Below are 144,179 nucleotides of genomic sequence, written 5' to 3' on the forward strand. Positions count from 1 at the left end.
TGCAGAAAGGATCCCTTCTGTGCCTATATACATGAAATCCATTTTCTGGGTATTAAGGTATTAACACAAAGCTTTTAAACAAAAATCCATAACAATCTAATATCTTTTATTCAACTGTAGTTTTGGAACAGTGTTATCTTAAAAATAATGTTGAGTCTTCTCATTTTCACATCATGACTGGGTTTAAAGGAGCATTAGGAACAGTGTGCCTACAAATGTTTTAAATATTTTTTATACTCAGCCCATGCATATTTTAGAATTATAGAATCAAATTTTGATTAGTGCAAGTTTTTCAAATCTTGAGTAAATCAAGATCTAACGCCGTCCAAATACAACAAAAACAGTGAACTACCTCTTTAATTTAGCATCAAAGCTTAAGCTTGGAGTCAAATACCAGCTTCAGCATTACTCCCCAGAAACAGGGTACATCATTTTACTTTACTCCATTTACTGTAAATACAAGTAAACTATAGAAGGCCTTGTTTGGGATGCAAGCGACAGAAGCTTTATTTTTTTCAAGAGTTTGTACCGCCTCCAGTATGTAGCATACCGGTAAGTCTGTTTGGTTTGCGCACTGGGCAACTGGTGTGAGGTGGAATCAACCATTACCTACCCTTCTGCCCAGCCTTCAGATAGCAAACACCACTGGAGCAGTTCATCTTGATAGGGCACTTTGGGAATGAAGTGTTTTTTTGATGGGTACCAGAACCCAGGCAGAGGTTTGACTTGGTCACACAACTCAAAACAACCATCTAACCTCAGTTGATCCCTGGCCACCCAGACGGCATGAGGGCAAGTCTACCTGGTAACGTCTGAAATTGTAGCAAGGAAGCATATGGTGACTGTATGTGCATGGTGTCAGAAGGCTACACTAGAGATCTCAATTGAGCATACAGTAAAGAAGTTGAGTGTGAAACAAAGGTGACAAGCTTGTAGACCGCAGTCCACCAAACTCTTACAAATCTTCTGCAGAAACCTGCTTAAAACCTCTACTTCCTCCAGATAGTCAAGTTAATTCATCTCCTGGGTTTTGTCGACCCAGATGGGCACATCTGAATACCTCACTCCACCACATTATCAATAAGAGTGATAGGCAGTGTTGATGTATAACAAATCTATTGTATCTGAGCAATTGTAGTGATGCAGCAAACCCTTTTTCCTTAAGCAAGAGATGACATTGACAATATGTAAAAAATGTCATAGTTTTAGGTATGGTCTTGACCCACATGCAGAATGACACTCGGGAGATCAGTCATCGAAGTTTAAGATATTTATTGTAACCGATGAGGTGGTAAGTCTGGGACCTGGAACCACCAACTGTGTAAAAACAGGAAGAGCAGGTGAGTTTAATACCTCCGTGAGAAAACTAGTAGCTAAATAAAGGTTGTATCTTATAGGGGAGTGTGACCAGAACCGCCAGGGGAATTGGAGATGCAGAGTCGCGAAGCTCAACACTGAGGTCATTGTGATAAGGTAAGTTGAATCCGAGGGGCTGGAGTTATGTCCGGGTTTGAGTGCGATGGAGGGTGGACAGGCTGTTGACGACTTGGGTGTTGGTGAGTAGCCAGGAAGCTGCCAGCTAGGTAGTTGTCCAAAGAGGGTGCTTGAGGTTTGAATCCTGAACTGAAGACCTTGGCCAAAATCCAGAACATCCACTGTGCTTTAGTGTTAGCGAAAGACTGGAATCAAACATGGTCGGTCACCTGAAGGAGAACACAACAATAATGAGTCGAAGTACTCAGAGAAGTCTTAGGTTTTTAGACATACAGCTGGCTTGGTAATGTTACCACTGTCAGCGATGAGGTACTGGCAGCCTCCTGCTTAAATACACCCAGACATCAATCAGTAGATGACTTGCACCTGTTACCCAGGAAACCCGGAACGTCAGCGCCCTCTAGGGTTGAAACACAGTTAGTAGCAGGTTAGGAGAACACAAACAGAGAGATTCCAGAACTCCGACAAAAAAAAGACAACTTTCCCATCTGTGTTAAGAGTGTGTAACTGGTACAAAACTAAAAAGAAAATCAATCTACATGAGAGCATTTGTCTAAATGTGGCTAAAAAGTTGTTAGACTTGATCAAAAGTGTAATTTTTTGTGTGTCTTTCTGATAGGACAATTCAAAACAACCATAAAAAGTAAGTTCATGAATGGGCCGCATTTAGAGGGTTGCATTCTTTAAACTTCTCATTGTGTCGGTTACCATAATTCTGGGTGCAGAAAAATCTACTATTCAACATGACATATGATGTAGGTGCAAATCCTATCTACACTCGTGGAAGTATTAGATTCTATTATTGAATATTCAGTTCTAATATTCAGATATCAAGTTCTAATTTCAGCTTTGGCTGTGAGATGTTTAAGGTGTTTCTTGCATTTACAGCCCATTTCAAATTACCCCAGAGCACCTCAGTGAGATCAAGCTCTGGGCTTTGACTAGGCCCAGGTCTTTCCATTTCCTCATTCTCAGGCAGTCCTTGAATTTAATGGAATGTTTTGGGTTATTGTCATTTTGCAGGTTCCAGGTCTGCTTCCAGTTCAATTTTTATTTTCATTTTTTGATTGGTCTCAAATTTCATCAAGCACCCTCTGATGCATGGCAGAATCCATTGTGGATTCTATGATGATGAGCTGGCCAGGTCCTGCTGCAGAAAAACATCCTCAAACCATGACACTTCCACCTCCATGCTTTGCAGTTGGTATGATGTTCTGTTTTTGTTATACTCTAAGTCAGACCATATAGTTCAAATATAGCCTCATCTGTTCAAAGACCGTATTCCAGAAGTTCTGTTTATGTCTGTTTATGTCTCTCTGGCAAACTTTAATCTGGCCTCTATGTTTTTCTTACAAAGCAATTGTTTGCACACCGGACAGAAATGCACCTTCATACCAACAGCAACATTAGCAAGAGCCTGCTGCAAGCCCTACGATGATATTTTAGGGGTTTTGGGGACCTCTTTTAGTGTCTTACGGTCTGCTTTCAGGGTGAACTTGATTGAACAGCCACACCTGGGACTGCTGTTATGATACACCTTTGTCTCATTTTTTTCCATTTTAAGTTGGAATAAATGAAGAGGAATTACTTTTTTAAATTTCATTTTAAAACAGTCTTTTATTATCATTTTATATTTTTTGGAAGTTTTTTTTTTTTGTGGCACTTGTTGCCTTTATATTAGTAATTTCTTTAGAAAGTAGGCAGGAAAATAGGGTGGAGAGGCGGGAAAGACATGCAGTACAGGTCTTTGGGTTCGGGACTCAGCTGTGTTGAGGACTGAAGCCTCCATTTATGGGTCAACCGCTACGCCATGCGCTGCACCCCAATTTTTCATTAGTGTTAAAGTTGATTTTAAATATCCATATATTTAGATATGTTAATACAGGCTTTCACAGGGTGTCCTAATTTTTACATATGACTATAATGAAACATGGTTTTTGTGACATGTGCACTATAAATACCCACAAAACAACCTTTTTACCGGCTGATAAGGAAATAACCACCTTTTGTTGCTAACAAATATTGAGATCATATATGTCCTGGTGGTTTTCTAGAAGAAGAATTAAAGCAGTTTGCTTTTGCTAGATGATAACAGAAACCAGTGTGTCCTCAAATAAGTTTTAAATATCACTGACAGAAATAAGAAAAGAGCAAGATGAAAATGTTCCATGTAACCATCTAGTTCCATTCATCAAGCATGCTATTATATTTCTAAATTTAATCTAATTAGTTCAAAGGCCCCTCTTGGCTCAATATTCTATCAAAAATAGCAACAGAATCATCCAGAACAATTTACAGACAGCATAAACAACTCAAATACATAAAGAAGTTGCGATGAGGAGTTTATAGTTTATCAACCTGCCTGTTTGTCTGCCAATCAAACCATCCGTCTGTCAAGAAGTCTGTGATATAGAGAAAAAATTGCTCTCAGAATAGAACTGTTCTCTTACACAATCAAATGATTTGTCTCCCGTGAAAAGCTTTACAGCTGATGTCTGCACTGGTTTATTGGAAGAAAGCAGTAGAGGGTTACAGATCTACAGTAAACCAGAAGTTTGATGTCACTCCTCCTTTATCCATAAAGGTAGTGAAGAGTTATTGCATATGAAGGGTTAATCAGTGCTTGCCTGTTGTTGCTTGTATTCACTTCCAGTAGACACGAATACTTTAACTAGTGCGTCTGGGCCTTTCTTAATGAAAGAACATGGGAAAGGGAGGATTTATGCTGGTTATGTTCATCTCATATGTTTTTATCTCATAGAATTTCATCCCTTTTGTGTTGTTTTGATTGTTCTGCTGCCATTTTGGGTATAACTTGTATTGAACAAACTAAGAGGTAATCAAATATCTTAAACATCATAGATCCTCTGATAGAAGTCCTCTAAAATATATTTTTTTAAATGGGGCACTGCTCGTGGCGTGGCAGTAGAGCACGTGAACCATATACGAAGCCTTCAGTCCTCGACACTGCTGACCCTGGTTCGAGTCCCCAGCCCCAGCGACCTTTGCTGCATGTCATCGCCCTCCATGCAGAAAGATCCCCGGCTGGGAGTTGAAGCCAGGAACTTCTTGCTGCAAGGAAACACTGCTACCAACTATGCCACCGTGAAGCCCGTTTTGTAAAGTTATTATCAGTAATATTTTCATTATCAGAAGTAAAAAGATGTGCTGAAAAAGTATGCACATCTTAGGGATTGATGGAAATTAGCATATATACACCGCATCAATCCACTGATTTCATGAATGAGGTGATCGTGAGTCTGTCATTTAAAAAAAAAAAAGAGACGATGGGGCAATGCTGTTGTTCTTGTTGATGCAAATAACAAAGGTATAATGCCAGTAATTTTACATAGAAACATTGATGTTGTTTTGCTGAATATATATCCACTACCACAGCATTATATCCCAGTTGTGTTATAGTTCTGGTCAACTAGAACAGGCATTTTATGGCTGACAATCCACAACTTCTTCACTTTTCACCAAATTCACAGTAATGTGACTGTCTACTAACCTACAGCTAAGGGAACTGTTACCAGTATTAACTTTACAAAACCTCACTTAAAAAACAGGAAATAACCATTTAAGTTAGTGTTAACAAAAAGCTAATGTACTTCGTTCATTATTTACACGGTTGGGGGTTAGCTGAAAGCAAGACTAATATATGCAGGCTCTAGTAAACTGTTTTAGTTAAGAAAAAAGAAGAAAGGTGACAAGACAATTCATCTTGGATTTTTGGTTTGGATGTATTTTAAGTTGCATTAACTGTAACAATATGCTTTGTATTTACAATTTTTAATATTAAGGAATTAAATAAACATAACAGAGCTGGCAAGTCATATAGAAATAATCTGGAATACTCCCGGAAATAATACCTGTAACTGCTTTTATATAAAAAAAAAAAAGTTTCAATTGCAGGGAAAAAGCGGCAGGAGATGACATCATGACAAATCTGAGGTTTTGGTTTAAACTAAAGACTGATACTTGAAAGTGCACAATAATGAATTTTATTTTCAATAACACATTCCACGTCCCTAGAGCCAGCCTAAGCATCCGGGTATTGGGCTGCCGAGGTCTCCACCTTCGTCCGCCGCCCAATCCTCTTTGCACCGGTCCCTCATGGTTCCCCTGCAGGTGGTGGGCCCACTGGGGGATGGCCTCACGTCTCTCGTTCGGGCCTCCTGGATGCCTTCCTCGGGAGGTGTTCCAGGCACGTCCCACCGGGAGGAGGCCCTGGGGGACGGCCCAGGACACGTTGGAGGGACTATGTCTCCTGGAGGAGCTGGTGGAGGTGTAGAGGGAGAGGGACGTCTGGGTGCCTCTGCAGAGTCTGCTGCCCCCGCGACCCGGTCCCGGATAAAGCGGATGACGACGAAGATTTTCAATAACACATATAATGACACCAAAAATTATACATACACCTGGCGGATTTAGGACTTTTTTATTTAACTTATTTTAACATTTTGGAGTGAACCAACCAGAGTCCAGATTAAACCTGATAGGGACTATTTAGATGGAGCTAAAGATTAGGGTGATGTCAAAGTCGAAATACCATTTGTAACATGGAAAAGCCGGATTGCTGTTAAACTAATAAAGATGTTTTCCGAGGATTCAAATCATTTTCAGGCTGCAATGCTTAACACTGGTACATTGCAGCAAGAAGATCCCGGATTCAAATTTCAACCTGGGCTGTTTCTGCACGGATTCTGCATGTTCTGCCCATGTGTGTGTTCTCAACAGGTACTCCACGGTCCAAAAACATGGCTGTTTGATCACTGTAGAAATATTAATGAGTTCTCCCTATTCTTTCAATTTTAAAAACACTAGTCCATCTTATAGTCCTGTAAATGAAATATGAAATTATTTGTTTTATTTATATAAAGATTTTGTTTTACTATTGTATAATACTTAAATAAATAAAAAACAACAACAAAGGAGACATTTTTATGTTTTAATAGCTCCAAAACAATTCACTTTTTGCATCAGAAAAGAAATCTAATAGTCAGTGCTGTCAGTATGTTGGATGAAACACGTGAAAGAGTTTAAATAGCAACAATAATTTTCTAGTTTTATTGTAGCTGAAGTGGTCTGTTGTTTATTTTCCTTGTGTATCATTCAAGCTTTTTGATATTTTTACTGTATATCACAGCGCTTTAGGTTTTCTTGTCATTTAAGCCTCTGATGTTCAACTCTGCTTTTGTCTTCACTTGTCATCCTTTCTTCACAGACATGATGTCGGAGATTTTTAAAGACCCTTAGGGAATGTTTTCTTTAACGTCACCAGAAAGAAAACTCTGGTTTGAGGTCCTTCGTCACCAGGTACGTAAATAATATAAGCAAATGTAAACAATGCTAGCACATGTCAGGCATGTTTTCTGTCATTTTGTATCTCGCCGTCACTGCCAGGATGAATGAAACTGTCAAAACAATCAAAACAGAGTGATACTTTCATCATACTAGCACTGTATGCTTCTATAGAAGAGCCAAATAGTCAATAAATGTTTGAAGGTTCTAAGAGAATTCAAGTGGAGTATTTCTTTTTTGTTTGGTTATTTGTTTGGAAAAGTTGGAGTGAAAGGACATGCAAAGTGGTTTCATAGGCCCAAGATTGTTCCACCATGCGGAGGAATCGCTAGACTGATGTATCTGACATGTCTGAGAGTATATTTAAAGGACAGACTGTGTCTAACGGCTGCTTGCATATTTTTAAAAATGTTCAATGTTTTTTTTGTTTTAGCCAAAGGACTTTGAATAGACAGATCAGAGGTCAGACATCGGAGTGGAACACTGATAAAATACAGATTTTCTAATAAGAATGCATTATAAGATGAGTTCTGCAGTGTTACCTTTCTACAGTCTGCTTATCTAAACCAACTTTGAAACTTGGCAGGAACAAATACCATCAAGCTTTTAAGATAACTGTCAGACATTTAATTCACTGTTGTAGAATTCTGTCCCTCTCTTCTTTGCAGAGATGTTTTAATTCAAATTCAGCCACGTTGGAGGGTTTGGAACACACCTTTCAATGTCATACCAAAGCACCTCAATTGGATTGTTGTCTAGACTTTGACTAGGCCAATCCAAAACATACATTCTCATAAAGAGACATAAAAAAGGCTTGTAGTAAATGTATGTGGACTGTACAGACATTAAATACATTGCGGCATGCGGAGGGGAAAGTCACTCCCGTCACTGTCTTATTTGTGTTCGTTCTTTTTGCTGATCGCATGTGAGCTACATTGCCCCCACGATTAATGGTGCGTTATGTTTTGCTGGGATCCACAACCTTCCTGATGAGGGGCTAAATGAACACAGAAGATGCATCTGCATGTTTAATGTTGAGAAATGGCCTTTAAGAATGTAGCAGAGGTGGGAGATTGCTAGGAAGAACTTAGTTTTAGGGACTTCACCTGTGAATAAGGTCTGCTGTTTGTCAGTTTGGAATGTGAAGAGCTCATGATACAGAATGTTTTAATGTATTCTGTTTGGTCTGAGGTATTCAATCTCATTTTCTTATTGAAATAAAAGGTATTGGGCTTGCCCATAACCTATCGTGTATAGCCTCATGAATTGCAGTCAAGTTCCAGTCATGAAGTGCTCAAACATTTTGACCCCTGTACTGTTTGGATATTGATATGTCATTTATGTGGATAATCTTAAATAACATTTTTTTAAGTTCAGAATGTTTTTTTTTTGTTTCTCTAAGTCATTCACCCATATTTCATTTCATAGCAAATCTAAAGAAATGGAAAAACAAATGTGAGACTCAAGCTGCATCATGCAAATGACTGACAGCTTCTAAGTTGATAGCGGTCACTGAATACTAAATTCTGAGCATCACATTGCCCATTTCTGTTTGCATTTTTCTAATTACTGCCTTACTTTTAACTACAAAAAAAAAAATAATAATTTCCTCAATGCCATGCCAAACCTTAACTTTGAAATCTACATATTCAAAGCATCCACCAGGGAATACAGAGCTTATCTGAGGTGAATCACCAGTTGCACACCCACTACGAATGAATAAAGAAAGATTGGAAGAAACAAATAAATGGAAATGGCTGCGGAGGTGCTGATGGTTGGTTCAGCCGATGCACCGACCTTGTGTGAGCTCCGAGTTACGAAGAAGAGAGTTTTAGTTCATTTTCAATATTCTGTCTAACCTTGACAACATTTCAGCTGCAAATTCAAGTTAAAACTTTACTTTTGACTTTTTAAAAACCTCAGCTTCTCTGCTTGCTCGTGCACGTCCACTGCCTGGTTACTACTAATGTGATCTGTTGCATGTGCGCTGAAGTGAATGCAAAGAAGCAAAATAGGTATCAGGGTTGGCCTAGGGGTCCAAAAAGACCTGAGTGGTCCTGCAGGGGGTAGTGAAGACATGCTTGGACATGCTCTCTAAATGTCTCCAGAGAGGAGGATGTAGAGATGCATTTTTCTTAAAAACATACAACTGTTTATTCCATCCACTTTGCTTTTAAGCTCTGTGCCTTTACCCCTTTAGGACACTGTAAGCAAACACAATTTGTGATGTTTACTTGGTTGCATTCACCTGGGTACTCCTCAGCAGTGGCTCTGGCGTGTTGGAGCGTCAGGTACATCAGAGTGGTCTGCAGGATCTAAGGCATGAAGGGGGAGACAGCGAGGGGGGAATCGATGCCTCTTCGGTGGGGCAGCTGCAAGCAATTACCTGAGAGGGAGAGAAGGAAGGCTGTGATGTTACCCGACGCTGAAGGCCTCTCCACAGCTCACACCCTGAGGCTCTTTAATTACTTCACCATAACCCTGAATATCTGTCAGAACCAATCAGAGGCAGCAGGGAAACAGGAGCACGCCAAGGCGTTCAGTTGTTTGCGTGGCAAAGACTCAGAAGAAGCTTAGCACAACATTTGTGCTTTCATTAATGCCCATAGGGTTCCTGTGCAGTCTGGGAAAGTATGGAACCTGGTTTCAGGATTTTCCAAGTCTCGATAAGTATGAAAAAAGAAAATAGAAGTTCAATACTGAAAAAATATTTGCTTTTCCAGGCTTTACTCCCCATCTTGCCTAAATGTCTTGTTCTGCTTTTCTTCCTTGTATCCTTTGTTTTTTCTTTCTTACATACTTCCATCTTTCCTTCATTTTGTCCTTCCTCCTGTATGCCCTTCTTTTCTTTTTTGAAGACTCAAATTTTCAGTCTTCTCTCATTTAATTGCGTTCTCACTCCATTCTCTCATTTTGTTCTTCCTTGTGTCCTTCTTTCTTGTTGTGTCCTTCTTTTCTCTCTTGTGTTCTCCCTGCTTTCCTTTTTCTCCAATTCTCCCTTGTTTGTTTTTTCATTCCTTTCTCGTTTTCTTCCTTTTTGCCTCACTTCTTCACCTAATTTTGCCATTTTACCTTCCTTTTAGCTTGGTGTCCTTCTTTCTTTTATTCCTATCTTTCTTCCTTGTTTCTGCCCTTCCTTCCTTCATCGAATACTGCCTCCCTCTCTCCCATCCTTGTTTTTTTCCCATTTTATTTCATTGTGTCCTTTCTTGTTTCCTTGTTTTCTCTCATGTGTCCTCCTCCTCCATCTCATGTCCATTCTTTTTCTTTCTTTTCTTCTTTGTGTCCTTAGTTCTTTCTTTTCATTCTTGTGTTCTTCCTATCTCCCAGTTTCAGATTTTCCTAACTACCAATTTAAAGCTTGCCCAATTTAGAAACATGTGCCCTAAAATCATGCTGAACTTTAGTATTTTATATTTTAAGATGAACATAAAGGACTAAGAACTCTAGAAAGTTGCATCTGGAAAGTTGTGTACTTTTATACATGATAATTGTGTGGGGCCTGTGGTGGGGTCAGCTGTATGTCCTGTCACATAAAAAGCTGTGAATAAAGCTTTAGCAGGTGTTTGTTTTGGTTTTCTTTGCAGAAGCAAGCTTTAAGATGAAGGATTCACCAAGTCAGACAAGTTAGTGAAGAACTGAAAAATCTGCATCCTTTTCGTCCTCTTTTTTTTCATCTACCCTGCAGGATGGTATGGCTGCATCCCCCCACCATCACCACTTCTCCTCCGCCCCGTCATCGTCCCCACCTCACCATATGCTCGGCGCCGCTTGTCTTTTAGAACCACTTTGTCACCCTCCCCAGTTTGAAGGTAGTCTTTGAAAGTGGTGTCGCAGGATGCAAAACATCCCGGGGAAGGGTGGGACGGCAGCAGACAATGATTAATACCGCTCTCAGTGATCTCCTTGAAGGTAACGGAGGCATCGTGGCATTGCAGTGGAATTACTTGGCTTCGGAGGAATGCAGGAAAGAAAGAGGAGGAGGGGAGGATGAGACAACGACACCATATTTCTTTGACTCACCATACAAGGGTGTTCGTTTTAATTAAAATGTTCAGGAGAAGCACATTATTCACAACGGGCTACATTTTATGCAGCTAGATGAAGTTGGAAAACACCACCAGATTTTTGAGGGCTTTGCTATTTGCACATTTAAGCTCTAAAGTCAAACTTGTACACTTTCCTCAACAATCAACTTTTGAAGATCCTTGGACAATCCATGTCATGTCATCCCATTTTAGAAGCTTCTTAAACATCTTGGTGTTCACTTTTACCATTAGAGATATTTTTAAAATGCGTTTTTATCACAGAATAAAGGGGTTTAAAAATAAAACAGTACCTAAATATAAAAATAAAGGTAAAAGTCACACATGAAGTTATACTTCCATTGGAAATATATGGATATTGGCTCTATTAGGATTAGAACACTTACACACCTGAATAGGATCTTCATGTACAGTATTATCAGCTCCCTACAAGAACCAGTCAGCTCTGCTTTTGCTTATCCTTTCATGCTGTGTCATAGCATCTCAGACCTCTTTAATCACACAGGTGCACCTTAATAATTTAAAATATAATAAAAAAGTAAAATCATTTAAGTTTCATTTAAGCAATTCAAAATATTTTCTGGAATTATTACACACACAGTGAGACATTATAGGTGTTTAATTATGTTTATTTAGATGAACAGCTAACAGCTCATTAAAACCAAGCATTCACTTTCCCCCAAAAATTACAGAATAACATACAACCCATTCTTTTCAGGAAATGTTAATACAGAAAATGTACATTATGGCCATTTTACTACCTTCAAAACCATGGGGAAGAGCACTAACTTGACATTTGTCAAGCAAACAGTGACAGACTCCTTCCACAAGAGGGGTAGGCAACAAAAGATAATTGCTAAAGAAGCTAGTACAGTCTTACTTAGCACTATACGAAAACACCATATCAGGTTCTGTTTGCCTTTACTATTAATAACATAATTCCACTTTTTAACCTTGCTCCGTCTTCCACTTTACAAAAAGTCAATGCAAAACTTTATCAAAATGTTATCATGTCTAAGAAAGTTAGTAAAAAGGAATTATCTTTCTGTCTGTCTTTAAGAGATTTACTTGAGAGACTTACCTTGCCGAACTTCTAAAATACAAACACCGGTTAGATTTTCTCTCCCTTAAACTTTATAATTTATTTGCTTTACAATCATGGTTGACTGTAGCCGCAAAATGCAAAGACTGTTGATCTGTTATAAGTTACCCTTTGTTTGAGATCTGTATTTGAGATTGTTGAAACCCAAAATAGGCATCATTTGTCATAAAAGGTGAAAACGTTAGTTTGAAAGCCCTTACCTTTCTTATATTTTTATAGCTTTAATAAGTTTTACTTTTGCTTCAACTTGCTACAGTATACAGGTCCTTCTCAAAATATTAGCATATTGTGATAAAGTTCATTATTTTCCATAATGTCATGATGAAAATTTAACATTCATATATTTTAGATTCATTGCACACTAACTGAAATATTTCAGGTCTTTTATTGTCTTAATACGGATGATTTTGGCATACAGCTCATGAAAACCCAAAATTCCTATCTCACAAAATTAGCATATCATTAAAAGGGTCTCTAAACGAGCTATGAACCTAATCATCTGAATCAACGAGTTAACTCTAAACACCTGCAAAAGATTCCTGAGGCCTTTAAAACTCCCAGCCTGGTTCATCACTCAAAACCCCAATCATGGGTAAGACTGCCGACCTGACTGCTGTCCAGAAGGCCACTATTGACACCCTCAAGCAAGAGGGTAAGACACAGAAAGACATTTCTGAACGAATAGGCTGTTCCCAGAGTGCTGTATCAAGGCACCTCAGTGGGAAGTCTGTGGGAAGGAAAAAGTGTGGCAGAAAACGCTGCACAACGAGAAGAGGTGACCGGACCCTGAGAAAGATTGTGGAGAAGGGCCGATTCCAGACCTTGGGGGACCTGCGGAAGCAGTGGACTGAGTCTGGAGTAGAAACATCCAGAGCCACCGTGCACAGGCATGTGCAGGAAATGGGCTACAGGTGCCGCATTCCCCAGGTCAAGCCACTTTTGAACCAGAAACAGCGGCAGAAGCGCCTGACCTGGGCTACAGAGAAGCAGCACTGGACTGTTGCTCAGTGGTCCAAAGTACTTTTTTCGAATGAAAGCAAATTCTGCATGTCATTCGGAAATCAAGGTGCCAGAGTCTGGAGGAAGACTGGGGAGAAGGAAATGCCAAAATGCCAGAAGTCCAGTGTCAAGTACCCACAGTCAGTGATGGTCTGGGGTGCCGTGTCAGCTGCTGGTGTTGGTCTACTGTGTTTTATCAAGGGCAGGGTCAATGCAGCTAGCTATCAGGAGATTTTGGAGCACTTCATGCTTCCATCTGCTGAAAAGCTTTATGGAGATGAAGATTTCATTTTTCAGCACGACCTGGCACCTGCTCACAGTGCCAAAACCACTGGTAAATGGTTTACCGACCATGGTATCACTGTGCTCAATTGGCCCGCCAACTCTCCTGACCTGAACCCCATAGAGAATCTGTGGGATATTGTGAAGAGAACGTTGAGAGACTCAAGACCCAACATTCTGGATGAGCTAAAGGCTGCTATCGAAGCATCCTGGGCCTCCATAAGACCTCAGCAGTGCCACAGGCTGATTGCCTCCATGCCACGCCGCATTGAAGCAGTCATTTCTGCCAAAGGATTCCCGACCAAGTATTGAGTGCATAACTGTACATGATTATTTGAAGGTTGACGTTTTTTGTATTAAAAACACTTTTCTTTTATTGGTCGGATAAAATATGCTAATTTTGTGAGATAGGAATTTTGGGTTTTCATGAGCTGTATGTATGTATCATCCATATTAAGACAATAAAAGACCTGAAATATTTCAGTTAGTGTGCAATGAATCTAAAATATATGAATGTTAAATTTCTATCATGACATTATGGAAAATAATGAACTTTATCACAATATGCTAATATTTTTAAGAAGGACCTGTACTGTTAGGTTTACAGTTATCTGTTTCTGTGGGTAAAACATTAAGACTTACCTAAAGCCATGACAGAACTGTTTAATCTTTGCAAGAATATCACCGTCCACCTTCAGCACAAAACCAAATGGATGGTGCCAAACACCATTAACTGAAATACATACAATCTAAAGAGGGGCTGTCTATCACAAAATAAATATACTATTCTTTTAACTTCTTGTAAAAAAATTCATGACCATATTGTGACTTCCCTAGACTGTCACACCTAAAATCCAATAGATTTTATAGATGTCCTTTGTTCTTGCTTTTTTTTTTTGCCAGACTTCAATGTTTCAGAACATCTAACAGATTTGACCAAATAAACTGGTTGTCAAAAAATCATTCTCACTGTGGAAGAATTTCAGCCCACTCTGTTGCAGAATTGTTTTAATTCAGCCACATCGGAGGGGAGCATAAGATAAGATAAGACTTTATTCATACCCTAAGGGGGGCATTGAATTGCCACAGCAGCAAGACAAAGTAAAAGGTACACATCTAGGAAGATAATATAAAGAAAACAAAATAAAATAAAAACAAATAGTGCAAGCAAAACAACAAAAATAAATAAACACTATATATGGTTATGGCAAATGGCCTGTACTTATATAGCACTTTATCAAGTCCGAGGACTCCAAAGCACTTCACACTACAATCAGTCATACACCCATTCATACACACATTCACACACTGACAGTGGTAAACTACATGGTAGCCACAGCTGCCCTGGAGCAGACTGCCATACAATTGGCACCACAGGGTCCTCTGACCACCATCAGTAGGCAAGGGAGGTGAAGTGTCTCTCAACTGTGGTGGATGGAGCGGGAGGTTCGAACCGGCAACCCTTACCAGTGTAGATTATTTACCATAAATAGTCATGACCCAATTTCTTTACAGCAGATTATAAGAAGATTATGGGAAATGACTTTAAATCATTGGTTGAGAAAGCAGGTAAACAAGTCCCCCAAAGCAGGTTCAAATTGACTCATTGTGGTTAAAAAAGTCCTGGGGTAGACAGCTCCTTTTAGTACCCGAAATAATTGCAAAACAGCAAAAAAATACAAAATTGTGAAAAAAGGACCAGCAGTTAAAGGCGTCATCAGTAGTTGTCCAATGTTGATGAAGGTCTTTTCAAAGTTTTTCTTTGGACATTGGCTGGTTTTTCCACTGTATCTGTAAAATGTTTAGAACAAACAACTGAAACGTTTGCCTTAAAATGGTCAATGGACAAAACATGTGTTCCAGATAAGACATTCTCCATCCTCATTGGGCACACATTTCTGCACTGATGCTGTCAAGTAATGTACAGGTATACCATTATACAGTCTGGCTGTAATCCAACAACAATTACTTCAGTTTTGTTTTTATTCAGCTAAACACGTTATGGCACATCAACACTTTAATAGGTTCATAGTCACCTAGTGACATTGTAATGTAGAGCTGTGTGTCATTTGCGTAGTTACAACTTATCTTGTTGTTTGTTATGATTTGAGATAGGGGGAGCATGTAGCAATTGAATAGAAGGGGCACCAGGATGGAACCTTGGGGAACCCCACATGTGATTTTTACAAATTCTCATATAAAGTTACCGACTTGACACAAAAAAATCTCTGTCCCTCAAGTAAGAATCCCTGTCCCTCAAGTAAGAATCAAACCAGCTAAGTAAGAATCAAACCAGCTAAGTGCTGTATCAGACCAACCCACAGTCACTCTAGTGATATACCATGATCAACAGTGTTGAATGGTGCACCAAGGTCCAATAATACCAGCACTGTGGTTCTTTCACAGTCCACATAAATGACATTTGCATTCATGCAGAGGCCTGGATGAAGTCACAGAAACAATTTCAGAAGAATTGCCCTGAATACTTCAGCAAAGTACTGCAGGAAAAAGATAAAGGCGAACAAATAGGAGAAGGGAGTGGCCAGGTGCTTCCTGTGATGGGACATCCCATCACCATGGAGACAAGGGTCAGAGGGCGCTCCATGACCGCACGCGCTGCACACAGCTGAGTGGCCAGGCTTTAGCATGAATTACCCACCGGCTGAGCCGCTGCTGTGGAGACACTGGAGGAGAGGTCACATGCACAGTGTCCCTTAAACGCACACAAGCCACAACGAGGCTTAGTGTGCACCCAGCTAGACACAACAGCCATTCTGCGATCAGCACAAATGCACTCCTAGAAAGGATGAATTAGGTCAGCTTCGTTGGTCAAACAGGTCGGCTCTCACCGCAGCAGGGCACTAAACACAAATTATTCTCACTAGAATGCCTTAATGCCAAAGAGGGAACAGGACAATGTGAGGCTGGACCTCCATTTAGACTGTCCCACAGCTCAGCAGGACACCACACCACACACCTGGACACCAGAACAATTCTGACAAATTGAATCTGAGTCTGTCAATAAACATGTGCTTGGATGGTAATTAGCCCATTGAACAGCCCAACAGATCAGCTTTTCACACTACCTAAAATGCTAAATGAAAGTGATGTATTTGATTCATAGACAAAACATAAACATGGACATTTAATAAGAAATATTGATTTGTTTTAACATTAATATGTTTTGATCTTGTCAACTTTATGTAGCAGACAATACAATAACCTGTTTTATACACAATGGGTTAATTTGTTATGAGGTTTTGTGATCATCTTGTACTTTTTCAAATGCCATGTCGTTTTGAATATGAGAAAGTATATTTCAACCAAACAAATAAAATTGTTTTCAATAGAATTAAAGCACTTGGTTAAAGATTTTACACATAGAGCATATTGATACTGTATCATAAGTTTGCTATGCATTCTGGATAAGTATGGAAAGATATTAGCTTTTCACACATTATTCCGTTCCACTGTCAAATGGACTGAATTTACATAGACCCTTTCTAGTCGGAACAGCGTTTTAAATTAGTTACATTTTACTCACCTGCACTCACAACGAATATGCATTAATACACACAGACCAGTCAGCAACTTGGGGTTAAGTGCCATACCCAAGGGCACATCAACATGAGCTGGGTAAAGAAGCTGAAATCAAACCCACAACTTGATTGCGACGATTGTAAGACCATGACTATTCCCAGGGAGCCACATTCAGGCATTTGTCCCAATTCATCTGTTGTCTTTCCATCCATTCACCTATCCATCCATTTATCCATCAAACTGTGCACCCCTTCGTCCGTCCGTCCGTCCGTCCGTCCGTCCATCCATGCAAACATAAGTCCTTCTATTCAACCTCTTTCACCCTTCTATTTTCTCTAGGCTTTATATTAAAAGCCTGTAAAAATATCCCTTATGCTAAAGTTGCTACAAAATGACATACAAATGTGGAATATTGTGCCTGAAAAAGTATGACAAAAAATATACTGTATTGTTTAATTTAAAAAACAAATTTTTATGCTGACCTATGTTAGATCGCTGACCTACACCTCAACCACGGTGTCATCATAGCTGACACCGTGGCCCACTGGAGAGCTTGCTTTTGCCAGCATGGCACAATAATCCCACACAGGAGCAAAAGTAAGCTGGACTGTTCTGCAGATCGTTACACCCAATAAAAGGTCAGTGAATGGCTGGTGTGATCTCTAGCCAGTTTACTGCCAGAGAACACTGTATCTAAGCTGTCATCATCTGATAACCGGTGAGAACGACTCATTCGCTTAAACCTCTTCTACACACCTCTGGGACCTCAGCAACACCTCGCAGCATCATGAATCAAACACAAACCCACACACAAACCATTGTCAGCGTAGACAATAGAAAGTCGACAACAAGTTTGTGACAAAGATTGTAAACTGGTTGCACAGCGGAAATGTAGAAGCACATCGTCTCTTCCTGATGTCTAATCATGGCAGACATCAACAACATCACCCTTATTATTGCAGTAATGAAACTGAATCAGTCTCACACGGATTCATTTGTAAAAGAAAAATAATTAAGACAAAGGTCCTGCATCAAGGAGACGAATCAGAGAGACAACAAAGTATGATACATGACAGTCCTCCTGCGGTGATGCAGGCCTGTCCTTTGTGTCATGACTAGTCACTCTGGCATTAATCAGCGCGTCGTCCTATCTTGTTAGGCTGAGCTGAGAGATGATAGGGAGACTGCAGGTCTTTAATCAAGGTTAGAATAATCTGCAATGGTAGCTGATTATAAACCTGATCATCAGCAACATATTGTCATATCCTAATCATCCAAATAAACATAGAGGGAGACCTGCCCTCATCCCCCACGTGGAGGAATAAATTATATGTGTGCACACACAACATCGGGGATTTGCAATTTGCAAACATGGATGCCCACGCATATGTGTGCACGCGAAGATGTTCAATCTTTTAATGCTAATACAGTGTTTTAAGGCGTCTTTTAAAATGCCTTCGCTTTAAGTGACGAAGAAATAAATAAAAGAAACCCCCAGCTTGAAAGACATCTATCAAGGCACCAGATAAACAATGAATCGGTGCCTCTCAAGTGGATGATAACCTCAACTTCTTTCTAATCTACTTGCATGTGCTTTGTCGCTTCTTTTTTTTCTTATTTACTCTCACTCTTTTATTTCACCTCGCCATGGAGGGGGTTAGCCTCCCCTCTTCCCCTCTGTCTTTCTCCTCCCTCCCTTCCAGGAGCTCATTACTCCGAAACCGAAGCCTCGGCTGTTTTTCAGCTCAGTGAAATTATAACACGACCGGCGACGGCACTCGTTAGCAGCCTTGTCAATCACCGGAGCGGGCAGGGGGAGGTGGTGGTGGGGGACTGAAGCAATCGGTGCCAGGGTCAGCGATGAAGATGTTCATTCTCTATTCATCCATCGCATCTAGCGAGGAAATCAATTTACTCCGCGTCAGCGTCACAGTGCCTCGACAACAGCGGTGATATGAAAGAGTGGGGAAACAACTTCTGAGAGAAAGACAGAGGACAGTGGTAGATTCGTTTAGATAGAATCTAATAAACGTCACTCATCTTATTTTTTCACCTAAAGGTTGCCTCTATTCTTATGTCCTCTAGTGGAAGTTACTATTTGCAAAAGAAAATCAACAAATCCTGTGAAAAGCAGCTGAGTCCACCATTAGCGTTATTAATTATCAAACATCCTTTTTTAAGGTTCTCCATTTTGTGTTTTTCCAATTAACTAAAACTTTCCATAGTTTTCTAATGTGTTGTTCTCTACCACTAATCACTATTGACTGATTAGTAAAAAAAACTTTAAAAATGAGCTACATTTCAAGTTCAAGTCCACCATTTTCCATGTGAACTTGAAATGTACAGTTAGCATTGTTAATTTCTAAACCTAATATTTATATATAACACTTGTTTAAAGCTTTCCTTCAAGTTTTTGTCCAATTGAGTTAAATATTCTCTATGCCTCTATTCTTTTGTTCTGTACAATTCAATCATAATTGAAGAAAAACAGCTATGTTTCAAGTCTACTGTGTGCCAAGTTAGCCACGGTTAGCATTGTTATTTCTAAACCTAATATTTATAAATAGCTTCCCATCTCATTTTTATGAAATTCAACGTACTCTATGCCTCTATTCTCCACTAAAAATGGGGATTTAGTAAAGATTCAACAAATTCTGTGAATAAAAGCTTTTTATCCACCCATTTGTCAATTACCAACCCTTCCATATGTACACTGTCCAACCATCAATCTATCCATTATCGATTATCAATTGATTTGTTAATTCACTGGCCACCCATTTATACATTTTCACCGTCTATTATCCATCCATCCATCCATCCATCCATCCACCCATTTGCTCTTCTATCCATCCATCTGTCAGATAGATAGATGGATGGATGGAAGGACGTCCATCCATCCATCTGTTCATTTATCAATCCATCAATCTAGTCACCCTTCCTTTACCCTACATCTTTTACCTACCACTCATTTATCCATCCATCCATTTCCTATTCATCTATATATTCTTCAAACCATCTGCTTGTCCATTCATATCCCATCCACGCTCCTATCTTTCTTCTGTGTTTTCCTTACCCTAGCTATCTATTTTTCCTTAATTTTTCCTTGATTGTTTTTCCTTTTTTGCAGATGCAAGCTAATTCATTAACAGTATTTTCAAAGGAGAAAGAGGATAAAAGAAAAGTAGATGGGGAAAGTAACTGGCGACATCAGTGAACCCTGGTGTCCATTTTGCCGAAACTGTCTATCAGCAGCAAATCTGTGCTTGGACGTTGGATGGGGCTGGTTCTGGAAAACCTGAAGTGCGAGGTGAGAAACTGTCAAGTAGTGGGAAGTGACAGAGCAAAAGAAGGAGGATGGAGTGTCAGTTTTGCATGCATGGAGGCAAAAGACAACTACCAGGAGTGTGTATATGTGATTGGAAGGGGGGAGAGGGGTGCTTTCATTCCAGGAGATGTCATGCTGCTTGAGCAAACGGTTCTCCGTTAAGGCCATCCGCCTCCTGCTGCCGGCGTCAGCCTCATGCCAACGCTCCCAACACCGTGACTGCCTGTGCCAATAGCAAGCCTGCCGCTCGTCTCAGCAGAGCAGATGTCACTCAAATGCCCTCCACCTCCCCCTAAAAACTCCATCACCCCCTACCCACTGCCACCCTAACAGGCAGTCGTGTTGGTTGTGCCAAGAAGGCAACACCCGATGTGTGAAGAGAGAGAGAGAGAGAGAGAGAGAGGTTAGGAAAGCACAGCGTGGGTTTGGTGCCGATTTTTCGCACTCCCTCCATTGCCTGCCCCCAAGCCTCTCCCTCACAAACAACACGCCACATGCACTGGCACATAAACACATGCGCAGCCTATTCTCTCCCCTCACTCCTCACCCCGTGCAAAAAAGAGACACACTTTCCCCTGGTTCTCCCGAGATGACACCCCCTGCAGGTCTTTGGAATATTTTAATTCTGTTTCCGAACTCTTATTATGTGTGGAGAGTGTGACATGTGAATTGTAATTAGTCGCTCTGGGGGTGAGCAAAGAGAGAGACCCGCATTCTCAACCTTCCCACCCCCCAAAAAAAGGAAAAGAAACACTGGAGGGCAAGTACTATTTCCATTCCAATTTTAACCCTCCATCACCACCTAGGTGCTCCTTTTCTCACCTCTGTTTCTCCCTCTAACATTTTCCTTCACCCCCCCTGCTATCCTTTATCAAACCACCCCGGATCTTATCTTGCAAGGGAGTCCTGTATCAATAACCCTCCAGCCTCCGCTCCTCCACTACAAAGGGCCCGGCGACAGGGGCTAGCTGTAGGGATGGAAGATAATGGGATTGAGGTGGTACTTAAATCTCAGCGAACCACGGCTGCTCAAGTAATTAGTGGATGGGATCCATACTGGGGGCGCTAAGCAGAGCTAATGCCACCCTTGGCTCACTGCTAGAGCTAAATTAGCAGTATGGGAATGTGTAAAGCTATCACACGGATTATCTGCCTCACTCAATCTATCCACGTTCCTGACAGACACCAAGAAACCCAAACCCAGAAAGATGAGACCAAGAGAGGCAGGGCGACAGAGGGAAAGGAGGGAGGTAAGGAGAGGGGGATTGTAATTTCACAGCAGTGTCAGAAGATCCAGCCGAGGCCCTGTCTTTCCATTGAGGCTTCATTAGGGCAAACAATGGACTTCCCTGCCATCTAATTAGACTAGGTTAATGAGTAGAAGAGGCCTGCCGTTGATCCCCACTGTGCTGTGGCACAAGCAGAGGAGGCGGTCAAGGGGTCTTTGGGGCAAAGGGGAGTCATTTCATGGGTACACATGCTTCTGTACTGCAAAAAAGGAAATTCTAAGCTAAGCATGTCCATGCAAAGGAATAGATACAAAATAATTAACACAATATTATGCTGTGAAAGGTGAATGGGCACAAAGTGTTTGTATCCAACTACTGAGGATTAAAGGTCAACCAATGTCCATTTTTGGAAAGTTAGAGGTTGTGAAATTAAATATTTCACTACCTTGGAGTGGGACCAGTCAATCTATTCAGATTATTCTTGGTTTTCTTTAATGCTAACTTTTGTGCATCTCTCTCTGCCAGTTTTGTATTTTATCCAGGTTTGGGACTGAGAAGGCCACGGAGCAAGGATGATTTCTTTGTTATTTGTCCATATTTTGAGGGTCATTTGTCAGCTGAAAACCCATTTCCAGTCCATCAAGTTTTTATTTAAAATATCCTGTTTTTTTCTTTAATGCAACATTCCTAGACCCTTAAGAAGAGAAAAAAACATTTTTCCTTATTTTCATCTGACATATTTTAAAACCCTAGTTTTCAAATTAGACTGATAACCAGTGTAAATTCAAAAGGCAGCTTTCAAATGATGATTTCACCTATAAAAAGGTACTATCCACACCAACCTGGCCCTATATGGAAGTAATTGGCTCTTAAAGCTTGTAAAAAAAGGAACTGATTGCACCACCCATGGCAGCCTAAAGCGGCCCACTCATTGTTTGCAGGACTCTTTTATTTCAGGCACAGTCAGTCAGTCAGTCATTTTCTACCGCTTATTCCATAGTGGGTCGCGGGGAAGCTGGTGTCTGTCTCCAGCAGTCTATAGGTGACAGGCGGGCACATTTCAGGCACATTGGAAGGGTTTTAAACATGAAGTCTTTCTAAGGTCCAACCATAGTATCTCAATTGGATTTAAGTCCAGAGCTTTACTAAGTCACTCCAAATGTACTTAAACTTAATGACATAAACTGATAAAGCATGAACATTTTCCCTTGGATTCAGGAGAGCAGTCCTGAAATTACAAAGCAGTCCTAGACCATCACACTACCTCCACCATGTTTGACTATCAGTATGATAGTCTATTTCTGCAATGCTGTGTAAGTTTTATTCGAAATGTAACAGGATGGGCAATTTTCCCAAAAAGTTTTTTTTTTTTTTGTCAAATTTCAGACAGGCCTTTTAGTCAGCAGTGGTTTTTGAATGGAAACACTTCCATGGATGCCATTTTAGCACAGTCTTTTTTTTTTTCAAACCATGAGCTCTGACCTTAAGCGAGCCGAGTGATTCATGCAGTGCTTTAGATGTTCTGTTCACAAAGTCTCAGAAATAGTTTTGGAACTTTTTCTTAGCTGATAGATTTCAGGTACTTTGCTCCTTGTCTGTTTTCTTGACTTCCTTTAGATCAGAGCATGGTTTTTGATTTATAAGTAGTTTTTTTACCTTTTTGCTTTTAGACTAATTCATGTTGTCAAACAGGTACTATTTAATCAAGTACCTAATTTTGCAGTTCTGATAATAAACAGGCCTGAGTGTAGTCAGTCCATTTGGTGTCAGTTTTCTAAAAACAATTTATTTAAATAATTCATTTTTTAAATAGGGGGAATTATCATTTTACTTAGGGCCGGATTAGTTTTGATAACTACGTATGTTCCCTTAATAAATTACATCATCCTTGGAAAAAATCACATTTGTGTTTATTAAGGTTATCCTTTTCTGTTATTAAAATGTTTGATCTGAAACATAAAAAGCATGTGAAGAAAAGAAAAAACAAAGAAATCACTAAGGGGGCACTTTTCCATAGCACTGTACAGTGAACATGATCTGCCCTTACATGGACTGTTTGTTACCAAAAACTTAAATCTTTGTCCCATCTGACCAATGCACACAGTCCTATTTACTGCAGATATTGCCAGGTTTGCATAAGTGCTTATTATCTTGTAGCCATTTTCTGACTGAAATACACATTTGCCTTAATTAAATGACATTTTCTGGCCTTTCCTATTTTGAAGAGTGCCTATGAGAAACGGGTCTCGGTAAAACAGAAAGTGAAAAGAAACAGAGCTCAGAAGATGTAGAACATGACATGAAACCTACAACTAGCTCAATGTTAAATGAATGGTGCTTGGATGCAGTTGACATTCAAAAGTTTTAATGTTCAGCAATAGGCTTTCTTAAAATGGGACAAAATGACATTCACACATGACTATATTCTGGTGGTTAACTATAAAGTTTAATTCATTGTTAGTGATAATTATGGTAATGCTGATCTTGGCCAGACAGTGTGTGGCGTTGATTGTGATGTGGCTTCACTTTGTTGAAGGGGTTGTCCGGCCGTCCTGCTTGGTGCGGCTGGTATGCCGTGCGGGAATGTGGTTAGCCGGCATGCTGGGGCACCTCCAGGGTTTGGGTGTGGGGTTGGCAAGGTGCCTGGTCCTTAGCGGACTGTGATGGTTTTCGTCCGATGCTTACTTCTATGGCTATGGCCCCAGGCCGGGTGCTGGGCTGTGGTGGGGTGGGGTGGGGTGGGTGGGGCAGTGGAGCATGTCTTGGGTGGAGGGGTTGCACCAGGGGGTTGTGTGCTCTTTTTTGGATGTGGGGTCACCGCCATTTGAATTGGCTGAGCGGCAATGGTGGAGCTGAGCTGGTTAATGTTTCTCCCTGGGCTATCGTTGCAATGGCGGTGATATGGTGTGTTTGTGTGGTTGCGGCGGGCGTGGTGGGGGCCGCCGGCCCCAGGTGCTTGGCGCTGCCCGGGGACCTCATGCTGGGTGAGTTTGTCCCATCTTGGTGTGGGATCGGGGGTTCTGTTGTGGGCACGGGGCTCTGTGGTGTCTGGGGTTGGGGTGGCATTGCGCTGTGTGGTGGGGGGCAGGATGCGGCGGGGGTGCTTGGAACGAGGCTGTATGTGGAGCTTGTGCTGTGTGGGAGTATCTTCGTATGTTTTTTGGGGATGGAGCTCATCTGTGGGGTTTTCCCCTGTGGGGAGGGGATTCATGCCATTTGGATTCGGAGGCATGTGTTCGATATCTGGGTCTTGGTTGGGGATGGACCTGTGGGGGGCTCATGGGGTTAAGATCGGAATTTATTGGGGGCTTGGGACTGTTTCATCCTGTAGTGGCTTTTGTTGGCGGGCTCGTTTGGACCAGATAGACTCCTCTTTTGCATATGGCCTCCTCTCCGGATGGGGATGGGGATGGGGGTCGTTGGTGACTGCGGTCAGGGGGGGATGGTGGGTGCGGTGTTACGGGGCCGGGGTCACTTGGGTTCGGGCGGTGTCAGCACTAATCTGGGCTGGCACTTGGGCGGTCTGCCCAAGGTCTGCCTGTATGTATGGGGTGTGTGAGTTAGTGTACAACGTCCAACGTTAAGGTGGGTGCATAGGTGTGAGTGTTTTTTATGTGTATGCATGAGGGTGGGAATGTCTGATAGTGACTGTGTGTGCCTGTTTTTGTGTCAGATTGGGTCATGGGCCCATGGCTGGATCTGCTCTGGTGTAGATGGTTGCCAGCTGGGCCTGTGGGCTCGTTGCTGCAGCTCCCTGGGCTTCAGCACAGTAGCTATTGGGTGGTTCCCCTGGGACTTTCCCCAGCTCTTGTCTGGGGGGTTGCAGTAGTCCCAGCGGTAGTTCTCCTGGGGTTCCTGTGCTCTGGGGGGCCTTTGGATGTCTGTGACTCAGATCTCCTCCGTGTCTGTCTCAGGTCCAGCGGGGCAGTTCTGTGGCTCCTCACACTTGCTATTGCATATTTTTATGGAGAAACCTTGTATACACAATCACACTCACACTCAAACCCACAGGTGTTTAGATGCAGGTGTTACCACAGTTACCACTAAATACATCTTGCATTCATTAGTACCGTGCACTTTTTGGTAACAATGCTGTTATATGTTTCTGCAGGTGTAAAAGCAAGCTGGTTGTTATCTTGCAATCTCTTCATCCTTCTTAATCTCCTCCATTCTTTTCGCTTTCTCTACATTTTTTCTTTTTGTCCGACCTCTCTCCCTTTCATGCTTCTTATTTTTTCCTTTTCCTTTCCATCTCCGTGACAATTGAAATAATCCCAAAGCAGTTTCTAATAAAAATTATTTTATAAATATCAAGCAGAGCATTAAAGTGTTAGCCGTAATGCTCCACTTGTGAAAGTAAATCTCTTAAACTTCTTTTTGGCACTCAGACAACAATTCTGAGTGCTACTCTGCCAAACAGGACACTGATGAAAAAAAAGAATACCAGGTAACGCAGTGGAGGAGGCAGACCTGCTTAAATAGTAGGAGGATTTGGACTAAAAGCCAACCTCGAGCTACAGTAACAGAGCGCAGGTTGTTGGTGGTGGAAGAAATACGTTGACAGGAGAAGGCGGCAAGGTGGGCCAAGTCGGTCTCACTTGGCAAGCAGGGCCAGTGGACACAATGGGACAGTGTAGAGAGTAGGAAGATCACCTGGAAGCAAAGTAACATATGACACCCTTCCAACACCAACAAATTCTCACCAGTGGCTGGGTGAAGTTCCAGAGTGTGCCTAATGCTTCAGGGTAGTGTCCCTCAAAGACATCATGACAAGGTGTAAGGGCAACCAAGGACATTAAAGCTGGTGCTTTGGTCTCCTTCTCTGAAGAAAGTATTTTACATTGAACTCTCTCTCCCCTGGTAGGACTCAGTGAATGAAGCCGATGAATGTAAACACTGGCACTATGCCGAACTTGCAGCAGAGGCTAAACAGCATGGCTGGAGCACTGAAGTTCGTCCTGTGGAAGTGGGGTGCAGAAGGTTTATAGCCATGACTACCATCAGAGCTATATCAGAGGTAGCAGAGAGGAATGGCTGTGGATAAAGAGAAAAGACCCCTGCTGGGCCCCAGTGAAAAGTTTATTTTTGGAACACTGCAAATATTGATCACCCTAAATGACAAAAAAGGTATCTAATTTAGATTACAAGCTGATAAAGCTTGATTAATTAATTAATTTGCTGCACTGAAATGTATCCATCTGTTTTACAGTTGAAAAAGAACTATAGGTGATTAATTATTCATCTATAAACAATATATGTATTTCACAGCAAAAACCTCCTTTTAAAGGCATCCTCCATCATTGTGCATTACAGCGGATTTAAGGCAGCACCTGCTCTTGCTGGGAGCTACAGCACCAATGCTCTCCAAAGCAGGTGTAATGTAATTTTTGGTGAACTGGGAGCCAATTTGGAGATTTCAAACACAACATTATATCACTGCAGATTATGGGTCACACCTGCTGCAGCAGAGCCTATAGGTGGGTTGGTTTGCACAATCACTGACGCACACAGATACAGGCATTGTCTAGTAATGTGTGGGTCATGGATTATTAACTATAATCACAGTGCTACTTTCAGATAAATCACAGTGCTCTTTTAAGATAGACAGATTCAGCCATTGTAAAAAAAAAAGAAAACCTTTGTTTCAATTCTAGGCTCTAAAAATCACACTATAACAGTTTTTCTTTTCTTTTTACAAAATCCTGAAATGATCAAAATGTAACATTGGATGAACAAACAATATTGAGCTCTGTCGATATTATTTAAACCAAAAGACAGCCCAAATGGAGAAACAAATCAGCGTGCGGAAAACAAAGAACACCCTTGCTGCCTCAATAGGATTTAAGAAGAAAAGTAGCAGCCAGTTGCTGGTCAATTGGACTAACTATCAGTAGTGTAACCACCAGCAGAAGTTTTAGTAGCTGCCCTCTTAGCAGCATACAGGTGTGTGTTAACACAATGGCAAGATCAAGATAAAAAGAACACAGCAATGACATTCATTGGCATTTTATGTTAGAAAATGGTGAGGCAAAGTAAAAAAAAAAAAGCAGATACACAATTACACCATCTTAGAGAGAACATAGCTGGAGTCTATGTAAACCCAATGCCATGATGAAAAGAGAACAGCAATCACATCCATTATATCATTTCTAAAAGAAAGTAGCAGGTGTTTTTACAACAAGATGTCAAGATGGAAAGAGAACAGCAATGACTTTGAGGGGTCTCACCTTAAATTAAAAGCCAGAATATATACTTTTCCCTATTTAAAAGGGAAAGTAGTAGACATTAGCACAATGCCAGGATGGAAAGATGACACCACTGGCCTTAGCTATGCAACTGTTGCTGCTCATCAATTTAGGAAGGCTCATTGGGTCATGATTTGTAGATGTTTGCGTTTTGTTTTGGGTCTTGCCTTCAATTGGTATAGTTTATGCTCTCCAGGTGGTGCGTTATAAGTTAATGACTATTTGTTTTAGTTTCTCATTCATTCTGTTTATGGTGTATTTGGTATTATTGTGTCTTTGAATCTCTGTTTAGTTCCTATCATGTTTTGTTACCATTCTCAGCCACTGCCACCTTAGTAAGCTTCATTCGGTCCACTGCTTTCACCTTTGCCATGCTCCAAATATTCTCTTCTGTTCTGTCTACTCCTTAGTGGAGAAAACTGTTTGCCATGCCAAGCCTGTCCATGACTGTTCTGCTCATACCTAGTCTGCCCCAGTCCGTGCCTGTTTTGTGCCATGCTGTTTTGCCACTCCTAAAGTCATGTTGTACTTTCTTTTTTTTGGGGGGCATTTCATCTTAAGTAAACATCTTTTTCAACTCTCCATGCTGCTCCTGCCTGCCTTTCTGCATTTGGGCCCAAGAACCACACCTCACACATTTGGGCATTTCAGACAAAAACTCCACATTTGTACATCCTTTTTTAGCAACTTTAGCTTAAGGGATATTTTTACAGGCTTTTAATATAAAGAGAAAATAGAAGAAAGAAAAAGAGATAGAGAGAGAGAGAGAGAGAGAGAGAGAGAGATAGAGATAGAGATAGAGATAGAGATAGAGATAGAGATAGAGATAGAGATAGAGATAGAGATAGAGATAGAGATAGAGATAGATAGATAGATAGATAGATAGATAGATAGATAGATAGATAGATAGATAGATAGATAGATAGATCGAGCTGTCATTCACAAGCCAAATCTTAATCAAACAAACCAATTTCTCCTCAACAGCTAAAGCAAACAATTGGGCCTCAACTTTCCCCCATTCAAGTCAAAATGACAGCACACAACACAACAGCACCGAATCCTTTATTCGGGGAGCGTCAGCCACAGAACCATTCTGTTGAAAATATCAACTTCAGATGCTGAGGGGAGGAAGAAAAGACCGGCGTTTTGTCTGCCTTTGTTGGGGCTGAGCTCGATATGCCACGTGAGCCTTTCAAACCATTTGTTAGACTCAATTTCGTCCTCTGTTACATCTGCAGATTACGTTTTAAGTAAACAACCGGCAACATGAAGGCACGCGAGCGCTATTATTGTGAGAATGACAACGTGCATACGCAAAGAGTGGGTGAAAATACAAGAAAAGGATGAAAAAAAGTTGATGTAAAGAAGGCGAGGAAGATTGCAAAGAGGCGGAGGTAGAAGTGATGAGCAGCAACGGTGGCAGGATGTGTGCTTGTGTGGATTGTAATAAAGCTTGCATGCAGGTTATGCAAATGAAGTAGCTTTGATGGGTGACCTTAAACATAGTCGTCCTCCTATTATTTTCCCTTTGCCTCTGATTTACCTTCTTTGCTCTAGAATCACATCAGGAGAGGTTTCAGCTAAAACTTGCTCTGATACCTTGCTTCTTTCTGGACACTTCCTTTTCAAGATCTTTTTCTCATTAACTGCTTAGTTTTAGCCAAATTACAATATGCGATGGGTAAAAAAACACTTTAATATATTGTAAAACATGTTTTCAAACCATTTGACTAGTTTTAAGGTCACTATACATGCTTTATATTTAATCTAAATGTCGCTTATTTCTCAGGTTCCTCTCTGATATCTGGAAGTTTTAAGCTTTTCTAATTTTGGGGTACTTCTTGATTTAGACCTTTGATTTAGATATTTTTTCTACTTTTTACAAAATATTTCTGCCCCAAAATAAGCAAGAATGTTTGCACATTCTCTGAAAGATCTATGCTGCAATAATACAGGGCGACAACACTGACATTGAGGCAACCTCCTTTTACTTTGACAAAAAGAACAATTGGTTCACGGTATGTCAGTGTATACAATTAACCTAGAGCCTTAAAAACATAAACCTATCAAAATGACAGTAAAACCAGTTGGTTGACCGGACTTGGACTAGACTATTGAAGCAGCTGGGTAATCGATCACTGTCCTGTTAATGACAAAGTTTGGTCCAAGCTTCCAAGTGTTTGACTCTGAAATATAAAGATGCTTATGGTCAAATAAATGGCGGCAAAATAAGCCCATATCATCACACCTCCACCACAGCTTGACAGTTGGGATGAGGTATTTATTCTAAGATGGCACTCTGAATTATGGCCAAGCATTTCTACTGTGGTCTTATCTGTCTAAAAGAGATTGTTCGAGAAGTTTTGCTGATCATTCAGATTCAACTTAGCAAAACTATGTCAACATAACTGAATTTTCTCTTTAACCTTTACCAAATAAGCCACACTTCTTCAGTGTTGTGTCATTACCTTTAACATAGCATGTTGGAGTTAATTTCAATGGTTTCCAATTGTGAATAATATTTTTTATCGCAGAATGTCGGAATTTGAAGAGTTTAAAAACTGTTATATAACTCTTCTCTGATGGATTTGCAGCAACAATAGCTTTTCTAAGCTCATTGCTGATGTCTTTTCACACTGGCGCTGTGTTAACACAAACCTGTTTCCTCCAGAGCATCAAACTACCAAAACCTGCTTTGATACAGGTGGTCATTATGACTTTATCTTTGCCAAATAAATGTGTGGTCTCTGTTAGTTTTAACCTGACGTTAGATTTATCTATAATCTTATAAATCTCTAACCAGTTAAAGACCAGACCTCTTTAATTATATCCTGAGATTCAGGAACTAAATAACGGTGTGTTATCTTTTTTACTATGGCTGTAAGTGTTCAACTTTCTTTTTATCCACAGTAGCTTTATTAATTTACATTCATATAAGGCAACGTTTAAGGAAAATAAACACATTTTCACCTTTAATATTAACACAAATACCTTTTTAAATTTTAAATAGAAAAAGCAACAATTATGTATTCTGCTGCAAAATAATTGTATTATCTTATCATCCACATATTTTAATTTATATTCTATTCCATTTTATTATTTAAGTTTAAAATATGTTTTACTGTTATTATTTATTATAGCACAACACATTAGTATTTTATTTATTACTTAGAAATTAACAACTTATTTTATTATTATTTTATTTAGTATACGTTACGTAAAAAAATTATATTAGTATCAGTACATAACTAGCATATTTGTATAACATTTTTATTATTATAACTTTTATAACACATTTATAATTAAGTTATTGTATTTATTTACAAATCGCCATATTAGTCTTTCAAGTCTAGTAGCCTTCTTTCAGCCAACTGACCAGCCGTGCAGAGCAACAGGTCGGGGAGGGGCAATGCTGTGCTACTCTACTAATCAACCTTTATTTATAGAGCGCTTTAAAAACCCGAAATGACTAAAGTACTGTACAGGTCCATGAAATAAAAGAAACAAAAACATAAAATTAGCAATAAAATCCAACATCTACAGTAAAGCTAATGGTATAACGGCAGTTACGAAATACGAAAATAAAAATCATTAATAAAATAAGCCTGATGCTTTAGGTCAACTGGAATAAAAAGCTAAATTAAAAAAACAAATTTAAAAGAGATTTAAAATCATTCCAGGTGTTGCCCATCCTTACAGTCAGTGGGAGATCATTCCAAAGTTTGGGAGCCACAGCAAAGAAAGCTCTGTCTCCTTGGCTCACAGGACGAGTCCTAGGAACCTCGAAAAGCAGCAGGTCACCTGACCTCAGAGTTCTCCTGGGAACACGCTTGTGTAAGGAGGTGCCTGACATTTAAAAACCAAAAGTAAATCTTAAAACAATCCTAAAATGACAGGTAGCTATTAGGGGGAGGACAATAGGGGAGTAATGTGGTTACATTGCCTTTTACTGGTCAGCAGACAGGCAGCAGCGTTTTGGACCAGCTGCGGACGAGAAAGAAGAGAGTTGTCCATCCCAATATAGAGAGAGTTCCTGTGGTTCAGTCTAGAGGTAATAAAAGAGTGAAACCCCCTTTTAAGGCCACTATGAGGTAGATAGGATTTGATTTTAGGGATCAACCTCAGATGATAGAAGCCAGACTGGACTACATGATTATCAAGTTTAGAACCATTATCAAAAAATGCCCCAAGATACCTTCTACAAAGTCTTATTTCCATTCACTAAAGGATGTTAATCTCCATCCTAGTTTTACTGTCCTTTTAATCAGTTTCTGCTCCTTACAGGTGGAGAAACAATTGTTTTGGTTTTTGAAAAAAAAAAAGACTTTTGGTTAAACCTTTATTGTTTGTGTAACTGCATCCAACTCAACGTAGAACCCAAACTAGACAGCAATATTTACTTCTCTGAGGAATTTTTGAGATAAATACTCGGATCAAATTCTTAAAACCTTTATTTAGCTTGGGTTTATATTGATGCAATTTTTCATTTTCATCATGAATAATATTCAATATGTCACCTTCAACATTCATACAGAGCAAGCTAGATTTAAGATAAAAACTGTAAGATTACAAATAAGTTATTATCAGTGGTGTGGTCTCACACAGGATGACAGATTAAGGCAAGCCAAGAAATGATAATAATAATAATAATAATAATAATAATGATAAGGAGCAATTCATATTCTATACCTCTACATATTGCAAGTGTTTACACTTCAATGAGAAGGAAACCTCAGCGTAAAGCAGCAGACTGCTGACAGGAAGGCTTTATGGATGCACTCTGCTTTAACCTAGATCGCCATCTAGTGATCAGATATTGTACAGATCCCTCCATATACAGCCTATGAATGTGTTTGAGCTTAATAGACTAAATTTGCTTGTGCTCTGACATGATAATGAGGAGCTAACTTGCTGTTAGGATCAATATGTTGTCATTGCTTCTGTTAAATGAGAGTTCAATCACTAATTATTTATTTTCAAAGCTGATTGCATTCGTCTGTTTTTTTATGTGTTTTTGGAGACATCTTTAAAAAATAGATATAACCTTTTATTGCTTACTTCTACTTCCTGTTATCTTGTATACATTTAAAATGCGAATAAACACATCTCTTTCAATGCGGCCTTAAAAATAATCAAAGTTCAAGCAGTTCTTCATCTTTGATGCATCTTTTTTTAGGAAGATTTAACTAGTTACTTTTCGACATTGAATTTATTCCAGGGTTCCTCCACATTTTTCTTGACAAATTTCCATACTTTTCTAGACCCAGAAGTTGAGAACTGTTTTTTGTAATTAAAAACAAATTAATTTTTATGAATTTCAATTCACATTATTAACCTTACACCTGCTTGAACAGTAGTTGAATCTTACTATCTGTAGGTTTCACAAGTGATTACATAAGCTGCTTCAGATTTGCAGAAAGTGGTGCGAGGGTCGCTGCGTTTGTGGCTTCAGGACTAACTTAGATCAGCTCTATTTTAAAATCCATAACTCCAGAACTTGTCAAAAGAAGAACAGAGTATCCTAGACCAAATGGAGATTCTTTAAAGCTCTTTTGTGAGTTTTGGTTCTTTCATCTTGTCTATAAACGTTGATAAAAGTATCTATTTTACCGCTTCATTTCACTTTTTTAACCCACTTTAAATACCATAGGTCTTGTTTAATATAAATGTAAGTTTACACACCAAAAAGATACTGAAATGTTATTTTTGTTTCCATTTTTGAAAAAGTGCATTCAGACAGTGAGTAAAAAAGCAAAATACTGATGGATAAAATGTTAAAATCAATGTGTAAACTTGCAAATCAAAATACAGCCTGTAAATATAACATAAATCAATGTAAAACTTAATGGATTAAGCATTAATAGTCTAATAGAGAACAGAAGAAGGAAAAAAGTCTGGAAAATCTAATATTTTTCTATACTCAATTTTCATTTTTTTCCATACCTTACTTACAATAGCGAATTTTCTTGTTAATTTATCAAAAGTAGATGAGTGACTGGTAAGTGTGTGTGTGTGTGTATAAGCCTCTCTGTGTGCGCAGTAAACCGACATCTCACCTCGCTATAATGAAATCATGCGGGTCAGTGAGGCCAGCGTGGCACGGGCAGGTCACCCAACAGATCGGAACTAAGCTGCTTTGACCCAGCCTGGTACTGCATGCCAAACGCACACAAACACACTCCGCTCACAGCACAATTGAACCACTGTGCCTACAAGGAGGCCGTGTGATAATGACTAAATAGGCGAGTTGAAGCAGCGGAACACAACACCAAACACGCAGAGACAGTTTTTCATTCATTTTTCTCAAAAACGGCAAGAGGAAAAGTGCATAAAGAAATTAATTCCACAGTAAAAGCGATCAAAGTCATTGTAGTCTGTAAACACTGATATGCTACATTAGATTACAGTGGAGCAAGTCGGTTTATTACAGAGAAAGCTTTAATCATTCCTCTTCTATTAGCTGCTGCTCCTATCGCCCAGGGACTTCCATTAGAATTAAATTAAACAGTGGAAATGTAAATATTGACAACATATGCATAATTATTTATTCCACACAAGCAACCAGATCGGGAAATTATTGCTGCAGCATCGTGATGTTATGAGCAGGAAAGGGCTTCCATTTTCTTGTAATAAAAATGCAAATAACTTTGAGAATAAATACAAATAATAACACTAATATTGTGGACACAATAAAAAGGCTACATTTTAAGAAAACTCAATACTGTGACTGGACTTTTTTAAAAGCATGAGCCACCATCCACCTGTGACCCTGCCCCCCCCCCAACAAATTAATATTTCAACACGCCAAAGATCAAAGGTCAATAACTTCAATACGGCACTCCTCTGGAAGCGGGTTCTTTTTTCTAAGAGGATAATCAATTACCAGAAGACGATGCCGTCATGTTCCCTGCTTATTCTACAGATCAGTGAGGTCCCCATAAATTTGAATGTAAAACAAGCTCCCCAGCACAGGGTTAAACACGTAATTAGCCACGACAAGCAAGTACGAGGAGCAGACTTAAGTCAGGAAGAGGGCTATGGTAATGCAGGAGACTTTGCAGCCCTGCGAGGCATTGAGACGGGACGCGGGAAAGGCGGGGGAGACGGGTGCACCGGGAAGATTTCAGATGCAGATATTAGAATTGCAATTGTCTTCTGCGCACAGGGGCGCCAGTGTGGAAATTGACTTTTTCATTATGCAGTTAGTGCAATAATTAAATATTCGATGCCGTGGGTCGGTGAAGCTACTGAACCACGCCAAGGATATTTAACCAGGCCTGACAGATGTTTTAAATAATGTTTATTTATCAATACTAATACAAAGCGCCAAAATCTGTCACTCTTCTGGGGGGTTCCCAAAGTAAAGAAAGACAAAGAGAAATAAATGACAGTTGAAAAGAACTTTGCTTCAGTGTTTCTGGTCAGTTTCCAACAACACTAGTAACTAAAAGGCACATCTTGTTCAGTTCATAGTCAAAATGTCCTAAACTGTCCATCTTCTGCAGATTTAATCTCATCCTAAAGTTAGAAAAAGTAGAGAAGGAATCAAACAACCTATTAAAAGTATGTTTTCTTAAATATTTTTGTCAAAAGTAAATGTTTTTGCCAAGTCTCCAATAAAAACCAGCTATGCAGTTCTCTTGGAAAATAACAATAAACCCTAAAACCATCACACCTTGTGTGCTGTTGGCTTTACTCTTAGCTCAAACTAAAATAAGAGAAAGAAAAAAAGTATAGAAAGATGCAAATGTTAAAGTTTCAATGTCTGCTCATTGAAACTGCACAAATAAAGACCTCCAAGCCTATTAGTCTTCCTTGGGTTTTATCTCTTAAAAAAACAAAAAGTCTGATTAAAAACACCTCACACAAAAGATAACCAAAGTTCTGGAAGCAGCTTCCAGAAACGTCAACAAAAATAAGATTTTAAAACTTAAAGAAAAGAAAGAATCTCCTCAGAAACTGAATAAAGATGTCATGGTTGGTGAAAACTGATGCCTTGGCCTAGTTTTTGTAATAGCGAAAAAAGTTAGGGATAAGCTGTTGATGTTTGTAATAAAATACCATACAAACTGTCCAACACTCTTTTGTGTTGGACTGTTTACGCTCATCTAATAAGAAAAAAATGACAAAGAGGGGGGGCAATACAACCCTTAAAGTGATTGTTTGTCTTCGACGACCAGTAAAAACAAGCTATGAGCTCCTCGTGTGCAATACAAATATAAATTGTAGAAAACTTCCTCTTTTCTTTGGGCTTATGCAAAGTATGGGTTCCTTCTGTGCTAAATAAACAGATAAACCTTCCAAAACCATCACTCTTGCTAGGTTTCACTCTGATCCAAAACTACTTCTGGAAGCTGAATGGCTGTTTTTGTCCAGTCTTCGGTGACTCCGATTAAAACTTCTCAAAACAGCCTCTATTCTTGGGGTTATTATGATCCAAAAGAGAAAAAGATTAAATAAACTAAGGAAAGGTAAGGTTTTCGTTGGCAAGTTTGTTGTTTTTTCCCAGTTACTCGTAACACTGGTATAAAATGGTGGAATGACATCCTCACGAACAACACAAAAATAATGTTGACATAAACATTACTTTTCTTTGGGCTAACTCCATTCCAGAAGTAAAAAAAAAAAAAAAAAGACAAGGAATAGAAACTCAAAAATGAAACTTTGGATCTTTTTTTGTAAACTGACTGGCTCCTTCTACGTCATGTCTCTGTACTGACAAACAAATGGGTTTGCACTCCATCTAAAAGCTTTACTCTTTTCTGGTTTCACTCTCATCCAAAATTAAAAATACAACAACAAAAAAGCTCTAAATAGTTAAATAAAGCTTACATTGGTGCTTCTGAGAGTTGGTGGGCTGTTTTTTCCAGGTTTCAGGCTCTGGTAAAAACCAGTCTGAGGTTCCCATTTGAAAAAACTATTTAAACTGCCCAGAATTGCCACTCTTTTTTAGGTAAAAACTCATCCAACAGTAATAAAGGATGAGTAACACAAAGTATGCATTGGAATTTATTATCACCCTAAAGAACTGAAGAAGCCTTTTAGATGAGAGACGAAATGTATTCAAGAAATCCAGTTACCCTCTACTTAAACCTTCAGGACTGTCATGTCCCGGATGACTGAGAATCCACACCAGCACACATCACAAAAACTAAAACCTCCTCCTGCAATATTCAAACTAAAGGCCTTCCAAACTGTCGCATTTAGGGTTTACTCTCAAAACATTAAAACAAAAAAATAGGGAATGAAAATTGGCAAAATGAAAGTTTGGATTTTTGTTTCTGGGAACTGATTTGCTCACTTGAACAGGTCTCCAACATTACTGATAAAACGAAACTCAAATATTTACACGAAGTTCACATCGTGGTCTGCGGCAACCTTTGAAAAATTTTGGTATCAGTTCTTCATGTACAAGTCAAATATAACAAGGTCAGAATCGTCCCTTTTACGAGGATTCCTCCCATATAAAAACATAGTTTAATAAAGTTTTTCTGGGTTTTCTTGGGAACTGATTAGCTGTTTTTGACCAGCTTCCAGCAGCACTAATAAGAATTTCTGCCCAGTTTCCACAAACACTGGTGAAAATCAGGGATGAGCTCATTTTTATGTATTGATATTGAAAACTGTTACGCACGCAGCTCACAAAAATAACATTTGTTAACATAAATTCAACAATGTTCAAGTGTTTGCGCCAAATAATGACTATTTTTTCAGTTTTTTATCAAAACTATAAAAAATCTGGGCTGAGCTCCTCATATGATTCCCACCCTGTTTGCCCAATTGCAACAATGACCCAAATGTATAAATGAATAAATTAATCTACGTTGTATAATGTTAAATAAGTATCCACACAGTTGAATTAATGCATAAATACATGGTTGTATTAATGCATAATCTCCAATGCAACTCATTTGTTGGCCCAGACAGTTATGAGAGGGGAAAAAATATCATTATGCAATAATTAGACTTCCTTTCCAAAGCCCATTACAAAATAGAAAATATTCTATGTATTTACATCTAAGAATGTCAATCCCATTCAGTATCACAGCATGATTTGCAAGTCATGCGGTGAGAAAGACCCGTCAAGGGAGAGGATAAAAGGCATAAAAGGATTGAGATTTGCTTCTTTACAAGTCTGTCCAGTACAAGGGAAAAACAAAACGTACCCGTACACAATGGGAGAGGCAAAATGAGATTAAAAACAAAAGGAAACATACTCTCGACAGGCTTGGAGCTGCAACAAAAGACAAACGGATGGACGCCAATGTTTCCAGTAAGCAAGCGGCAAAGAGCTCGGTTTGAGGTTGTCTCTTGTGGCTTTCATGTGGGTGAGTACCCTTCATAGTCTACTCATGTTGAATTCTCTACTGCTGCACATTTAGATCAGTTGGAGCTGGTTTTTGTCATTTCCTTCTGCGTTGTTGAAAAACTGGAGGGACTTTGAACTGCCGTGTTGGGCCCCCCCAAACTCAAACAAGAGGTCACGCTCAGCCTTTTTTGTTTTTCGAGAAACACGTCCTCTCCCAGAGGCAAACAACTTGCAAGTGGACTCAAACACTCGGCGCTGGAACAATACGCTTCCTCAGGATCTTAGGAACAGATTTGCATTGGCAACAGGTAGCGGCTCTCAACGGGGTCCCCGGATGTCTGTTTAGAAATTCATCTAGTGCTTCACATCAGAGATCTCCAGCGGGCTCAACAAGGGAACACATGAAGGGGACGAAAGTGTTGGAGTGCTTCAGTTGACAGGCTCAAACAACTTATAGTGATCCTTCATTGCTGTGTTTGATGGACATCTGAGCACCACTTGTGAAGAAGGCGTGGGGGATGGTGCGGAGGGAATGGTGGGGGAAAGGGTGGGGTGATACACGGGGTGTCAACACCAGGACTGATGGAGTGTGCGCTAAAGCACTGTATTGAAAAAAATAAACAAATCAGAAACAATTAAGTGTGAACTCTCATGGAATATTCATTGGCGAGCAGCCTTTCCGTGACAAGCCATCACGCCACCTCCAGTCCCTTTTTTTTTTTTTTGTCGTTCCTTCTCTCCATGTCCTGCTTACATGGAGATGTGCCTGCCACTTAAATCAAATTAGTCATTAGCAAATTGAATCAACAATTAGAGCAAAAGAGCTACATGAAATTAGCGTCAGCTCAGTCATATTTGTCAACCAATCAGAACAACCTCCGGAGTTTTTCCTGCGGTCTAACTCCACTCCGGTGCATTCAAAGTCATGGCTGTAGCTCAGGGCAGAAGGCCCCTTCAGTTGCTTTCCTGCCAGGGTCACCTAGCATCACTTGTTTTTGCTTTAAATTTGCCAAACTACATTTGTTTCGTTTGATGGATCCGGCTGCTGCCCCAATCTCCTACTCTTTCCGCCTCTTCTGGATTATTCGTATCGACATTTCTCACTCCTCTCCAACACAGCTTTTAGATAGAGGCTGTCAAAAACATTGCTGGCAGAAATGGAAGTATCCTCATTATGCAAATGCTGGCCTCCACTGATGGCATGTTCTGTTTTTATAAATTGCATCCCCCCTTGTCAGAAGTCAAATTGTATTTGAGCAACTTCAGAGAAATTGTCACAAAGATTTCAATTTGGTTTGCCTGCGATGCCACCATCAATTTAGTCAGAAAAAACACGGACATCTGTTTATTTCTTTACAGAGGCGACATGATCGTGCTGTTGTGGGATGCCTTTTCCACAATCACATTATTATATCAGAGCTTGTGGTAGGTTTTGAAAAGAAACAATAATACAGCATAGAAAATTCAAACAAATTAATTCCAGATGCAGATTTTGTAACTAAAATATGAAAAAAAATTCAAGCTTGTTGTATATTTTTAAACGGTTTTCTTCCCAGACTTTGAAGAGATTTGAAGGGCAATCCTCCAAGGAAATATCAATAATCACGTTCCATTAGGAGTTACAAGATAACTCGTTTAGAAGAGTTCTCCGGTAAGCTGCATGGATTAGCTAATTATTGTGGAATAGTTTTTGTTTTGAATTTGTACATTTTCCTGTGGGCTTTTGTTGCAAATCGACTTACCAACAAAGTTTATGAATAAAAATCTAATCACAACTTTCAGCATTCAAGCAAGCAAACAACAACCCACTCTCGAATGCATCTTTTGTAAATCTGAGAATAAAGATCAAACATTCCGTTTTCCATCATAGGAAGCATTCTCCAGATCTTGTATCCAGCCTGGGGACCGCTTTTTAAAAATTGTTTAATCATCTGGCAAAAACGGTCTTGGTGAGGGTTTCGAAACTTGGTCAGTGTGGAAAAAAATATTTGATGGGACTGAAGAGAACGCTGAGCGTGTACTTTAAAACATTTAAAAACACATCTGGGGTTTGGTTTCAAACGCCTATCAGCACAGGTCAATAAAAATCTATTTTCTGGGATGTTAATCAGTTTCTTCTGTAAGCTTAATATGCATCCAAACTGACTTAAGGAGTTGGACTTTCAAGCATTTTGAGTCGTATCCTCACCAGATTTTTTTCTGCCTGACTCACCTGTGGTGGGCCTCAAGTCTAAAATTGCAAAAACAAAGTGAAAACCAAAACTCAAGACACTCTCTATTGGCCAAAAGAAACTCCACTGCCTCATGTCCTCCATCATTGTTACAGTGGTGATAAGTGTGATGCTTAATATCACTGACAGCAACAGAAATTAATAGTGCCTGGCTACTAATGTTGACAACCGAAAGACGAAAGAAAAAAAATGAAGAAAGTGAGAAAAAACGTCAGGGTCGATTTTAATATTCATGAAATTTCTACTAGCCCAGTTCAGCAGTTTCGATTAAGCATTAATTAGGAGCCAGAGGGGAAACCAAACAAAAATAAGGAGCTGAATGACTAATGAAGGTGGTTGAGATGTGGGTAGACTGCCATGCCACTAATGGTTCGTTGTTATGGGTGCTACTTGGGCAGGAGTGCCAACGGTGTGGGCGGCTAAGACGCACCTCTGCCCACACCAGAGATCACACCCCGAGAGAGAAAAACACACTCTGGCCATGAAAGAATAACACTTGCCTGAAAAGAGCGAAAAACCGGAGTTTACGGTGGAAGGAAAGAAGAGAGAGAGAGTAAGAAACTCCACATTTGGGAGGGGAGGGGTTCGTGTGTTTGGTTGAAGGCGCACACGTTCCTCTGGGAGATGGGAGATTTCTGCAACGCTTAAAGCATTTTCAAAAACCAGCTGGAAAAACTTAAAAACAGTCACGTTGTGGTCAGGAATCGTGAAAACAGTGACATTAGAGAAACCGTGTTAGATGGAATTTGCAGCTGTTTCACTGAAGTTCCTAAAAACAAGAAAAACTATTTTAGCTTACATTTTTTTTGCACTGTATGTTTTACAAAATGGATTTTGGTAAAACATGAATTCTTTAATTAAATTACATAATTAACATTGAAAAAACTGTTTTAAACTTATAGAACAAATTTGCTTATACCTGTACATTTAATAATTCCTTTTGTAAAAAATAAGTATTTACATAACACTTGTCTATACTTCATGTAAAATATCCATACTTACTGAGTTTGTGTTATAGCTCAAAAGTCACTGTAAGCCGACACTATATACGATACGGCAAATAATACATTCTAGCCAGCCCAAATTCAGGGCCACATTAAATATTTTAAATAAGCCATAAAAAACACAACTAAAACCAATGAATCCCATGATTTTCATTTTACCCCCCAAAAAATGTATCTTTAAAGCTAAAAAAAGAAGAAAATATACAACTATCATAGTAGCCTATCACATAAAAAACACAAGAAAATAAAAAATAAGCAAGTATTTTACTTATATTTTATATTCAGCACAGCTTATAAAGTAAAATTATTTATTATTTGTGATCTTTAGCCTCACAAACAAAACCTTTTACTCTTGAATAAAACATAGTTAAAATTTAAATGCCCATCTATCAAGAGTGTATGATCTCAGGGTACATCAGAATATTCAATAACATTATTACATGATAATAAAATGTATTATCTCAATAAAAGGCAACATGCCCATGGGTTTCCTTCAGTGTGTCACGACTAATGTGAGGTTTAATTATTATGGTGTAGTTCATACATTTACAAGACTACAATGTATATGTATGACTCCTCTGGAGTTGAATATATTCGTCAAATATGAATAAACCGCATAAATATGAATTTGGAATAAAATTTTCATTCATTATCATCATGGCTCCAAAATGTCAGCTGGGGCACAATTTGCATCCTATAAATATTTTCATCTTAATTAGTTTTATTTCTTTAAAATATAGTACAAGTGAGGACTGATATATTATTTTCTTCGTGGTTTTATTTTTAATGCAACGATTAGGATCAGAGTAAGAGTACAGAAAAAAAATAGGTTATCTTTTCTTTTATCTGTTTGAGGAAGGGCTTTGCTATCTCCTCTCCTGGTAAAACAAGGATAAAGGAAACAGGGGGGGAAATAAATGATATTGTTACAGAGGAATTATCCCTAAGCCTGCCCATGATATTTGAATTGTATTGGTGAATTGTAATCAGGTATTTTAGCTTAGCTCTCTGTGTTGAACGCCTACCATCTGGTATTGGACGACAGTGTGACAGACAGAGGGCTGCAGAAGGAGGAGGAGGAGGCGGCACGGTGGTTGTCTGAGAGGCAGAGAGAAAAACCTTATCCAGCTGAAAAGCCTGCCGACTTTAGTTCCCCAATCTCTAAATCTACACATTGTAATGTAAGCCCACAGACAGGAAGCCCAGAGCAAACAGTGTTTGTATGACCAGATATAGGCTGGAGATCCTTTCCAATCATAGGGCTGTGTTGAGGCTTTGTCCACTCTGAGTGGGTGAAAAATGAAACAAAGCTAGACTTTACATTATTTTACCGTTTATACATTTTTCTTTAAACCCAAATTATGCTCAGTTTCTACTCTCTTTTCAGAAATCATAGCACAAGATAATGTGGTTTGGAATTGGTTGCATTTCTTTTTTTATTACTATGTTTTTACTGTCAAGCACAAGTAAAAAGTTTTTTTTTCTAATAATTTTCCCCAGTACATGCACATAGCTGACAACAGAGTGTTAATACTCACTTTGCTCAAACCTCTGATGTGAATTTCTGCTCAAAACCTGATTTATGTTCATGTAAATGATATGAAAATAGCTATTGGCAGCTAGTTTAACTGCAACATTTTATAAACTTTCTTTACTTCTGAATATTTCCAGAAAATGTTACTAACTTATCAGATCTATAGCAAATGTTGGATCTAGGAGTCTCTAGTCTTCTGGGTACATTTAGAAATGTAAATTGGTCAGCTTAGAGCAAATTCCTTCTTGATTTCTACGGTAAAGGTTCCCCTTTTAGTTCTGGAGATGGCTGTAAAATCAATATTTCCGCACTTAAATCATTTAATTGAATTAAAGGCTAATAATTATTCCTTCTCGGTTTTTTTACAGGAAAGTCTGCAATTGTACTTCTGGAGATTGATTATTAGCCGGGTTTCAGTCACGTGATTTTGATGACGCGCGAAGAGGGCGCGATTTCAGATGGAGGGCATGAAGTAAAATGTTGCAGGGATTTAGATCCATTTTCCAGGCGAAGATACAAACAGTTAATTCACAGATATATGTTGGATGTGACCCGTATCTCATCAAGATGAGTGAGTTTTCGAGAGAACCTCAAGATTTGCCTTTAATCGAGGCTGTTGATATCACAAACTATCTGGCACTTCAAACGTCTTACTACACTAAACAGCAGATGAAAGCCTACAAAAGTCTGGAGGCATAACACTTTTTTGTCAGCGGGTGGGTCCAGAACCTCGGCACCAAACGGCTCCGCGATAATTATCGTTTGGTCTTTGCCAAGGTGAGTGTTAGTTCATATGTTCATATATTAGTGGAGATGTTAGCGGTTAGCAGTAGTGGCTAAAACAAACATGCAACGCCTCTCTACGGCGACATTAGCTTAACAATCATTACTACATAAATATGCATTTCACGACAAACTAATGGTAAACAGAACCACAAAAAAAGAAGTTGGACTGCTACTTACCGCTTGAAGTGGTTGCTACAGACACTCGCATTAGAAGACTCTGTTCCTCCCGACCGCAGATGTAGATTTGTAATCCACTTTTTACGTTGTTTTTCGGTTAGTTTTTTTTTTTTTTTTTACATCTTTCACCTTTATGAATGACAACCTTTGGCACTTGATAATAATGCTTTTCCTTTTCTCTGCTGAAGCGATTGGAGCAGCCGTAAACGGCACAAAACATGGGCTCGTATTCTGCCACTGGACAGATGGCAAATCCTCGGCTACTTCACTTCCTGCCCTCCATCTGCATTCCGCGCTCTCGCGGCATCGCTATGTGACGTCACGTGAAAGCTAGTGCTTTCCAGTACTTTCCGCAGTTCCTAAAAATTTTAGAAGCCTACGTAACTTGGTCAGATTAAGTCCCAATATGTATTACTTTGACTTTTCCAGCTAAATGCTCCTGCTTTATTTCTGGAAAGTATTCACAGCACTGCACTTATTCCGCATTTGGTTATGTTACAGCCTTATTCTGAACGCTATTAAATTAATCTCTTTATTCAAAATTCTACACACAATACCCCATTATGACAATGTGAAAGGAAATTGTTGCAAATGTATGACAAATAGAAAACTAAGAAATCATATGTAAGTAAGTATTCACAGCCTTTTTTTAATACTTTGTTGATCCACCTTTGGACACAACTACAGCCTCAAGTCTTTTTGATATATGATGCCACAAGCTCCTATCTTTAAGCAGTTTCACCCATTCTTCTTTGCAGAACATCTCAAGCTCCATTAGTTTGGATGGGAGACGTATGTGCAGCCATTTTCAGATCTCTCCAGACACGTTCAATTGGATTGAAGTTGGACTCTGGCTTCGCCACTCCAGGACATTCACAGAGTGGTTCTGAACCCACTCATTTGAGATCTTAGCAGTGTGCTTTGGGTCGTTGTCCTGCTGAAAAATGAACGTATCGCCCCAGTCTGAGGTCAAGATCGCTCTGAAGCAGGTCTTCATCCAGAATGTCTCTGCATTTATCTTCCCTCTGTCCTAAATAGTCTGACAGTTCCTGCTGCCATGAAACATTCCCATACCATGATGCTGCTACCACCATGCTTCACTGTAGGGATGGTATTGGCCTGGTGATGAGTGGTGCCGGGTTTCCTCCAAACATGACACCTGGGATTCACACCAAAGAGTTCATCAGACCAGAGGTCTGAGAGTCCTTCAGGTACTTTTAGGCAAACTCCAGATGGGCTGGCATGTGCCTTTCATTAAGGAGTGGCTTTTGTCTGGCCACTATACCATACAAGCCCGGTTTGTGGATTGTTGCTGAGACGGTTGACCTTCTTGAATGTTCTCTCCACAGAGGAAGGCTGGAGCTCTGACAGAGTGACCATGGGGTTCCTCATCACCTTCTGGACTAAGGCTCTTCTCCCCCGATCGCTCAGCTTTGACAGCCGGCCAGTTCTAGGAAGAGTCCTGGTGGTTCCAAACTTGTTCCATTTCCAAATGATGGAGGCCACTGTACTCATTGGGACTTTCAAAGCAAGAAAAGGTTTTCTGTATCCTTCCCCAGATTTGTGGCTCGAGACAATCCTGTCTCGGAGGTCTAGAGACAGTTCCTTTGACTTCATGCTTGGTGTTTCCACTCTTACCTGCACTGTTAACTGTGAGACCTTATATAGACAGGTGTGAGCTTTTCTTAATAATGTCCAATAAGTTGAATTTACCACAGCTGGACTACAAATAAGCAGTAGGGACATTTCAAGAATTATCAGTGGAAACAGTGTGCTCCTTTTTTCACATAAAAATTTCATAATGGGGTATTGTGTGTAGAATTTTGAAGAAAGATCAATCTGATACCATTTGGAATAAGGCTGGAACATAACTAATTGTGGAAAAAGTGCAGCACTATGAAAACTTTCCTGATGAACTGAATTGTATTTTAAACACCTGTTTTGGGTTTACTTGCTAGTAACTATTACTTTCAGTGGTTATTTGGTTAACTTAAGGTCATCTAAACCTCTTAACTAGATTTGAGGCCAGTGCCAATTTCCTATTACGGGTTAGGGTTCCTGCCTTAATCATGGGAATAAAAACTTTTATGAAAAGCGGCTCCAAGTGGCTCTGAATTCGCCGGGTTAAATAATGTCAGTGATGTCGACTTCTTAATTTCCTTTTCTTTATTTCTCCGAAACAGAAATGATCATCCAACTCAGTATAGTTAAAGCTAGAAAATAATGATTTCCCTCGAAAGATATTTTGTCACAAAATCAACTTGATGTTGGAAATCTTTTACCTGGTAAGTGTTAAATGCAGCCTCAAGATAAATAAAATTTTGATTTGTTTTATTAGCAATTAGACCACCCTTAACCTTATAATTACGAAAAAGAAATCGAGATTCTTGGCAGGATTTTCGTACGGGATGCTTTTAACTATTGTTTTAGTCAACCTGCTTTTTTTGTGTTTTTGATTTTTGTAACGTAACTGTTACTGGCAGTAGGCTCTTGCCGTCATGCAATTGACACAACTAAAACAATAGATTTTGTGTGCGTTATAAAAACGCTTTCATCCATTCATCGTCTATACCCGCTTGTCTGTGTAGGGTCGCAGGGTGACTGGTTAAAACAAGGCATGGCTAAACAGCATTTAGCATTTTTAAAGAAAATGTTTAAGACATTTGATGCTACTGGATACAAAAGGATTTTGTGGTTTCTGAAATACTTGTATCAAAAATTATACATTTGGAGGAATAGTGTTTACTTTTAGGGCCCATCTTTTTTCTGTTTCTTAATCCATTCCCTTCCTTTTGTTCTTATGTAAGCAAACCCAAACTGAACATCACGTGAACATCTTATCTGGTCAGCGAGGGTCAAGCGTAAACACTAACAGTGATTATCACCATGAGCTGTGGATGAGAGTGTGAGCCCGTATTGGAGATTTCTTTTCTTTAGTCTGACTTGCCACCTATCACAATTCATTACCCCAAATTAGGGTTCAATAAAATTGCTATTCAGAGATAATTAGGAAATGGTTTGTGTTGGCGGGGTCTTGGTGGAAAGGAAGGGGGTGGGGAAGGTTGGAGGGTAGAGGAAGAGTATTGGCGGGGGGTGGGTATTTCCTCGTGTCTTCTTGACCCAAACCAACAAATTGAAGGTTTGCAGCTGAGGCAAATGAAATAAGACCCTGACCTGCTATCCAAACCAACCCTCCTCTTACAAAAACACACAATAAGACGAACCGAACATAAAAGAAAAGAAAACCTCCCTTCTTCTCACCTGCTGAGTTGGAGCTGCTCCAAATTAAACAAATTATTTCATGCCTCTCTTCTTTTCATTCTGTTTCTAATTCACAAAAAAAGTAGTGCAACGGCTCACCAACAAACAGTGATCCCACATAAGGACGGCGGCTAATAAGGTTGCATCTGCGGTTGTGTGAGCGGCTGCCTGACTGCAAGCGCCGGGGTTACGCCTGCATACGTGCACAAAGCCGGGGAAGGTCTGTCTGTCGTTAATTAACACTTTCCCAATGCTACTGATCTTTGCATTCAAGGAGGAGCGAAATATTTGTCGGGTTGACAAAATTTGCCTTCAAGCAGATATATTTAATTAAGACACAGCTTTGGATTTATTTTATATCTGTATTATTATTTATTAGTTTAGTTTGCAGGAAGTACAGTAAATTGCTCCTTTTGTTATTGGTGTAGAAGTGTGTTAAAAACAATGCTGCAGTGGTTAATTTTATTTATTTATTATTAACTCCAGTAACAAACAAAAGTAAACAGACGCCATTTTCTGTAATTTATTAGCTTCGTTAAAAATTGTTTATATAGGACAAAAAAATCTGTGCAGTTTAGAACTTGTCATTTTGTTTGCTATTATTTGAAATTTGTGCAAATTACTTTGTGTTTTCGGGTTAACCATGATTTTTTAATGGCACTAAACAACAGACTGGGTTATAGTCACAACTGAGCTTAATACTGTTTTTTCTTTTTGCTTCATTTTTGAGTTTAACCAAAAATATTATGGAAATATGCTTGTTTTAGCTTTAAAACTGAAATAAGTGGGAACTCTTTGTAATTAATTATTCTAATTATTTCAAATATACCAACATAACCTTAGAAGTCCAAAACATGTGATGCTTAAATTTGTTATCTTCAAAGACCTTATTTGTAAAGTTCAACTACTAATGTAAGTAAAACATAGAGGATGAATCCTATAATGAATCTCTTAAATACCTGTGAAATAAATTGCCAACAAAGTTACCCTTTAAAAAAACCTAAACATCTACATGTCTAAAAGGTAATCCCAAATTATTCATTTCCCCTTGCAGATTTAGGTTTGCATTAATCATTAAATTTAAATATATTTCTTCTGACTAGACTTTATATTAACATTTTGAAGTGACCCAGCCAGATTCCAGACTTGAATCTGTGGAAGGAGCTAAAGATTAGGTTGACGCCACAGAGGCCTCCCAAAGATCATCAAAGATAAATCTTCATAATACATGTAAAAATATGGAAGAACCCGGTCAGCAAACATAAGAACAGTTTGATAGAGGCTATAATGCCAAAAAAGATCTTTCCACTGATTACTGAGAAGGGTATACATAATTTTTGACATGCCTTTTTTTATGAAATGTTATTAAAAAATATAGCTTAAAAGTCTAGATATCAAAAGTACAGATAAGAAACTTGAATTGTAGCTAGTTTTAGCTAGCTTTTTTTTACTGCTGAAAAACACAAAGCAAATCATTAGCTTTAAGTCCCATATCCAAATGCTCACTGTACATTGTAGGGAAAAAAAAAGACTTATCAATTTATTTGTTTATTTGAAACATAAGTAAAAACATTAGTGGATTTCATCTTCAAAATTAAGCTAAAATTAGTTCTATCTTGCTTTTCTGTTTGTTATTTTAGATAAAAACACACAGCTAACGTGCGCTCCAACCCTGACTTGGTAACAGTTTAGCCTGTAGATTGTAGAATACCATGTACTTCATAATGATTTCTCAATAGCTTTATTTCAAAAGCTTATAGACATGACTACTAGTTTTAGCTAAGTAGAGCTAGTTTTTACAGTTTGTTTTACTTAAAAACAGTAAGCTAATATTAGCCTTGGGTCTAACATGCTCACTGTTTAGTAAAGAAAAACAATTATTTATCCATTTATATATTTTATGACACACACACACACACATATCTATATCAACCATGTTAAGCTGGTTTTAGCTTGCTTTGTGTTTCTTAAAAATACCAAGCTAACGTGAGCTTCTGCTCTGATGTAGTAACAGTTTAGTTGTGGAATACCATTTTTCTACATCAGAATGATTTCTCAAAGGCCTAAAGACATATTATTAGTTTGCAAAAAAATATATATTTTTTTTATTAAAGCAGTGCGGCTTTTTCCACTTTGTAAAAACAAATTACAAATACACAAGTCTAGAGAAAGAAACTGGGTTTATCAGATGCCGTTATTAATAATTAATATAGTTAATATTAGTCATTTATTAATAATAATAGAAACAATGTATCACAAGTTTATGATTCCATTGACTGAACCACAAAAACTCAATGCCAAATTTTGTATTCAAATAAATACATGATAAATACACATCAAGGGTGACCAGTTTTACTAAGTTTTGTATATTTAGTCTTGAGCTCCACTTTGGCTGTAGTTACTGACATTCAGCTGCTCTGCTGAACCTGTCAACTTTAACTCCAGTTGTTCCTTCTTGTGGCTGTTTGTGCCCTGCATCCTCCTTCGTTCTCCTCCTCTTCTCCCGTGTCCTCCAGCTGTCTGAATTATGACTGGCTGCGGCCCCATCTTCACTGGAGGGGCCGTGTGAACCGGCCATTTCGGTCACCTCGCATCAGTGTTCGGCTGGAATGTGCTGTGGCCCTGGCCCCGGTCGGGGGACACCACTCAGAGGGTTGAAGGGCGGGTAGGGGGGTAGGGGGGATGCCGTTATGGTGGTGCTTGTCTGAGCAGGTGCTCAGTTTGGGAGCAGGGGGGAAAATAATGTTGAGGTTATGCCCCTCACCAACCAGGGACACAAAGAGCCTGTGGGTGTGCCTCTCTAGAGGTCACTGTGCCAGATCAGAATCACACTAGGCCTTTACTTATTAAGTGGCTTTCTGTGCACCCAGTGGTCAGCCAGCGATACACGTCAACTAAGCTTGTTCTCCTGCACAAATAGAAGCTGGTAAAGAGACACCAGCCAGCTATTGAGACAGCCACTCAGCTGCTGTGTTTGTCCCTGCCACTACCTGCCACTGTGAACAAGCACAGCACATGATACCAGAGGTGTAGCATTCCTTCTCCTCCCCTTGTTGAAAGAAGTCCTTTACACACCAAACAGAGCATTGCAGATTCTCTGATCAGCAATTATGCACTTTAGAGGTATTAAATACTGCTGAGAAGAGAAAACGGGTACCTCAAGGGACCACCGGCAGTCCATAAATACACTTCCCTCTGCCAACTAAAACAAGGGGACCTGCCGTTTGTAGACATCCTCCAAGCATTAAATGCAAAACAATTATTTGACATATATTTCAGCTTTATTTTTGTGTGCAAAGAAGATGACAACTCTTCAAAGTTATTAGCTGTAAATATGTGTTGGCTCATTCATGTTTATCTGTTTCTATATTTATAATTAGCACAGGTCAGAGTTTACCCACTTCTAAGTGGTGAGCTGGCACAAAACATTATCTTCAATTAATATGCCATAATCACTGGGTTCACTTTCATATGCACTGTATGCATTTGTCTTTTAAAGCTATCCGCTTTGGCAATCTAGCCGCCTCTTCTCTAATGTATGATAATGTGAGTTAAAACACTGCAGATTGTCTCTGAGGAATAGGAATGTATACCGCCTCCGTGCTGGCAGCATGTTCCTTTTTTAAAACTAAGAAAACTCTTCAGCAGGCAGTTTCTCCCCCAATTTTTGAAATGTGTTTTTTTGCATGTTTTTTGTTAAATTTTATTTCCTTGAGAGGAGACCCATGAGTAGCAGAGACTTTGCCTTGCAAAAGTATTAATAACCATATAGCTTTTTCACAAAGCAACAAACATGCATGTATTTTATCAGGCTTTGATGATAGACCAAGACAAACTTGCACATGATTTAAAAGTGGAACGAACATGATGCATGGTTTTAAATGTATTTTACATTAAAATATGAAAAGTGTCTTATGCATTTGTTTACACCATCCCTGTGAAACATGGTGGTGGCTGCATAATGCTGTTAAAAAACAAGGAGGTTGATCAGACAGAAAACATGTTACAGGCGGCAAAAGACTTGGAACTGGGGTGGAGGTTCACCTTTTATCAGGATGACAAAAACCAGTTTGACTGAACTTAAGGTATTTTGTAAAGAAGAATGTTAAAAGCTTCAGTCTCCAGGTGTGCAAAGCTGGTAGAGACATACCCCAAAAGACTTGACCAGACAAGATGGTTATACAAAATATTGACAGAGGACAGCTGAATACATCTTTTTAAAACTCAGATCTTGACATTAGTTTATAACTGGAGATTGATAAAATATTCCTGTAAAACTCTTAAAAATAATAATTTTGTATAATATTGTTCTTCAAGATGTCATCTTGAAGTGGACTGCTGTACCATGACTGAAAACCTCTGGCTGGTTTTTAAATCCATCTGAAATGTTTTAGCTTAAAAGGGAAGTTCTTTTAGAAAATGTTTTTGCCAAGAAAATCTTACCCGAGTTGCAGCTTCCCATGGAAAGAAGCATAATGGAATTTGAAGCAGGTCACGTGTTGGCCCTTGATATTTCTGCAAAACCACAGAAACATCTAATCTCAACAGTTTCGTGCTGAGAAAACCAAGTTCAACCCAGTTTTAGTGTTTCAATGAGGGTTCTATCATGGTGGGCATCAAGCCAAACCATGATCTCTTTCTTTACCTACCCAAATAGTTTTTGCACCACAAGAGAATTTACATTTTTGTAGACAAGACAATTTTTTATTTTTTTTAAATGTAGGTTATGAAACTCTTTATCTGGACTTTTTCTTTAGATTTTTGTTTTGCAGCACTAGTGGCTTTTATTTTGTTGTTATTTAAAAGGTAGACAGACAGGGAATGGGGTGGAGAGAAGGGAAGACATGCAGCACAGTTCACTGGGATTAGGACTCAAACCTGGGACAGCTGCGTTGAGGACTGAGGCCTCCGTATATGGGTTGTGAACTCTACCATTATGCCATGCGCCACGGCCCGACCCTGCATAGTTTTGATCAGAAACACACTTGCACAATTATACTGTTTGGACATTTCGTTCTTGCTGCATCATGGCTCAGATTAAATGTAATGCTTTCTTTTTATGATAACATTTACATCTATCTTGTAGCTTTTATTCCTTTTAGATGAGAAGTGTGAGTCGCCACCAACATTTGCAGTTGAGCTGATTTACCTATTTAGCATTTGATCCGCTGACAAAATAAACAGTCTTGAAATTGATTAAAGGATGCAACTAAAACATTTTCATTTAATCTTTTCAAATAATTTCATTGTCCAGAAACGTTATCTTGTGAGGCAGATGTATGCATACCAACAGGTTGTTTGGGAGGCTTCTCATGACAAATACTTTTTTGTTCTACTATTACCAACATAAGTATGGAGAATCGTGTGCTTTGAAGGGATCTAAGTAAGACTCAGATTCTTTCTGCAACAAACACACCAGGTGGGTCTGGCATGAGACCACTATCTGCAGATACAAATCACCCTTCTTAAGTGGTCATCTAACCCTACTGTTAAGTATAGTGGAGGGTCTATGATACTGTGGACCCGTTTCTCTTCCAAAGTCCTTGGAACCTTGTTACAGTGCATAGGATCATACAGTCTTTTTCTGTGCTCCAACCTTGTGAAATATCATACTAGACAAATGTGCTGTTTTGACTAACTGGCAAAAGGTATTAATAACAGGGGCACCAATAAATACATGTTTTTGTGCAAAAAATAAAGTTTTCATAACTGCACTGAATAAATTGACCCAAATATGTTTAAATTTTTCAGTGTGAGATTAGGTTACTACAATAAAATATTTGATTTTTTGTTTTTTTACACAAGCTTGAAGGTAGTTGTTTAACACTAATCAACCACTAAAAGTAGGATAATATCCATACTTGACCTTCAAGTATTTAGGATGTTAAAACAACAAATGCTGTTTTGAAAGTTTGTTCTTTTGGCATTATCAGCTAAACAAAGTTTTGTATTAAAGTTTGTCTGAATGTGCTCAGTCCCATTAAACCAGCAGAAGTGGACCAGCTGAGGATAAGTAGTAGTACTAGTGTGCCATCCAAACTAGAATCAGTTTATTGTAGCACATCCCAATATAACTTAATTGGCTTTAATTATTGCAACTATTTCAGATAGAAACTATCTGAGGAAATCAAAATTTAAAGACATTTAATTTCAAGTTTTTATTCAAGTATAAAACAAACTCTGGTATGAGGTAAAGATAGCAAAGCTGTTGAGCGGTGAGACCTCACCAAAGTGCACTCCTCAAATAGTGCTCTCCAGCTGCTGAAACACTGCGGGCGAGAGGACTTAAAGGACGGTGTGAGTGACGCACCACTTGGGCGCAAGCGGCGATGAGAAGAGGGGAAGTGACAGCAGACAGTTGCTGCACACTGCGGCAAGCTGGCGGTGTCACACCTGGCAGCTGTCAATCACCGCGTTGGCGCAGAAAAAAAAAAACCACCTCGCTTCCCTGATATTGCCGGGGCCCCCGCCAAAACACGCCTTGAGTGGTGTCATCCATCCGGCTTGCATACGGGATGCGCAGGCTCACTCTCCAAGTGCGCTCATCCTGTCACTGCAAGTCACAGAGAGACAGAGGAAGACGAAGGAGGAAGAAGATAGAGGGGAGGGAAGCATCCGTCTATTTACATATGGAAATAGACGGATGGAAAGGTCACAAATAGCCTGCAGGCACTGTGCTAATTAGAGAATGTGGCAAAAAAAAACTCCAGAGATAAATTAAAAGACAAAACCGGAGAGTTATCTAAGTGTACTAGCTTAATGAAGGTGGAGATGAGGTGAATGAAAGGAGAAAGGAAGTTGGCAAACCCATCAAAGGGAAATTCAAACAAAATAAGTTGCATGGAATACTGTTTTTTAAGTTTCCTGTATAAGTTGGGTCTTCGGTGGCTGATGGTCAATGCAAGGTGTTCGCCAACCTCGTGCGCTCCTGCTGATGCACCTCAGCTTTTTTGGTTCTACTACAGGCCTCCACCAGCAGACGTTGACCATATGATGGTGTTCAGATGACTGGGCGTGGATGATCTCCCTTAGCCAGATAATTGAATCAACCTTTATAATTCATTGTGACAAGCTGACAGGGAAAATGAGTGTAAAATTTTATACTTACATGAATTTTTGTGTCAGATCACCGTCTGTGCACTTGTTTATCCGCCCGGCCATAGCCGAGGGCCTCTTTCTCCGTGGGCACTCCGTGGACTCCGTTTCCAGGCCTTCAGACACATCGTCCTTCGCCCTAGTGAATTTGTTGATTAATCTCGGATGCTCCCCTTAATTAACACCCCCAAAGGAAAAAGTACATTTTCTAACCCAGCTTTGCTGCAGAACAAGCAAAAAAAAAAAAAAAAAAACAGAATCTGAAGAAAGATGACCTCAGGGAGACAGACGTTACGATGTCCAAAATGACATTACAGGAGCAACGTGACACCAGGCCAAGACCTGGACCTGGGCGATGCCTCAGGAGCTCCCGGGCCTTTTAATCAGTGGCTGGAAACGAGCTCCCTATTAGTCTCATTTCATTTGTTTTAGCCTCGGCAAAGACGCAGGCTTCACATGATGCCACCCGACGCCTGAAACATGCTGCGCCTGTGCCAGAGCCGGTGCCGCCTCCGGCCCACGGTCATTAATTGATGCCACTCTCTTACTTCCAGTGAAATTGGCAGATGACAGACAGGGGCAAAATAAAAACGTGATTTCTTCCCCGTTTTTTTTTTTTACTTCCCAACATCAGAGTGGATCTCACTAATTGGGTTGAATGGCGCCCATCTCATCTTGTGACAGCCAAGCAGGATGCATGAGAAGCTGCGGGCAGCTTGGAGAGCTCTCACCCTGCCATGCCAGAATCAGAAGACACGCCGACAGGAGGGGGGCGAAAGTTGCGAAAGACACGCTGAGACAAAAGAGCACAGCTAGAGATCGGGCTCTCACTTTTCAGGGACCTTGAACAAACAAACTTGCACTTTGTGTCGCTCAGGGCAAGAAGATGTGTCCGTCATTGCTTCAACCAGAGGGTAGCAAACCACTGCATCAGTTTTAGGGAAAAGTATCAACAGTGAGGAGTGAGAGTGTAAACTAATACCATATGAGCATATTCTTGGTTTGCCAAAGCTCAACATTCGTTTTTCAGGATTTCTTCAAAGTCAAAGTATTTTCCAGTGCCAGTATGGAAAAAATAAAATATGGAAAAATATTTGCAATTCCTGTCTTACTGTCTCCTGAAACTTGCCTCCATTCATTTGTTCATGCATCTATCCATCCATCGGTCAATCTAGTCATCAGCCCGTCCAGCCCACTATCCAGCTGTTCGACCCATTCATCCTGCGATCCATCCATTCAATTTATTTATATATCGCCAATTCAAAACACATGTCATCTCAAGGCACTCTCCATCCATCTGTCCCTTTCCAGGTTTCAGATTTAAACCCTGGCCACTGTAGCAATGTCTGGTATAAATTCATTGTCTATATTTTGTGTTGATGAGAAGCATGAAAATCTGAAATATGTGGAACTCTTCATTGTTTCTTACCTCTGGCATTTTATTGTCCTTCTCATATCTTTGGAATCTCACAGAAGGTGTAGGAAATTCACTAAAGTAAAGTGCACAACCAGACTGCTGAAAACCGATCAATTTCCAGAATGCCAGACCGATACAGTGTCCAGTTAGGACCATTAAAGGTACATCCGATCTGAACGCCTCAACTAATGACAGACACGGATGTTTTAGTAGGGTCATCTCAGCCCCGCAGCTGGACAATCGTCCACATTGTGTTTGCCAAGATTCGAAGAGCAGAGAAGGAAAAAGCAGGAATTCCTGTTACAAAAGGACAAGAAGTGCAGGTGTAATTGGGATATTTGGGAGGGCTTAGTTTCAGGCCCTATCTGAGCCGCAGTAAAATGAAGCCTGTAAGATTAGAGCGGCATATACTTACCTCTACTCTTCATTCCTCTTTACTCCTTTAATTTTCTTATTTCTGCTTCCCTGTCCTTTGATTGGTTTACCATTTATTCTTTACTCTTCTTTTGGTTTCACAGGACGTTGACACTCAGCTGCCCCCTTACTCCCTCTCCCCACCAATGATAGCAGCTTGATCTGGCAGGTATAGGTAACAAATGAGATCAATTAACGTGTCCAAGAGGGGCACCTACCAGAGAGTCCGGTTGCACTAAACGATCTCCTCATCTTTTGTTTCCCTCTGCAGGAATCCATTTGCAACCTCATCACTTTCCCCCAGCCTGAACAATGGAGCTGATTGTTCCAGCCACCCGTTTAATGGAGAAGGCCCAAGTAAACCTGGCCTCTTACCCCTGGCTGCCTGTGTATCTTTTCTATCGGGGCTACGACTTGAGACGGGGGGTAGACCTTAAAAAAGAGACCCCCCCCTCATCGCCACCTCCCTTTCCCAGCTCTGTAGGACATCAACGGGCTCCAGTTGTAGCAAATTTGTTCCCCCAGCTCTCTTTAATTGACCAACTTTGGCACTAACAAGGTGCTGATTAAGCTCAATAACAGCAACGTCTGACGTGCGGTCCGTACTACATCTTGGAACTCAACCGGTAGCTTTGCTGTCACTGTCTTTATCATTTTTAGATGAAGCATTTTCTCTCTTTGGCTTGATGGAGCTGCTTGCTAACAGAGTTAGGGTTTGCAGAGAAAGGAAAACGGCAGCCGCAGAAATAGAGGCAATTATCTTGAGTTAGAGAGAAGGGGCAGCCATTGATGGAAGCAGTTGAACCTGGCGTGTCTTTATATCTGCTTGATGAATGTGATGTTTGCCCACCGCAATTAGACAGGATTGTTTACTATATAACCTTGTAATCAACCTGGCTTGGTTGACAGCTCACCATTACCCCATGATAACAGGTCTGCCACAATTTGGCCTCTAAAAGAAAATATTTATTAAAAGGAAAAACACGGACAAGCTTCTTCGTCTGTTTTTGATGTTTTATTGATGAAGCGCTGGCCCTGTTATCTTTGTGTGTAATTTGTTTTCAAGAACTGTGATTTACATTTCATTGGGTTTACACCTTTTAAAGCTACACATGGTTGAGAAGTGGGCAGCCGGTGAATACTCTGTATCCCCACCAGAAGAGCTGGGAGGAGGAGGCGGCGGCGGTGGGGGTTCAAACAATTTCCAAGTCCTCAAGTGGAGAGGATTACAATTGCAATTAAAAATCAAAAGCCCTGTGTGTCCATCAAACGACTGCCCATAACCCCTTTGTATACCTACTGCCAAATAATGGCAGCTAGTGGAAGGGTTGGCAGATGCAAAACGCTTTCCGGCTTAATTGTGGCGTATTACCGGAGCTTGTTCGTCGGGGATATTATGCAATAAGTGTTATTTCAGGCAAGATCGCGGGTTTCTAAATGGCATGCAAATGTGAGCCGCTTGGCAGCACGTTAAAGAAAATCCATGCATCGCCATTAAAAACAACAGCGGGGGCCAGTGGCAAAGTTCAATCATCTTGTTTTGGATACAGGCCTTGATGCAGGGTGGAAAAGTTCAGCTCCGACATCAGCTGCTGCACAGGTAGAAAATGGTCAAAACTGAAATATGCAAGGTTGATTTGAAAAAAAAAAAATGTCTGTTTTGTGAGGCTGAACCAGAAGGTTTTTGCTTTTAAAGTATGATACAGACGTTTGCACAAAAACACCAAATGCTTCTGTTTTACGAGTCTAATTCTGTGTTTTTACCTGCAAATAAAATGTAAAAGTCTAAAACTCCCATTTAACAATCAGCGGATTTTACAGGAGTTGCGAATTTCAGTGAATTTATATAGAAACAAACAACAATAAATGCCATTTCAATGCACTTTACAAGACCAACAGGTCCAATTTACATTCAGAAATATACCATAAGGTAAATCCAGTTATGTATTCAATAACATACATCATAATTTGATCCTAGTTACAACATAATGCAGTCAAAATGTGTTTATTACACCTACTAGTAAAACGTTTTATTTATGGTAGAAGACTTTTGAATCAAAGAGATGCGTCAATGTTTTTTTTTCCCTCAAATTAATTAACAGAAATATCATTCATTAAAAATGTGCTAAAAGAACTGATATAAGGAGGCGAAAGCTTCTAAACAAAAAAAAATATATATATAAGGAAGATCATTTTCTTTCTTTTGACCATGAGTATTTTTACTTTTTAAATAGGATAGTGAACTTAGAAATCCAGCTGCTTTAAGCATCAAGATTTTAGAGGAGATGCCGAGCGTTTATAACGTGTAAAGCAAAAGGATGCTGAAATGTGCTCATTTAAAAAGTAATTGCTTGTGTTATGTGACTCTGATTTAGAATATTTGTACGCCTAAAGCAAAATCAAAAGCTTGCAAATTCCCATTAGTGTTAAGAACACCAAACATTTGACAAAATAAAATTTAAACCATGATAAACCAAATAAAGGTCATTGCCTCCATTTTTACCTCTTAAAATCTCCATTGGTGATCAGATTTGACCAAAGATACCGAACACATTTGCAACATTGATTTGATTTTGCAACACAAACAATTAAAAAGTAATAACTTTTTGCTAGAGTGTTTTTACATTGAAATTGAGATGTAAAACTCATAACCCCAGCTGCAGTTAGCATTATTTGCAATCAGAACATACCAAACATTTACAGCAAAAATCTGTATTACAATTTGAAATAAGGGAATTGCTATATAAATAAACAAACCAATTAATAAGATAACCTGCCTTTCTACTTCATGAATAAGAAATTTGAGATTTGTTTTTTTACCCCAGTTGATGATGCTCCACATTGTACTGAGGAGGATAGAGTCCACTGTTAAAGTTATATAAAACTCTTTTTTTCGTGTAGCCATTTCCTGACTTCACCAACACACAATTCCTTTGCTTGAATGGCATGTTCATTTGTCTTTCCCCTTTTGAAGACTAGCTAAAAGACACGTCCTTTATAATCGTAGGAAAACAAAAAGTCACGGATTACTATTTAAAAATTTCCCGACAAACTGATCAACTTACAAGTGAATGTAAACTAAATGTTAAGAAAAAGCTTCAGCAACACTAAATGCATATACAGAAATTAATGCTGCAGTTTTTTTTTATTTTACATTAGCAGATTGTGGCTATGTTTGTTTAGAAATGTGAAATTCGAAAATATCACTTTGATCTAATTTTGAAATTCTGTACAAGTTGGTTTATTTCTGGGCATTTTACTTCACCAACTTTTTGTTACATGTCTGATCTGCATCCTTCCTCAGTTGCTTCTCTAACTCTACAGACCCAGCTTCCCCTTCCCTCCTCTCCGGTTTTCCACGCATCTTAATCATGTGCATTAATCCAGCAATCCAGATCACAACATTTTACATAATTCTTTGGTTATTCATTTTTCTCCGACAGTCAGTAAAATTATGTAAAACACTCTCTGCGAGTGTAATAGAATACATATTATTCCAACACGTTTGCTTACTCTGAGGCAGAGTGTCCCATTTAAATGAGAATTACACTTAAATGTCACATGGGTTTATCTCAATTTATAAACAGTGCATTTATTATATTAAATTTCGGTGAATCCTAAACCAGAGTGCTCCGAGGGGTTGTGACTTCCTAACGCTTATTTAAATAGTAAACGCTTCCTTCCTTTCCTTTTTTCTGATTATTTACAAAGTGTTTTTTTTTTCTCTCTCTTACTGTGAGTTGACATGGCACCTGAAGAATTGCTCTTTGAATTTTTCCACAAAGAAACATCATTTACTTTTGTCAAATTAATTCAATCATTAGCTGGCAGTTTGAAACCTGCAGCTCCTTGAAAGAAAGAGGAAAAAGGGCGGATAATGCAATTCCTGCCATTCACCTCGGTGGGCCCCGGTGTTTTTTTTTTTGTTTGTTTTTTTTTTTCCTGATAGCCCCAGCAATCTCTCGCCTGGCCAAATTAAAACACGAGGATCTTCATTCAGAGAGGTGGGACGTGTGAATGGGCGTACTAGGAGAGAAAAGGAGCCCCCCTCCACAACCACCACCTTCTTCAGAATGCAGCAAAACAGGGAGATTATAGAGGAGAGGGGAACTCGTTTTACCTCATCAGTGCCCTTTGTACGCCTTGACTCAGCTTTCATAGGGGAGGATGTTTAAACTCAATCTTGGCCGCTTGTATCGCAGCAAAATATACATCTTCCATTTAAAAATTTGAAATAAAAATGAAGTAAATTTGAGCCCTTAAACCGTACGATGGTCTGTACGGTTTCGGTTATATTGTAGCAAAAGGCTGCATTGGAGCTCATAGATACAGATGTTCGTCTCAGTTTCTGCAGCAGTCGGGTCCATCTGTGTTTACAGTGAGCTGCTTAGTGAACGCCTGCACAAGAAGAGGCATATCAAGCATATGGACATTTTACAAAAGGTTACCCTGCATAAATTAGGAGTAATGGCAATCTGTTGAGGAGAAGGTGGCTCACACAGTGTGAATGGGGTAATAAAAGGCATCTGCTTTTACAACAAGAGGTGAAAAATTATACCTGAGCCACTCCACAAGTGGAGCATCTGTAAGATATTTTATTGTTTAAGTTTCATTATGGGAGCTGCTTTTTTTAGCAGGTGCTCAATACATGTTTTGAAAATGTTTAAGTAGTGAAAATTATATTTTTCTTTACATTTTGTTCAGTGTTTTCTAACTTTTACAATACATCATATCCATTTTATGCAAGAAAATTCATAATCAAATATATAACACTAATTTGCTGCTTTCCTTTTAATGTAGTTTTTTGCTTTATTATGAGGGAAACAATGTTACTTTTGCAGGGAGTCTTTTCTATACATCCTAATCTTTTATTTTTTCTCTCATCTTAGACTGACATCTAGTGGCCACTGGTGAAATGACACTCAATCCCTGCTCTACATACTACAACCGTATTCAAGTCAAGTTATGTGTTTACCTAATGGGATCTGAAGGAAGTAATTTAAAAAAAAATAATGTAACATTTCAAATTTTGTCTCATGATATATCTTTGACTGGATTCCTGTCCGATCGTGGTCTGGATAAGTATGGAGAAGGATAAGGGTATGGAAAACACATATTCCCACATTTTATTCCCTGTTCTATTGTCTTAAAAGTTGTAATTCCTTCCATCATTACTTCTGTGTTCTTCCTTATTTTACTTATGTTATTCCTTTCTTCATTGTGTTCATCTTTCATTTATTTCTAATGCCCTTTCCTTGCTTATTTTCCTTTCTCCCCTACTTTCTTATGTCCAACTTCCATTTTATTTGTGTCGTTCCTTTCTTTCTTTCCTTGACATTACTTCCTCTCTTGCTTACTTGTATATCCTTCCTTCCTTCCCCATGTCCATCTTCCTTTCTATGCTTCACCTTTTCTTTCCTATTTCCATCATTTCCTTTCTTGTATACTTTCTTGTATCCTTTTTCCATCTGTTTCTTTGCTAATATGTATCCTTCCTCCTGTTTCCTTTCCTTGGGTGCCTCCTTATATCCTTCTGTCCTTGCCATCTTTCAAAAATTTGATGGAAATATATATATATATATTTTTTTTTTTTACTGTCGACTTACAGTGAGAAGGTCCTGGGATAGAACCCTGGCCTGGGGTCTTTCTGCATGGAGTTTGCATGTTCGCCTTGTGCATGGTTAGACTAGCTACTTGTCCAGGGTCCACCCTGCCTCTCGCTCGTGGACCACTGGAGATAGGCACCAGTTCCCCCGCGACCCTGTATGGAAGAAGCGTGTATGGATGATATTTTTACATAAACAGTGGGTAAGCAGTCTTTTTGAGGATTCATTTTATTATTGACCAACCAGAGTGCTGTTTGTCAAAATCAGTGATCAATATAGCCACCCCTCTTTTCAGTAACAATCACAAGCCTCCCTTTAATTAAGTCATCAGTTGACAATTAGCTTTTGTGTAGCAGCAACCACAGCCTTCCAAACACTGTTCAGAGAAGGTGGACTGTTTTCCTTCAAGGTGAATCTCCTGTTTAAGAAGGCCCACAAGTTATCAACAGTGGGCTTTATTTTGGAGGAGCAATGTGTCCAGGTAATCATTCTTTTATCTTTAAGGCCTTTACTTGATAGCCAAGTGATGGAGTAGTATTATACATGTGGGGGAGCATTGTCTTAAAACTGGCAGCTGATGTGTTTGTTGATTTTTAGCCCATCTTCAACTCCAGCAAGTCCAACTAGTTCATCTTTAATTATACGAACCTATAGCAGTACCTAATCTCTACCTTGCTAGAGTCAGACAATGTGGAGTTCTGTGCCAATTACTGGTTCAGCCATGGGTCCATCCATCTAGTCACTCTCATTACAGATTTATTTACGTTGGTTTTTTTAAACCTTCATATATATAGCTTCATATATATCTTGGCCCAGTCTTGATGTTTCAACGTATGTGTGTCTTGTTCAGTTGTGGTTGGGTTTCAGCCTGCCTTACCTTGGCTATGATTTGAGGACTGAACACTTTGTACTTCTGGCCATTCCAGGTAGGTCACAGTTCTGAAACATGACAACAATGGAGAAGAAAGGTTTCCTGGTAGCTTAACATTGGATTCTTCTGAAATCTTTGGCACGTAATTTGCAACTTTTTTCTCAAAAGGTTTCTTGCAGCCCTTTTGACTATTTGCAACAAAATGCTTGATGGTGCCATGATTACAGTCCAATATTTTTGCAGTTTTACAGTGTTGCATCCCTCTAACCAGTCTCCCGGTCAGCCCCTAGACTTACTCTCTGTGTTCATCATTGTGTCAAAAGTGTTGCCATATTAGTTTATTCCTGTATATTTTAGTTAATTTCACCTTAGTTTAGTATTGCTCTTTTTGCCCTGGTTATGTGTTACCTTGTGTCTCTTTTTCCTCTGTGTCAATTATTCTCCTTCCCTCAGCTGCTCCACATATGCCCTGATTGACACACCTGTATCCAGTGTCATTTCTCACACTTCCCTCAGTATTTAAGTTCTCTGTTGGTCATTGTTATGCGCTGGATCCTTATGTTAATTTTCCTCATACTTCATTGCTCTGTTTCATTCCTCTGTCCATTCTCCATGTCCTGTTTCTCCTCGTGCTAGTTCTATAAGTTTTCAATTTTATTATTATTATTAAATTGTCCAAGTTCCTGTGTGCAGTTTGGTCCAACTCAATTAACCTGACACAGATCATGAAACTAATTGTATTATCTGGCTAAGATAACTTCAAAGATTATTTCATTTCTTAAAAAAACCACAAAAAAAAAACAACCTGACCCGATTGTAAAAAGTAATTTCCCCCTAAACCTAATAACTGGTTTTGCCTCTCTTGGAAGATACAACTGCCTCAAGCAATTTCAATAACTGCCAATGCGTTATATACATCACCGTGTAGGAGATTCAGCCACATTGGAGCATAAACTGCCTGTTAAAGGCCATGCTCCTGCATTGAAGTTGGATTTAAATCCAGACTATGTCATGGCCACTACAAAACTTTCATTGTGTGTGTTTTTTTTTTAAGTAGACTCCTATCCAAAAATGCATGAGCTTAAGATCCTGAACTGGGCGACAGACATTCTCCTTCAGCATTTTCTGCTAGCCCCATTTGAACTGGAAAAGTCTCAAACTTGCTCCAGGAACTTCGCTGGCTTTAACAGTATGACTGGTTCTAGATTTTAAAAATGATGTTTATTGCAAAGTGGAAAATGGTTTTCTTATCAAGAGTTCAATCAAGTAACCTATAATGTATGTAATAAACCCCCAAAACAACATTTGGAAGTCAATTCCAATATTTGTTTGGTGATGGAATTGGAACTCTATCCTCCTTTTTCCAAATGACATTAAAATAGTTTTAAATATATAAATTGAGCAAACTCTTTTTGGCTGCATATTCACAATCAGCTCAATTTTATATAACCTCTTCCTTCTTTCAAATTAATTATCCATTACTCTTAATATCTTAAAGAAAATCCAGAATACCCTTCCTTTATACTGTTTTATTTCCTACTCCCCGAAGCAGCTGAAGAAATGTTCTGTGCTACGTTTTGAATCAAACCCTTTAGTTCAGAAAAACATGAACAAGAAACTTTAAAAACACACCATGAATATAGTTTAATGTAGCCACACATTCAAAACCTCTAATATATTCAGTCTAATCTGCTTCTGTTTGCTCTTGCCTGAATGTTACCTCCATCACTGTGTGGGTTGTTAGGATTGATTAACAATAACAGCAGCTGACTGAGCAGGAATATTTTACCAAAAACAAAGCATCTGCAAATCAAGAGGGTCCGCCATGAGAGACCAAGGCAAAAGAAGCACGGCACCGCAGTTTCCTGTGTGTTTCGATGTCGCCTAATTGAAGCTTTGTCACGCAGACAGGCGGCGGTGGAGGTTCAAAGGCTAACGAGGGTCCGGCAACAACACACAGCTCACCACCTTTGATGTGGGCTGCTTCTTCCGCACACACACCTTTGATACAAGAGGTTGCATTGGTGTTCGAGAGGCCTTGGCGGGCACAGCAGTGATCTAGGCAAAAGGAGAGACCGGATGGGAGACAAGAGGGAAGTACACAAGGGTGGTCAGGTGGCTGGGATTCATAATCATTCTCAGGGATCACAGTAAGCATCATTTCATTCCCATGTTGAAGATATCATTCAAGTGCAGTTTCCTCAAACAGAGTTAAACCCATCCATCTTGACTGAAGCTCGATCTTGGAGATCCCAATGCAATCCCAGTCCAGAAAGGATATTTAGTCACCTCCAAAAGGGATACAGGAGACTATATATTCCTTTGGGCACAGGTTCTGGTTCTATCCCGGAGGCCTCTTCCTTGCGTGACATGTCCAATCAGATCCATGATGCAAAGGAGCAGCAGCTCTACTCTCAGCTCCCACTGGGATCACCAACTTCCTCAACTCATTGCTAAAGCTAAGTCAAGCCACCTTGTAAAAAGGGTCCTTTCATCGACTCATCAGCAAAACTGAAAAATTTCATTCCACTCAGAGATTTACAGTTTTTACTACAGACTACACAGTGTCAATATACAGGTTTATAGACTGGGATGGGTGGATGGGTGGATGGATAGATGGATGGATGGTAAACACAGTCAAAATAACCAGACAACAAGTAACAATTAAGCAACATTTAAACACCAGTATTGTTGCTGATCATGTACTCTCCTTTACAGCCACAGCTTTTTATTGCTACTTCCACCAGTAAAATGTACTATTATACAAAGATCGAATCATTTTAAACTGGTTCCCTGAAGATCATGATAGGTTTACTATACTCCAATAGCCTGCTAAGTCTCCAGAGCTCAATCCAACAGAGGAACTTTAGGATGCAGAGCAAGTGGAGATTCAAATCTGCAGCAATTGCGTGATGCTATCATGCCAACATGAACTAAAATCTTATCTTTCGACACCTTGTTGAATTTATTTAATTAAAACTTAAGGCAGTTCTGGGGTTCACTGAATACAGTACCAGCAAGGTGTACCTGTTAAAATCACCAGTGAGTGTACACCAAGCAGATGTCTTTAGGGCAAACAAATCTAAACCTAATGGAAAACATGCTACATGTACAGGATTCATGTGGTATAAATTGTATGATTTCACTAAGATTCATTGTTAAACCAACCTGTAACTGAACAGTTTAAAGGTTTTTCAAACCCCAACGTGAAAAATGATTTTGACTCATCCCAAATTCAGTTCCACACACACACACACACACACACTTGGTAAAAACTAGCCATTGATCTCCAGTTTAGCTTCATTTAACAAGGAAGAAAATCCACCTTCTCATTCAAACTCTATCCACTTAAGGGATTCACAGGTGATCTGGATTGACAAGGGCTGAATGATGCCAGAATGAGCTTGTGAGGACATGAGATAAAGTCATTGGAAGACGGATGTTCATACTGTAATGGTTTGTTCTTTTGCACCATATATATCCGTGACAGATTTTTCGACCAGTGACACACGGTCGAAAACTACTTTCCCTTTTGCGCCAGAATGGTAACTCACTCAAATGTGTTTTCAAAGCCAGGTCTTTTGTTTTTTGAAATAAAAAGGTAGGAACTCAACATGAATAGGCAAGAAGACACTGAGAAAAATGGTGGTCAATAGAGACAATCTAACATGGAGAAGGTTTTGGAGAGTTCAGGTTGTTGAGGTGAGGCTAATTTGCAAAAACCTAACAAACCATGGCTCTTGGTAGTTCAAGCTTTTAGTATCATTAATCGTCCAGACACTCCAGAATCAGTGTTTGGACCTGTCAGACTTCATAAAATGGTAAATGCATTGAACTTTTACAGAGCTTTTCTCATCATCCTTACCACTAAAAGTACTTTTGAATCACTCTCTCTGCATTCACGATTTGTGTTAAGACAGATAGGCAATTTGGGGTTCAGTGAGTTGCTTAAGGAAACATCAATGTGGGGTGGAATCAGACTCGCAAGCTTATGATTGCCAAACAACTATTCTGCCAACAGAGCCACTGCGGCCCAAAGTATTAACCACCACCTTTGCGGCTGATATTAGGAAAGCCACCTTTTGCTCACATACAAGAGATCCTCAATGTGAAACTCTATAACAGCAGCTCTTGGTTTGGAGAAGGTTGAGGAAATTTTAATGAAGAAATCAATTCAACTAATCTTTTGTACTTTAAAATATATCTAAACAACATATGAGTTGTCAATAGAATGTAATCAAGTGTAAGAAAAAAACCGTTGAAGACTTCTTACTCTAGTTTTAATAATCTAAGGCTACGTTCACACTGCAGGTCTTAATGCTCAATTTCGATTTTTTGGTGAAATCCGATGTTTTTGCGTGATCGTTCACATTTCTAGCGATCTCCTGTGTGAACGCATTCAAACAGTTCAAGTGTCCCGCATGCGCAGTAGACGATGCAATGACATTACATGTAGTGAGCGTGTTTGGTATTTGCGAAAAGAAAGAGAGCCAGGTTTTTGGCCATGGCATTTTGTGGGGCAGTGGCAGCATCGTCAGTACAGAGAAATGTGTGGGTTCGGAGTCGAAGCCAGTGGTGGGATAGTGATGTGAGCGGCTTTAATGATACAGAGTTCATTCATAATTTTCGAATGACAAAGGTAACCTTTTATGTGCATATTTTTCTTCCCGCTTCCACGTAGCAGGACCCAGAATAGTGACGTTTGTCGAGTATCAATGACGTACAGGTCGGTTGAATGCGATCTGGCCGTACAGACACAGGTCACATTTGAAAAAATCAGATACGTATCGGATTTAGGACCACATATCCAAGTGGCCTGGGTCGTGTCGAAGCCGTCTCTACTTCCCCGGGTCCGTTGATGTGGGCACAGGTTTCAAAAGAGTGAAATAAACACAAAGTACAATCAGTTTATGTTCGCCTCTGCGCAGAGTGAGAGATAGGCCCCAGCCAAACACCTGCGAGCCCAACTCTGGTCTCTCTCCGCTTCCAGCTCGTTTTATTAAGTCTCAGGGGTGTGTTCAACATATACATATATCATGTCACTCATGTATAGCATAACAGTTCCTTATGTCCAAATAAGGAGTGCTTCTTGTTATTTCTTCCAGCAAGCTTATCTTGTCTTGTCTCCGGCCTTCCCTGTCCTTCACCAATTTACGACCTTGCCCTCTCTCTATCCTCTACTCCCTGTCATCTATCTGCACATTCCAGTTACACACATAGATAGTTTATATTCTACAGTCGCATTTGAAAAAAATCGGATCTGTGTCGTTCAGACTGTCATGAAAAGTTTGGATACAGGTTGCACACGGTCAAAAAAAAACAAATCGGATTTGGGTCACTTCAAGCTGCAGTGTGAACGTAGCCTAATAGACGTCTATTTTTATCAGGAGTTGGCAAGAATAACAGAATAGGGTATTTAACTGTGCATCATTTTGTCACTTCTGTGCAACTTTTCACCTCTAACCAGCTTCACAAATGACATGATCAGTTGTGGTTGGGCACTTATAATAAACAACGTCCTGAAATGAATTTGGCTGCTGAGTAAACCCTATAAGCTTTACTTGCATAATTGTTGCCATATTTTACGGTTTACTCTGGCTCTCATTCTGCCTCCAGTGTTCCTGAATATAAATCAGCTCTCTGTCTCTGATCGTCTTGCAGTCAAATTGTAAAGATGTTTATATGTCTACTTTGACAGTTAGTTCTAATCAATAAACACACGATTACCCAATTTTTCATTTATCAATGCTTTTAGTTCTAATAAGCTCATTTCTCCACAGTAGTAGAAGTGGCCTTCTCAACAGCTGCCTTTGATTCAATATGTTAAAGATAAATGAGCAGCAAGAACCGATGCAACACAAGATGACTCTCCTCTGTGATGCAGTTGCTGTGTATCGACACAATGAAATTCGAGTTTTCTCAGAATGAAGACTTATGAACGGTTAAATAAGTATTCCGTTCCAACATTACCAAATTCCTTTTATCACTAAGACATTTTTACTTAATCAGCACGATAAAATTAAAATCTCATTTCAAAATCTTCTAATACAAAGACTTTCACCATTTCATTTACATCTTGTCCAGAATGGACAACTGTCTCTTAAGTCATGAGATCTCTTATAAATGGAGAACATTAAATAATGGAGGCCAAAGCAGGTGAATATTATCTCCAAAGCCCATTTTAAATCTACAAGTCAAATCCCAGTTTGTAGGGCTCATAGAGTGCCTGCTGAGGGCAAGGTCTGCTGAGCGCAGATGATATCAGCCAGTTATTGCCTGCTCCTTTCACTCTTGCCATGATGAGCTGTGCTACCAAGTGTGTTGTTGCCTAATTCCCTCTAACTACAGCTCTGTGTAATCACATACCCCAATTAACCACCTCGGCTCCCCGTTTCCTGCACGCCGCCCTGTCTTCTCGCCACACAGAGTAATTAGCTTTCATCTGAAAATGAAAAGAAAGGAGCAGCTCAGCAATTGTGCAGCCACTCTCTCTTTCTGGCCGTCTCTCTAGCACTCTACTTCTCATATCATAATGGCCTGCAATTTCAATCAGATGGATTTTTATCGCTGACACTAAGAAAAATTGCCTCTCATCCTAGTCACTCTTTTCACCAGCCCCCCCAAACAAGCAACCCGTCTCATCTGATAGCTCATGCTTTTGAGACAGCCATCAAGGAGAGTCCTTGTTGTGACTGGGAGGTCTTAGTTTGATATTTACAAAGGATTTAATTCCCCTCGGTAGATGTGGGTGGCATAATGGAAGGATCTAGTGTAGTAAAATTTGATTTCCATCCACCTAATGAGAGGAAGGACAGAACAAATCCATAGCAGATTTTTGATTATGCCTATTTGTATTTAGTAATGTGATTCTGTCCTTGAAGCTAGGCGGTGATTATCTGACATGACTGTCTAAATATATTTTATATTCTTTGGAAAAGTTTTAAAAATATTATATAAGTTCTAATGTTAAGAGTTGAGCCAAACATATCGCTTATATTTTGTTTAAATAAAACCGCAAAATTGTTCAATTAAACAGAAACAACTTGACTTCACTGGCATCACTTCTTTATGGAATTTCTATTGTACAAACCTTAAATTTTCTTTGGATTTCTGCAGCCTTTTTTATATCGAATTATTTTGGTTTCTCCATCAAATTCGCATTAAATATAATTCACCCACTATAAAACAAATCACCACAGTACGTTTTTTTCCATTTGTTTTGATAATTAATTGTAAATTTTCATTTAATCAAAATAACAATCAGCTTTATTTGCCAATTTTGCGACACAAACAAGGAAATTGACTTTGGGATGGAGGACATTTTAAATATAACTATACAAGAAGAAAAATTAAAGTTTTTTGCAAATATGTATACATACAGTGCTTTTACAAAAGAGAATGACAAGGTTGACTTAGGGCAAATATGCATAGCATCGATCTGAGAACTGTTAAGTGTTCATTAGAGAGACAGCCTGACGGGACAAACTGTCTCTGTGGCAGCTGGTTTTAGCAATTAGTGCTCTGTAGATGCTGTCCTGAAGGTAAAAGTCTAAACAGTTTGCGTTTAAGACGTGTGGGGTCTGCAGAGATGTTAGCTGCCCATTTTCCTGACCCAAGAACGGTACAAGCCCTGGATGGAGGGAAGACTGAACCAATCTCAATCTAACTTTTTTCACATTGTCATTTTGAGGTATTATGTGTACAATTTTGAGGAAAGATGCACTTTTTCCACATTTAGTTATGTTAAAGCTTTATTTCAAATTGTATAAAATGTAACGCTATGAATACTTTCCATATGCACTGTAGAAGATGACCAGCAGTTCCTGTGGAAGGTTGTACGTCTTGAGTTGCTGCAGGAAGTACAGTCTCTGCTGGGCCTTCTTTCGAACAGTGTCTTTGTGTGAAGACCATCTCAGGTCTTGAGTAAGAGCGGTTCCTAGAAACCAGAAGTGATCCACAGTAGACACAGTTTTGTTGAGGATGATAAGGGGAAGCAGTGTTGTGGGTGTTCTCCGAAGGTCCACCATTATCTCCAATGTCTCCAGCAGGTTACACACTAGGTGCTTCTCACCGCACCAGTTGATCCACTTCCTGTCTGTATGAAGACTCGTCACCATCCCAGATCAGACCAATAACAGTGGTGTCATCTGCAAACTTCAGGAGCTTCAAACAGGTCTGCCAATCGGAACCTAAACGTTTTGAAGAAATCGGATCGGATTAGGGCATGTGGAGTTGGTAATGCTAACTATAGCATGTCAACAGTAACATCCAGCGCTATTGTGATTTTTTTTGGATTGACAAAATAAAAATGGATAATATACACATGTTTTACAACATTTAAATAACATTTTTACCAGACAAGTTTGCTTATAAATTATTTGCAGTGTATGAATATAAAAGCTGCTGTTTTGTTTGAAATTACTAATGCTTGTTAATATTAACTAATAATTTATATACATTACAGATTGTAAGACTGCAACACATGAAATACTAGGGAACAAATTAGTTTGTTGACCAAAGCGTTTTGGCTTGTGCTCTTCACCAGGACCAGATTTCTGTCCCTCTTCATGCACGTTGGGAGTCAAAGAAGTGCAGCAGAAACTTTTGGATCTCAAAGATTGTAATGTACAAAAGGTTGTAGAGTGTAGTAGCTGAAATAGACCATAATGCACTTAGCAAGTGCTAACGGTGAATGCTTGCGGTGAATCTTAACAGTAGCATCAACAGCTAGTTATTTTTCTTGATGAAATATCAAAGCAATAATACTCAGGTACTTCCACGCTTTCAGATATTACAAGATTCATGTGCGCTGAAACTTTACGTAAAACCTCTCTTCAGGTTATGACTTTATCCTCGTATTATTCCGTCTTTATTCTTGCAATGTTTCGACTTTTTTTATTTACCGCCCAAACATTTCTTAGCCTGGCCCTAACACTGTGTCACACTTTTGCATGTGGTTAAGGTTGTGATATAGTCACAATGGCAGTCCATGCTATTGTATTTGGAAACAGTACAATAAAAAAGTGTAAAAGACAAAGTATATGATGTTTCAACTCTTGTTTGAAAATAATTCAAGTCTTCATTGAAATAGTGAGTTAGTCAGACATTGTTTCTACACACTGTTAGCGAGCAGTTTCCCAGCAGATGAAACAGAGAGATGATATCATCAGGAGGTTAGTAGCAGCATGAACGCTCCTCACAGGTACAGTGGTAATGTGACACAATCACCACATTTTGGTGTCACCCAGAACAGTTCCAGCTGGGTGAATCATTGTTCAGTCACACAAGTGAGCAGTCTGTTAATAATCCAACCCTGACATTCAACACATAATAAGGTGTTTCATCCCCATCTCCTTTGGAGGCGATTTGAAGGTGGAACAACCCAAAGACCTTTTAACTTCACAATATGGTGAAGACAGCCTGATTCCAGCTGTTCTTTTTTTCTTTTCTGTCTTTACCCTCCTTACCATCCTCCCACCCCCCAATTCTATTGCCTCTCAACCTGTTTGTTCTCTTATCTTTCCTTCCATGTCCTAACAAATCGATGAGGCGCTCGTTAGCCCAAGGATGTTCATCAGGGAGCATTCACTCAGAGAAGAGTCTGGCCTAGAAGAGGGGCAAACACAACTCCAGTGTGGATTTAAGCAGACTCCAAAATACACTCAGCCATCCAGAATGTTAAATAAGCCTAGAATAATGGATCTAAACTCAATGACAAGGACACATTTTTAAGTTAGGTTGGATTATTAGCTTTTGTCCAGATTTGAATAGACTATTAACAAAACAATAACACTCTGTAATCGTTTTCCTTTTCCTTTGAAAACAGCGAAATTTCACTATCTTATATCCATGTTGTATCTAAAAAATAGTTTTAACTTAATTTGTAACAACCAAGTTAAATTAAAATTTTGGAAAAAAGTTTAGCATTTTTAGAAAACAAAAATTCTAGGAAAAAACATTTAGAGATTGAAAAAAAAACCCATCTTGTTTCTGTAATGTTTTATCCTAATAAAAACTAGTTTTCCTCTGAATTAGGCTCATTTTCAATTAAATGTTTAAAAATCACAATTTCATTATTCTTAAGCCAAACTTCATAGTGTTTTGTATTTTAGCCTTCCAATTGAATTGATAAGATTTAATAAACAGTTATTAAGTATCACTTGAAGGGCAAGAGAGGAATTAAAATTGTCCAGTTTAAAAATAAATATAAACTTGTAAAGATTTTCTTCTTTAAGCTGCCTTAGAACTGCTTAATTACTGTATAGTATGGCACTTGTTTCTGTGTTTTCTTTCAGGTACATTTAACAGCTTACTTTCATAATATATAAACTTTATTTTGTTTTGGTATTTGGCCATTTTTCTAATATAAACATGCTTTTCAGTATTCTTAAAACATTTGAACGGTGGATAAGTACCTGGGTCCAACCATCCAAATGAGGTGGTCTGCTGTGGTGGAACCTGAAAGGAACAGCTAAAAGGTTTTTTGTTTATTGTATCACAATTTGTCATGTTAGAACCTCAAACCCACAGCATGATTCTGCCACAACCATGTTTTACCATAGGGATGTTGAGTTTAAGGTTATGTGCTGGACTTTCGCCACACAAGAAGTAGTGATAATTTATTTCAATACAGACTAAGCTAAATAATAGTACTACTTGGTTGGATAAGCACATTAACAAACCTTCAAGTACGGAACTGTTTTCAGAAGTGTTTCAGATAAGCACACGAGGAAAACTGCGGTTTTCCATGTCATTACTTCCAAACCAAAGTAAGCAAAGCAAGGAATTATGTATTTCTACAACTGACACGCTCTTTGAGTTTAACTAAATTGTCTCCATTTTTTTATCAAAGCCTCATACATGTCTCAGAATTTATCCAGTTAGATCACATATTTAGTTTACTGTGAAGAGAAAAAACATCAACCAAAAGCAAAACTATGAAAATGTCCTGGTGTTTTAAAGAGCAATAGTGATGCACAAACATAATCTTGGGGGTGGGAGGAGGGTCTTATCTTTTAAGTCTGCCCAAATCTGGCACTTTTAGGGCATTGAGGGAAGCACAGAACAGCTGGTGGCCTCATGTATCGTGCATATTGTCATTTTATGGGTTACAAATCCTTTTTAAACACAGCAGCAGCAGCTTTCTTCTTTTCTCTTTTATTTCATAATTTCATCTTTTTATATAATAGAGACAAGATCAGTAATCCAGCTATGGTTTGTTTGATCAAGATTTGGAGAAGCCTCTTTATTTCTTGGGAGCCTTTTTGAAAGGAAAAATATGATGACATGAAGGCTCTATTGAAGAATGTAGGTGCTCCATCGTTCTCCTTGTTCTGCTTTCATGGAGTTGTTTTGATCCGGTTTTTAACCCACCTGTACGATATTCCTTGTCTGGGCCTGCAGCCAGTATCCTGGCAGAACCTCACATCAGCATCAGAGCGACAACGGCGCTCTTCCCTTTCGAGGTTTGCATACACAAGAGGGGCTTATCCTCTTAATAAATAAACCTGGCTGGGACCTAAAATCAGAGGAACACAGGAGGGATCATTGCTGCACGGCGCTATGAAGCCCCCCCCCCCCTCTTCGTCAGAGAGGGATTATCCCTTTCACTTAGCACGAACGCCGTTAATTTCTGCTGCCAGGTTCAACTCACAGCATGCAGTGAAGAGATTGGCGGCCTCTACCTCTTTCCTGACTTCTCTCCTTCCTTCTTCTCCTCCCCTCCACACCTTGCTCCCTGTCTGGTTTTATCTCTTCTGGTGGGAACACGAGCCTCTGCGTTTCTTTCTCCGCATCCTCCTCTTTGATGATGTTTCACCAATGCTCGTTGAAGCCATGCAGCCCTGTATTCCAGGCACTCGAGTCTTCAAGTATGTGCCAAAAACAAGATTAAGGTGCATACCTCTGGTAAAACTGTTTCTTTTTTTTTTTTTACCTGATGCAACAGCGGGCTTTTGCACTGATGAGATTGAGCAGGAGGATTTGTTCACATACTTATTTTCCTTAGCTCAAGGAAATAAAAAACAGCACTAATAGTCTTTGCAAAAACGTATTTTATTAAACTGGCTTAATTTATGCCGGTGTGTGAATAAAGGTGTTAAGTGTAGTTCTTCCACTCCAGAATAACTGACTGAACTGGTGCACCAACAGTTGAGTCTGAAATTATTCATATGACTGAAAGATTTAGGTTTAAAGTGATCTTTTAATTCGACCAACTTTTTTTTCACTTCAAGTAATATTATTGTTTTGGAGTGGCCAAACTTGAAAGTGATAGAGAATCTTTGGAGGAAGCTAAAGATGAGGGTGATGCCACGGAGGCCTTTCCATTTTTTGCAATCGTGGCACTTCGTCTTCTCCTATAAGGTCAAAAGGTTGGCGCATATAGAGAAAGGGATCCTTCTACTCACTACACCCCCACCCCAAGGGTTGTGATGACTATGAAAGAAGACTGATTTTGTTAACCTTTTCTTAGTTGACTTGGGAATATGTTTTGGATCATTGTCCAGCTGAAAGACCCAGTGACTCATTTTCAGTTTTCTGTCTCCAGATTTCTTTTAGAACGTCTGAAAGAGAAACTGGCCCACCGCACCACAGGGATGTTGGTTTTCTGCAGTGGTGATCAAGATGCCATAAATCACTACTATTTTAGGCATTTGATTTATTTTATTTTTATTTTAGTGTTTAGTAAGTAATTTCTTTGTTTGAACTATTCTTCTTGACAGTAAATTTTATGTTGTTGAAAAGCCTGTTTATTTCCCTTTAAATTGTGCCACAATTGTAAGGAAAACGCATTTGTGCATTGAGCAACAGAGTTGCTCTGCTAATTCCATACAGTTTGTTCGGCTATTGACTAGAAACTTTAGAGTTTCTGATACCCCAGTTGCAGAGAATTCTTGCGCTTGATTAGTTCCTGATTAGCAGCAGTTGTCAGCATGTATGACTGGACAGGTCCCGTGGCCATGGGTCAACCTCAAACTCTTGTTCCACAAAACCAAGTTGCATTATAAGTTAGAGTAAGCCATACCATCCCTAAACTGAAGGCCGCAATCTATTTAGCAGGTCATATGAGAGACACAAAGTGGCCATCCTACTACAGACTGTTTCCTCACCCCTTCAGCAGTCTACAGATTTGCAGTCAAGGTTTCCAGGATGATATTGCTGACCGTGCTATCCTCAGACAATCTAAAAACCAAACTATTGTGCATTAATATCAGCCTTTGTATGTATTTTCTTCACCTTTCAGATTTGTTGATGTGTACCCTCTATGTGTTTACTCAGCACCTCGAGTTTGTCTCTCACCTCTGGCTAATTCTCACACTCTGTTGATGAATTCCACAGCATTGTAAATCATAAGACAGGAAATGAAAAGTCTTTTTTCACTTTGCTCACTCAGCAGTTTTTTTTCCAACAGTGAGATCAAATTGGAAAAAATGTGCTACAATAAAATATACTATTATTATAAATATAGCCTCCAGAAGCCTCTTGTAGAAGGATTTTGTGGAATTAGTAGGAAATATTTAGTTTCAGATATGAATTTTAAGATAATTATTTTTTTAACCAAAAATAGTGGAGTGGTTTTGACTTGTTAGCATTGGACTAAATCATATACTTTGCTAGACAGTGTAATAAAGATTTTTAAAAGGTCATTGCAGTTAGCAGCTAGCTAACAAAAAGTTTGCAGTTTCATGTTAAAGTTTAGATATTGCGTTAGACAAATCTTGTTTATTCATTGGTCATAAAAAGCTTCTGGTTTACTACTGTTACACTTAATGATAAAATATAAAGATTAATAAACATCATGATTCTTAGTTAGCTACAGTTAGGTAAATTTTCAATTGTTACCCTTGACAATTCCTGTTTAATCAGGGTTAGCAGAATATTTTTGATTTATTATCATTTGAGTCAATAATATACTCCAATTAAAAATGGTGTCATTAAACTTTAGAATGTAAAAACTACCATACTTTGAAACTAGTTAAAGATAACCTGCCATTTGTGCTAATATTTAGTTTCAGATATTACCTTCAACAATTGAGTTTTTGATTTAATGGTGACCAAATGTTTTGGTTAACTCAATGATCTAGCTCAAAATTTAAAAATATTGTTAGTAAAGTTCACAGTGTAACACATTTTTATGTTAGTCATAGCACTAGCTAACAGACGTTTAGCTAATCCACTGTTTAGTTTCAGATATTTTTGCAATTATTGTTCAGTTAGTCTTAGAATGTTGTTGGTTTACTATTGTTGGACAATCATTTACTGTTTACTGGCATTTAAAAATAATGTCTTTAAACTTCATCATGTGACACAAAACAAATTTTAAAGTTAAAGACAGATGGCCGCAAGCCAACAGGAGTTGAGCTGCTAAACAGCATTTAATACATGTCCTGTCGAGGCACATCAAGCACACCACATAGAGAAGATGGTTGCCAGGGCAGCTTTGTACTCCAAAATGGATATCTGGAGATGGTATCCTAATTGCTTGATTATTTTTATCAAATCATGGTTGCATCTGGCATCAATTTAGACAGGTTGCATTATTATAATATGAATCTGTGTATGTGCGGAGTTAAAACACACTTACCAAGTCAAAGTCTCATGCATTTCCACTCAAATTTTGTGAGTTCCCATAAAACTTTTAAGCCAGTGTTCAAGAGTAAATTCTATGAATGTTTCATATTTCCACAGTTACATGCTGTAGGGAATGAGATATGAATGAATGAAACACTGCATACTTTTCCATGTTCTTAGGACCATGCCAGAGTCTTTTGCATCAGATGAAAAATGACATTAATCTGCTCAAATGTTCTGGTTCGAAAGAAAGATAGCATGATGTAAAATGTGCTTGTTTTTCTCGTTTTTCATTTTCTTCTCCTTTGTTGTTTGTGAAAAAGTGTTTGAACAAATAAAATCCTAATTTTGGGCAATTAAACACTATATCATGACATTTAAGGATTTTCTCAAACATTACAAAACCCTTGATGCCTAAAATGGCTAAAACTAGATAAAACACTTACATTGACCTCCCTTTTACGGTCTGTCTTTTTGTACACCTGAGTATGTATGGATAACCTGCCGTTATCCCCTCCCTCTGACTCATTGCAGCAGTGGGTGCTGCTGAGTTGTTTGTTTAGGAATCTGGGCCCGAAAATTGTATTCCATCGACCATGCTCGCTATCAACACACAATTATCTGGGTTAATCATGTGGAACTGTGGCAAATTCACCTGGGGCTCAGGAACTAATGACATTCGCGTCTGGCCCTGCTTTAGTGAAATGGCCCCAGCACCTGCAGCAGGAACACGGAGATTGCCAAAGAAAATTTGGTCTCATTTCGTCGTCCTCGACGCCAGCCCCCACTGCTCCGCCAGCCTCTAACTCTCCTTTCTCACCACAGTTGCCCCTCCCCTCTTTCCAATCTGTCCTTCTCTTTTCTCATTTCCATCCCACTTTACCCTTAAATTTGTAAATCTTTCAGGTTTCCTTCTTTATTCTTTTTGTTTTTTCTTGCACATTCATCTAGCAACAACCATTGGTTCTCTTCTACACACACACAACAGAGCTTATAGCTAGACACCTCTTGAATTTCCAGCCTTTTCCAGCTTTACTACCTGTTTCACCTCAACAGTGAGGAGGTGATACAGAAAGTGAAGATGACTTTGTGACACTGGTTTCGGACAAACAGCAACTCCTGTTCACGCTGTATAAATACAAAAATTTAAAAAAATCGAGTGCAGTCAGCAGGGTGTTGATGCTCTTTCCCCAACATTTTCTTTGTCTTTCTATTGCGCCGCACTCAATCATACACGCTGCAAAATCCTTTCCACCAACTTCGAGGAAGTAGAGGAGCTCAACGCTCATAATTATATATCAATACAAACATATGTTTCCCAATCACAGATGCCATCCATGTGTGAAATGGATGTCACACCGTTGGAGGTCTCATTATTCCTGAAGCGCAAGTGTGTATTCCAACGCTCTGGCTACCATCCGCACGGCTCATAGGGACTGTGTTATTACACTTTCCTCGATATTCCCAAGCGGGGCCCAAGGATGATCACCGTACTGTACCTCCAGTCCGTGTATGAAATAATTCCCCTTGAGAAATGTGTTAGTCAATCCTAATAGAGTTAAAATTCAAAAAGACACAATTAAGTGTCACAATCTGGTGGACTTCAGTTCTGCTTTGTCACTTTAGTTTTAAGTTCTGTGTCATTTTGTATTTCAGTGGAATGTTGTATTTATTTAAGCTGTTTGGTGATTTCCTTTATTTGTTCTCGTCTCCTGGGCTCCTTTGGAGGTTTCATGTGTCATCTCTAACTAGTCTCGCTCTCCTCCTCAGTTTATGCTCCTCCACGCATGCAGCTCATTCAGGTAATCAGACTCACCCGTTTGTTGTTTCATTAATCATTCCTTCCAGTATATAAGCTGTTGCCTTTGTCCACTTTTTGCCAGATTCACCTGTTGGTTCATGTGCTCTTGGTCTCTGTTGCATTCCACATTTTGCCTTATGGTTTGGATTTCTTAGATGCCTTTCTTCCTTGTGTAAACGAAATACATTTTGCGTATTTCCCTACTTACAGAATACTTTCTGACTTTGCTGTTTTGTCACATTTTGTTTCAGATTATCAAATTAATTTTAATATCAGACAAAGATAACCTGAGTAAGTACAAAATTCAGTTTTCAAAAGATGATTTCATTTACTAAAACTAAGAACTGGTTCTGCCACCCTTGGCAGCAACAACTGTCTCAAGTGTTACCTGGAAAAAAGTCCTTCATACTGCTGTGCAGACATTTAGGCCCACTCTTCTTTGCAGAACTCTGTTAATACAGTCACACTGAAGAGTTTCCAATCAGGAAATGACTGTTTAAGGTCACGCCACAGCATCTCAATGGGATTTAAGCCCAGACTTTGACAAAGCCACTTCAAAACCTTTATTTTGTTTTTTGTGAGTCATTCAGAAGTGGGCTTGCTGGTGTAATTTGGGTAATTATTCTGCTGCATAATCGAATTGCATCTGATCTTAAGGTCACAAACTAATGGTCAGACATTTTCCGACAGGACTTTCTGGTAAAGAGCAGAATTGATGCTTCCATTCATTACAGCAAGTTGTCCAGGTCCTGAAGCAGTAAAGCAGCCCCAGACCGTCACACTACCACCACCATGTTTGACTATCGAAACTGTGTTTATAAAATGCTTAGTTTTATGGCAGGAGTTCCAGTTTAGTCTCATCATTCCAGAGAATTTCCTAAAGTCTTGGGACCATCAAAATGTTTCTTGGCAAATGTGAGACGGGCCTTTCTGTTCTTTTTCATCAGCAGGTGTTTTGGCTTTGGAGCTCTCCCATGGATGCCATCTTTGACGAATCTCCTTCTTATTGGACAATCATGAACCCTGACCTTTACTGAGGCAGTGAGGCCGGCAGATGTTTAAATATTGTTCTGGGTTCCTTTGTGACCTAAGAGAAGGCTTTTGTAGTAATTTTGGTAGGCTTGCCAGTCCTGAGAAGGTTCACCTTTTATCTATGTTTTTTTCTATTTGTAGATAGTAGCTCTCACTGCGATTTATTGGTAGTCCAAACCCTTAGAAATAGCTTCTAAACCCTTTTCAGACCAATAGATATAAATAACTTTACATGTTCTCAGACAGGTTGTATTTAAATAATTTGTTGATTCTACAGGTCTGGCAGTCATCAGGCCTGGGTGTGGTTAGAGGGGCTGGACCAAAAAATCTGGTTATTTAAAAATTAACACAGGGAAATTTATATACGACCAGATTGTTGTTGTTTTTTCCTTCATAAATGAAATCATTATTCGAAAGCTGCATTCTGTATCTACTCAGGTTATCTTTGTCTGATATTAGAATTTTATTTGAAACATAAGTGGAAAAAAAAAAAGCAAAATCAGAAACAAAAATCTGAAGGGGGCTTTTGGGTACCCTAACACACTTTGACATCAGGTGATCATTAGTTGTCTTTTGGGCATGTTTTACAGCACAAAGCTTTTCTGGTTTTTTAACCCAGTTGCATGCATTTTGTTTTTCCCCATGACTTTTTCTTGCTTGGTTTCAATCCTCCTAGTTTTCATTGTGTTTGTAAAACATTAAAGCTTCTGATGTTCACACTGCTGTACTCTTTAGCCTTTCGTCTGCAGTAACATGTATTGTTTGTGTCTAGACATACAAAAAAACCTGTTTTTAAAATCTATTTTTCATTAGTTTCTCTTGGTTTTTTCATGCAATGTTGGCTCTTGTAACGTATTGTGATATTATATCTTGAAAGGTGCGATATAAATAAAGTGTTACTTACTTTTTTGGTGAAGTACGTCTTACTTTCCTTTTTTTGGCATATTGGCTTCATCTTTGTTGAATAAATAATACCATAATGGAATTTATGTGGTTTTCTTCTAGTCAAAGTCTCACCCAGCAATCCTTCTGAAAAGAAAAAGACAAATGTGGATTTAAAATTAAACACATTCGTTTTTTTAATTATACCCGTTTTTGAATTGGTTGTGGTTTATATTTCAAAACGCCGACTGACTGCTAAACTAGAATAATACACTTTAAAGGACAGAATGACAAGTATTCACAAGTATACAAACAGTTTTCTGATCATAACACTTCAGGGTCATAAAACCATTGCACAATTCGAAGATTTCAGGAACAGGAACTGGTTGTTTTTGATATGGGCCATGTGAGAAGATCCCCAGGGCAACATGACACATGGCGGCACAATCTCAGATAAAAACATAACCTATCTGTAAGTTGTACCCCCAACAAGTTTTTTACTGCTTTCATATGTTTTCATATGTGCACTCAATAAAGAATTGGGCTCCCTGTGTCTTAGTTTAAACTCTGGTTTTCTTTTAAAACATTTGTCACATGATTGAAATGTACGAGAAAGGTTTGATTCTGAGCGTTGAGTTTGCAACGGTTTCCATACCCTGTGTACGGGACACAACAAACATAACCAGTTCAAACAAACTTTGAACTTTTTGCCTTAAATCCAAAATGCTTTGTGATAGAAAATTAACAACACACAATCACCCTGGTGGTGCGGCATCAAGCTGTGGAGAAAACTGATATTCTACAACAGAAATGACAGATAAACAAGATGGCGGCTACACTACAAATAAGAAACAAAGGTTACCTGCACAATGCCTTTTTGGTTTGTGTGAAGCAAAATCACAGGATTCAATAACAGCATTTGCCAGACTCCTTGTCGTTGCCTCTAATCACTGTCTGCCCTGGCATTTGAATGAATATATTTGTACACAACATATTTATGTAGACTACAGTATATTAACAGCTATAACTGTTGGGTTAATTGAAAAATGTTACCAAAAAATAATCAAATTTAAAGCTTAAGACTGCGCTGGAGCCCATATGTGCAAAGTAAGCTTGTCCGTGACAGGGTTTAGAAGTCTCGCAGGATTCCTAAAAACGCCCCCGGAAGGCTTCGTATAATCTCATTCTTTTCCCTGCTTAATGGAAGATAATGCAAGCAGGCACACTGATGAATCAATATGCAACAGCAGCTTTAGTTTGATAATTAATAACAGTGTTAGAAATAGATTTGTGATTTGGCAGGGCAGGTCTAATATCACTGTGCTTTCCACACTCACAGTCCCTGGGAAATAATCTCGTTCATTTTTTTCCCCCTTCAGTGGTGCTAATTCTTTGACTAAAGCCTGTTATCTCATGAAAGGCCCTGCGATGGGATCCGATGGCATCCTGACATCTGTATTCATTCCTCAGAAAATTAGTCCTGACACAAAATTAATGAAAAAAACACTCTGAATAAAGAGCAAACCAAATCTCAAAGAACAGAAAAAAAATCATGTGTTCATTTTTGGACAGATTAGCCCTTTTTCCTGTAGCACCAATCCTGTTTTGGACTACCTTTTCCCACCTTATTGTTACTCGGATTGAGAAATCAAGGAGTGCCAATACTTTTCTAACCTAATGACGGAGGTGATGAAACATTAATTCAATATCAAATGCTCCTCAGGTAAAAAGTGGTGGGAAGAGACAATGAGCAGCTCTCCTGGCTCTCATTAGATGTAAAGCCAGAAGCCCACATTGAGGAACGTTGGGAAGTGGATCCCCTTTCTGATCGGCAACTTCCCTTACTCGATCTTCCCCCATCCCCCCATATTCAATCAACCCCATCAAAAGCCTGTGTCAGTTGCAGTGTTGCTACTGACACAGGCTCTGTTTGCTAAAAAAGATAAAAGCCTTCATGGATGAAAGAAAGTCAGATTTAATATTTTGTTCTTTCTTTCAGAAGAGAGAGACGGGAGGCAGAAACAGATGGTTTGGAGAGAGAAAACCTAGACAGCCAGGTAAGGACATCTGGAGCTAAGAGGCCCAGGTGAGGCAAGTACAGTGGATTGAGTTTACCCTTGTAAATGTACGAACCGGCCTAATGAAATAGAGAACCAGAGAGGCTACTGATAAAAAGCCATCCTTTTCCTGCTGTGCCTCATTCGGTGCCCACAGAGATAAGGTTCTCAGGTGTCTGTAGCCACAAGGTAAGAGCTCTGTCACAAAGACGAGATAGAGACTCGCAGAATGCAGAAAGCTTTGGCAGACAGAACTGGATACAGGCTCTGAGAAAGATATGCACACATTAGAGGAAATTAAGAGGAATTCGATTAACCCAGATGTTAACAATTTTGTCTGGACTGGTGCTTCTTACTTTATTACCAGTCGGGGCAGCGTTCTGTCTTTTAAAGGTACAAAGGTTTGCATATATTCTGGATTTTCTTTGATCAACATATGAGCCCCAAACCTAAAAATTAATTCTTTACAATGTTTTGAACAGGGCCAGATTTAAATAGAGGCCCCTGGGCACAGAGTGTTGCAACTAATGCCCATTTTCCATGTGCTCTACTTTGGCCGGCTCCACTCCAAAAAAAAAAAAACCTAACTCCAGCCTTATTGGTCAATATGACACACTCAAAAGGGTCCTTTTATGTTTCTGATAGTTTAAGAATATAATGTTACTATTTCAAAGGATAAGCCATGCCTGAAGGCTGAAAAAAAAAGGAAAATAACACGTCATCTTTCTGAATAACACGCAGGTGGAGCGCTGTATTTAATAACCTAAATCAGCTGATCACATAAAATCAGCTGTTCACACACACAAACATTTCCCTCAAAACAATACCATTATAAAACAGTTCATGCTAATGTCCATAAGGAAAAAAAAGTCTCTGAAATAAATCCTCCCCATGCGAGATTTGTCTCACAGACAACAAAGAAAATGTCCAGCAAAAGTCTGTGCTTTAAAGTCCGTTCACAAGCTTTCAAAAAATGCATGAAAAACTGTGGAGAGAAGGCATGACAAACAGGTGAGTGTAATCAGGAGGAGATAAAGAACAGCTGGGACCAATGAAGGGAGAGAGAACTCAGGGAGAAAAGTAAATAAGCAGGAGCAGACAGAGCTAGAAATGTAGCAGAACATCTCTAAATGTACAGAATAAACAAAGAAATCAGTAAACAATGAGATGAGCTAAAATAGTAACACCAGAAAATAAACAACAAGGAAAGAAACAGACATCTACAGCAATTGAAATTCAAACATCTAAGGATCGTGACATCATGGCACCACTAGAAAAGGACTTAAAGAGTACAACTTGTATAAATGAAGCTTAAGGGGCTGACATGGAGAACTTGAAGCCAGCTTGCAGCACATCTTGAAACAGCTTGATGCATAGCTAGAAGTTATTAACGGTATGAGACATGCTAGCAGCACGACATTCGTACTGTAAACTTCCACAGTCAAGCTCCGTGCAGAAATCATTACAGGACAAACAATTGATGTCACTGGAAGAAAGTGAAGAAGTATTTTAGTGATGTAAAGCAACACAAAACGTCCATTTTACACAAGTTTATATTACCTTTGCTTGTTTGAATTTATACACCAATTACTTGTGGGAAATGCTACCAATGGACATACAGAGGAAATGAGAAGGACATTTCGATAAAAACGGTTTCAGGGTGAAGTCGCATGTCCGACCTTGCCCGCCACTTCCATCCAATTCTGCATTCTGCAGCCAGGACCTTTTCCTTTTTGCTACCTGACCCCCATAAGGTCGGTTCACACACCTGGTAAACCCACTGTAATCCTCCGCTGCCGCAGGTAGCTTTGGTTTGTCATCTTCCGTGGCTTCTTCATCCCGATTTTCTTCCGTAAGTTTCACAAATAACTAAAATAGACAGCACACTTCTTAATAGAATACAACTTTATTAATCCTTCACAAGAAATTGCTTTGCCATAACAGTGGCACTTATATAACACCAATGACTTTGACTTTTTGACGATGGTCCCCAAGGGGACATTCTTTTCTACAGACCAGCCCCTGGACTCCCATTACAGGCAGGTGGAACACTACACACCTAGCTAACATTGAGGGGAGGTAGTACTGGGTGCGGTGTATGCTGTCGCAGCAGAGCATGCGCCAACTAAAATCTTGATCATTATAATGGCTGATGGTAAGAAGGACTTCCTGCTGCGTCTTAAGAATGCCCCCTTCCTCTCCTTTTCTCATTTTTTGCTTCTTTAAAGCAACCATTTTTTTTATTTTTACTTATTTTCAGTTCACTTACTATTACTCCCACTGTCCGACCGTTGGGTTGCTGGTTCATTGAAAGACAGTGGGTTAGGGCCGGGGCCCTAACTGTGGTAACTGTGGTTTCCACTGTTGCATTTGAACAATTTGATAACTCAGTTATGTTTATAAAATATCAGCATGCTTCTTATTGGTTGTATCTGCCATATCTGAAATTTTAAAAATTATCAGAAGGTTTTTTGTTTAAACTGCTCAAGTTTGGGGCCCCGACCACTGTGCGTGGGCTCCTGGCCCCTTGCCCATATTGCCCATTAGATTATCCAGTCATGGGTATAAAGGAATTTTCACCTAATCTTTTGTGCAGTATTGTTTTAATTCAGCCACTTTGGAGGGGTTTTGATTATAAACATCATGTCATACGCTGTTCTGCCAATAGTATTAGGTCACACCACCAAATGTTCCAGTCACTGCCATGGCTGCAGGTGTATAAATATTGGTGTGGAGAAGCTTGACTGGCCTGACCTCACCCTTCTTGAACACCTTTGAGATGAATTAAGGTGGAGAATGCAATTCTGGTTGAGGGTTAGGTAACTATGAACCCACTCCTTTACAGAATAGTTAAAGTTGCTATTGCTTGCATCGGTGTGAGCATCAACAAATTATATAGATTATATATATTATAGATTAGGAATAGGATGTCATCAACATTCATGTACATGTAAAAGTAGAAAGAGAAAGATAAATACTTTTAGCAAGATAGTGTAGCTTCTCAATTGGATTTTAGTCCAGACTTTTACTAGGCCACTCTAAATCCCTATTTTGTTTTTGTTTTTTTTAGCCATTCGGAGGTGGACTTACTGGTGTGTTTGGGATCATTGTCCTGCCATACAACTCAGGGGCACATGAGCTTAAGGACACAAACCAATAGTCCAACATTCTCCTTCCGGTTATTGTTTTTGCAAAAGAGCCAAACTCATTCAATCATTCTATTAATTGCAGCAAGTATTCCAGGTCCTGAAGCAGTGAAGAAGCTCCAGACCATCACACTACCACCACCTTGTTTTACTCATTATGTTCTTTCTCTGAAATGCTGTTCATTTTACACCATGGCTCAAAGTTTTATTTATCTGGCTTTCAAGCACTTTTGTGGAAGCCATTTTTTTCCAGTCTGTTTCTTATTGTTGAATAATGACCAATGACATTTACTGGGCCAAATGAGTCCCACAGTGCTTTAAATGTTTTTGTAACCTGTTGGTTAACTGGTTCAAAAATTGATGACTTTGTAACTTATTCCAGACTAACAGATATTAATGTCTATTTGTTTCTGATCTGTTCTTGAACTTTAGATCAGGGCATGTTGTGTTGCTTTTTGAGAACCTTTAGCCTACTTTATGTTGACAGCGAGGTTTTATTTAAGTGGTTTCCTAATTCTACTGGTCTGGCAGTAATCAGGGCTAGGTGTGACTGCTAAAATATAACCAAAACATCACCGTTAATAATTAAACTAGGGTGATTAATAATGTTTTTTCATAGAGCTAGATTGGTTTGGATAGGTTTTGTTTTTTTTGCCATTTAGATGCGACCCCGAAGAGTGTTACTGTTTCAGCGACCTACTAGTGCTTGGGTATGGTGTGTTCAGCTGCCAGAGAAAAGCTGGATTTTGAAGGTACAGACCACCATTCATTAAAATGGTCTAAAAAGGGTCTAAAAACTAGAAACTGGTGCATCCTGGAGCCTACACAACTTCCCAAAGGACAAAGTCCCTCATTTATAAGATATTCTACAGTCAGCTTAAAGTGTTTCTTTTTTTGATCTGCGACCTTTCATTATAAATACATTCATAATGAAAAACATTTGTTTAGCTAAAGAAATGAAACACTGGAGAAATATTATAAAAAGAGACTATGTAACTAGTGGCTTATATGTCTCTGACCTTTGTAACACTGATCCAGCATATTTTTTTTCAAGTCTGGACCAAAAAAGGTGTCTTTTTATTACAACTTTTTACATCAGCAAAAGATATTCAGTTAGGGTTTTTCGCACCACAATGTCTTAAAATTCCCTGTTGATTGTTTGGATTCCCTTCCCCTCAGGTTTCTAGAGAAGTTTAGCTTTGAAAATGCCCCTGTCTGGGTAGTTGAAGGAGACTGCAGTGGCAAGCCAACAACCTCGTTATCTGCCATTGACTGGGCTGAAAAAGGAACAGGAAGACAGGTGAGAGAAGAAGCCAAAGACAAGGTTAAAGGGGGAATTTAGATATGTTTTATCATTTTTTGCTTGTCTAAAATTGAGAGGTATAACACACAAATCACATTTAACCAGAGTTAAATGCTCACTTTTTGGTAATCATGCTCAACTGTTCACTGTTTTACATTTAATTTTAGACCTGAAGTTGAATAATTGTCAAAGCGCATCTTCGGCCTGAGGTCGCCAACCTCCTCCCAGGAGGCGTGCATGTTTATGGTGGAGGTGTCGGTTTTCTTCACCTGCAGCCTTGCCGGCCCATCTACACCAGGAGGAGAGCCCATGTGGCAGCTGAGAGTGGCTCCAGCCAGCTCGGTCTCATATGTATGGAAAACACAAAGTCCAAACAGGGGGTCAAACCAGCCGGTGAGGCAGCCTGAGGTCCTGGTAAAGGTTAGAAGGTCTTGGTTCAGCAGAAGAGGCTAATTTCTTTTACTTGGCTGAGCAAAGGCCTGAATAATTGTGCCCCCTGGGTTTGCCTCTGGGTAGTGTGGAGGTAGAACAGAGCGGGCAGCGAATGGGTGTGGGGGTTGGCAGCGGTTAGGAATCACAGGGAAGGTTGTGTCTACTTTTATTGGATGCTCATTAAATTTGCTTACACTGTGAGAGTAGTAACATCCTAATACATCATTACATGTGCCTTATGCTGCTAAGAGCACTTGCTTTAGTGACACTTCATACATATATTACCCAAGCCTGACTGCTAATTTAATAGGGTACAGTCACACAGGATCAGTAGCAGACTTATCCGGATGCCAAAATGCAATTATTTTTTATTTCTGTCCAGAGGGACAGCATAACAAGAAAGAAACAATATTTTCAGGATCTAATTCCTTGGACATTGCTGACTGTCTTTGTTGTCAATGATTTTTAACAAAAATAATCTTTCAAACGAGGCTTTATTGATAACTATCTTTGTACAGATTTGGTTTAAGAACTGAACACTGGATTGACATCTTTAGAATCCCATCAACTAAATGACCAGATGACTGTCTTTGGGTCCTCATTGGAGCAGGCCATTGATATTCATCTCATTGTTTAATTAGGTTTCCCAACAAATGTAAGAAAAGCTCATAAAACCCTAAGATGTCATTGGGTTGTTGTTGTAAGTTTTAGCCCAGCTGGGTGCCAAGACATTTGCATAAACATTGACCAGGTTTTGTAATTTGGTGGTAGTTTTCATTTCCTTGTATTTTTGTTTTCTTTGTTTTTTGCTATACGGCTTTTAAAGAGCTATATCTCTCTTCAGCATTTTCGTGCTATTAAAACCAATTTGGACAATATTGCAATTTAAATAGTTTTTAAACTTTTTTCCCACTCCCTAACACTGAAAAATATATTTCTGTTGTTTTTTTGTTTTTTTTACTGGGTTAAGATATTATTTACATACTTTAAATCTAACAAATTTGCAGAAATAGGATTAGGGAAAAAACATTTTGGTTACTTTTTAACGACACTGTACAGTGTTAACATTTACATATTGTTTTGCATAATTGTCTACCAATGAGCATTTTTGGTGTCTGAGAGCACCAGGTGGAGCAATTTATAGCTCCACCTGGTGCTCTCAGACACCCACCAGTTCACAGCTCAAGTTTGGAAGGACTTTTGGGGGGTAAATCTCAGCTAGCTTCTGGCATTCACCCATGAGCTAATGGTCAATTTAAATGCCTTAATCAGGAACTTGAGAACATTCTCCCCTGCCTCTGTGTCAACAATCCGAGGACCTGGATTGAATATGCCCAGAATTCACACACATCTGCAGCTTCTGGTCTCCATTCAAAGCCTCATTAGGTTACCAATACTCTCTTCTTCCTGCTTCCTTCTCTGACTCCATCCTCCCCTCTGACAGAACCCACCTTCTCCACTGCCATAAGATATGGAACCAGACACAGGCCCCACTTCAGCATACCTCTGTACAGAATAACTGAATAGCTGATAAGAAACGCATTCCTGCTCGTGTTTACTCACTCGGACAGAAGGAATGGTTATCATCTAAGGATTTTCCACTGAAATCATATTCTAGGTAACTTTTTCCCAGGTTCCAAGATCCTTGCTCCATTGAATCCGTTATCAGTCCTTCCACCGTTCACCTGAAGCTGCCTCCTCATCTCCATATTCACCCTACCTTTCATGTATGACAAATCAAACTGGTTCTCCCCAGCTCCTAGTGCCCTCCAGCCGAACCCCCTTCGCCTGCTCAGGTTAGTAATAGCCATTCTGTGTTCACGGTTCGACGCATAGTAGGTTCTCTGCCCTTTGGCTATGGTGTCCAATATTTGGTGGACTAGGAAGGCTATGGCCCCGAAAATCCTTCCTGGGCTCCTTCATTCTGTACCCTTTCGTTTTGAGCGACTTTGAGGATTCTTCTCCTTACACGTCTGCTGGTCCGCCAGCGGGTGTCCGTTGAAGAGGGCTGCTGTTATACCCACAGGGCTGTGTGTAGGAGGTTTGTGTTTGGTTTCTCTCTTATTCCTCTGCACGGGGTGATTGGAAGGCGTGAGTTCACTGCTTCAACTTGTTGGAGTAATCAGGAGTATTTATAGGAGCTGAATCCAACAGGCAGACGCCAGACCGTTAGCCATTACCATGTGGTAATCAGTCCTCTCTTCTTTCTTACTTCTTGTGTTTTTCCTACTCAAACTAACCAGAATAATGTCCTCCCTCCTTTCCCATGATCCCTTTCAAGTCTCCGTCTGAGTTCCTTTGTTCCGGTGTGCAGCAAAGTTCCTCCTGGACTTCTGGAGAAGCCCTTCTTGTTCTTCACCACTGATGTCCGCTCAGCTCCTCAGAACTTCCACCTGGAAATCAGCCTATGCCGCAATGCACCATCTAATCTCATCTCTGTTTACCCTCTGGACATCATCGACTTCACAAAGCGATCCCACGGATTCGTTACCACTTCTCACCACCTGTCGGTCTTAGGCTCTGTGAGTCTGCTCATCGCCCAGGATCCCCCAAACACTTTTTTCCTTCACATTTGGTCAGCTTCATTATAATCATCCTCCAACTAATAATTTTGCTCTCTTCCTCCAGGGACGGCTCAGAAACCAGTCCAGAACCCGTAAAAACCAGCTCTGTTCAAAACAATTAAAAAAAAACTCTGTGTTCCTGTAATTGTTGCTCACACGACTGTAGAATCAAGAAATCACTTCATCAACATCACAATATAAAGATAAACTCTCGAAAAGTAACAAACCACACCACATTCTAAATAAATGCGAAAGATAAGAAATAAAGGTATTCACATCTATGAATTTGGAAAGGGTTAAAAAGCTATTTCTAAGGCTTTGGGATGCAAGTAAGAACATTCATCCACAAATGGAGAAAATATGGATTAGTAGGGAACCTTCCCAGGAATGACCTGTCTAGCAAAATTACTCCAAGAGCGCATCAAAGACTCATCTAGGAGGTCTCAAAAGAACCCAGAATAACATCTAATGCACTGAAGACCTCACCTGGCGTAGCGAAGTCAGTGTTCATAATTCAACAATAAGGAAGACAGTAGACAAAAATGGCATCCATGGGCCAAAACGACTTCTTACTTTTGGGAAAATATTTGGAGGCCTCACAATACCTAACATGGACGATTTTAGAAGGTGAGGTTCCTGTTCCGTCTGGCATTAAACTAACACTGCATTTCAGAAAAAGTATTATACCAACTGTCAAACATAGTGGTAGTGTGATGGTCTGGGGCTTCTTTGCTCCTTCAGGTCCCGGATGACTTGCCGTTATTGATGGAACCATGAATTCTACTCCATACCAGACAATCCTGAAGGAGACAATTCGGCCAACAGTACATGACCAAACTCATTTAGCTCAAGCACGCTGGGTTTATACAGCAGGATGATCCAGATCACCCACAAGTTCACCTTTGAGGGGCTCAAAAAACAAAATGAAGGTTTTTGAGTTGCCTAGTCAAAGTCTGCAATTAAATTCCATTGGAATACTGTGGTTTGGTTAACTTTTTCCCTTGATAAAAGTAATCATCATTGAAAATCTTCATTAAACCCAAGTTTTCTTTAACAGATATTAAGATTTGTTTCTCCTAAAATATTTAAATGTGAAAAAAAGCTGGAAAAAAAAAAGAAAATCCGTAAGGGAGCTAATGCTTTTACAAGGAACTGGAAATTAATGAGCCAATCTCAAATCCAAATGTCACGTTGAGAAACAAACCTGAAGGTCACTATGGTTTTGAACCAGCTCTTAGTATTAATTCAAACTTTAAGTTCCAAGGTCTTTTGAATCTGTACAGTTGTGTCGTCAGATTACTTGTTGTAATTGCAATAGACAGCTCTATCTACTGAGGACAAAAGCCCAGAGTGACGCGATGTAAAGGAACTCTGATAGCAGTGCATAGATTGTGTTGCAGGCCTGGTTGACAGCTACGCCAGCACCTCGCATACACTCTGTGATCAAATAATGAATCTGCCACATTCTCAAACATCGATATGACTCGATCTCCTGGTGTTCATTAGAAAGTAAAGACTCACCCGGCTGTGTTGAGCTAGAGGAGGTGACAGAGACATTTAAAGGCGGCGAGGGCCGGGGAAGCGAATGTGACATACTCAGGTGTAATTATACTCACCTAGTTCACATCGGAGATTAGGAAGCAAAGGGACGGATAAGAAGAGGAGCGCCAGACATGAAGGAATATTGAAATACTCACTGATGCGAAGTGTCTTTTGTCACTTTATCATTTCAGGGTCTCACTTCTGTTTGCCTTTTCCAATTATAAAGGTGTGACTGCAGGCTTCTACAGCCCCCTCCTCCTCATATAATGTTAAACACACTGAACTTTATGGATAAAGAATCATTTTCTTTTTGTTCTTCAGGAATTGAAATAATTATCACTTACAGATTTCTAAGCCTTTGCAGACCTAATCTGATGTGAGCAGTGCAACTCTACGTTTTGCTGTAATATTGATGGACGTCATTGGGGATACGGTGCTTTATAAAAAGAATCAAGAGTTGAAACTAAACCAACACTGCCCTCTATTGGCTGTTAAATGTTTTTCATGCAAGCAAAAGGACCCTCCTGTCAGAAAATGGATTATGACAGTCTAATTTATTGTAATATCCATCTCTCTGACCCAGTATTTCGGAGCTTCAACCTGATGTCCTCATGACAGGCAGCCACGGTCACAGTCAATCTACTCAGTTCCTGAAACTCATTTGGCAGCAACAGCATCCAAGGCCTCTTCTCCCCTTTTTTGTCAAAACTGATTCATCAGTGGTAATACAAGCAGAGTGTGAGTGTTTGAGTTATAATCACAATGGGATCTGTTGAATAAATTCGAAAAATAATCTGTAATGACCAACAATGAATGAAGACTTCCATTTATCCTTTCTGGTAGAATATGTATTTGATCATTTAATTATGACCTGTTTTGTATGGCTTCATTAGAAACCGCTTATTTTTTACCCTCTCAAGTTAAGTCAAATCAATTTATTGTCATTTTATTGCATAACAAATGGGACATAAGAAAATTAAACAATTTCTCTGGAATCTTAAGCAGATTAGTGAAAAAAATACAACACTAGTTTAACACTAATAAAAAACTTAAATAGTTACAATAATGTGCATTGCATAATGTACATAAACACTAGTTTGGAATTTTAACATTATGGGGCTTAAAAGAAAGTTCTAGTGATCTTCTCAGCTCCTCTCACTATGTGCATCAACACACTCTAAACTATTGTGATATCATCTGCAAATTTAATGACAAGATTTTGTAGTGTGCAGATGCACATTTGTGTGTTAGCGGTGGGAACAGAAATGGACTGAGCAAACTGCCTTGAGGGACCCCAGTACTCAGTGTGATGTTTTTTTTTTCCAATGCAGAATTACTGTGGTTAAGACCAAGGAGGAAATGTTTCTCCATTAGCCTTTGGGGATTTATGGTATTAAATGCTGTTATAGTGCTGATTTTGAGATAGTACACTATTGAGCTGGATTTCAGCTCCCCTTACTGTTGAGTGCAGGGCTCCGAAATAGATCCTGATAGACGGGACAACCCCTGTCCATACCGTATATAAATTACAGCTTCATAGAATGTCGTAAGGATGGTTGTTTTTATAGATATTGGTAAAAACTGGTTGGAGGAGTAGCATGTAAGCTCTATGGCAAAATCTGCAGTTTTTTAAAAACTTCTGGTGTATAAACTATGAGTTATGTCCTGGTTCTTTGAAATCTTTGGCAGGCTCTTGTTTTGTGTTCTCTTTGTAGTTTTTTTTTTTTTTTTTACGTTGAGTATTTTATGTATTTGAGTATGAGGTTGAGTTGTAACCTTTAGTTTTTGTTTTTCTCTGTAGACATTAGTTCCTGTTTTATGTTGCTGATATGTCATCCTTAGAGCAATGTGTTCTATTTACTTCCTGATATTTTCATAAGACTCCTTTGGGTCCCCACCACATCAACCGGTGACAGAAGGATCTCACCACATGAACCTAGCAGGATTTTCTGGATATGGAGGACTATGAAAGAATGTGTGTGGTGATGACAAGTGGTGACTCCAGCTTCCTTTCCTCAAACGTGTTGAGCTAATGGAGGAAGCTCAGTTGGAGCACTAGGCAGGTCTAGCAGACCACAGCTGCAGCCTCAGACTTTGCCGGAGCTCCAGTCTCATCTACAGCAGATGCCGGAGTCTCTGCCTACAGAGCCATCATCACAGCTCCGGGCGTATCTCCCTTCGCCCAGGTCTCATCATCTCCAGTTCAGGGGGGACTGGCCAACACCTTTCCTCATCTTAAACTGCATTCTCTACAACCCCTGCCTTGTCTCAAGCTGCCACAATCAAAGCCAACTACAATTACTACGGCATCAGTCACCTCATCAGGCACTTCATCTAAAACCATCTCTGCTGGTTCCTGATCCTGCTGAGGGGATTGAAATCAACCTGCTTAATCAAGTTCCTGGGTTCAAGTTCCTTGCAAAGAAGGCACAATAGGGTCCGCCTCCTCAAAGTCCTGTTCCTTTCTCAGAGGAGGACGAGCCGCCTCTTTATGCAACTGTCTTTGTCCCATCTGGCCCCACTTTTGAGAGTCTTTGCCAGCATCAAGAACTCTGCTGCAGTATGCAGGGTTGACTTTTGGGTCATCCTTACTCTGTGCCTTGTCTGGACTGTGATGTTTTATTCAATTTTTAGACTCTATTTCTGGTCCCAATTCTCAGGCCCACTCCACCTGCCCAGCAATAGGTTATCTTTATTTTTGACTCACTGGGCCTCTGAAGGGCGATGGAGGCGTGGGGGTGGGTTCTGTCATGATGTTTTGGACTTTGGTTTAGGTTTTGTCTTCTCTTCGAATATTGAGTATTTTGTGCGTTAGTTAAGGTTCTCATTTTAAGTTGAAGCCTTTAGTTTCTAGTTACTGTAGTCCCCAGATTTTGTTTAATTTTGATGATCTGTCCTTTTCCGTGCCCTATGTTCTATTTACTTCCTGTTTTCCTGCTACTGGTATTTTGAGTCATTCCTGTTTTATGTTATGTGGTGATTAGTGGCAGTATAGTTTTTAAGGTTTTGCCATCAAAAAATAAAAGCATTTATACCGCTTTTGTTCCACTGTACATCAACAGCCAATAAATCATAGAAAAAACCTGGGAATGAATCATTTTGTTCTCAGAAACCGCAAAAATCAAAATCTTGCAGTGTTTGTCATCAGCTTTGAGATTTAGTCATGTAAACTGCAGTCGAGATTACAATTTTTGGCTGAAATTGTTATTAATTGGTATGAAAATATATTATCTCCAATTATTAAACACAGCGGTGTACTTGTCATGGTCAGGGCTCATGTTCAATAGTCGATTAAATCAAAATTCAAAAAATTCTGGAAGCAAACAACAGCCTATTTGTTAAAAAGATATATATGACAACATATAGAGGATTTACTTTACAACACTGATGATTATAACACCTCTCAAAATATACAATTGACAACTTCAAGATGTGTAAAGCTGAAGGTTTCTCTTGGGGCTTACAGACATCTTAACATTAAAAATCAGTGGGCAAAAAAACCTGAGAATTTTAAAGAACAAGAGCTTTTTTAGAATTGTTTTCTAAACTCTAAAGAAAGACGATACAAATAAACCCAAAAGTCTCAATTTGTTTTATTTACACTTTTCCTTAAACGTGTTTAGGTGAAAGATTATAAAAATATAACCTTATCCTTTTTCTGGTTTTAAATTTCAAAGCAACTGTGCCAACTTGTTAAATAGGACCATAGGAACTATAGGAATCATCTACAATCACAACTCAGTTTCCGACGGTTCAGAGATTTCTTTCTTTTTGTCCAAGTGCCTCCCCTGAACGCTTTGGCCCACGAGGATAAAGAGGCCAGCCAGCAAGCAGAAGAAGGCAGCTACCGGCGCCAGGAGGAACGATGGACCATGCTGGATGCTAAGGTGGTAGGAAGGGCAGACGGAGACTCTCTGATGGAGGGCAAACTGCTCCAGAGTATCCAGGACCTGGACCCACATCAGATACATCATTACGACGGCCAGCAGACACAAGGCTGAGGGATACAACAAAAAGTTGTCAATATTGTTTTTTATTTTTCTGCTTCAAAGAATGCAGAACCAAGAAAATACAGACAATAGAAAACCAAAGACATCACAACATGACAATGTCTTTTGTCTTTTTTAGCTGATAGAACTTAGACATCTTGTTGTTTTAGTAAGCACTGCTTGTACACAACCCCTGCCATGCCATCCTTTAATTCAACCCCATCTCGTGTTCCGTTTGTCGTGTTTTGTCACTGTGTCGTTTAGGAGGCTTTTGTCCTCGCTCTGTCTGGGCTGGAAACCTGCAGTTGTTCCGAGGCTCAGCGGGTAATGTTTTCTTCTCCGTCTTAAGAAGAAAGAATGCATTTTGTACTATTATTAGTTGGAATGAAGCGCACATGATGTTCAAAGCTGTTTTGTTTTTGTATTAAATGACAAAAAGATTCTTTGTGCACAGATAGCAAAGCACAACTCTGGGCTGACATTAACTTTTTGTATATTTTTCAGCTGATCTTTCGCAGATGATGGAGTTGGAAGCTTGTCCTTGAAGCGTTTTTAACAGATACATCGGTTTTTGACAAAAAGCCTGCCTTCAAACTCACACCTTTAACTTATCATATCGTGTTCTCGAGCAAATGTTGGGCCCAAAATATAGTTGTCTTCTATCATTTATTTCTAGATTTTGTTTTACAGATAATGGGAGAGGAGGCATTTTTAACATGGGCTTCAGATTCAAATGTAGCCATTTTCTCAGGTAAATATTGGATGTAAAACACTTTGTAGACAAGCGAAAATAGAAGCTTGTTCCATTTTCATCAAACAGCAAACAAGGGATCTAAAAATGTCAGACCTAAAATATGTCTTTGAATCCTGAGCGACGTTGAATTTGTTTATATCTATCTTTGTGGACAGTGGAAATAGAAGCCTGTACTTACAGAATGCTTTGGTTTTCTAAAACCATGTCATCAAACTTCCACTTTTACCTTATTTTTCTTTTAATTAAACTAGATTCTTTTGCAAATCTTGGACTTTTTGAATTGAGGTCTTTATTATATTTGATAGAAATAGACGTTTATACTGTAGTTGGATCATTTTTAATCACAGCTTTAACTTCTTAAATGTCATTTTAGCAATTTCACCAAGCAGATGTATCTTAAACCCATTTCTTTGTATTCTGAGCAAGAATTTGACATTATTTCTGGATTAACTTCATAGATGTTGGAGCTGTTGGTGAAGCTGGTACTAAATGGATTTTAACATGTAGATTAGTTTTACAAAAGCCAACCTTCAAACACAAACCTTTAATGTGTTTAGTTATCTTTAAAGAGCCATCTGGGAGGGGCTCGGAGTAGAGCCACTGCTCCTCTACATCGAGAGGAGCCAGTTGAGGTGGCTCGGGCATCTATACCGGATGCCTCCTAGACGCCTTCCTCGGGAGGTGTTTCAGGCACGTCCCACCGGGAGGAGGCCCAGGGGACGGCCCAGGACACGCTGGAGGGATTATATCTCTCAGCTGGCCTGGGAACGCATTGGGCTCCCCTCCAGAGGAGCTGGAGGAGGTTTCTGGGGAGAGGGACGTCTGGGCGTCTCTGCTGAGTCTGCTGCCCCCGCGACCCGGTCCCGGATAAAGCGCAAGACGATGAGTATGAGTACGAGTATCTTTAAAGAGGACATATAATGCTTTTAAATTCCTTCTTTTCACATGGAACTGACCCCTTAATCAGATGAATTCTTTACACCCAACAACCGATCCGAACTTATCCTCTTTCAGCGTAGGCATACTTGAGCTTGAACTACAAAAACGCAGCGAGAAATTAAAAATGGTGGATACGCGAAATAGCCAGAAGTCCATGACCTTATTTAGCTGTTTTGCACCAAAAACTGTGACGTAACAGTTGGAAAAATGATAGACTATTACTCAAGTAATGGTCTATCTTAAAATATATGTTTGGATTCTGAGAAAGACTTTACCAGGCATGTCTTACATCTAAATTACAGCTATAACTTGTGCATTTTTAATTTAGCAATATCATCAAGCCTATTTAAAGTTACAGACTTTCCTGTTTTACTTCTTGGTCTTGAGAACAGTACAGGTAATAATATCACTTTATGTTTCGAAGATCTTTTGAAGTTGTTATTTGGACTCTTGGTCATTTTCAGAGTACATTTTCATTTCTAAGCCATTTTAACTCTGACCTGTGGTGCACCCAGGCCTAAAAGTACTCCTAAACTTAAGGAATGAACCAGGGTTGTGTTGACATGTATCTGCCAATTTAGGGCTAACTCAGATATAAATGTTACAGGATATACAGAACAGAACATTGGAATACCTTTAAAAAATCATTTATTTCAGCACTAATTGTTTATGCTTCTAATTTTTTTAAAGTGAAATTCTGCAAAGTTAGTTCACGCCAAAAAAATCCAAACTAACCCTTTCATTTTGAATATTATGGTTTACAGCTAATAAAACTCACAGTTTCACAGAAAATTAGAATGTTACATAAGACCAATATAACAGAACTTTAAAACAAAAATGTTTTGATATGAAATACAGTGATTGGGACTGCTGACCTGACATCTGTCTACCAGACAGTAATTAACACTCTCTATAAGAAGGTTCTTCCTTCCACCAAACTTTCAATATGCTTGGATAAAGCACTCTGTGAACAGCCTCCTTTCTAGCAATGACCCTTTGTGGCTTCCAACCTTTGTGCAAGTAGGCAGACAGGAAGTGGGTTGGAAAGAGGAGGAAGCCATGCAGCATAGGTCTTCGGGGTTGGGACTTAAATCCGAGACGGCTGCGTCGAGGACTGAGGATAGTTCTTATCCATGACAATCCTTACCTCCACAAATCTGAAGAGCTCCACCAGCGCTATACAGGCTGTGATTGGTCAGAGGGGCTGCACATAAAACTAGGAGTCCACCAGTGACAACAGCCGTCACACCTGAGATGAGGAAAATGCTCCAGAAGGTCCTAAATACTAAAACAAATTAAAGAGTTTATTAGAGTTTATCTTTTTGGTATTAATTTGGTCAAATTATACCAACCGATGGCAGACGGATGTTCGTAGGGCTCTGAGGGAAAACCTTTAATCTTTGTCCAGGCTGGGTGGTTAACAGGAAACGGGAAAAGGAAAGCGGGTTGGCAGATCTTTGAAAGAGGCCGATTTGCTGAGAATGGGGAAAAAATCAGCTTTAAAATCAATGCTATAAAGCTGTTGTGCTTCTTTAAAGCCGCAAAAGCATAATGGAGGTTCTCACTGATCCAAAGGTCCCATATAGAGAAATCAGAGGTCCCAGCCATGAAAAAGCAACGCCAGAACAGACCCTCGTGGAAGATCCTCACACTATCTTCAGTCTGATGGATGGAAAAGAAAACATTTGTGAAACATTTAGAAATAAGGAATTTCCAGGATATGCTTATTGAATTTGATAAACGTTTACGCATTAAACTTTCTAACAGCTAATGAGTGGTTCTTATAACCTCGCATCATACTTTTATGCATACAAAATGGGTCTGTCTACTGAGTTATCTGGGTTTAATCAGCAGTCACATCTGCTGTTGCTTTTTGCCACACTTAAGTGTTTCAGATAAAAAAAAAAAAACTTTTTAAATATGGATTTCTGTTACTAAAGGAAAAAATAAGCTATTCAAACCCAACCTGGCAATGTGTGAAGAAGTAATTGCTCCCTAAACCCATGGTGCCAACAACTGCCACAAAGCCTTTGGAATAAGTGGCGATGAGTCTCCATAGCTCCAGCGCTGTGGAGGAAATTTGTCCCACTCTTCTTTGCTGAATTACTTTATTTCACCCAGATTAGAGTGTTTTACCAACATGAACGGCTTGTTTGAATTTCATCCCACACCATCTAAATTGGATTTAAGTCTGGAATTTGACTAGGCCATTCCAAAACCTCCATTTTATGTTTCTTTTCAGTCATTCAAAGGTGGCTGATGTGCTTTGGATCATTGTCCATGTTCCATAACCTATAATGATGTCAGGATTTTTTGCTAGACAGCAGAACTCATGGTTCCACCAGTTATGACAAATACAGGTCCTTCTCAAAAAATTAGCATATTGTGATAAAGTTCATTATTTTCCATAATGTAATGATGAAAATTTAACATTTATATATTTTAGATTCATTGCACACTAACTGAAATATTTCAGGTCTTTTATTGTCTTAATACGGATGATTTTGGCATACAGCTCATGAAAACCCAAAATTCCTATCTCACAAAATTAGCATATTATTAAAAGGGTCTCTAAACGAGCTATGAACCTAATCATCTGAATCAACGAGTTAACTCTAAACACCTGCAAAAGATTCCTGAGGCCTTTAAAACTCCCAGCCTGGTTCATCACTCAAAACCCCAATCATGGGTAAGACTGCCGACCTGACTGCTGTCCAGAAGGCCACTATTGACACCCTGAAGCAAGAGGGTAAGACACAGAAAGAAATTTCTGAACGAATAGGCTGTTCCCAGAGTGCTGTATCAAGGCACCTCAGTGGGAAGTCTGTGGGAAGGAAAAAGTGTGGCAGAAAACGCTGCACAACGAGAAGAGGTGACCGGACCCTGAGGAAGATTGTGGAGAAGGGCCGATTCCAGACCTTGGGGGACCTGCGGAAGCAGTGGATTGAGTCTGGAGTAGATACATCCAGAGCCACCGTGCACAGGCGTGTGCAGGAAATGGGCTACAGGTGCCGCATTCCCCAGACCTGGGCAACAGAGAAGCAGCACTGGACTGTTGCTCAGTGGTCCAAAGTACTTTTTTCGGATGAAAGCAAATTCTGCATGTCATTCGGAAATCAAGGTGCCAGAGTCTGGAGGAAGACTGGGGAGAAGGAAATGCCAAAATGCCAGAAGTCCAGTGTCAAGTACCCACAGTCAGTGATGGTCTGGGGTGCCGTGTCAGCTGCTGGTGTTGGTCCACTGTGTTTTATCAAGGGCAGGGTCAATGCAGCTAGCTATCAGGAGATTTTGGAGCACTTCATGCTTCCATCTGCTGAAAAGCTTTATGGAGATGAAGATTTCATTTTTCAGCACGACCTGGCACCTGCTCACAGTGCCAAAACCACTGGTAAATGGTTTACTGACCATGGTATCACTGTGCTCAATTGGCCCGCCAACTCTCCTGACCTGAACCCCATAGAGAATCTGTGGGATATTGTGAAGAGAACGTTGAGAGACTCAAGACCCAACACTCTGGATGAGCTAAAGGCCGCTATCGAAGCATCCTGGGCCTCCATAAGACCTCAGCAGTGCCACAGGCTGATTGCCTCCATGCCACGCCGCATTGAAGCAGTCATTTCTGCAAAAGGATTCCCGACCAAGTATTGAGTGCATAACTGTACATGATTATTTGAAGGTTGACGTTTTTTGTATTAAAACCACTTTTCTTTTATTGGTCGGATGAAATATGCTAATTTTGTGAGATAGGAATTTTGGGTTTTCATGAGCTGTATGCCAAAATCATCCGTATTAAGACAATAAAAGACCTGAAATATTTCAGTTAGTGTGCAATGAATCTAAAATATATGAATGTAAAATTTTCATCATGACATTATGGAAAATAATGAACTTTATCACAATATGCAAATTTTTTGAGAAGGACCTGTAGTCCAGGTCCTAAAGCAGCAAAGCATGCCATGTTTGCCCACCGTGTTTCCTGAATCTTGAGCTCTCACAGCTGAGACAACTGAGTCCTGCGGTGATTCAGATGTTGTCCTGGGTCCTTTTGTGACCTCCTGAAAGACCCTTCCATGGAGTAGTTTTGGTAGGCTGGACACTATTGCTAAGGTTCTGAACTGCTACATTTGGGGATGATAATTTTGGATGTTGTTTGCTGGAGTCCCAAACCCTACAAATGGTGCATTTTTTTCTTGCTTTTGAAATATTTTAGCCTACTTCATGTTGTTATTGTGAAAAAGTTTAATATTTTTCATTTCAGAAAGTGAAACTGATATTTTATATAAATTTATGACACACAGAGTGAAAAATGTCAAGCCTTTATTTCTTGTAAGCAATAGTCATGGCTTACAAATAATAAAACCCCAAACATGTAGTGCCTCAGAAAATTTGAATATTGAAAAAACATTAATATTGGAAACTCAAGTTGTCACAGTTTAATCTGCTACATAACGCAAAACACCTGGAAATGTTTCCTATTTCTCTAAATTGTCTCTCCCTCTGGGTCATAGGCTACAAAATCATGGGGAAGACGGCTAACTGGACAGATGTTCAGATGACACCCTCCACAGGGGGGTAAGCCACCATAGGTCATTGTTAAAGAACATGGTTGTTCACAGAGTTCTGCATCCAAGAATATTCATAGAAAGTTGAGTGGAAGGAAAAGGTGCATCAGCAACAAGGATAACTGCTGGAACCTTGAAAACAATTGTCAAGCAAACTCCAGTCAGTCCAAGAATCTGGGAGAGCTTCACAAGCGGTGGACTAAGGCTGGAGTCACTGCATCAAGAGCCACAAAGACGAATCCCACACATGGGCTACATGGGTCGAATGAGAAAAAGAACTGGACTGCTGCTCAGTGGTCAAAAGTCCTCTTTTCAGATGAGAAAACATTTTGGATTTCATTTGGCAATCAAAATCCAGAGTCTGAAGGAAGAGTGCAGGGGAACAGAATCCACATTGCTTGAAGTCCAATGTGAAGTTTCCACAGTCAGTGATGGTTCGGGGTGTCCTGTCATCTACTGGTGTTGGTCCATTGGGTTTTCTAAAGTCCACAGTCAATGCACCCATCTACCAGGACAGTTTAGGGCACTTCATGCTTTCTTCTGCTGACAGCTTTATGGAGGTTCTGATTTTATTTTCTAGCAGTACTTGGTACCGACCCACACTGCCTAAGGTACCAAAACCTGGTTCAATGACCATGGTGTTTCTGTTCTTGATTGGCCAGAAGACTGGCCTGACCTGAACCCCATAGATGATCTATGGAGTACTGTAAAGAGGAAGATGAGAGACACTAGACCCAACAACGAAGATGGCCTGAAGACCACTATCAAAGCAACTTGGGCTTTCATTAAAGCAGAACCACAGTCTGATCACCTCGCATGTCACGCCGGATTGATGCAGTAATTCATGTAAAAGGAGCCCCAACCAGGTATTGAGGGCATAAAGGTGAACATACTGTTCAGAAGCCTGATGTCTGTTCAAGATATCCTTTTTTTTATTGATGTTATCTAATATTCTAAATTTCTGAGACACTAAATTTTGTGTTTTCATTATCTGTAAGCCACAATATTTAAAATTATAATAAATAAAGGCTTGAAATGTTTCACTCTGTGTGATGGATCTATTAAACGTAGTTTCACTTTCTGAAATCAGTGACAAAAATATAAAATCTTTCTATGATATTCAGGTTTTTTGAGATGTACCAGTAGGTGGTAGATGTAGATCAGTAGCACGTGAATTCTCGCACTAAAAGTGATAAATGTACATAGGTTAGGATTAAACTGGCTCACATTAGTCTAACTAAACACATCGAGTTCTACGGTTTGGATGGAAAAAAACGTTTATGAAGCTCTTCATTTCTCTGGAGAATCTGAAAAAATATGTCAAATTGAAATTTGAAAGACAGAGACCTTAGAACTATTTTGGAGGATGCAACGGTAGAACAACCAATTGGACTCTCCAGAACATCTTTAGCCATGTCCAGAACCTTAATTACTTAATTACTGATCTCAAGTGTACAATAACAACCAACAGACTCCATACTGTAATTATGTATTAAACAACAATGAAGCTAAACTGAAAATTAAGTGTATGAAAAACATAAGTACCTTTAATGAGTCACCTTAATGATCGCAAACCTCTCTCGTCATTCATCTATCAGACTTTATATCGGTCCCTCACCTGTGTGGAGGAATTTGGCCAAAGTTGCTTCATTTTATCAAGGTTTGCAGACATTTTCTCTGCCAAACTCTCTCAAGATCAGCAATTCCATCAGGTTGTGCTCTGAACTTTGACTAGTCCATTGATTCATTTCCTTTTCAGCCATTCTGCTGAAGGTTTGCTGCTGTCTTTGGGCCACGTGTCAGCTTGGGACAGATGGTCTCACATTTACCTTAAGAATATTTTGGTATTAAGAGGAGCTCATTGTCCATTCAGACTGCAGGGTAGAAAACCCAAATCATCCCCCCCCCCCCCCCCCCCCCCCCCACTACCGTGCTTCACACTTGTAAGATCTTCATGCATATGTGCTATATGAAATCCAATGTGATGGTACAGTTGCTTCTTTATGTCTTCCCACCCTGACAAGGTGCTAATACACCTTTTTACCATGACTGTGCTCAGATTTCTTCTCTTTGGACCTTATGGGCTCAATAACTGCACAGCTGATTCTAGAATAAACAGGCCCACGGTATCAGCCCTCCACCACCGTGCTCGACAGTTGGGATGCGGCGATTGTGCAGGTTGGCTATATTACTTTCAGCATTTTAACAGTTGGCTCTTTAGGATCATTGATGTCTTCCCACTCTGGCCACATACCTGTAGGTTTTATTTTTTTTAATCTGTTTAGAAGATAGATTTTTTACATTTATATAAGCAACTACAGTTCTTGTTCTAACATATGATATAAAGTCACATTTTTCTGGCTGGTGTTTAGGGTTCACTTTAAGAAATTAAATGATTCCAATAGAAAACATTCCTAAGTATGAGGATTTAGGTACTCTAGTTCCTGTGTTCATTTGACCTTTATCAATTTGTATCCTCTTTTTTAAATTATGAATCTGTAGGTTTGTTTTTTTTTTACCTTTAGGTTATTCTTCCCACTTCCTTTCTCCTCCGCAGCCAGCAGCCAGTACTCGGTACCACAGGAAAGCAGCGTGAACAAAACTCCAGTCGCTCCAGAGAACAAGGCCAAGAAGAGGAGCACCTTCAACCTCTCTGTAGGAGACATGTCTCCCTCTGCTGGTGGTTTTATTTGCACTTTACCGTTAGTTTTAGAGGATTTCATTGCGAACAGTTTAAAAGCATGTGCATGACTTCCTCCTGTAGGAATAATGTGCTCAGGGTTTCTTCTGGCCAATCAGGTGCATGAAGGGGTCCAGTTACAGAGACTGGGTTGGAGGGGGGGGGAGCTTCACTACCAGAAATAGAAGTGCAAGAATAGACTCAACCTTTTAGATACAGAGACATCAGTTATAAACACCTGCTTGGCATTTATTAGAATGCCACATGATTTGGAAAATCCAGAACAAGGCTGTCCAGTATTACTGACATCTAGGCAACAGTGAAGGTCCAAAAACAGTCAAACTGCATGTTCATATATTATTACAGCTTTTTTCTTCTGCAACAGGTGAATAATGCTAATAGAAAAAAAGATGCACATTTCTGATTATCTTTACCTTTTTTAAAGAGATGAATAAAAATGAAAAAACAGGAATGGTTTCAGGTGTTTGATACAATGAAGTTTTAAGAAAATGTTCCCATGACAACCCCGAGAGAGTACAAAACAGAGCAAAGAAACCAGCCCACATACCCAGAGAGGTGTGTTTTTACAGGACTCATGTCGATTAATTACAACCCTGTGAGGAGATACGCAGAAATTAATGATTCACTTCTTTTTAGCTGGTTTTTTTTTTTTTTCATTCTTCAGGATGAGTCGCCTCTTTTTCCTCTAATGTTTGCTGCTTTTCAGGAAGCTCGTTTGGTCCATTCCCGCTTAGTTCGGATCAGTCGGCTCTTTCTCCATGTATTTATTTACTTATTTCTCCTGGCTTCTCCTAAACTCGCCTAAGACATGACTCCAAATACTGGGTTGTGGCGGCAGATGCTCGGCCCGATCTCCTCGTAGTCCTTCTTGGTGTGGCACACCTGGTAGAACTCCGGCTGCAGAGACAAACAGCATTCCAGATCAGTCTGCTGATAGTTAAACGGTATGAAAAGAGGTGGCGAAGACGGGGGAATACTCACGGTTGATGCCAACATTGATCCTCCGAACCACACGGCGTACCTCTGCATGTGGTGAGTGACGACTTGAACGTCGATGGGCTTCGGCTGCAACCCAAAAGGACTCGTGTTAACAGGAATGCTTCTATTGTTAATGAGCCCTGATGGGGGCGCCTTACCTTTAACTTGCCGCCACTGAGCTCCTCGCTGATTTTCAGCCGGGCGTCTACGGACCTCTTCAGGTCTCTCTGTAGGCGTCTGCCGAAGTCCCTGAACATGGTGGAGCCTCCAGAGAGCACCACGTTCTGCATCACAAAGGGGGATCATAAAGTAAAGAGCCCATATCATGAATCTTCTGCCACCGTGCTGAAAGCTTGAACTGTTTTTCCACTTTTGTTTCACAGAAAACTTTTTTCTGGAATAAAACAGGCTTGGATTTGATTCCATTCACTTTCTATGTATGTAGAAAGTAATTCTTCTAAGTTGAATCAGCCTAAAAGACGTCATAATACTGGGATCTGAAACCTGAGGAGTGCTGGGAGATCTATGGTGGAACAGTCTTTCTCTACCTTATAAAGAGGACGTCTGACATCAATGGGGCAGTTCTGGATGACTTCGTCCACCACCTCTGAGATGGGCTGGGTGAAGTCTGGGTTTGCAAACTGGACCGGAAAGACAAGACATTTCAAACCTGTAATTCCATAACACATGGCTCCATCGGCTGAAAAGTGGGAACACGTTCGGCAGCGGCCATACCTCTGGGTGGAAGAAGATCTCGGGGCCGAGGAAGCGCTCGTATCCCACGTCGATGGTGAACTCCTTCTTGGTGATGGCGTTCACGCCCGTGTACTGTTTGATCCACTTGGAGGCGTCGGTGTCGTATTTGTTAAATTCCTTGACGAGGTCGGGGCAGACGTAGCTGAACCGCTCCTATGAATCCAAACGAGAAGAAAACAAAACCTCTCTCATGGTGTTGTGTTGTAGCTATGCTGCCATCTTGTGGACAAACACATGAATACTGATTTTCTTGTCCACTGCTGAAGTACACACCTTCACAGCCTTGGCCGTCTCCAGCGACTGCTCCGGAGGAATCCCCACCTCTCGCTCCCTCAGCAGCTGTTGGGTGAAGTAGGTGATGTCCCGTCCAGCGATGGGGATGTGCTTGATGCAGCTCCCGATGACGTAGCCTTCAGCCTGGGGGGCAAACGTGGCAACACTGAGGGGCTGAAGCAAACAGGAAGGAGCGGCGGGGGTTGTGGAGGGAAGGCGACACCTACCACCGGGATGACGTGCGTCACGCCGTCGCCGCTGTCGATAACGGTTCCTGTCAGCGTCCGCTCTCCAACCAGCCGGGACGTCCAGGAGGCAGCCAGTGCCAGGACGGCCTATGACACACATTTGACATTTTTTGAGTGATTATTTTTACACGCAGAGCTACAACTCAAACGCCTCGGAAAAGAAGAACTGAAAGTAAGAACTTCCTGAAGAAACTTCCTTTCACGTTCCGAGTATTAGAGTCAGACCTAATTATATCTACAGCTCAGTCGTGCTGCGGCCTGCTGGGAGGGACTTCACTTCCTCAGATAACTTTGAATTTAAACCATGTAGACATTTATCTTATAGGTGCAAATCTCACCTGAACAGCGATGTAGAGGCCCGGAACGTTGAAGGACTCGAACATGATTTCGGCCGTGTACTCCCTGTTCTCAGGTGTGTTAAGCGGAGGCTCAGTCTGCACACAGGAGGTCGGAGCAATGACACAAAGCAGATGATCCAGGCCTGTCTCTCGTTTTATCAGAGTAGCATCTCTGTGGAACAGCAGGGAAGTTCTCTCTGTCTAACAGCAATGATGGAACCTACTGGCCAGGTCAATTCTTGGCAACAAAGATGCCTTTTTTTAGTCTAACTATCTCGTCTGTGGTCTGTTCAGGTAGTCTAACAGCCATAGGACAACAGTGGAGAGAAAGAAAGTGAGTCAGGGCTTAAATTTGACAAGGTTCTGTTCGTTTTTTATTGCAGCTTTGCAAATCCGCTGCAGCCGAACCGTTCCCCCCCCCCCCTTTCAGTCACAGTTAAAACAATGAGAAATTGACGTGAAAAACGAGAACCCTGTGAAGTTATCAGTGAGCTAACTAGGAGACAGAAACCCGTAATAATGTGTCCATACCAGGAGGAAGTAGTGATCTTCAGGCTCTGCCCGCAGATACTTGAAGATGACCTGCTCCATGAACCTCTCCATCAGGTCCCAGTCCTCCACTATGCCGTGACGGATGGGCCACTGTGAAAAATGAGATAAAAAAAATTAAAAACCCATCAACACTGCAGCGACTGCAGCTTCAGCTCACCTTTGTTGCGTACGAAGGTTTGTCGATGGCTTCGTCTCCGATGTAGAAATCCAGATCATCGACGCCCTTCATCATCCTGCGCTGCGCCTGGTCACCCACCTTAGCAGACTCTTTGATCGCAATACCTGGAGAACATGAGCCACACCAGGCTGCTGGTAAGCAGATACACATGGACAACAACAGAGTACTGATGGAGCTCATTTCCTGGGTACTCACAAGAAGGTATGATAAACTGCGGTTCTGTGTTTCCTGCATATCCAAGCTTCGTGTACCTGGTGAGGAACAGAAATAACAGAACATTATATTCAAAAAACGTGGCATATTTACATTTCTATTAAAAAAATCTATTTATATTAGATCGCTTCAAATATAAGGAAATAAAATGGTAAAAATAAAGTAAAACATGGAAAAATAAAAGTTAATGTAAATAAAATGCGTTAGCTAAAGAATACAAAATAAAACTTTGTATTTTGTCTTTTTTATCTAATGAATTTTATTTTCATTAACTATATAAGTTCATATGGTAAGACAGAAAAAATAAAACTCTTAAAGAATAAAATAAATACAAAGGAGGACAGAAACAAAATTTTGAAAAACATAGATAAATATGATGAAATGCAAATAAAAACAAAATACATGAAATAACATAAAAATCTCAAATGTATGAAAAAAAGATTCAAAATCAAAGGAAATAAAAAGAGTTACCAAATGTTAAAATAAAATAATGTAAATAGTGAAATAAAAAGAAGGCATTGCAAGAAGAAAATCCACAAAATAAAGCGGATAAATTAATTAGAAAATAAAGATCGAGTCAAAATTATACTAATAAAAAGCTGAATAAATAAAATAATTCAGAATAAAAATAAATCAAAGAAAAAACAAATACATAAAATATGAAGACAAAACTGATAAAATACAGAAACAAATTCAGTAGATAAATAGAACATAAAATAAAATATAAAATTTATGTTAAATTAATATAAAAACTAAAATATTACACATTAAAAACAATTTTAAGTATTCCACATAAGGTTATAAATACATAAAATCGTAATTACTAATTTATCTTAAAGAAATAATGCCTAAATTAAATGTCTTTCTGCGGTCCAAGTCGCTGTACTTTCTATTTAAAAATGCGATCTGCATAAATCTGGATCAAAAGAATAAATTTGACAGACTCTTCTGGTTAAAGTCAACCCAGACTAGGATCTAAAATCACCCCAAAATAAATCACTATGATCCCTTAGAACAAGATTACCAAAAGATCTGGGTTTTATTCATCTGCTGGTTAGGAGAAAAAGCCCCAGGAAGAGAGCTAAAGTCACTTCTCCAGGAAGTGACTTTAGCTCCAGCAGCTAGCAGCAGCTAGCCGCAGCTTTAAACGCAATAAACAAACAAAACAAAAAAAAACCCCAAAAAATAGTTTGAGTCTTCAGAATGCTCATGTGTGTCTACAACCTCTATGCTGACAGGTGAGACGGAGATCTTTTTTAAGAAGGAGAAGCGGCTGTCCGAATGTGAGCAGCTTTCAGGGCGTTAGCTGGAAGTTTGACAGCAGCTTCAATGAAAGCAGGCAAACAGGCTGGCTAGCCTCACTTACCCGGTGCCACAGTCAACAACACAAGCCGGGAGCCGACCTGCCATGGTTCCGCTCCGTTTGCCGACCTAAACACGAATATATAGATAACCAGAAAGCAACGAGGGGCTGAAGAGGGACGAATTTCCAACGCAGCCGCCTGAATGAAGAGCAGCCGCCGCTGGGTCGGAAACGCTTCCGGATTCCGTGGCAGCAGCTTCTTATGCAGAGTCAGCAGCTTCATTGTAGCAACACCGCCCCCAAGTGGAAGAAAACTGTTATTGCAACAAGATTTTCTTTTTCTTACACACACATATATATATATATATATATATATATATATATATATAATTCTACAACGGGAGTCTTGCAGCCCCATTTCTTGGTGCAGATGTATAGAGAATACACGAGATTAGGGGTTAATGTTATCATGGGCAACATGAGCAGCTTTAGAGAGGAGAGGGCACTACAAAAAGAGAGCTGTTTTATCTGAGTTGCACCCTGAATAAGCCCTACATTTTAAAGGAGCATGACTGCGTTGTCAACCAAATTAAGCCCATGTAGTTGTTGTTGGAAATTCCTTCTGCTTCTCCGATGTTGCTGGTGGTTTCTTGGCAGCCGTTGACCAGTTTCCATCTTGTATTTTCATCCAGGTTTGCAAAAATGTCTAGGTGTTTCACTTTATCTCTACTTATTGATGACCGTCTTCACTGTACCATGATTTATATACAGTACATGTAATGCAGTGGATCTTCTTTTGTATCTTCCTCTTGTTTGATTCCCTTGTACAAATAAATCTTTTTGTCCCTTTGTAAACTCTCTGCAAACTACCAAAGGATGCAAATGTCAACAAGGACAGCAGAACCTTATTTAAAGGTAACCAGATTCACAAGAACTTCACAAAAATGCAACCAGGTTATTAAAGCTTTCTTCATTTTTTCACATTCCTTTTCTTACATATTTGATTGTTTCACAGCTGAACCATACTGGATACATTACATTAAAGGTGCAAAAAGTCTGGAAATGCTTTATTATGGTTTACATTTTTAAGTCCCAAAAACTTGAAATTTTTTAAAGTGGGTAGTAGAATTTTGAAAGCCAAAGCATGGGCTGTTTAAAGAATATAAAAAGTAGCATTTACACCGATTTAAGCTGATTCTGTGTAGAATGATTATAAAAATAGCCTGAAATAAACTCAATTGTTTTAGATTTTTTAAATAGAATATAATGGATTTTAATTATTTCTCTAGATGTTTATTGATACAGTTTATAAATGAAGATAGTATCTGCAAAATTTACATTTATACTTTCTAAATTTGTTGTGCTATTGTTCTTCAACAGGTATTATTGGTAATACCCCAGCTATCAGGCTTGAGCAATGGGATATTGGAGTTAGCTCTTGCTTTCACCAATAGGTGGCAATGATGTACCAGCTGAAGAAGTGGAAAAAAAATACATTTGAATGTCTGCGTTTAAGTTGTTCAGCTGTTTTTTTTTTGTTTTTTTTTTACGTCTAAGTATAAAACTTGTTTTTATTTTACATCTAAAGGGTTTAAAGAGTCATAACTTGGGATAAAAAAAAAAAACACACTTCTGTTCTCTTCAGATTTGCTTTTATTCATAAAATAACAGCCCACCTTGTCTCTCCTGACTCCGCATCAGTGCTTTGGGTGCCTTCAGGGGCCACCAACAAAACATTTCTCCCAGCTCAGCCTGACAGCACGGATGACCTCGTATAAAGACGATATATCAGCAGGAATAAGTCGTAATGCATTAGAGCCATTACTCAAACGTGAGTCTATCCACTGCAGCGAGTCTGGCAGCAAAGCCCTCAGCTCAGTCGCTCCTAATATAAACAGCCCTCGTCTTGGTTCTGTTGAGTCTGCCTCATGGAGAATCTCTAGCAGGAACTGTGGCCTAAACCATTTATCTAAAAGTCAAAGGAAAGTAGTGAGTTTAGGACTGCTGTCGCGATCCTGAGGTGTTTGGGTTTTCATTTTCTTTTGTGTGTGTTATTTTGACCATTTCCTTGTTGTTTTTGTTCTTTAGGTCTTGGTTTCTTTGGCTAATGCCTATTATTGTTAGGTGTTTTTCTAGTTGGTTCTTTACACTTTTTTTCTTGTGTTCTTTATTAGTCTAGAGATATTTTCTGTTAGATATCTTTCCTGGGTTTTCTTGTATTTCTGTTTCTGCTCTGCTCTACCTTCTCTCTGCCACAGCTGCTCCTTATTCCATCTGATTAGCTTATGTGGTTCGCTTGCCAGTTCTCTCACCCTGCCTCAGTGTATAAAAGCTCCTGTCTTCTCATTATCTGGTGCTGGATTCTTCCATTGCCTCCGCTCTCTGCTATACTCCTTGTATCTCTGTTCGATTAATATTCTGCACCTTGTCCCATCTGCTTATCTTGAGCAAGACCATTTTTCTAAGATTTCTTTCTTTCTTTTATCGTTAAAGGACTCGGCTTCTCTTCAGTTCAGCTCTGCACTTGAGTCCTTATTTATCTGAACCATGAGAACAACTTTAAAAACAAACAAACAACTGTTTCAGTATTATCTACTTTTAAGGTAATTAATATCGTCTTTGTTTCACTTTCATCGATTTGGCTCCCATCTAGTCTCATTTGATCAGTTCTGGTTTAGCTAAAGCAGAACTGTCTCATGGTTTCCTCTCATGGTTTTCATCATAACAAATATGTTTGTTTCCTTCTGGACAGCAGTCAGGTCGGCAGTCTTACCCATGATTGGGGTTTTGAGTGATGAACCAGGCTGGGAGTTTTAAAGGCCTCAGGAATCTTTTTCAGGTGTTTAGAGTTAACTCGTTGATTCAGATGATTAGGTTCATAGCTCGTTTAGAGACCCTTTTAATGATATGCTAATTTTGTGAGATAGGAAGTTTGGGTTTTCATGAGCTGTATGCCAAAATCATCTGTATTAAGACAATAAAAGACCTGAAATATTTCAGTTAGTGTGCAATGAATCTAAAATATATGAATGTTAAATTTTCATCATGACGTTATGGAAAATAATGAACTTTATCACAATATGCTAATATTTTGAGAAGGACCTGTATATGACCACTATAGAAAGCTTACATTAGGTAGAGTTAGCTTATCCTCACACATCCTATAGCTTGCAGTCTGAGTCAATACCAGTCAATACCAGACCTTGCCAGGCCTTTCGCTTCAGGTGGACGCTATTAACCAATCCACTCACTTCTAAAGGTGACTGGCTGCTTTGGATTTATATTTAGGGGTAAACTGGGGTGAATACAATTAAATTGATTTTAGTTGCTTACTTTTGAAGGTGCTTAAAAAGATGCTTAGCCTTTTGAACTAATACTTTGTTTTTGAATTTCCTTTGACATGTTGTTCAGATTGTCCACTAGAGGGCAGCATAGCTCCCATTTCTTAACCAAAGCATCCTAAAAGTTATATCATGAGCCAGCAGATCAATTAATCTAATAATACACAGACTGAATAAAGCTAGCTCTTTGAAAAACGTGTAGTGGGATACAACAAACATTATGACAGATTTCCGCAGCCACTCTTTGATCTTTTGTTCTGTTTTTCACTGAGTGACAGAGATTTGTTTCTAGTCAGATGCTTGTTAATGCTCCAATAGTTGAATCCCCCCTTAAAGCTGTTGTAACTCGGATGGTGTTTTCTTGCATTTACTGGCAGCTCCTTGGTGGGATGAAGATTTGTGCTCGTGTGCATATATTGACTGGAGCAGGAGGAAGGTCTGGCCTAATCTAGCTAAACGGGAGCTAATTTCTAAAGAGTTTTGCCTTATAATGACGAAGGCTGTGTATTGATTCATATGAACTGAGGGGAGTTTTCTCCAGAACATACAGCAGAATGATGGAAGGGTAATTGACTCCCTGGAGGTTTTTGATCTGACTATCCCCACTCCCTGAAATCCTCGCCCACACACAAACAAATAATTTGCCCCTTGCTTCTGACAAAACTTGGCCTGCTCGGTAAACGAAACAGACGAGCCGAGGTCCCTCATCAGCTGAAGTATTACCACTGTCAGAGCCCTGCTGTCATTAGAGCCAGGCAGAGGAGGGTCTTATTATTTTTAATAATCTGCTGTTTTTGCTGCTTCTTAACCCTTGGGGACCTGCAGTCGGCACTTTCGGCTGTGATCATCAGCCATCCTCCATGTTCAGACCTAATGATGCTCGGTCATCCAATCGGTAGGATGCTCGCCACACAACTGCCGTCTAACTACCTTTTTACATTACTTAACAACATCTAAACCATAACAGTGCTCTAGGATTTTCATTGCTTTGTAAAATGAAACAGATTATTCCAATGGGAGCCGCTCTGTTTTGTCCTCAGCAATCTCAGCAGCATCGTTAGGGATGCAGTTACAGTTATTGCACGCAGAGGTCAATCATCTATTACTGGCGGCCATCATCAGAGCCTGAACCAGAGTGTTGGCTGTAGATGTAGCTGGGAGAACGAGACGTTGGACAGATTTCTAATAGCAGAGGCTTTTTCTAAAGTGTAAACAAGGTCAAATGTTTCCAACACGGAGGCTCCAAAATGATTCCAAGGCTGGTGACGCAAAACAGATGTGGAACGAGACGATTCAGAACCAAAGAAGCGACAGTGAGGATCTGATCAACACAAACCAGTTTCTTGTTTTAGGTCCTCATTCTTACTTTCTGTTGTATTTTATATCATTTTGGTTGTTCTGTATCTATTTGGGTCTCTTTTTATTTTGCGTTTCTAGAGGGCTGCACAATGTATCCAAAACAAAGATGTAGTGAGATATTGGCCAGTGACCAGAGCTAGTCACTGACAAGTGCTACTCGAAAACTCCAAAATCTTTTTCCAGTCAGTGAACACACCGTACTAAACATTACCAGGTTAGCAACAACACTTAACCGTTTATTCAGACTGAGAGACAGTGAGAGAGAGAGAGAGGGAGCAAGACTTTAAGCGTATAACAGGAAGGCTCAACAAAGTACAGCAGAGTTGCTCTGTTTTATTCTCTGGACCTTTTAACCAATGTCTGTTATGAAACATACTGAGTTTTTCAGCATTTGGAAGTCCAAGAATAAAGGGGAGGCTCTACGCTCTCCAGGTAATACAGTGCTGTTTGGTGATGCTAACTGCGCTAATTGCCGAATTACGAACAAAAGTCTGGTGACTGGAACTCTACACTGATCAGAAACATCAGAATGTTTTCCAGCTATTGAACACAACAGCACTCTCTGGTGTGGAAGTTGTTACTGAGGAACGAAGATTTCTAGAAAGAATACAGAAGACATATAGGCTGTTCATTCAGGCAGCAACAACATAGACTTCAGTGGTTGCTGGTCCTGTGTTTGCTTCATCAATCCATTCTTCTCAGTTTTGGCCATTTTGGCCATTAAAATCTTAACTGACAGTTTCAGTTATACAGTTGAAAACAGATATTTATATACATTGTAGAAAAACGTGTTTTTTCTTCACCATACTCTATATTTTGTGAAGTGCACCAGTCCTTCCTTTAACAAAACAACCCCACAACATGATGCAGCCACACCCATACTTCACAACTGGGATTGTGCTCTCAGGCTTGGAAGCTACCACTCTTCCATCAATTGTGACAATTGTCGTTATGTACAAACACTTTTAATTTCCAGTTTCAAAGACATGTCTCCATTACTTCAGATCTTTCACCCTGAGCAATTTTGCAAACTGTAATCTACCTTTTTACGTTGCTTTTGGAGTAATGGTTTCTTCCTCTCTGAGCCGCCTGTCAGCCCATGTTTGTACAGGACTCTGTGGATAATGACCCTTTCTTACCAGCTTCAGGCAGCGTCTTTGCGATGTCTTTTGCTTTTGTTCTTGGGTTGATATGCACATTTTGCACCAAAATGTTCGTCTCTGCGACACAGGTCCCATCTCCTTCCTGATGTCCTGGATGGCTGTTTATCCTTCCATATAATTGTTAAACAGATAAATGTGGTAACGAGACTTGTTGAAGTCTAGAATTCTCTTTCTCCGATTTCTATTGATTGTTTTTATGACATCGAGCAAGGAATCAGTGTGAGGGGTTGCCTTAAAATACATCCACAGATCTGGATGCATGAACTCCACTATTTAACTCATATATTGTGAACCTTTACAACAATTAACCATTGCTCAAGTCAATACAAAGAGCAAGCTACTTTCTTGATAAAAAAAAAATCTATATTTAAATATCAATCCTATCTTAATTGTCACAGCTTTTAATAAATTCATGAAGTCTGTGGAAAGTGAATCAGTAAAATAAATGCAATGAAGTTACAAGTAGCTGAGGAGTTGCCACAAACATGATGTAAGAGCTGATTTTTCTGCAACATTTATTGAAACCACATATCAGCAGAATACAGCGTTACTCTTCACAGAAGACTCTTTAAAAAAAAAAAAGCCAAGAACATCCATCAGGCGCTCAGGCCCTCCTCTACCATGACGCACTGTAAAACACCAGCTGTTGTGTCTGAGAAAATTTGAGAATGTATTGTTGTTGTTTGTGGTGTATACAGCACAAACGATTCAATCCTGTACAGCGTGAGACAGAAATGTAAGGCATTTGTGTAAATAATAACAAAGTGAATTATTTTCAGAATGAAAGTGCATATTTTCGAAATTTACTCCTCTTGAATGGGGCGTTTTTAAAGTTGAAAGAATTCTGAGAACATGCAGGTTCTCAGAATTCTCAACTACAAGATGTATTTTGTTTTTTTATTCTTACTTAGTCTAATACTGTATAGTATCATCTAAATCAGGGATTCCCAAACATTTCTGCTGTTGACCCCTCAAATAAACAGTGCCTGAGACTAGCAACTGCCTACTGGCGACCCCTAAAAATACTTATTTCACTCTATAATAAATATAAAGTGAAATAATTATATATATTTTTGTCTATGTATTTTATGTATTTTTATAAATGTATTTAACATTTATTTTTTGAAAATTACATTTAATTATTTAACTTCATTATTATATTAAATTATTTAATAATGTATTAAATTAATAAATGGTACAATTATTTTTTTATGGGACATTTACATTTATTTGTTTCATGATATATTTATTGATTTACTTTTGTCCCTTTTGGCCCTCCATAATCCCCAGGGTCACATCATGATGATTCTGAAAATCATCTCAGACCCCCCACTTAGTTTCTCAGGCCCCCTCTGGGGGTCCTGACCCCTACTTTGGGAACCCTTGATCTAAATGGTGACATAATTGAGGCTTTAGACATCTAAATGCCTCATTTTGTTAAGGAGTTAAACAAATGTGTATTTTTTATTTAAACAGATTACATGACTGTGGATAAATCAACAGTAACTTAAATGGGTGCATTTTGGGTACTTTGTTCTTCCTGCAATGAAATGACGAGAAATACAGTATGGCAGTGGGTAAATATGCTTTAAAATAACTGTTTAATGTGTTCTCCGGAATAAAATAGTTTTTCTGAGAAGTAACAACTACTATATCAACACAAAATGGTGCTGTTTTAAACGATAAGAGCACAAAAAAGGCCTTAACTTAACAGAAGTTCTACCGACACTATTACAGAACGCTCCACTTCACTAAAAGCAAAGAAAGCAAAGAAGTGACCCGGCTGCAGGGGGAACGTTCCTGTAAAATAAGCAAATAATGATGCAGAGAGGTCCTAGTCGCTGTCCGATATCCATTGGATCAACAGCTTTTTGATGCGGAGACGATGCAAAACCAGAGTCCGAATTCGCTCACTAGTTTCCGTTCAGAACCCCAGGCAGGACCTGTAACAAAATATCAACAGTTGGGTTTGAAAACAATTATGTTAAGTTTATGTTTATTTAGTCTCTTTTTAGAGTACACCCTCTTTCATGCTTAAGGTTGTGGATATCTAAATAAGTGCACTCCGTTACAACCTTTCGCTTGTATTAATAACTTGCATCGTCTGTGGGATAGATGGCTATATTTGAATATATAATATATAACAAGGCCACCACCGTGCTTCACAGTTGATATGATGTGCTAATTTCTTGAGTTTTTAAGTGTTGTTTGAAACAATTGATTCCCTGTGGTCATTGCTGATGTATTTGACCCCCCGCCCCCCATCTGATTATATAACATCCCTAAACTACAGTACACCTTTTTCGTGTCTGTTTTTATATATCTAAGTACACCCTGTGATGCAGTAGCTTGTAGAACCACATTTAGTAGCAAAAAAATTTAAGCACTTGTTTTGGTACAGATGGACAGAAAGTTAAATCTCAAATTTAAAGAAAGCCCCGATCCTTGGCCCTCCATCGCCGTGCCTCACAGTTGGTTGGTATAAGTGTTTGTCCGGATATTCCGTTTGGTTTTCCAGTGTGTTGCAGCAATTGCTTCTCTGTGGTCATTGCCAGAGTTTTTATATTATTGACAGTGTGCAATTTTGTATACATAATTATATATTAAAATCATTTTAGAACTAGATTATTGTTATTGTCTCCTGATATGTAAAAAGCATTGTGGTGTACAGACCAAATGCAGCTGAATCCACATCCCAGAACTACAGTCAAGGTAAAAAAGTAAGTACAGGCCATTTTAAGTCTAGGTTTAAATCTTTGATTTTAACTGAAAGTACAGTGATTTAGATTAAACTGTAATGCGGTATGTGGTGGGAACGTCTACGTCAGATGAAGAAGCATCGGCGCAATCAAGAAGAGAAGGGCACGTCTGTTTGAGGTTGCAGCCGAGGGGACGGGGCGCTTCCTCTTGGGGCCGTTGCAGAGTGGCGTGTTGCAGCAGGTGATGCACACCGAGTTCAGCCTGCCAGTGCAGAATTGCTGATAACCAGAGGAGGCAATGAGGCAGGCCCCAGAGGATGCACAGGACTTCCGATAGTGTATTCCTGTAAGAGAAGAGGGATTGCTACATTGCGTTATGGAAATATATGCTCAGTCTGATCTCATTAACTGATATTTGTCCGTGTGGTCTTACATTTCCGATTAAAGAATAACTGCAGCTTTTTTTTAGAGCACTCCAGAAAGTCTGGCTGTTTGTTATCAGGTACAGTCTCTATATATTAGTAACATCTATTATGTTGCAGCAGGTTGGTTTTGTTATGTGGGAAAACTAATGGTAGAAAAAATACGTAGAGATGAACATTTTTCTTTTTGTAAAGCAATAATTGTGAGCTTGTAAATAAGATTACCATCTAATTAAGCATTGAATTACAATGTTTACAACCATGGAGTCGCATGCTGTGTACGGTCACCTTGACAGCCCAAAACAAATAGCAGGAGGATGTATAAAGAGATAAATTTCAATTGGTTTTGGCCTAAGAGATCATTTTGGTTACTATATTTTTGCTTAAAGCAGTTTCACACAAGCCCGGTTCCTTCCATGGAAAATGAGCATCACTGTACATGTAGAGTAGCACTGAAAAATTGCCTGTGGACCAACCGACCTTGGAAGTTTTAGCTGATTCTGCCCACACCACTGATAATTTAAGTGACCTTTAGTCATCAATCGCCTCTAGTGAATTTTTGTTAGCCTAGTTGTTGTTGTTGACAAACTTTTACATTTTAATCAACTGAGATATGAAATCATGGAGAAGTTCTTGTTTAGGGCTTTCTATGTCTTTAAGGAAAATAACTTCTGTAGCGTAATCTCAAATCAAGTAATATTAATCTCGAAGAAGATCAATGTAATGAAATGAAGACAGAACTACAAGATTTAGCTTTTTGGAATTTCAGGGAAACACATTGAAATCAGAACTATTCTTCACAATACATTTTAGAAGGTATGCCTTGTACTCACACGGTATTTCTACCCGAAAAAAATGCTTAATAATTGGCAGATTCTCATGGAGGCTTTTTGTATGAGCATACAAATAAAAAGTCTCAACTAATATGGGTATTAGTAACTTGAACAAGTAAACTAAATATGTATCAATATGTTCTTGAGACTCCTTTACTGTTCTTTGTCACTATTCGTGATAAGTGACTTCAAAGGTTCTTCATAACTGACAGTTACATTTCATCATGAAATCAGTCAAGTAAAATGATAACTGGCCATTCTTTTCTGATGTGTAACCCTTGCTTTTATCTCTCCAGCGCAAAAGAAGGGGATTCGGCCCCCTTCCTACCTTTGTCGGAACTGGATCTAGGTACTTGGAACATGTGGGATTTGAACCAGCCACTGCACCATTGGGAACTTAGGTCATAAATAAACCAAAATTAAGCCCCCTCACATTGTGGTCTCTTGTTGAGCTTATCCGTCTTCACTTGAGGAGTTGTATTTAAAAACAAATGTAGAACCTCATAAGACTTGAACCCAGAAACTCTAAAGTTCAGAGTTCAGATTTTTCACTCATTGCTTTGATAATTGGCTCCAATGATTAACAGAAACGTAAAGCTGGACTTACCAGAACTCTTGCAACCACTGAACTGAAGACCTACTGAACTTCAAGCAACTCTACCTTGGTCAACCTCTTTTCAAACAACTTTACAATCTTTACCATTGTAGTGAACTCATAGGTTATGATCTGACATCCCCACAAGCTTCAAACTGTTTTAATTATTCCAGCAGACACAAGTGTTATGTTTGAAAGGTTTTTACTCGATGCATTGATTTTTAGCTGTAGAAATTCTCAGACTCTAAACACTCTAAAGCCTTTGTTTTGAACTCCATACCTCTTTAGAAAACGTCTACACTTAATACAGCCAAAGGTACCTGTTGATGCATATTCTATACATAGCAAGAATCGTATTGGAAGCACTTTGTAAGCATGAAGTGAGGTAAGTAAAGTAGTGGAAGTAAAGAGAATTTTAGAATTAGAATTTGTGTCATCCTCAACAGGTATAAACCCAGTGAAAGGAAGCACTTTTAACTATTATCAAATCCTGTCGTTGAATAGGTTACCTGTGTCATCAGTGGCTTAGAACGTTAAAACACTACCATCTGGTATGAGAGATCCTGTTAAAAGCATTTGTTGCCAGATTATACTATTTTAATGAGCCTTTTTAATGAGCTTACAGGTAGGTTTAGATAGATTTCTCTGTAGCTATATTTCAAATGATAAAGATTGCATGACACATGTGTCTGTTTGCCTTCGGTAGCTGTCTGAATAGTTCACATCCATGCAATTCTTCTGTTGTATTAAAATACAACAGAAAAATTCATTGTGAATCAGATTTATCTGATTCACAATGAATTTTTCTGTTGAATGAATTTTCATCTTCATGGCTGTCAGAGAGGACAGATCATGTCCAACACTCATAGCAGTCACCTCACACCGTGAGCTATTGAAGAAATCTTTCATTCAAAAAGTCTAATCCAACATCTTGTTACATAACACAAGCACCTTCTACACTTACCGGCCACTTTATTAGGTAAACCTGTAGGCATGTAGACATGGTCAAGACAATCTGCTGCAGTTTAAACCGAGCATCAAAATGGGGACGAAAGGTGATTTAAGTGACTTTGAACGTGGCATGGTTGTTGGTGCCAGACGGGCAGGTCTGAGTATTTCAGAAACTGCTGATCTACTGGGTTTTTCACGCACTACCATCTCTAGGGTTTACAGTGAATGGTCCAAAAAATAGAAAATATCCAGTGAGCGGCGGTTCTGTGGGCGCAAATGCCTTGTTGATGCCAGAGGTCAGAGGAGAATGGCCAGACTGATAGAAAGGCAACAGTAACTCAAATAACCACTCGTTATAACCAAGGCATGCAAAAGAGCATCTCTGAATGCACAACATGTCGAACCTTAAGGCGGATGGGCTACAGCAGCAGAAGACCACACCAGGTGCCACTTTTGTCAGCAAAGAACAGGAAACTGAGGCTACAATTCATACAGCCTCACCAAAATTAGACAACAGAAGATTGGAAAAACGTTGCCTGGTCTGATGAGTCTCGATTTCTGCTGCGACATTCGGATGGTAGGGTCAGAATTTGGCATCAACAACATGAAAGCATGGATCCATCTTGCCTTGTGTCAACAGTTCAGGCTGCTGGTAGTGGTGTAATGATATGGGGGATATTTTCTTGGCACACTTTGGGCCCCTTAGTACCAATTGAGCATCGCGTCAATGCCACAGCCTACCTGAGTATTGTTGCTGACCATGTCCATCCCTTTATGACCACAGTGTACCCATCTTCTGATGGTTACTTCCAGCAGGATAACGCGCCATGTCATAAAGCACGAATCATCTCAGACTGGTTTCTTGAACATGACAATGAGTTCACTGTACTCAAATGGCCTCCACAGTCACCAGATCTCAATCCAATAGAGCACCTTTGGGATGTGGTGGAACGGGAGATTCGCATCATGGATGTTCAGCCGACAAATCTGCAGCATCTGTGTGATGCTATCATGTCAATATGGACCAAACTCTCTGAGGAATGTTTCCAGTACCTTGTTGTGTCTATGCCACGAAGGATTAAGGCAGTTCTGAAAGTAAAGGGGGTCTAACCCGGTCCTAGCAGAGTGTACCTAATAAAGTGGCCGGTGAGTATATATTTTAGCTTCTTACTTGTTGCATTAAGTGTTGGCTGTAAAAATTCAGGAGGGCTGAACTCAGAATCTCTTGAACTGCAAACAGCATCAAACACTCGGAACTATTTAAGCAGGTATTTTAACTTGTTTTCACACACCTTAAGAAACCTTACGTCTTTTACCCTTGAATGCATTTATCAGGATTGAAATAATGATTTAGATTTTTTTTCTTTTCATACTTTTCTCTTTTTCAAGACAATCTTTATGTTTATGACCTTCCCATCCTAATGTTTTATACTACAAAATGGGATTTTCATGTACTTCTTTCTTATTTTTACATGTCCCCAAACATAAAATACACCACCAGGTGTCAAACATTAAGCAGTTGTTTTTTTTATTAAGTGCAAGAAAGCTGACATTCATAACCAAATGAGTTGACTCTACATCCAAAGACAGCTACTGTCCAATATATGTTCATGTTCTTCCTACTTTTAGGAGAAACCACTTTACTGTTACTACATGCTGTTTGTTTGCCATTACCTATCAAAATTCACTAACCTTCCTAAAATATTCTTATGTCATGTTAGACAAGAATGTCTTTGTGATTTCTGATTGCAAAGTAATCACAAAATCCTAACTGGCTGAACACTAACCCTGTAAGAACTTTTCGATAAACAACCTTGCTTTCACTAGCAAGTCCAGGTAATGCATTGTAACCACAAGGTATTAGTGTTCCACCAAGTTATTTGCTAACATTAAGAAGTTATGTAAAGCTGCTTGTACTGGAAGACACTGGTAAGACCTTTGAGGCCGTTTGGACTCAGAGGCAAACAAGTGAAATGGTTGCACTTGCTTGTTTAATAAAAAAACATTTCAAATAATCTGAACATCAAAATTAAATACCTAAATGTGTCTATGTACTAACGCTTTATTGTTGAACTGCATTGTTGATGTATAGCTGTGTATCATCTGCAAAGAATTTTACCGGATATCGTTAACCCCTTTTACATCTGGTGCAAATGGTTAATCAAATCAGCCAAATAGTACTGTCAAAACAATAACAAAACTTAGGTGCTGTACAAACAATGTCAGGTAAAGTTAGCATGCCATTAGTCTACCTTGAAACTGTATATCATTTAGGAGCAAAATATTTTATTAAAGCTTCATTGACAGATCAGTCATCGATGGCGGTGACACAAGAAAATGTTATGTTAGCTAAAGACATACTACATGTCAGGTTTCTGTGTCATAGTGAATGGTCCTGTCAAGAAAATGCCTTTATGTTTGATCATTTAAAGCTAAATAAAGGCCAAAATGTAACGTCATTTCATAATAAAATTTTAATTATTTCAGGTGGGCTACACAAAGCACTGCATGCTTTTTTTGGAGTAAATTTAGACAAATCACACAGTTTGAATAAGCCAATTTGTTATATTTTTTCAAAATTTAGACCAGTCAATCAGGGTATAGAATACTGAAGTTTCAACATAATTATTTGGGGCCCAATTTGGAAAAATCACACTAGATGATTTATTAGTTTATTTAAAAAGATCTGTATTACTAAATGTTCAACCCTCTGGTATCCAATCAACCCCCGGTATCCAACCCCCTGACTGCATAGCACCACAGCCCATTTCCAGAGCACATCTCGCTCTAAGTTCTACTCAAAAATCTCACACCTTAGTAAATGTAATCATCTGGAAACAAAATCCAATTTTCAGAATTGGAACTAATGCTAAGTCAATGTTTAGCCAAACTAGCTTAAGGGATATGGTAATGTTGCTAATACAGACAAAGAAAAAGACTGTCTCCTTGTTTTGTTTTCGCTTTTTCTGATTAAAAAATGACTGAGCATCTAAATTATAGCAATTAATTGCTAGTTTTTCACTTCCTTTGGTTCATTATTTAATTTAATGCAAAACATTTTACCAAAGGAAGCTATTGCCTTCCCATTCTCTTTTGCAAAATGGCTGAAGGCTGTGATTTTTAGGTGTTTTTTGAGAGTATTTAGAGGCACTATGAAAGATATCACAGCAAGAAATTATATATATATTTATCTAGCTGAAAACTTTTCTGAGACTGGTATTGTTTGCCTGCAAAGGGTCCTATTGCTGTAAAACTGTGTGGATACACATCAAATGATAATTATCTCCCTTTGAAACTGCATAGAGAAGCAAAATAACAGAAAACAATGTCTGTTCCACTGAAAATTGCAGGAGATTGAACTGATGTCTTTAGAGGGAGCAGGTAAGTCAGAAATGAGTGATGTATTTGAGACAGGGGAAAAAGGAAAGAGGTGAAAGCTGCTTCTTCAGAAAAATATTTTCAGTCTTTTCATACTACCTTTAAAAAAATGTCAAAAGTGCAATGTAATGTAGATGTAATGAGATGTTTATCTTTTTATGATTTAAAGTGATCAAAGATTAATGTCATAACAGCATAAAATCTGTATTTTATTTTAAGACATCAGATAAAATAAGCTTTGGAGGTTATGCACTTCCTGGGAGCTGACTCGTGTTCCCAGATGGTCTCTCAGAAGAAGGTAGGAGGTCTAATTTGACACTTTTGCCATTTCCATTTGCATTCTCAGCTTTAAATATCCCACAAAACAACTAAATCTCCAAGAATTAGGCAACTAATTTACATTTTTTTAAGTTTTTTTAAGGAATAAAGTGCATCCACAGATTTCTATCAGCCACTGAGACTCTACTGGGAAAACCTGCAAGAATTAAATTGCATTAACTTACCATCAGATTTGACCAGCACTTCCTTCTGGCACATGTCCTGTACGTTGACCGTGCAGTTGACGATATATTCGGGCGTGGAGCAGTCGTTGTGTTTCATCTCCTCACACTGGTAACACTGGATCTGAAGAGCATCTCCTATCCCAAAGAAACAGCAAGGAGAAATATAGTCATCAGTATAGCTGTAAAGAAATGGATGATGTTTCTATGAGCATTCTGGGTTCTCAGCACGAAGGGTTTTGGACATATTCAAGAAACGATGTTGAATCGTGAAATAAAAAGGAAATTGCCTTTTTATGTTTCTTTTTGCCTTCGTCTTACTTTAATTAGGTTTTGTAGCATTAACAGTACTGCATAATATGACAAATGGAATCAATTAGTCAAAATTTTAAAAAGCATGCAGAATAAAGCTGCAAAAATGGAAAAAGCTAACTTTAAATATCAAAATGTGTTACAATGTGTTTTTCTATTAAAATTAAAGCCAATAAAATACAACAGCCTAATTCAGCCTTAATTACATTTTTCCTTTAATTATTTGATTTGACACATCAGTATGTAGAAGAATCTTGAAAAAAGTTGTATTAATTAAACATAACGTCAAAAGTGATCCAAGGAAGGACGGTAGTGACCAGGCAGCTCAACGTTGCATGTGGGGACAAGTGCTGGCCTATGCGGTCCGATCCAGATCCAACAGACAAGCTGCAGTAGCTCAGATTGCTGAGAAAAAGGTGTCGCAATGCATAGTGCACTGCACTTTGTTGTGTTCAGGGCTGCATAGCCGCCGACCCGAAAGAATAGAAACGGTATTTTCGGTGTCTGTTCCCTCCTTCAGCAGGATAATGCCCCAAAACAAAAAGGGTTCATGAAAGGTTTAATTGCAGGAAGATGACTTTGAGTTGATTAAATGGCCTTCAAACTGCCCCAAGATCTCCAGCCAATCGAAGATCTGTGGATTGATCTGGACTAAAGGTAATAATAAGAATAATTATGTAATATAAAAACAAAAGTTTAGATTAGAAAATTGCAGTTTGGATCACACAGTATTCTGTATATACTGTAAGTTTTCCACACTGAAGAAGGTTGGCTCTGGGCTTCCTCTGGATAGGGCTGTCAGCTGAAAAGCAGCACCCCTCCAGGTTGCGCAGCTGGTGTAATGTAACCCTATAAGCATTCCTATGACAGTAGTTAAAGATTCTGTTTTTTGTGCGATTTCTGAGAAATTGTATGTTTGAAATATTTTGATCTTTAAATAAAGCAATTGTACACTGCTGGTTGTAAGCTAAATCGGACTCAACAAAATTAAATCAGCACCTTCAGTTTGGAAATGCCCTTCATGTTTGATATTGACCATGAGAAACAGCCGTATGTTGCTGTTTTTGAATTGAGGGAGTATAGGTGATGTCACTGTGATGTCAAACAAGACAATATTTTGGACTTTTTGGCATTGAAATTCATAAACAGATTCAGGGAACGATTAAATGCATCATTGGTCAATCTAAACCTAAAACATAAAGGATATTGACTTACTCATTTAATTAATTCTAACCCTTACAGATTTCTTCTGTTTTTGCTTTTTTATCACACTCAAGTTTCAGATCATCAACCAAATTTTAGTATCAGTCAAATAGCAGATTTCAAATGATGTAATCTATTTAGGGAAAAAAAACTATGAGACCCAAACTACCACCATGTCAAAAAGGTATTGCGTCCATTGTTATTTGTGATTAACAAAATTTTTTTGTAAAGCTGAGTTCAGTTTCACTAACCACACCCAGGTCTGGTTATTGCCTGACTTATAGAATCAATAAATAATTTAAGTAGAATCTATCTGACAACATGAAGTAGGCTGAAAGATCTCCAAAACCAACACATGATCTAAAGAAAATGTAAGAATAAATTAAACACAGTCATTGACATTTATCAGCCTGGAAAGGACCTTCCTAGGAGAAGCTGGGCGAGCAAAATTGCTCTAAGAATGCATCAACAATTCAAAGATGTCATACAAGGGAGAGTTTCAATACCAAATCCACTGCTGGCCAAAAAGAACAGAAAGGCCTGTTTCAGATTTACCAACAAACATCTTGATGATCCCTGAGACGTTTGGGAAAAATACTACATGGACTGATAAGACATAAGTAGAACCTTTTGGAAGGTCTGAAAATTTGCTTCATGATCTGAAACACGGAAAAGCTACGATAGAGAAATCCATGAAAATGTTTTTTTTCTCAGCACTTTTTTCTCAGCACTCTCAGATATTTGAAGCCAAAACGTATACAATAGTATAAAAGTTTATAAAAAACAATTCTAGACAATTATATAAAATAAATTATGATTCCATTTTAATTTTAGATTTATCCTATAGAGAGCTTCACTTTGTACAAAATAAATCTACAAATAGAATTGACGGGGTTGGTTTAAAAAAATATCGGTTTTTAGAATCAACCAAAAAAGCTGCAATCAGTTCATCTCAGATAAACCTGATAGAAATTTTCCTCATACTTTTATCAGCTGTACTTGCAGAATCTATGATTAACATTTGTTTACTCCTTCCTGTCATGATCATCTCTTTTAGATCAAAACGATTCCACTCTTTTACAGTGTTTTGCATTAGTTTGAATTTCTACAAGAAGATGGAAAGATCCAAGGCTTTGTGACTTTACAAAGCACATATATTTTTTAGCTGTTGGTATTTTCTGTCACACGTCAGTGCTTCTCAGTTTACACCTCAAGCCATAAAATGCACTATTACAGAGCACAGAGCGGTCCCTCTAACCTTCTTTAAACCTATGGATTTTATAGATGATAAAGGTACAATTAGAGAATAAAAAGGCTGTACACTGAGTGACCTGTGTGCATGACGTCCACTGGGGTACCTGATAGAAAATCATCATTAGTGCCTTTTGCACACTTCATTTTGACGCTTTTAACTCTGCCCGGTTGAGCTTTTTTTATTGCCTAGAAACCTCACTGTGGGGTCCATTATATACACTGGTCTTGCAGAAAGGGCTGCAGAAAGCTAAGGGAGATTTAAAATGGAGAAGGCTAGAAGGCTCTGGGTGAAAACAAAAATGGAATTGGCACTGGTGTAAGTGATTAATATGTCACAAAAGCCTAACTCAGATGGTGAGATCACAATAAAAATGTAATGTTGGCATATAAATAACACTTGACAGGGTCAGTTAATAGCACCATCTAGTCAGCACATTCCCACTCTGATAATTGAAATGGCAGGAATCATTAGTGTAAACTAAGAGGCATGATCACATATCCAGCCTAATTATCATCCTTCATTCATCATCTGCAAAACCAGAACTTAATTTCATCTGCGTGTTTTTCTCAGTTCCATCAAGTAATATTGATGCAAGTTGGAGCAGATAGAAAAAAATCTTCCTGTTATAATCACTAGAACTTCTTTCCTTTCAAAACAATATTTGCAAACATGCAAAAATTTCGTAAATTGAGCAAACAAAATGCACTTCTGCAACTTTTCCAAAGACAAGATGGGCATTTGGAATAGAGTACATAATTAAATGCATTCACTATCAGCAGAGAGGAAGAAGCATCTGAGTGCGCAAAACCTTGCGCCAAAAACGCACATATTTTACATTTCCTCCCATGAAGTGCATTTATTGCACGCAGAAAGAAGTGGTTTCCAACACGCATCTTTTATGTATTTTAGATCGATATCGCTTTAATAACCCCTTAACGCTTTTCTCCTGTTGCGCACGGATTGTCAGCCGTCAAGTTGCACCCACCTGCGTCCAAAAAGAGTCCAAATAAAGTCGCGAAAACGAGCAGATGCATCCTCTCCTGATTGTTACCCGGAGGAGAAACATCAGACCGAAAGGGATCAGAGGGAGCAGGAAAAGATCCGCCGCGGAGACGACCCGGACGCGGAGGAGCTCATCCTCTCTACCGGCTGGGATGGAGGGAGGGATGGGTGGGTGGATGGAGGGAGGGAGAGCTCCGCAGAGGTGTTGCGCTCAGACGCGACTGGAGAGGGAGGATGCTGGAGCGCAGAAATTATGAAGCGCACCACGTGACGGCGGCTGGCGTCTTACGCCCTTTACAGAAAGACAGAAATATCAAAATAACCGTATTTATAATAAGACTGTTTTCTATGAGCTAGACAAAAACTTGAGTTTGTAATCTAGAAATCGATTCTGTCTTAATTCATTTTCTGGCTGTTACAGATAAAAGCCTTGGATTGAACAATGTTTTCACTTAACTACCTGGTCTGACACAACATATCTACCTAAACTACATTTTTAAGGGATTTTAAAGGGGTGGTTCAGATTTTTTTAAGAAATTGGCTTCTGTTAAGAAGTTATGAGCAATCAATATCTTCTTTACAGTATGACTTGTGTGGAGTATTTTTTTGCTTAAGGTACACTGAAAAGTCATTTCACCAATTTTCCACCCCAATCCACATTGTTAGATGGTCACACACCCGTAACAACTTTGACCTGAGAGGGTTAATGCAGGATTGAAGACCAACTGTGCAAGTATAGAGTAAAGACACCAGCGCCAGCTTATCAGTCTGTAGCTGCACAGATAGGAGACATCATATCACCCTCCAGTGATCGTCTGATATGAGAATTATGTTGATTGGCAGTATCTGGTGAAAATATTGACACACTGAGGATGGTGCAGAACAACTTTGCTTCTAAAGCACTGAATGCATTTTGGACAGAGTGCAGGAGGATCACAACAAAGAGCTTAGCCTTGGGGAAATTCCTCCACAGTAATAAGCCACACCCATTTGATTCAGCAATTACAGCAACATCAGCTGAAAGCTCACTTTTCCCATTATCTTGTCATGTCGCCTTGTATGATGTGAAAGGACGAGGATAAAAGGATTCAAAATAGGGGGGTTCATTGTTGTGTGTTTATTGTAAACTATTATGTGAAAAGGGGCTTGAGATTGTAGTGTGTTCCATTTGTAGTTGGAAGTCAGAGTTTCGAGTTCCGAGTCAGAAAATCCAACTCAGCCCCTTGGACATTCAGAAAGTAAATAATTTCTCTCTAAAGCTGCACTGATCAGAATTTTGTGGCCAATTTCAGATTTCTTTTGTTTGAATTTTTGTTACACATCTATATTTTATTATTTTAAAACAAAGATACATTTATTACAAGAGCTGACATAGTTATTGGCTACATTGTTTTATATTAGTGTTAAACAGAAGTCTCATTCCTTTAAGAATATACTGTAGATCCTTCCATTAACTCTGAGCTTTCCAAGAGGCTGCTAACTTTTCCAGATCCAACATGTTCCGTACCACACAGAGGCTGAAAGCTTTCAAGCAGTGGTTCCCAACTTTTTTTGACTTGTGTATCCCGTGAGCCATTTTGTAATGCCACGCGTACCCTCTCTAGTGTTTTCCCCTTAGGATTTTGGTCTTGGGGTGGGGGGTTAAAAGGTCAGTCAGTCAGTCATTTTCTACCGCTTATTCCATAGTGGGTAGCGGGGGAGCTGGTGCCTATCTCCAGCAGTCTATGGGCGAGAGGCAGGGTACACCCTGGACAGGGGGTTAAAAGGTAGAACATGTATATAAATATAGAAGAGTGTCCCAAGGCTCTTTTCTCCACAATAAATAAACTCCTTAAACCCAGTGATAACATCTCCAACTCCTTCACAGTAAATAAGTGCAATGCCTTTCTGTCATTTTTCCAAAACAAAATAGACACCATTTATAGAAATCTGACTTCTACCACCATCGTCTCAACCTCCCGATGTGATTTCCAACTTTCCAGCACTCGGTCTTTATCTCAGTTATCTCCAGTGACCCCAGTGGAGTTGTCCAAACTCATTGCAGGCATGAGAAGCTCCACTTGCGCTCTGGACCCCATCTCATCCAAGGTTGTAAAAGACTGTCTCCCTGTCTTTTCCCCACTTATCACTGACATCATCACCTCCTCCCTTAGCTCTGGTTCAGTCACCCAACCTCTCAAACTGGCTGCCGTGACCCCCATCCTCAAACAGCCCCGACTGAACCATGAACAATATCAGCAACTTCCGCCCCATTTCCAACCTTCCCTTTTTGGCTAAAATACTGGAATGTGCTGATGCCAATCAACTCAGAACCCACCTTACTTCCAATGACTTGTATGAACCATTTCAGTCTGGCTTCCGTTCAGGTCACAGTACAGAAACTGCTCACCTCAAGGTCACCAATGATCTTCTCCTTTCCTCAGATTCTGGTCATCTCAGCATCCTCCTCTTAGACCTCACCACAGCATTCAACACCATCAATCATATCATTCTTCTCTCCCGTCTAGAATCCTTCTTCAACATCACTGGTACCGCCCTCTCCTGGCTACAGTCATATCTCACAAACAGGCAACAATTCATCAGCATCAATAACTACTCCTCCTCCACTGCTCCTCTATTACAAGGCATCCCCCAGAGTTCGGTGCTTGGCCCCCTACGCTTCATCCTATACATGTTATCCCTTGGTTCCATCATCTGCAGCCATGGTCTTCACTTTCACTGCTATGCTGATGATGTCCAACTTTACATCTCCACCAAATCCATCACAACTAGAACTCACTCCACCCTGACCAGCTGCCTCACTGAGATAAAATCATGGATGGACTCAAACTTCCTCAAGCTTAACTGTTACAAGTCAGACATCATCATCACCGGTCCCAAATCCCTCACCAAAACCACCAACAACTTCAGTCTCACCATCGACAACACCACTTTTTCTCCTTCCACTCACATGCACAACCTTGGAGTCATCTTCAACAGCAACCTCTCCTTTGAAAACCACGTCAACCACATCACAAGAACTGCCTTTTTTCATCTAAAAAATATTGCTCATCTCCGCCCATCACACCCCCTCTCGGCTGCTGAAATTCTCATCCATGCCTTCATTACCTCCAGACTCGATTACTGTAATAGTATTCTTTATGGTTTATCATCCAAAAATCTCAATAAACTCCAGCACATTCAAAACTCTGCTGATCACCTGGCCACCCACACCCGCTCCTGTGACCACATCCCCCAAGTTCTTCAGAAGCTCCATTGGCTCGCTGTCCCCCAGGGAATTCATTTCAAAGTCTTCCTTCTCACCCACAAAGACCTCCATAACCGAGCCCCATGCTACCTCACCAACCTACTCCATCATCACACTCCTTCCCGCAGCCTCCGCTCCTCTGATGCCAACTTCCTGTCTCCACCACTCAGAACCAAGCACCGGACCTGCGGTGACAGAGCCTTCTCCACAGCTGCTCCCACCCTCTGGAACTCTCTCCCCAAACACATTCGTGACTGTACAGATCTATCCACATTTAAATCAAATCTCAAAACTCACCTTTTCAGAGCAGCTTTTAATGTATGATTAATGTCCTGTATAATCTTGTTTTTTTATGTCCAGTGCTATGTATTCACTGTTTTTTTTCTTCCTTTATTTGTATGATGTTCTTAACTGCTCTTTTTGTAATTTTGTTTGATTCTTGTAAAGTGGCTTTGAGCCTTTAGAAAAGCGCTATACGAATAAAATGTATATACATACAGTACAGACCAAAAGTTTGGACACACCTTCTCATGTCTTTATTTTCATGACTATGAATATTGTAGCTTCACACTGAAAGCATCAAAACTATGAATTAACACATGTGGAATTATATACTGAACAAAGAAGTGTGAAACAACTGAAAATATGTCTTATATTCTAGGTTCTTCAAAGTAACCACCTTTTGCTTTGATTACTGCTCCGCACACTCTTGGCATTCTGTTGATGAGCTTCAAGAGGTGGTCACCTGAAATGGTTTTCACTTCACATGTGTGCCCTGTCAGGTTTATTAAGTGGGATTTAAACCCTTATAAATGGGGTTGGGACGATCAGTTGTGTTGTGCAGGAGGTGGATACAGTACACAGCTGATAGTCCTACTGAATAGACTGTTAGAATTTGTATTATGGCAAGAAAAAAAGCAGCTAAGTAAAGAAAAATGAGTGGCCATCATTACTTTAAGAAATGAAGGTCAGCCAGTCCGAACAATTGGGAAAACTTTGAAAGTGTCCCCACGTGCAGTCGCAAAACCCATCAAGCGCTACAAAGAAAGTGGCTCACATGAGGACCGCCCCATGAAAGGAAGAACAAGGGTCACCTCTGCTGCGGACGATAAGTTCATCCGAGTCACCAGCCTCAGAAATCGCAGGTTAACAGCAGCTCAGATTAGAGAACAGGTCAATGCCACAGAGAGTTCTAGCAGCAGACACATCTCTAGAACAACTGTTAAGAGGAGACTGTGTGAATCAGGCCTTCATGGTAAAATAGCTGCTAGGAAACCAACAAGCAGAAGAGACTTGTTTCGGGCTAAAGAACACAAGGAATGGACATTAGACCATTGGCGATCTGTGCTTTGGTCTGATGAGTCCAAGTTTGAGATCTTTGGTTCCAACTACTGTGTCTTTGTGCGGTGCAGAAGAGGTGAACGGATGGACTCTACATGCCTGGTTCCCACCGTGAAGCATGGAGGAGGAGGTGTGATAGTGTCGGTGTGCTTTGCGGACACTGTTGGGGATTTATACAAAATTGAAGGCATACTGAACCAGCATGGCTACCACAGCATCTTGCAGTGGCATGCTATTCCATCCGGTTTGCGTTTAGTTGGACCATCATTTATTTTTCAACAAGACAATGACCCCAAACACACCTCCAGGCTGTGTAAGGGCTATTTGACCAGGAAGAAGAGTGATGGGGTGCTCCGCCAGATGACCTGGCCTCCACAGTCACCGGACCTGAACCCAATCGAGATGGTTTGGGGTGAGCTGGACCGCAGATTGAAGGCAAAAGGGCCAAAAATTGCTAAGCATCTCTGGGAACTCCTTCAAGACTGTTGGAAAACCATTTCAGGTGACTACCTCTTGAAGCTCATCAACAGAATGCCAAGAGTGTGCGGAGCAGTAATCAAAGCAAAAGGTGGCTACTTTGAAGAACCTAGAATATAAGACATATTTTCAGTTGTTTCACACTTTTTTGCTCAGTATATAATTCCACATGTGTTAATTCATAGTTTTGATGCCTTCAGTGTGAAGCTGCAATATTCATAGTCATGAAAATAAAGAAAACTGTTAGAATATATATATATATATATATATATATATATATATATATATATATATATATATATATATATACATATATATATATATATGTATATATGGGGGAAAATAAAGCCCTAAAATGTTCTTTATTCATCTTCTATCTCCTGTTACTTTTCTCTCTCTCTCTCTCTCTCTCTTCCGGTTGCGGAGCGTCGTGCAGGTAAACAGAAATGACACCCCTGCTCTAGTCTTTCCCACCTGCAGTTATCTTATTGTGTCTTTTTTGATGTATTTTGCATCTGGGTCCTAATAAAGCATCACACATCCAAGAATTATTCTACCTCATGATATTTATGTCATCTTGGAAATAAAATACTGACGTACCCCCTGTAATGTGCTCACGTACCACTAGGGGTAGGAGTACCCCCGGTTGGGAATCACTGCTTTAAAGAATAAAACAAAGCAACTTTGCTGTACTATGTTCAGCCTCACTGTTCTGTGTTCAAAGTATGATGCTCTCTCGCTCTTGTTTAATTAATCTTTTATAATAATAGGTCAGATAGGCTTTGCATTTCCACCTCGTTATTTTGAACGTTTTTTTCCCTCATCTTCTAAAATAATAGAAACATCATTGACTCAGCACAAATTAACCTCCATTTTCAGCATAATGAGCCCCCCGCGCTCATGCTCTGTCATCAATAACACCCATAGTGTGCTGAGGCAGACTCATCCAAGCGTGCGTAAACTAACTGCGTCCAGCCTTATGCGTATAATTACCCATCAAGGGACCAAATGTGGCGAGACGCTTGAACTGTCACCGACAGATTGCGAGTGGGAAGCGGTGATTACAAACGCTGTGCCCCCCCCAACTCGGGGGGTGGTGGGTAGCAAGGGAAGGGGTAAAAACGATAAAACTAAAAACTCTCGTTTTCACATTAATAAACACAGCCAGCAGCCCAGTTTGAAATAGGAAATAATTTCTCATATTTATTTAAGAAATAGTTACATAAAATATAGCCTTAAAGTCTAGAGTAACAGACAAAATTGCACACAGCAATAATAATAATAATATCAATAATAATAATAATTACCAAAGTAACACTGCTGGTAACCAATTCTCTTTACAAAGAAACATTTAAGGAAAGAGGTGAAGCATGACAGTCACACTACAGTCCGACAGTACAAAATGTGGGTATAAATACTGGACATCTAGAAAAATACACAAGTCCTCATTTTCAGACTCTTTTCATACAATAATTACAGTTTCATAGAAAAAAAAAATCAAAAGGTCGGCTCTGTTGATTAGCACCAGTTTGTCAAATTCCAGACAAAAATTTGGCATAATTACAGTTCAAATATGACTCTAAAATAAAGTATTTTTGCATTTATTAATTCAAAATAAAGACTTTTATTCTTTAAACCAGAAACCCTAAAGATAAGAAAAGATCCATACTATTTTCAAACAGTAGATTTGGAAAAGATAGTTGAATGATTTGCAAACATTTACAGCTTCTGTTAAAGAAAATTGCTTTTCTCACATATCAATCAACAATGCCCCTTCTGATATTAACTTATAGTGATTTTATTTACAACATAATATACAAAAACTGAGGACAGTAGAAAGGTCAGATTTGCAGTGATGCTACATGGGAGTGAATCCGTTTCTGGAAATTATTAACCTGAACTCAAAAAGATGATCAAATGTTTCTCTTATGGGTCAAAAACGCCTTAATTTTACAATCTTTGCGAGTCCAGAATGTTCCCTGAGTTACCGACAGTAAAAGAGATCAAATCAAACAGTGGATTGATGTACCTAAAAAGAAAAGCCCCATCTCAGACATATCAGGAAGTATTCAAAAGCATATATTTGTGTAGATATCTCTTGCCTTTGTCATTTAGGTGAACAATTAGTCCCTCTGAATATGTGGTGGACATTTTTTCTAAACTTAACCAAGTAAAAAGTACATCAAACCTGGAGAGGAGACAAAAACAGTAATATAATACTGACATTGTTCCTCCTTAAAGCTGGTATGAGTGGAAAATATTTTAAAGAACATCCACAGGACTGTGAACCTTGACTTTACTACCAAGTGTTGCAACTCAACAGTTTTTAGGAACGTTTAAGGGAGATCTTTCTCAACAGAGATAAAAACAACCAACCTGGGTTTAAAATAAAGTTTAGGTCAGGAATACAAGGGTAACTCGATAAGACTTATCCCCCCATAGGAGATTTAAGATAACAGTTTGCTGCCCAGTGCTCAACACCCAGGGATAATCTACTGAAAGTTCTGGATTGGGTCAAGTCTTTATCCTCTCCTGAAAGCTCTTCTAAGTGCTTTTGTCTTATGGATAGACAAAAGGCCAATTTGCAGGCAGGGCTGCTAAAGTCTTTTTCAAAAATAATGTTTAGTCAAGAGCGAAGTCAAAAAAGGCTCAGACCAAAACACACCACAAAGCATTATTTCCTGAGATCTCTAAAGATCCCCAAACTATCCAAAAGTGGGCCATGAACTACAGTGGGTCCTTGACCCCAACTTTGGAAACTTCAGTTTTGGTGTCTTGTAATAACCCAAGTGCAGTAGTCGCAAAAATCTGAGCCTCTGACTGAAAAAACAACTAATTGAGATTCATAAACACTACTACAATATCAGCTATGTGTGTATAATTACCAAAAAACCTAAGTTAGAAGTATATATGGCTCAACATTTTAGACTATATTTGTTTGGTATTTAACTATGGTACATAATGTGTTTTTGTCAATCTTGTTCAAATTTAATTGGATTCCTGAAGATTCCTAAACCACCCACCAAGGAGTATAAGATCTACAGTGGGGTCCTGACCACCGCCCTAGTCAGAAAGACTTTTTGTACTCCTTTTCCATTTTGTCCTAGAACTGGTTAGGTTGAGCTACTATAACAGCCTGGTTAGATCTAATGAGAGGAAAGTGGTCTTCTCAAACCAGGCGAGATAATCACCAAGCCAGGATGAATACACATGATGGTCTTTTTATCATACAAAGGTCAAGAGATTTTTGAGGAATGTTGAGATCATTCATATCACAGGATCCTATAAACCACCTCAGTGACTGAGCCAAGAGAAGACAAAATTGTTTTCAGTTTCTTGTGGCCACTAGGTGTGGAACATCAAGCTAAAAATCTTCCTAATGGGCCAACTATCCCCTTCAATGTCCAACTCATATCATCCACGGATATTCAAAACTGAGAAGATGAGAATACAAGGTCAGGATGTGCAAAGAAACTATGACCCGGCCTCACATCCACTGGTATAACAGCTTCTCACACACCATTGGAGCCCTGGCTGGTGCAGGAAGAGAAGCTGTCATATAGAGAGTCGCTGAGTGAGGCCGAGGGATCAGCCACTGGCCTGCTCCCAAAGCCGGATGAAGGTGAAGGCTCGCTCATGTTGCAGCCGCTTTTTCCTGCATCAGCGTGGCCATCACCTCCGTGGCCACTTAACCTGTTGTCAGGACACAGGCTGCTGGTGGTGCTGTAGTTCAGTTTGTTTAATGACTCCAAGGAGATGTTGAGAGAGGCTGTATGACTTGGACTTATAGGCAGCTTCTCCGCTGAAAGTTCCATCTGCAGGGAAAGAAACAAGAGGTCAACAAAACAAGTCTAACTAAACTAACACACATCACAAAAATAAAAACCCATTGACTTTAGTCCTTCATTTGTGGTGTTGGTCCAGCAAAACAATAAGACATGTGCCACTCAAGAGTATGACAGATCTACTGAGATCTTTATTGAGCTCAAGAAGCAAATGTACGTCTTGGGTGTTAGCCAACTTTCATCAATGGCCTCTCCAACTCTCCCAGTTACCATAACCATATTGTGTTTTTTTCAAATGTTGCCAGTCCAATATATTAGAAAGAAACCGACGCTCCACTTCAATTAGCAGCAGCAACAGTTTTATCTTGAGGCTGTTATTGATTAGATGAGTGTGTGCTTAGAGCCGTGGCAGCCCACAAAGTGTCTTTGTGGGTATTATTGTCAGAGTGGTTGGTCCCATCGTAATGTGGACTGTTATTTTCTCAAGGCTGTATGCTTATAGGCAACTTGGTAGCAATTAGACTCAGCAGCCAAAGTGCAAAAGCCTGCAGAGTGAGTCCAACATGTTGAGAGATCTGGAACAAAACAACATATAAACCCCCCAAAACAGTTGCAAGAGTGTCCTAATGCGTCTCAAATGGCTCTTTAACAAGCTACCCCTCAGCAACACCTCTCCTGAGAGGATGTAAACAGCATCCACAAGGAACTGCTCATTTTCTCCAGCCTGGGAGATAACACAGTGGCCTACGAAGCAAGTTTTTTGCAGGGAGAGCGAGCTACAGGGGACAGACAAGCCGCCAGGGAAGGTGCTACCTTAGACCACTCAGCATTTAGCTGCAGGGTGTAAAACATCAAGGCATAAAGACGACTGCATCAGTAATAAGGTTCACAGAGCTAGGAGAGTGATTAAAAGTTTCTTTTGTTTTTAATGGAGGTGTTTCTTCAGTCTAATTTCAAGAGGAGGATTTAAAAGTTCTTCCTGTCTCATAATAATAAAGCAACATTTGCTATAAAAAAGGGGTCCCTAATAAATTATTTTACACCTTGTCCCATCTTTAATGTGACATTTATGCTGTACAGTCCAACTAAAAAGGAATCTGTTCACATGTAAAAAAAATAAAAAATAAGATGCATACCTGTAAACCAGTGCAAGCTAACACATTGTTGAAGCACCTTTTGATTTGACTCCAGCACTCAGTCTTCTTGAGTTTATACCTCCCATCAGTTAGAGGGAATCTGATTAACCTGGCATAGAATTCAGCTGTCCTAGTAGGTCCTAAGTGCTTAAATAAAAGGCAGCCGGACTTCTTTTGTTGTTAAGATATTTCATCTGTCAAAAGGCTTCTTAATTTCTGAAGATGGGTTTTAGTATAAGACTTATAAATTGCAGTCATAGGGCCCACTATTAGGGCTGTTGAGGTTACTACACCCACAGTGGAGTCCTAGCAGGGTGGCCACCCCCTGGGTGGGAGTAAATAAACTCAGGCTAGTCGCCCATAGTGAGCACACCGCCAGCAGCCCTGGACTCCCGGAACCATGTCAGTTCACGGCAGGTACACCAGCTTATCTTTCACCCACCCCCCCGAACACCCAAAGGGGGGACCTACATACGCTTCAACTAAGAACTACCCAAGACCCCAAACCCTATTACATAACACCCATGCCAACACAACCCTAGTCAATGAGGTCCCAACCACCATGACAACTACCTTACCCGCCAGGTCTGCAACACCGAGGAGGCCACACAAAAAGGTTATAACAATCTTAAGTATTGTCCATATGTCAAGAATATGGAGTAGGGTTGCTACTTGAATACTTCTAGTTCAGACCTACACCCTTCAGGTACCTGCAGGCAAGCTTAAATGAAGATTTCCATTGTGGTAAAGGTACATTGTGGTACCATTGTACCACATTAGAAAAGCTTGAAAAGAATATTTATAATGGTTGTATTTCTTTATAGATTTATTATTAGTTGTATTTTCCCGTTACTTTATTTGGATTCATGTTTTTTTTTTTGTCAGATTCAAGAAGTGGTTTGCTGCCTGGCATTGGGAACTTTTCAGAAAATCCAGTTTTGAGTCTAGTAGTTTGAGGTGACTGTGGTTCAGTAGGAAGAGTAGGCGTCTTGCAATCAGAAGGTTGTGGGTTTGATTCCAGCTTCCTGCTGCCATATGTTGATGTGCCCCTGGGCAAGGCACTTAACCTCAAGTTGCCTGTGTATCGGTGTATGAATGTGTGAGCGTTAGTGAGTGCGATTGGGTGATTGTGGCTCTAGTGTAAAGTGCTTTGAGAGGTCTGGATGACTGGAAAAGCACTATATAAGTTCAGTCCATTTACCATTAGTAGGAAAGACATAATTGACATTTATTTTATTTTAACCAAAAAGCAGAAAGTACAACCTTTAAGCATTAAACTGGAGTAGATTTGATCTTTAACGCTGTTTTGTAGCTTAGTCATGGAAAACCTTTTTAAACTTGAGGAAAACATAATTTTTCGCACCAGTCTTTGTGTATTTCATGATGCAATTTTTCGTGTAGAGAACAAAACCAGTAATGAAAAGCTGTAAAAGTCCTAAAGACCTGCTGGTTTTTCCATTATCAGCTCTGTAAACAGATTCATCTGCCAACGCAGGTGTGATCAGAGGGCTAAGAGAAAACCCTGAGGAGCCCTGAGAGCGTTCGGGCCATATCTCAAGGACTTCATATGTTCTGCTTTTAATTTAGACCAAGACTGCAATGGAAAATAAATGAAAAATGTGTTTAGAAATGGAAAAAAGAGGAAATTTAAATGCAATTTACTTGTACCGATTGTTTAGAGTAGAAGTGGTGAGTTGAAACTGCAGGTTTTTGTAGGTGTGGAGTTCAAATCATTCCACTCCCACATATCATACCTCATAGAATATTTGTTTTTGAAATTTCAGCTATACAGCCTAGGGGGAAAAAAAGAGCGTGTGACGCAATGGGGCCTGATTATTTTTAAAACAACTGCAAGCTTTCTTAGCGAGCAGCGAGAGGAAAAAAAAAGGGGGATGTTTGTGTGATATCTAATTGGATTTGATTTCACAGGAAGGCAATTTAGCAGCTGATTGAAGCCTCTAAACACAGGGCTCCAAACAACCTGCAGGTGTAGGTAAAGCAACAGCTGGAAGCAGGCGAACTGAGGCCTCCCTTTTGAAAACATGAAGAGCCAAATCGGCAATTGGTTCTGCATCAGATGTCAGTAATGGGATCTCTCAACTTGAATTCAGTGAAACCGTTTCATGACAAAAGCTCAGTGGGAGGCTTTTTATTGTAACCTGAGCAGCACATGTCCTCTTTTTACAGCGCTGTTATTTTCTGCAGAGATGAGGCGCTCTAAGGGCACATTGCTCCAATATTTCAGTCATTTCTTTTCCCTTCTGGTCGGTTTGAATGGTGCAGGAGGAATAGATTCCCATCGCTTACCTGGATACAGGAAGTTATATACAATCCAACCTGATTTGCTTTGTCAGAAACTCCAGAAGACTCAGGTGGAGGCCTCAACAATCTCCTGGATCAAAGACTACCTGACAAACAGACCACAGTTTGTGAGACTGAAGGGTTGTGAGTCTAACCAGGTAGTCAGCAGCACAGGAGCACCACAGGGTACTGTACTCTCACCATTCCTTTTCACTCTGTACCCCTCAGACTTCCAGTACAAGACAGACTCCTGTCATCTGCACAAATACTCCGATGATTCTGCAGTTGTGGGGTGGATCAGAGATGGACAAGAAGCTGAGTACAGGAAGGTGGTGGACCACTTTGTGGCATGGTGTGGAAACAATCATCTCATTTTGAACGTGACTAAAACAAAGGAGATGATTGTAGATTTTAAGAGAAACAGGAATAAGTCAAAAACTATTTCTATCATGGGAGAAGAGGTGGAGGTGGTGGAGGAGTATAAATACCTCGGTGTTAACCTGGACAACAGACTGGAGTGGAAATGCAACTGTGAAGCCATCTACAAGAAGGGACAGAGCAGACTGTACTTCTTGAGGAAGCTTAGGTCCTTTGGTGTTTGCAGCAAGATGCTGCATATCTTCTATAAGTCTGTTGTGGAAAGTGTGATCTCTTCTGCCATCATCTGCTGGGGAAGCAGCATCAGAGCCAGGGACTTAAAAAAGCTCAACAAGCTGATAAAGAAGGCTGTTCTGGACTCTGTTCTGGGGACTCCTCTGGAACCTCTGGAGATCATTGTGGAAAGACGGATTCTTCATAAAATGAAGAACATTATGGAGAACCCTGAGAATCCTCTTCATGAGACTGTCCTACAACAAGAGAGTGCCTTCAGTCAGAGGCTTCTTCAGATCTGCTGTAAGACGGAGCGCTACAGGAGATCCTTCCTGCCCTCAGCCATCAGCGACTACAACGGCTCTTTGAGGAAACCCTCATAATATGAGCTATAACAACATTTAATTTACCTTTGGGATTAATAAAGTATTTTTGAATTGAATTGAATTGATATGTGTGACTTGCCTTCTTTAAACAAAAAATGTTGGAGTGGAGCTTTTGAATATGCTCAGATCTTTCCCAATCAGTCACTCTGCAGAACTTTTTGAATATTCAGATGAGCGCTGCAACAATTTTATGCCATCTCCAAAGCCATATTCAAGCAACTTTCAAGCTTTTTTCAAAGTAAATTCAGCTTTTCCTGCCTGTCACCATGGTAACAAACAGAATCGCAAGTTTTTATTGAAAATTACATCACTTCTTAGTAATGCTGCTTAATTTTAAATGTCACAAATATACAAAACTTTGTATCAATGCAGATCTTGTTATTTTATTAAAATTACATATTCAGTATCATCTTTGTAAGGGGGATATGGGACTTTTACCTCTGCTGTTGGTCAGATTCTAGAGTCTTTTATGTCAACAGTTTTAAAATATAGATCAAATGCAGCATAACTAATGAGGGGCAGCAAAGTTATCCAAAAATATTTATTTTTATGTCTTAAAAGCAACCTTTTTAACAAAGTGGTTAAAAGGTTATTAGATGCCAAGATGCTAAAACTCACAAAAAGTAAGAAAAGAGTCAGAAAATGTGAGGTAATGCCCATCATTGTTGTCATGGCAATATTCAGCATGGTATTGCAGTAACATGTTTCATGGAGACAGCAGTAATCTGACAATATAAGGGTTTTATTCCATCCAGAAAAAGAAACTTCACCTAATCTTTCCAAAAATATTTGGCCTATATATTGGGCCTTTGATTCATGCACTCATTTAATCCGATGAGGCTGACGCCTTAATTTTAATGTACGCAAAAAACTGAGGATTTCCATCCATCCATGCACACTCCCATTCACACCTAAGGACAACTCAGAGAGACCAATGAACCTAACAGTCATGTTTTTGGATTGTGGGAGGAAGCCAGAACCCATGCATGCAAGGGGAGAACATACAAACTCCATGCAGAAATAACCCAGGCCAGGAGTCGAACCCAGGACCTTCTCGCTACAAGGCAACAGTGCTACCAACTGCACCAGAGGGGGGTTTAGTATTTATAAGTCCTATCAGCATTGTAGAGTGAGAAACAGCCATACGTTGCTCTGTTGAGGCAGTCATGGCTTTAATTCTTTAAATGATCAATCAATCAGTTCGAGTGTTTGTCACAGTTTGTCACAAATGCCATTTTAGGGACTATTAGTCTTTGATTAAGGCAATCTTTTAGCCTTGGCTAAATTTACTAAATGCTTTTAACTCTTAAAGAAAACACTTCATTCCTTTCTCATGCACCGCTGTCAAAATGTTGCCCAGAGGTAGCAGCCCATAAAGAGGCTTCCAGTTTATCATGGGGCAAAAAAAGGGTTTCAGCTAGAAGCTCTCATCAGCGTAAATCAAGAAGACAAGCGTGAGAACATAAAAGCAGCAGTGGAAAACCTAGAAGCAAGGCCTGATATCTGACATGGAACAATCAATTTATGTTGTCCTTCTTACTCAAATACACAAAAGTACATTTCTTATTAAATATTATACCTTATAGTACAGAATGTAGACAAATTGAGCAAACATATTTAAGAATTAGGAGTCAGATTTACATGAAATGGGGTATTATCTCCTTTCAGCTCCTGTTTAAGCTTCCTGAATAACATCCAACAAGAAAGAATGTGAAAGGGTATATAAGAGAGGTTTATTGGCTCAAAGCGTGTGTCGCCTCTTTGGCATCGCTGTGCTGATTATAGTCCAGCGTGGTTGAGCGCGACGGCTGTTTTTTCTACTTTCTGTTCTGGGATTTCTGACAGCGACAGATGGGTTCTGGGTATTCCTGCTGTTGGAATTTATTTGCGCACAAATATAATTTTGTTTATCCTGTATCCCTGTTCGAAATTTCAGCAAATTGCTTGTCAACTGAAATGTTGCTTTTCCTTTGCCACATAATCATTTCAACAGCTAACAAGCCATCCTGCTCTGAAGGAGATGGTGTGTATGCATAGTTGATGTAAGCAAGTTTCCAAGAAGAGCTTTATAAAGCTCAGGAATCTCCTCAACATTAATGATGCTTTGTTTTTCTCCTGCGGCATTATCTTTCCCTGCCATGCCGATAATGTATGAATATAAGGGGAAGGGAGCTAGGACTTTTGTAAGAAAAATTATGGCAAAATCTGTTTAGAGCAAAAGCCAAGTGAGAAGAAAAACAAAGAAAGCAAAACAGAGAGAGGCAAAAGTGAAAGTGAGACAAGGAAAGACATGTGGGAGAAAGAGAGACTGCCAGGATAGGAGGAGAAGGAGGAGGGGGCCGCCGTTAGCAGGGCTGTCAGGTGTTGTCAGGATGATGAATGGGAGGCCAGCCTGGGCTGTGAGGGCTCTGATGGGAGCCGCTGAGCTTTACATCACTCTCCTGAGTGTTTGTGAAAGGTTATTAAAGGCGCTTAAATCACAGTTGCTCCGACACAGCCACCAAACTTCCCCAGACCCAA

The 144,179-nt window shown here is 39.5% G+C and overlaps 4 protein-coding genes and 2 long non-coding RNA genes across 12 annotated transcripts in view; 1 reads left to right on the plus strand and 5 right to left on the minus strand.

Moving 5' to 3' along the window:
• Positions 1-1,257: 1,257 nt before the first annotated feature.
• Positions 1,258-44,003, minus strand: LOC124861761. 2 transcript variants are annotated; one of them, XR_007036738.1, is made up of 5 exons: positions 43,605-44,003; positions 11,232-11,352; positions 9,044-9,181; positions 1,788-1,894; positions 1,258-1,703 (listed from the first exon to the last, which is right to left on the minus strand). It is a non-coding gene; the product is annotated as an uncharacterized LOC124861761 (long non-coding RNA). The 2 variants fall into 2 exon arrangements; XR_007036739.1 differs by lacking the exon at positions 11,232-11,352.
• On the plus strand, positions 43,120-56,812 carry LOC124861763. The gene is made up of 5 exons (XR_007036740.1): positions 43,120-43,418; positions 44,363-44,815; positions 44,954-45,142; positions 55,896-55,960; positions 56,063-56,812. It is a non-coding gene; the product is annotated as an uncharacterized LOC124861763 (long non-coding RNA).
• Positions 56,813-95,175: 38,363 nt separating this feature from the next.
• Positions 95,176-104,625, minus strand: LOC124861139 (transmembrane protein 182-like). 2 transcript variants are annotated; one of them, XM_047354658.1, is made up of 5 exons: positions 104,362-104,625; positions 98,846-98,942; positions 98,633-98,755; positions 98,428-98,565; positions 95,176-95,595 (listed from the first exon to the last, which is right to left on the minus strand). In XM_047354658.1, exons 1-5 carry the CDS (start codon positions 104,563-104,565, stop codon positions 95,330-95,332), a joined length of 828 nt encoding a protein of 275 aa, XP_047210614.1. In that variant the 5' UTR covers positions 104,566-104,625; the 3' UTR covers positions 95,176-95,329. The 2 variants fall into 2 exon arrangements, with proteins under 2 accessions (XP_047210614.1, XP_047210615.1); XM_047354659.1 differs by lacking the exon at positions 98,428-98,565.
• A 125-nt stretch (positions 104,626-104,750) lies between these two features.
• Positions 104,751-109,630, minus strand: LOC124861138 (actin-related protein 3). Its single transcript, XM_047354657.1, has 12 exons — positions 109,446-109,630; positions 108,062-108,117; positions 107,846-107,970; positions 107,668-107,778; positions 107,137-107,232; positions 106,778-106,885; positions 106,551-106,694; positions 106,257-106,430; positions 106,070-106,162; positions 105,680-105,805; positions 105,525-105,608; positions 104,751-105,440 (listed from the first exon to the last, which is right to left on the minus strand). The coding sequence occupies exons 1-12, from the start codon at positions 109,487-109,489 to the stop codon at positions 105,345-105,347; spliced, it is 1,257 nt and encodes a 418-aa protein (XP_047210613.1). The 5' UTR covers positions 109,490-109,630; the 3' UTR covers positions 104,751-105,344.
• A 6,113-nt stretch (positions 109,631-115,743) lies between these two features.
• LOC124861305 (ly6/PLAUR domain-containing protein 1-like) lies at positions 115,744-128,597 on the minus strand. Of its 2 annotated transcripts, XM_047354893.1 has the most exons (4): positions 128,379-128,597; positions 124,627-124,761; positions 118,069-118,288; positions 115,744-117,188 (listed from the first exon to the last, which is right to left on the minus strand). In XM_047354893.1, exons 1-4 carry the CDS (start codon positions 128,425-128,427, stop codon positions 117,170-117,172), a joined length of 423 nt encoding a protein of 140 aa, XP_047210849.1. In that variant the 5' UTR covers positions 128,428-128,597; the 3' UTR covers positions 115,744-117,169. The 2 variants fall into 2 exon arrangements, with proteins under 2 accessions (XP_047210849.1, XP_047210850.1); XM_047354894.1 differs by lacking the exon at positions 115,744-117,188 and having other exon boundaries at positions 118,065-118,288.
• Positions 128,598-134,636: 6,039 nt separating this feature from the next.
• LOC124861545 (nck-associated protein 5-like) overlaps positions 134,637-144,179 on the minus strand; it is a 190,493-nt gene continuing 180,950 nt past the window's right edge. For all 4 annotated transcript variants that reach the window (XM_047355351.1, XM_047355350.1, XM_047355352.1 and 1 more), the window contains one exon: positions 134,637-137,275. In XM_047355351.1, coding sequence (XP_047211307.1) covers positions 136,973-137,275 — 303 coding nt within the window. In that variant the 3' untranslated portion in view covers positions 134,637-136,972. The remainder of the gene's footprint in view (positions 137,276-144,179) is intronic.

Source organism: Girardinichthys multiradiatus, chromosome 24 (assembly GCF_021462225.1).
Source record: "Girardinichthys multiradiatus isolate DD_20200921_A chromosome 24, DD_fGirMul_XY1, whole genome shotgun sequence".
Taxonomy (NCBI): Eukaryota; Metazoa; Chordata; class Actinopteri; order Cyprinodontiformes; family Goodeidae; genus Girardinichthys; species Girardinichthys multiradiatus.

What these genes read in the sequence shown, in the direction of transcription:
- LOC124861305 (XM_047354893.1), bottom strand. Translation starts at nt 128,427, where the DNA reads ATGCATCTGCTCGTTTTCGCGACTTTATTTGGACTCTTTTTGGACGCA. An exon ending in TGGACTCTTTTTGGACGCAG is followed by an intron (nt 124,762 to 128,378) that starts GTGGGTGCAACT and finishes TCTTTGGGATAG; the next exon opens with GAGATGCTCTTCAGATCCAG. An exon ending in AGTGCTGGTCAAATCTGATG is followed by an intron (nt 118,289 to 124,626) that starts GTAAGTTAATGC and finishes CTTCTCTTACAG; the next exon opens with GAATACACTATCGGAAGTCC.
- LOC124861139 (XM_047354658.1), bottom strand. Translation starts at nt 104,565, where the DNA reads ATGAAATCCTCTAAAACTAACGGTAAAGTGCAAATAAAACCACCAGCA. An exon ending in CGAACATCCGTCTGCCATCG is followed by an intron (nt 98,566 to 98,632) that starts GTTGGTATAATT and finishes AATTTGTTTTAG; the next exon opens with TATTTAGGACCTTCTGGAGC. An exon ending in AGCTCTTCAGATTTGTGGAG is followed by an intron (nt 95,596 to 98,427) that starts GTAAGGATTGTC and finishes TGTATCCCTCAG; the next exon opens with CCTTGTGTCTGCTGGCCGTC.
- LOC124861138 (XM_047354657.1), bottom strand. Translation starts at nt 109,489, where the DNA reads ATGGCAGGTCGGCTCCCGGCTTGTGTTGTTGACTGTGGCACCGG. An exon ending in GCAGTTTATCATACCTTCTT is followed by an intron (nt 107,971 to 108,061) that starts GTGAGTACCCAG and finishes CATGTTCTCCAG; the next exon opens with GTATTGCGATCAAAGAGTCT. An exon ending in TGACGCACGTCATCCCGGTG is followed by an intron (nt 106,695 to 106,777) that starts GTAGGTGTCGCC and finishes TTTGCCCCCCAG; the next exon opens with GCTGAAGGCTACGTCATCGG.